Genomic DNA, 144179 nt, shown 5'->3' on the forward strand with positions numbered 1-144179 from the left:
ACATCAGGTTTTCCTGGGAAAGATGCATCTTTCCGCCTACCAGCGGCTCCTGGTCCTTCACAGCAACCCCAAATCCCTGCAGAAAACAGAACTTTTGCTCTGTCAAGGAGAATAAAGAGGGAAATGAGACAACTAACTCTTCTCTTGAGAAGGAGGAACTGAAAGCATCCTTGGATCCAGCATGGATGCAGGATCGTGTGGCTGAAATCCCTACCCCGATCAGCAGCATCCCCTTGCCCCATCACCCCCTTTCCCTCCAGCATCCGACGCCCTCCCGAGTTCTGCCCGCACAGGAGGTCACTTCATTATCTTTTTTTTTTTTAGTTTATTCCATTTTCCTGTCCCCAAACCCCTCAGGATTTTTAAGCCAAATCAAAGCCCTGTTTTGGGGTTGTTTTATTTTTAATCACTCATAATTAAGTGATTCTTGGCAGGGAAGACCATGGAAACAGCATTATCCCACAGACAGGAATTCAGCTAGGAATTTCCTCTTAGCCTCCTTGCACTAAATACATCTGGAAAAACGTATAATCACTTTATTTATTACTACAAATATTTTTTGGAAATACATTCCTCTCACAGCACCCCGGGGCCTTTATCACAACAGCCTCCAGCAAGACCTTGAGCTGCACCTTTGGTTCATTTTTTTTTTTTTTTTTTTTTTAAATTGAGCTCCACTTTTCCTCTTGCCAAAGTCACTGGGAAAAACCCTCTGGATTTTGTCGTTTTTTTTTTTTGGGGGGGGAAGTCTATTTTTCAGGGTGTTGGCTGGTGCTAGACAGTGAGAACATCGCCTGCGTTTACACAGGGCTGTATATTGAAGGAGCTGAACATCTGCTGAAAGCTCGTGGGTTTGGGCACCATCTCCACGGTGCTGCTGCTCTCCTGTGAGTTACAGTGCGGCTGCGGCAAAGCCCGATCAGCCCTCACTGCAAAAGCAAAATGGCTTTGCCAGGGGGAGGAAAGCAATAAATCTCCAGTGAAAATATCTTCTACCCCGGGGACCTGCAGAGCTGGGTTCACAGAATCACGGAATCACAGAATGTCAGGGATCGGAAGGGACCTCGAAAGCTCATCCAGTCCAATCCCCCCGCCGGAGCAGGAACACCCAGATGAGGTTACACAGGAAGGTGTCCAGGCGGGTTGGAATGTCTGCAGAGAAGGAGACTCCACAACCTCCCTGGGCAGCCTGTTCCAGTGTTCCGTCACCCTCACCATGAAGAAGTTTCTTCTCAAATTTAAGTGGAACCTCTTGTGTTCACTCAGATGCTGCATCTGAGTTTTGCTTTTGAGCGTTGCGGGGGCTCTGGTTGAGCAACGCTGCTCGATCATAGAATCGCTTTGGTTGGAAGTGACCCCTCAAGATCATGGAGTCCAACCATAACCCAGCCCTGGCACTGACCCGTGTCCCTGAGAACCTCATCTCCGTCTGTCCAACCCCTCCAGGGATGGTGACTCCAGCACTGCCCTGGGCAGCCTGTTCCAATGCCCCACAGCCCTTTGGGGAAGAAATTGTTTCCAATATCCAATCTGAACCTCCTCTGGCACAACTTGAGACCATTTCTTCTCATCCTATCACTTGCTACTTGGGAGAAGAGACCAACCCCGTCCATGCTCCAAGCTCCTTCCAGGCAGGTCAGAGATCAGAAGGTCTCCCCTCAGCTCCTGTTCTCCAGCTGAACCCCCAGCTCCCTCAGCCGCTCCCATCACACTTGTTCTCTAGACCCTTGATGGTCTCATAGCTTCTCATATGCCTCGGCACAGGGTCTGGGGCTGCCTCGGGGGCTGGGTTCTCTCTAGGTGGGTGCAGTGATATTTGGTAACAGCATTATGACGGGGTGCATTGAAGGGCACCCACTAGCATGGGCTCAAGGGTGTGCAGTGAGTGCACCAGCCACACAACGTAAGGGCTGGTTCCCCACGGTGACTCGACCGTGCTGTGTCCCTGTAGCTCACCGAGCCGCTCAAACATGCCCCACTAGGAGCTTTGCAAACCAGCACAGCACACCGAGAGGGGAGAAACACAAAATAACTGGGTATCCCGTGCACAAACCATCGAGTCCCCATGGACTCGAACAGCCACAAGCTCTCCCACACTCTTACACCCACCTGTGGCCCCAACATCTGGCCTCTACACACACTACGTGTTCAGCCTTAAAAATAAAAAATAACTTTAAATGTTCACCAGCAGTGCTTTTAACTGTATTCCTACCAGCAGCTTAATTCTGGTGGAGTTTACATGACAAACATCATACACATCAATGACAGCCACAACTACATCCCACACCAGCCCCAGGACACGTGCCGGACCCAAAGGCTGGAGATATGCAAGGAAACGGGGAAATCCAACCTGTTCACCAGGAATCTCCTCCTGCCCTTCCTTTTTATTAAGACCTGCCTGCACTCTTGGGTCTCCAAAGCACCAAACCCTTTGGAAGCAGCAGCATCCTTTCCCCATGCTCCAAAGAGGAAATTACCCCCAAGATTTCTCTTTTCTCACATCTCACAGCATTTTAGGAAGACCACATGGGTCTCCTGGGGCAGGTAAGAATGCAGCCAGGGCTAAAACAGCCACAGCATTCCCTTTCCATGCTCAGGACTATGACCCAGAGATGCTCAACAGACAGATGGAGCAGGTTGAACAGGGTGGGCTGCTTCCCAAAACTTCAGAGCATCTCAGGAAAGCATCAGCCTCCTGCCAAACCCACAAAACCAAAGAAACTGTGCTCACGTAACTCCAACATGTCCCGCCAGGCTGGGTTCCTTTGAGCTCATCACACTCACAGCTTTGCACTAGAGTCTAGCTCCACTTTTCCAAATAAGCTCAAGGAAAAGCCTGTATCCAGGATTGTCAGATCTAAATATTCATAAGTCATGAGACTGGCTTCAAAGAAGTCGGCAGATTTTTTAGAAACTCACTCGTACATTGCTATTATTCAAAATTGTCTCAGAAAAAAAAAATATGTCCTATATTTGGCTTTCTTTTGATGTATCTTCTCTTTGGGTTTGTCTTTCTCCCTGCAACCATATGGGCTTAAAAAAAAAAAAAAAAGAAAAAGAAAAAGATAGCAGCAATTCTGATACATTCACACAGCTCCAGATGTTAATCCTTAAAACAAAGCAGATAAGGAGAGTGGGGGAAAAAGAAAAAAAAAAAAGAAAAATCAGGGTGAAGCCACAATAGCAGATGAGAAGCTCTAGGAATCTGCCTCCGCACCCAAAATCCTGTTCTGGTACCTGGAGCACCTCGGAAATCCCCACCCTACGCTCAGGATTGGTGCAGGGACAAAGATGTCATATGCGTCAGGTATCTTATTGCTCTGCTGGATTTGCATTTGGATTCGTTACAAAAGCAGGAGATGGCCATAAACATGCAGGTAAAGTCATACAGAAAACAGCTTTCAGGTGCCAGGGGTGTCTGTTGACCGCAGCAGTGCTGCTCCCAGGAGCTGAGCAAGGAACAGGGCGACCCCCCCGTTTCCTACAGCTGCATCCTGCACCCGGGACCAGGCGGGAGGAAAAAAATGCTCCAATTCCTGCTCCTGCTGAGGGAATTAAAGGAAAACCCCATGCAGCAACCTGATGAGCATCCCAGGGAGCGTCCCAGCGCCCCCCTGCATGACCCAGCCCTGCCCATGAGGTTCTCCATCCCCGACCAGTGCTTTGCAGCGCTCCCCAAATCTGAGCAACGATGGAGAGAACCCCAGCCCCTGCGCCAGGTGTCTGCCTCATCCTGCCATTGCACAGGAAAATGCTTTGCATAATCCAGTTAAATAAAATTGATGTGTTGCTCTGCACGGGGCCGGTGGGAGCACCCAGCTAATCACCGGGGAACAAAAGCTACTGAGACTTTGATCGCTGCTGTAATATTCTCCGAGGAGCAGCTTTACCTTGTAAATCCTGGAGTACATAGGTTTGCTGTTGTCGCTGGGGAGGAGGGAAAAAAGAAAAAGACAAAAATGGGGAAATAAAAAGCAAATACCTGGGTGCAGAGTGCTTGTGCATTAGCAGACTAGGTGAAAAAGGGCATTTCTTACTGGCACCAGTTGAAGGAGCCGTCAGACATCCCTGCACATCACAGCTCCACTCCCGTAAAAACTGGAAGCGAAAAACCTCCTGGAGCCAAGTGGCAGCTGACACAGTGCTGCTAATAACGTCTAATCGATTGTGGATAGCAAGGAAATTCCAGAAAAACAGAAAGATGGTTTAGCGTAGATCCAGGCTCAAATAAGGCAAGGTGAGTAACCATCAGATGCCTGTCCCAGGTGGAAACCCACATGCATTTGTGCAGGATTCTACGCAAAGTATAAAGAAATGCAAAAACAACTGGTTCCACTGAGCGGTTGTGTAGGAAATAAGCAACAAAAAAAAGCGTTGTCATTCTTAATGAGATAATGCTCGGGTTTACTAACAGCCCAGCACACGGTAGGGAACACAGAGAGAATTCCAGGAGGCTTTTGACTTTGAACACCCTGACATTTGAAAGCAGGAACCTCAAAATATCAATAAACACAGGCGGAGCGGTCAATACCAGACTCGGGGTTGGGGGAGCTCCCCGGGGCTCAGCGCGGAGCCGCTGCCTGGGGACCTGCTGGAAACGAGCTGGAATCCATCAGAGCATCTGTGCTGCGTGCATCCGTGTCAAGCAACAAGGAAAGCAGAAGGGTTATTAGAACAAACAGGCTCGTTCATCAGGCTGAGCGCAGTCCCGGGAATGGGGCTGATGGCAAGGGGGGAATTTGGAGTGGGGGTCTGCAGCCAGGAGAACCCCAATCCCACCAGAGGAATGGCAGGGAGATGTGCCAGGGAGGTTCAGGTTGGACATTCAGAAAAGGTTCTTCACCCAGAGGTGCTGGACACTGGAACAGGCTCCCCAGGGAGGTGTCACGGCCCCAAGCCTGACAGTGTTCAAGAAGAGACTGGACAACGTCCTCAGACACACGGGGTGACCTGTGGGGTGTCCTGTGCAGGGACAGGAGCTGGACTCGATGATCCTTGTGGGTCCCTTCCTGCTCAGGACGTTCTATGATTCTGTGGTTGAGTTCAGGTCAGCAAAACCAGTAACCCCCATTACTTACCAGCTGCTCGGAGCCTTGTGGGTAGGAATAGAGTGGTTGCAAGGATGGGATGTGATCTTACATCTGTGTGTCCCACTGAGGAGCTCAGCAGGAAAGTGCATGCACAGATCTAGTAGTGAAACTTGAAAAAGCACAGAAAAGCACAAAAATAGTTTTAAGGCCAGAGGAAATACCACGTAGAAAGGCTCATAAGGATCTTAATCGGGGCTCAAAAACGAAGATGAGATGTGATCTTGGGGGAGATGCGTTGGTGAGACACAAGCTCAAAGCAGGCTGGCATCCTGAGGTTTGATCCCTCATGTCTCAGACCCATGGACCAAAGGTGGCCCCTAAGCCCCGAGCCCTCCTGGGCTGAGCTCACAAGCGATGCCCCAAGAAGGGAGTTTTGGGGAGCACCACAGCAGCAGGAGCGGGCAGCATCGTAGGGAGCGCAGGCTCTCAGCCCCCATCTCCTCCTCCATCTGCTTTCAGACAAAACAGCAAGGCATTGTCTACGCGTGCTCAGCCCCGCAAGCCTTTAGAGCCACCAGAAATCTGATGGAAGCGGCTCAGCCCACCTGGTTTCCCACCCGTGTGTCCATCTCCCCTCGCTCCCTCCGTCCGTGGCATCCCACGGTGCCCGGCCACCATCGCTGCCGCACTTACTGCCCTTTTCTTTACACACAGCCCTTCAACACAGCCCACGGGCTGGTTTTTTGGGGAAACTGGTAGATCACCAGAAATCCATAGAGCAACTGCTCGAGGGTGGTGATGCTTTGGGTTTTCTACCGCGCAGGGGCTCAGGACAAGAGGCAGCTCAGCGTTGGCGCATAATCCTGTCAAAAAGACCAAAAACCCAGTGGAAACTGCTGATTCTAGTAAAAAAAAAACCAAAACAAAACCACCAAACAAAAACAAACCCCAAAAACCCCAACAAACAAACCAAACCTCCTTAAACCTCAACTTGTGAGACACACGAGCCACCCCTGTGACACCCCAGTGCAGCTTCAGCAGCAGGTGAAGACGTGAGAGTTCAACCCTCATCACCTCACTCTTGAAAGAAGAGAAGTTTTTACAAGTCCCGGGGCTGGAAGCCGTTGGTTAGTGCTGCTTGATGCTCTGCAAAGCGGGGTCTCAAAGGAAAACGGTGCATCGGACGGGGCTGCCGAAGTGAAGCTTGGGCTACAGCATCCGTCAGCTGTTCTCGTTTCCCGCTGTGAATTTATTCTTTGCTTCAAAACCAAGGCTTTTTTTTTTTTTTTTGCCTTTTTTTTTTTTTTTTTTTTGGAGAAATCCATCAATATGAGCATGTCTTCAGTTCAGAAGGGCAGGACCTGGCTGCTTTCATCCTTGCTTGTAGAGCAGAGGAGATCCAGAGGAACGGGGCTGCCGTACACAAAATGACATTAACGGTGCTTTATCCTCCCAGCCACGCTTCAGAGAACTCCTGCAAAACCCCCACATACCTGTTTGCAAAAGCTTCCCTTAAAAAAAAAACAAACCAAACCAAAATGCCCCAAAAACCAGATCCAGAGGAGCATAGCTCAGTATTTTTACCAGCCTCTGCAGAGGGACATTGATCTACATTTGCTGAGATGAGGAGCCAGGGCCCTATTTCCTTGCAGGCTCTGTGTTTATTAATTGCAGACCTCGAATACAAAATATGCCAAGCCTTTCAAATCTGCAAACAGCGTCTGGGTTCTCTTCCCAGCCAGCCTGGCATCGCGAATCACTTAAAAAAAAAAACAAACTTCAGGCTTTTGAGGAAATTTCTGTTGTATTTGCTGGCACAGGTGATGTTTCCAGTAAGCGCAACCAGAATGGAGTCAGTGACCTGAACCTCTGAATCTTTCTGGAAATGTCACCTTAAAGATGTTTTCAGTATTTTAATTTATTTGGCTGTTTGAGATAAAGTTTAAAATGCTGAGAGTTTCTGCAGGTGCCATCTCCATCACTTCTGTTTGGAAGCTGATGGAAGGGCGATGGTGCGCATTGCAGTTTACTCAGACCAAACTGGTTGAAGTTTTCTGAGTGGGGAAAAACTTCACCCAAACCAGGTGGTTTTCTGTTTAAAGTAACTACAGGATTTGTGAGCAAAGACCAACACAAAATTACCTTTCCTGGAAACTAAATGAGACAACGCTTAGGATGAAGACAAGAAAGTTGTTTCTTTATCTTAAATACAACACACCTCCATTGAGACTATAGATGCTGCCTCTTCACTGTAGGGCTATGAATTATTTAAATTTTAATTAAAAAAAAAAATCTATCGATGTGAAAAAGCAAAGAGGGTTGGATATTTGTGTTCTTCCATATGGTGGAAGTGTCTGCAGAGAGCTGCTTGGTGTCTTCTTTGTGGCCTGATGGCTTGCAGCAAGTCCACCCTATGTGGGACACACCAGACCAACTGCTGCTGAGCTGCACCACGCATGGACAGACCAAACCTGAAGTTTTGCAGCTTCCTTGAGTGTTCCTGGTCTGTCCTGACACATCCAAGTCAGGCTGGACATGAGGAAGAAATTGTTGGCCCTGAGGGTGGTGAGAGCCTGGCCCAGGTTGGCCAGAGAGGTGGTGGCTGAACCATCCCTGGAGACATCCCAGGCCAGGCTGGACGGGGCTCTGAGCAACCTGAGCTGGTGCAGATGTCCCTGCTCGTGGCAGGGGGGGCACTGGGGGAGCTGGGAAGGTCCCTTCCAACCCAAACCGTTCTGTGATTCCATGAAGTCCTTTCTGCATTTGCTGCACACATGCCTGTCCCTGCCTGGGGAACCTCACCTTGGGTAGGAGAACAGGCACCCACCTTGGCTGACGCTGCCCTCGCAGCTCAGGAGCTTGCAGATCACCACAGAAAAGGACATCTGGCCCACACGTGTGTTGGGGAGGACAGATTTCTCCTTGTACATCAGGGACTGCCTGTAAAACTCACCATTTTCTTCACCGGAGGCTCCTGGCTGTCTAGACATGTTCGATTACACGCACTCAAGTCCCCAGCTGCTCCTGACCTGGCTTGAAGCCGCCCTCCTGGCTCTTCTCCCAAAGAGGGGGTGACTCTGCCCAGCCAAAGGAAAGGCTGGATGATCTGGACAAGTAGGGTCTGGCCAGAGGACTCTGGGACTGGGGTGGCGTATCCTGATGGGAATGGAGGGGGAAAACAAATCTTACCAGAGGGACGGGACTCCTGGGACCTCACCAAGGGTGAAGGAATAAGAGAGACATGAAGGAAGACTGTTTTCTGCAGGGAACATTCCCATTTTTAAAAAAAAAAAAATAAATAAAAAGGGGGAACATTTATTTTCTGCTTGCAGGGCGAGGGAATAAAATCCTTTAGTCAAAAGCCAAATTTTTGTCAGAAAACCCTCAAATCTTTGTTTCAATCCCCCAAGCAGGGCTGGGTAGCCCTGTAATTCCTATTCTTTAGATAGGAAAGGGGAAATGAAATAAGTCCAACCCAAGGGTAGAGCAGGGGAAAGCCTCAAGTCAGACCTGTTGACTTGCTGCCTTCCCCCAGGCTGCTCACTTTGATTAAACAGACGGAAATAGAGGAGAAGGGATGCGCCACAGACCTGAGATTAGCCAGATGTTTCTCATTGCTGAGCTGGATTCGCGGTCTTTGCTTGACAGGCGATTTGGCCCAAATCCCACCTCACCCCCAAAGCTGAGGCCAAGCCCCGGCTCCTCCCCTTGCTGACACACCTGGCTGTGCAGCTGTTCTGCAGAGCCACAGCTGGATTCCAGCTGCCTGGGGCACACCTCCCTCACCTCCACAAGGCGATGCACAGAAGGACCACAGAGAAACCATCTGCGATGAAACCCGCCAGCACAGACCTTCTCCCTCTCTACAACTGCCTGGAAGGAGCTTGGAGCCAGGGGGGGTCGGGCTCTGCTCCCCAGGAACAAGCGCCAGGACCAGAGGAAACGGCCTCAAGTTGCGCCAGGGGAGGTTGAGGTTGGATCTTGGAACAATTTCTTCCCCAAAGGGCTGTGGGGCATTGGAACAGGCTGCCCAGGGCAGTGCTGGAGTCGCCATCCCTGGAGGGGTTGGACAGATGAGGTTCTTAGGACATGGGTTAGAGGTGGACTTGGCAGTGCTGGCTTAACGGTTGGACTCTACGATCTTAAAGGCCCTTTCCAACCGATTCTAGAATTCCACACCAGGCAGCACCAGCCCCTTCTCTGGTCTGTGGGCTCCACCTGCCCCACACCAGCACAGCCCCATCCACCCTCTGCCGCTCAACCCCGGACTGAGGAGTCGGGGTCGCTCCTCTGGAAGGGGCAGCAACAGCCTCCAGCGCTTCACTGGATTCCAAGTTTAGTTTGAGACTCAAGCACAGGATTCTTCCCTCTCTGCCTTCCTGTGCTGCCCTTGCAGAAGACAATTTCTAGCAGGAGCAGCAAATTTCCTTCTCAGTTCAAAGGCCCTGCAATCTGCTTTAGGTAGAGCTTTAAGAATGCAGCATGTAAGGCAAATACTCCACAAAATGTATTTGTATACGTACATAATTACATACATGCCTGTGTATAATTTTAAGCAGGGATGTAACTGGGGTTCTACTGAATTCCTTTCTGCTGTTGAGCATTTCCTCACCTCGAGCCTGTCTTCAGACAAGAGTTTTCAGTGAGTTAAAAAGAAAAGAAATATCAGGCTCAGACACTCCTGTGTCAAACCTGTGCCTGCCTTCATTTTACATGAAAGAGATTTCTTAAGTTCTTCCTAAAAATACACATCCATACCTTGAAAAGGGAAGAGAAAAAAAAAATATCAGTACTGACAAATGCTCTGGAAACTTCTCGCAAAGATGATTTTCCAGCAGTACAAGCTGCAGTAACTAAGAAGTGAAGTTTTGCAACCGGGTAACAAAAGGTAGGAACACACAGACCAAAAAACTACACACGCACACAAAAACTCACCAAAAATCCCCCCAAAACCCACTTGCAGAGCATCTTCCCTGGAAGGTGTTTCACACTCTTCAATTAGAAGGACACCTGATAGCCACCTGGCAGACAATCACATCTAGAAAAAGTTGCAGATATCCTTATTTCCCTTCCCTATGCTCACGCCAACATTTTTTTTCTACTTAACATTCATTTAGACAATTCATTTTAGCTTTTTTTTAAAAAAAACCCAAAGCTTATGTACTCACAGGGGCTGCATACAAAAAGGGATGAATACACAGATGCAAACAAAACACTGAATTACCATTATGGAAATTAATTGTAAGAGTCACAAAGCATATTATTCCTGGAAATTGCTTTTATTTAGCAATTATGTTAACACCGCAAGAAGGCAGCTGGCATCAAAAACAAACAGTTCAATTTAAAAACCAGGCAAGTGAATTAACTGGAATTTCAGGGCGCTCACACCTGAATACACTCCACTACCTTGAATACTTCAGAATGCTCAAAGGCTAGGGTTTTTGTTCATCGAGTAAAAGAAAGGGGATAAAAGTATAGGAGAAACTGCTTATTTTTGAAGTTATTTATATGTTGTTGCAAATCAAGGTTAAATCCTGACAACCAACCAGCAGGGAAAAAAAACTGAAGGAGTCAGTGACAATACTGAGATAATAGTTTAATTTTTTTTAAGTTTTTTTTTTTTTTTCTCCTGTAAAATGGCTTGTACTTCCACAGGTACAACAGCAAAGAAACTATTTCAGTCCATTTCACGCGGTGTAGAAAAGACTAATTTTTTTTTTTTTTTCTTTTTTTACAAATATACCTGGAAGTTTTATAACAACAGCTGCTAACACCGTTTGAAGGTAAACATCACATCATCCTCCAGGGCTCGCTGCTCCTACGGTTGTGTCACAATCAGCAGCTTTCCTGGGGCTCTGCGTCCCGTATTGAATCCCAGAGGAACGCGATACCCGTCCCTCGGCACCGCGACACAAACACAAGGGACTTCAGGTGACTCGAAGGCTCATCTGCCCACCAGGGAAATCAAACGCCTCATCACACGGAAATCTCAACAGCCACCAGTTTGAGCGGTCGTTCGGTTGTTCCGAGCAACTTGTGTTCTTGTTCTGCTGCCAAGAAATGGAAACTCTGATCAAGACAGAAGGTGAAGTTCTGTGGTTTACCACCTGCTGCGGTCGACTCTGCTGTTCCGGCAAGACCAAAGGTTGTGCTGCGGGTGCTGGGACGGGGTTTGCACAGAACTGCTGTGATTTCAGCCTAGAAATGACCCCCTCTCCACCCTTCACCCCCTGGAAATAAAAAAAAAAAAAAAAAAAAAAAAAAAAAATCAGCCTTAGCTTCTAAGTTTTTCCTTTTAATTCACAACACCAAGTTTGAAGACTTGTGAAGAGCGCTCATTAAAAAAATCAGAATGAGAAAAACCTGTAGAAGACATCTGCAACTCTGATTTATATTTTCCTTGAAGAGATAAGCAAGCCTGAAGGTACCATTTTAATGTTTCTTTCTATGTTCACTTGTTTACCTGCAGCTACGTGGATAAATAGAAAACGAGGGGAGCCAAGAACTCACAAGAGGCTGAAAACTGAGCAGAGGAGGAGGAGGAAGAGGAAGAATCCTTGGCCAGACGCTGTGGAATTGCTGGGCTGTCCACACCGATCCAGCTCAAGCGCTGAACTGATTTCTGTTCCTACCTGTTCCCATCAACAGCTCTACCTGTCGATTCCACTTTGCATCCAAAAGGCAGCACGTTAACAACAGTCTTGGGGAAAAACAAGACTTAACCACCCGTGGCAGAACGTTCCTTTACAGAGAACAGACAAGCACAGCTCGTTTCTACAGCATATTTGCAGCTCGACTTTAAGCAACGGCAGGAGTCAAGCCAGGTCAGTTCTCCTACCACACTAAAACCCACATTTTTAAAGTGCCTCCATCAGTTCTCACAACAGCCAGATCACCACCAACAGTTCTCCGACCCCAGAAAAGTGTCAAGACTACGAGCTGGATGAACAGAAACACGACCGTCTCTGAGAAGCTTCCTCCACTTCCAGAAGAACAATAAAATAAAATAAAATAGTGAGCAAAACCAGCTACTGCAACAGCCCTGAAGGCAGAGTTACCACAGCTGAAACCCGCAGTTTCTTTTGGGTGGTGTGTGGAGTTGAAAAATAATCACATTTCTGAAATGTAGGATGAAAATGCAGCATCATGCCAAGTCTTTCATATAACTTGGACCACGATACAAAATAAGAGCAACGCTTACCACTCCGTCATCCATTGAGACCTCAGCACTCTGTCATAGAAGCTGCTAGAAAAGAGGAAAGTGTTACAGCTCCCGTGTGCATGGATATGATCAGACTCAAAAATGCTTGTAGCTCTAAGTTATGCAGGCAAAGCTGCTTTTGAAGCATTCAAATAGAATCAACAGTAACAGGTGGAAAACCAAAATCCTTACAGAACGCAGTGCCAGCATTCACAATGGTGTGCAAAAAAATATCACAGCGCTGAAACCATGAGAGAAACTTTCACAACGAAGTTTGAGAGTGGTTCTCAAGTTTGCTCACTCCAAACAGAACCAATCTTATTTATCCAGAAACTACTTTCTCCTACTCAGTTACCAGACCAGTGGAGACATGTGTTTATGACGAGGGGAGGAAAAAAGGGCTAAGCAGCCAAATGGTCCATTATTTCATGAAAGCAGCATATGTGGCAGTAACAATTGAGAAAAATAACGCTAGAAACTCTTCAGCCTTCCCAGTAAATCCAGTTCTGAGGGACTCGCCCTAGATTTGAACACCGGTTAATGGCAAAGTACCTGGATTCATGCAAAGAACCTGTGGAAGTTTGTTTCCCAGATAAGAGTTTTCCTTCCTGCAGCATTTCTTGCCTTATACAAAATTGCCAACAGTGAAACGAACAAAAAATTCTCGCTCAAAGCCCCATCTTTTCAAATAATTCAGCCCATGGCCTGAATTCACCAAGGAACGTTTCCTGGAAGAGCGTTTTCACGGCACCTCTTGTGAGGAACAACGCGGAGTATTTCACCGAGTCCAACGAGAGCGAGGTGGGGGCGAGACGCCTCTCGCAGATGAGGTATATGCTAAATAGAAATAACGCTGCGGTATGTCTAATATACGGGACCTGAGGAGCTCGTACTGAATATCGACAAGGAAGAGGCACCTTCACGTTCACCACAAAAACCAGGACATGGAAGCGAAGGCCAAGGGCATTTCTTCCCGGTCTGGTTGGGCTGCTGTGCTTGATGAAGATGAACCAACAAGGTTGTCTTGTGGGAGGACTCGGAATACGGAATCACAAGAGGATCTCATTGCAAAGGCACTAGGAAGAAGCGTATAGTTTTAGGTTAACAAGATTCGTCCTATTTCCAATCACTGAGTGGGACAAAAAAACTGCACAGTTTGGGATTTTTCTGAGAAAATGCTGCAGATTTTTTTTTTTTTAAGCAGAAAAAGAAAAGTAAAGCTATTTTCAAATTATTAAAATGCTGAACATTTATACAGCAAAATTATATTCAAAACAGCAGCAGACAAAAGCACATCCCATCACCATTGGCAAGGGACATGTAAAATGTTTATAAGGTTAACTATAAAACAATTTTACAACCAAAATATGAACAGGCCAATTCAAGTATATATATACAGAATATATTAAAATCACATAAATTATATATTTATACAAAGGGCACAAATATAGCAAAAAGCTATAGTTGATTAAACAGAACTGAGCTTGAATGATCAATTTCACCTAGAGATGTTGAGTTTCTCCCAATTTTTTCTTTTTTCTTCTTTTTAAACCTTGACAGATTGATACCGCAGATCCCAAGAGCACAGGAAGCAAAAAAAAAAAAACCAAAACACACAACCCATAAATCAAGGAGTTATTCCGTATGAAAGGAAACTAACAGTGGGCAGGGTACATCTCATATGAAATTCTGATTTAATTATTTCCATGGTAAATATTTATCAGCTCTCTTAAAAAGTCAGGAATTTCAAGTGATCCACTTCAGATGTACCACCCCGGTGCATATATTTGATTGCATTTGAATGTTGTTTGATTTGCAAACATTTAGGGGAAAAAATGGATACAAACACATCTCAATCTGAGGAGGAAAAAAAAAAAAAAAGGTGACAGATGGCAGCAAGTTGAAAACTGAACAAAAATACTCAGCTGAACTAGAAACGATGCTCTCCTTACAGCATTTTGGCTAGTAAGTGAGCTTAAAAAAAATAACTTACTTTAATTGCTTTTTTATTTCAAAACACAACAGCATATAACCACAAGCCACTGAAGTACTTGAGAACCTAAACAGTCCCATCCATGGGCTTATATTTAAACCTGAACTAAGTGCTTGCCTGAATTCAGGTCTATGTAAATAAGTTCTGTATAAGTTGTACCTAAACCTTCTCTCTTGCTGCGGGACCACCCCTTCACCAATGAGGTTTTTAAAGGCTCGTTACATCTCAATTAACCCAATGGTCCTGGGCATGCAAGGAGCAGTTAGGGCAAGCTAAGTTAAGCAGAAATAAAAAGGCCAGACTACACATATACAGAACATTGGCTTAAAAACCAGAACCGAGGAGGTGAAAAAGTAAAGCAGTTTCAAGAGATGCAGGTTAAAGGGTGGGGGAAAAATAAAACAGAAAGAAAAAAAAAAATCAGCCATATACCATACATAATGAACAGTGGATATCTGTTACACTGAAAGGAAATCAATGCAAACAGGATTTCCTCAGTTTCAAGTAATCCTTGATGCCTTTTTGGCCAGCTGTGTTATACTATAATAGGTATTTTAATAGCTTTTACACTCTACAATTTAGGCAGCTAATTTTTCTCTTACATATCCAATTATCTCTAGAGAACATTCACCTATAGCTCTCCACATATTCTATATTAGCTCCTTGAAAAACTATTCAAGTTAAATTATATTGCAAATTAAAGACAGTTACATTCTGTATGTTCCTTCTAGATTTGAAAAATAGGTTTTAAAGGCTTGTCAAAGTTTAGAAGAAAAAACCTTTCCATTAAAAAAATCTTAGCTTAAAAAAATCAGTAAGACACCTTTTTTCTGATCCAGGGTACTAATAAAAAGATTACAAATATACTACAATTTGACCAAGAAGACTTCATGAATATGCTGCTTTTGAGCATGCAACACCGATATCTGTCAAGTTCCAGGTATCAATGTATCCCAATTCCACCACAGTCCCTCACCATTTCCTCGTGAGATGTTTTCCCCATCCCCACCCTACCACCCTATTAATAACCATTACAAAAAAGGTAAAATCTAGCGTTAGTGGCAGAATCTTCACAGTAAATCATTAAAGAAAATGTTATTGTGGTCATCGCAAAGTGATCATCAGTCAATCGGCCCCTGAAAAATCAGCTTGATGCAGTTGTGTTCCCCGGACAGTTGCGTTGCACAGAAAGGGCAGGCGGCGTGAAACGCGTGAGTACCGTGAGGCAGCGGGATCTGAGACCAGTATTTTGCAGATTTCTCCGAGCACACGTGTCCACAGGGGGTGAAAGCGTGAGTTGGAGGCCCAGCATCCACATAAAAACCTGCTTCGCAACCCAGCCAGAGAGGCACGTAGGGGCCAACGGTTCTGCACATGGGACATTCCCGCTCGTTGGCTTCCGTGTCACTGCGATGTCCCCAGTTGTGATAGCCGTGAACGTGGCCGCAGCTGAGGTACGCCCAAGGCTGCTTCTCTTCTACCACATCTTTACGGTTGATGCTGGGAAAAGCTAAAGTGTTTAACCCGACGGGACACTGCGGCCTGGCAGCGTTTATCTCCTGTCGCAGAGCTTCGATGTGTTTCTGAGTCGGAGCGTGGAACAGTCCGTCCGCCGTTCTCCACAGGAGGGTGGCTCCGCACAGGTCGATGAGAGAACCATCCTGGAGGACGTTGGTCTCGTTTTCTACCTGGTGGTAGAACACAGAAGGACTTAAGCCTGAGAGCTTTTACAGACAACTGAGTTAGTTCTGTAAACCCCGTCACCTGCCTTCACCAAATCGTTACCCTCCCTAGCACACTACCTAGTTTTGTCTTATTGTTTCTTTGTGGCCCCCCCATTTGTTCGAACCCGCTTCTTGTCTCTTATCCTATATTTAAGATTATAGTGAGCATTGGTCTTTTATCCTGTGCTTGTACAGGAGGTCCTAAATTTGCAACTGTTACATGCTATGACAATACTAATTATTATATAGTTTTCCTCCCTGTAATGATTACTAATGTAATATCTTTCCCAAACAATTAACTTCTCAAGTAGCCTGTACCACTGAGCACCCTATTTTTTTCCTCTCAAATATTAATCCTCTGTGTGGCTCTGTCATGTTTAAGGTAATATTTGCTGAAATATTCTATCAAGACTGAAGAGGAAACCTGCCATTCCTTAAGGGCTGTATTAGCAGATTGCTCTCCTGGAATTCTTTGCCCCCGTAGACTGGCAGAGGCTGTTCACGCAGCAAAAGACCCTTTTGGACTAAAAAAGATCCTTTTGGACTTAAAACATTTTCAAGGGATTATGCCCAACACGTGTAGTACTTTCCTGAAATACTCTAATGTCACAAACATATAAGCAACTTGTGCTATTGCTACCATTTCAGTAGTGACGAATTCGTATTTAAAAAGGTTCTTTATGAAATCAAAGAGGAACACAGACGTACTGCCCGGCTTTATACATAGAAAGTGCGTAAGGAATACCACCAAGGCAAAACAAATACCCTACACATTAAGTAGGTCACATGAAATCATCATGTGTGTTTAAGAACACTATGAATGACAACCAGTTTGGCATTTACATTTTAATCCAGTTTAAATTCACAGATTAACTGCGGATCATCCTTGCACAAAACACCTAGATGGTACAATAGTGCTTCCAGCAGAAAAATCCAGCGGTTCAAGGAGAGATGAGAAAAGCCGTGATTTGATGCACTTTTCAGATAATTCCTTCAAAAACAGCACAGCAAAAGCTGTCTCGTATGCAATGTGTTCAATTCATTATACAGTGTGCCTTTGGTTTTATGAACCCAATCAGCAAATACTGATCACATCACACCAGTGTGCCATGTAATTTTATTTAAATGAGACTTCAAGTCATTTTGGAGGCAGAGAAGGGAATTTATTTGTTTTAGTATTGCCTTTCTTTAGCAGCACTAAGAAGGTGCTTTACTAACCACGTACAAAGGGCACGATCGCAACATCATCTGTCCCATCCCCGAGGCGATGTTTGCCTGCCACCACTAAAATGAGAAAGCAATTTCTGTACTGCAGGCTGTCTACTGAAAGCAAAACGAAACAGTCCAACTCCATTTTCCTGACTCCTTTAAGCAGTCAGTTTTCTGCAAAGCTGGAAGGTCCGTTCAGTGCAAGCACATGGGATTCCTCTAACAACCAACCAAGCTAATGGGCACTCAGTTTTGGCATGGAGAGGACGTTCCCCTCGCCGTGCACACTTTCTTGGTCTTTAAACTCTGGCAGATGGATGACACGGTTGTAAAAGAGGCACCTTCAGCTCCTGTGAACATCCTCTTACTTCCTAACAAAGAGAGAAGAGGTGAACCATGAAGGCTTCTCCAGGTCTGCAGGCAGGAGAGCATTCTAACCTACCCAGAGGCCGGGAGGACTTCTGACTGGAAATATGGCTGTCTCTGTATTTCGCTGGGCTATTTCTATATGTTGGTGTTCGATTTTTTTTTTTCCTTTGAGGGCAGGGGAAAAGAAAGGATGAGCAACAATAGCTTTCTCCTTCCTAGGTCCCACAGCTCTTGGGAAGGGGAAAGAACGAGAGCTCTTTGCAAATTCCGTTCCATCTTCTATGGATAAGAGGATATATTCTCTCATGGGAACCTCTCTCCTGCCACAGGTCTCTTTCGGTAAAGGCAAAGCCCATCCAGCTCCACAGGAGAAAACAAATATACTTAGCAGGGCTTCTCTTATCTTCCTAGTGGCCGGTAAATGGGACAGAAGCTGCTTTATCCAAACTGGTGGACTCTCACAAAAGTACTGCAAAAGCCAGCTCCCTACACACCAACTTCAACATGTCCCCAGGTCCCAGAAGAACATTCCAGAGATGGAGTGTATTGAGCTTTTATACTCTATGCTGTTTCAGACAGAAAAGTGACATTAACAGAAAACTTAAGTGTTGTCCTGTCTAAGTACAAACAGAATAGCAGCACAGAATTTACTAGAACACACAGCTATTTAGGTGATTTCAGTGCCTGCTACGTAGGGACCACGCTGTTACCCTGCAGCCACCCCACGACTGCATCCCTTCAGGCCAGGAAAACAAGCATCTCTTCACAGAATCCCAGAGTGTCAGGGATCGGAAGGGACCTCGCAAGCTCATCCAGTGCAATCCCCCTGCCGGAGCAGGAACACCCAGATGAGGTTACACAGGAAGGTGTCCAGGCGGGTTGGAATGTCTGCAGAGAAGGAGACTCCACAACCTCCCTGGGCAGCCTGGGCCAGGCTCTGGCACCCTCACCATGAAGAAGTTTCTTCTCATAGTTAAGTGGAACCTCCTGTATTCCAGTTTGTACCCATTGCCCCTTGTCCTATCACTGGTTGTCACCGAGAAGAGCCTGGCTCCATCCTGACACTCCCCCTTTCCATATTGATCCCCATGACTGAGGTCAACCCTCAGTCTCCTCTCCTCCAGCTCCAGAGCCCCAGCTCCTCAGCCTTTCCTCACACGGGAGATGCTCCACTCCCTTCAGCATCTTGGTGGCTGCGCTGGACTCTCCCCAGCAGTTCCCTGTCCTTCTGGAACTGAGGGGCCCAGAACTGGACACAATATTCCAGATGCGGTCTCACCAGGGCAGAGTAGAGGGGCAGGAGAACCTCTCTGACCTACTGACCACCCCCCTCTAATCCCCGCCAGGTCCCATTGGCCTTCCTGGCCACAAGGGCCCAGTGCTGGCTCATGGTCACCCTGCTGTCCCCAGGACCCCCAGGTCCCTCCCCTACACTGCTCTCTAATAGGTCATTCCCCAACTTATACTGGAACCTGGGGTTGTTCCTGCCCAGATGCAAGACTCTACATTTGCCCTTGTTGTATTCCATTAAATTTTTCCCTGCCCAACTCTCCAGCCATCCCTTGTTTTAATTATCGGCTACTTCCAACTCACCAGTTTCCCCCTCTGTTGAGCAGATCTGGTTTCCCGGAGCGTGTACACATCGCCACAGACCGAGATCTCCCGCCAGACTCCAGGTTTGGACTCCTCAGTGAACCCTCCTTTCGGATGCATGACCAGCACCCCATTAGTTGTCAATCCATCCATGTGGCCATCAGGATTTTTCCACTTTGCTGCTTTTTCCTGCATGTGACAACCAGCCCAGGAAAGAAACAGTTTGTCTAGAAGTATATGGGCTAAGGTTTTACACACTAAAGTTTTACTAGCACTGTCTAAACCGTATTTCTTCACTGGCTGGCACTGCTTAGACACAGATTTACAAAAACCCAACATTTTCAAAAATACCTTGTGCCAGGGCAGTAACATCTTTTGCTCACGCATCTTCAATTACTATTCTATCTTAAATATTATTATTTTTAACTCAGTTGAGTGCCTTTGACTGCAGGTTAAGGGCTCAGAGGTGAGGCACACACTCTCAAACCACCGTACTGGAATATCATTACAACAGGCACATCTTATTCCATCATGCTGCTCCATGGTCTTCAGAACAGCAACAGCAGCTTATTCACAATGAGTACAACAAACACACCAAAAAAACCTAAAGAAAATCCACTAACAGTTACTAAAGTAGAGCTGCATTGTTAAAGACAATTACGACCATTTGTCCATGCTGGTAATAAATCAGGCACATAAAACTACTTAACGCTGCAGCTGGTATGCTGGAGCAATAAAAGCCTAATGCCAGTATAAGGTATCAACTAGTACAAGGAAATTTTGGGGCTTGAAAATAGTGGAGAGTAAAAAAACCAGAGTTTGCTCAGACATAACATAATTATTAGTAGTACTTACACCAAGAAATATATTTTTAGACGAGTCAAATCCAGCTGCAAAAATCCTTGCTGTATATGGTGCGCTCCTGTCACAAACAATCCTGCACGCAAAACGGGAAATGGTGCTTTGCGTAATCTGGGTTTCATCATTATTTTGAGTTCCAGAAATAGTATCTGTTACTACAAAGTCTATGGGGCTTTCTGTCGACCTTCCAACCTGCAAAAAAAAAATATATATATATAATGGTATAAGTAGAAAAAGACACAAATATCAAGCATAAAGGACACAATTTTACCAAGGTAATGTTGATGGCATCGGTAAAATACTACCTATTGAATTTTTAGATGACAAGATCCAACCAGAGACTAGTCTGTATTTTCACATTTGTCCTAGGCAGAAACACATCACTGCCACTGCAAGATAAATTTTCACTTGCTACAACTGCTGTACACGCTTGTCCAACACAGCTGCAATGAATTATTTGCTGGAGTACTGTCAACAGTATGAAAGTATTTAATATTATCACCTTGGTATTTCATAATACAGCCACAGCAAATTGCTTACCACTATATTCTGTCAATTAAGAAAATCCTAGCTTGAAATGCCAAGTTTTATTCACATTTCTAGTTCCAAGTTAATTTGCTGTGAAAACAAAGGACCTTTTTTTGACCCAGAACCGGCTTATTTTGATACGTCGTAACAAAAAGCTACCCACCTTCCTGTTTTCAGAATTTGTAGTTCCAGAATAGAACAGTTTTCAGGTAAAACCCACAATATGATGGAATTTATTCCTAATCATGCACATGCATGACCAAAAAAAATTTAAAACTTTCTTCAGCAGAAATAAGACACAGCTGAACAGTAGACAAGAATATTTTTCTATACGGACATCTATAAATTTTAATCTGAAAACTGGAAGCATCTAGGCACCTGGAACAGAAAACTTCATTGCAAACATTAGTTTTATAGACACGCTGTGATCAAACAGAAGAAAATTAAGAATATTCTTCACGTGAAACTACCTTCAGTATCAAGAACCTACACTTATATTAAATAATCTCCTTGCTAAACATCATTTCATTGGCCCCCAAGAAGTTACACTCTGCTTTGCTTCTTGCTCTTCAAAACCAGCTGTGGAGACACGTGTGTGGTTCCATCATGAACAAACACCTCTGCAAACTGAATTTGCTGTGAAGAAATGTTATTCAAGAGCTGGAAAGTGATATTTTTAATACTTAACCCTTGTCACAACTGAAGGGATGGCAACAGTACAGGGATCTCTCCCATACATCTCTTCTGCTTTCAGTTCTACTTTGCAGCATTGAACTCAAACATATGCCAAAATTCACGTATTCAGGGACACATCCAGTTATTTTCTCCATCTCATGGCTCTCAACCCCTGGATGGAACAGGATGAACTTGCCACAGAAGCAGCATCAACGAAATACTCAAAAAGCACTTCAATTTTTCATAGAAAGTGAAGTAGAAAGTGAAGTGACTACCAGAACACCCAAGAGACTGAGTTCAGAAACTATTTAATATGGGATATTTCTGATTTACATAACTTGACAAGTTGAAGCTAAAGCTTAGAAAGCTACATTCCTCTTCTTTTTACAGTTTATTTCTAATAGGCTTCTATTTCCCACCCAATGCAAGTCCTGCCGACAGCAACCACCAGCAGCAGGGAGCTGATTCATAACTCTGGACTATTCTCCATCCGTATGCAAAGTCTCTTAAAGGATAATCAATAATGAACACAAAAGAAATTTGTTCACAATCAGTTTCTGCCTGTTGCAGTCTCTCAAATAGATCATTCTCAAAGCTTTTAGATGCAATTAGAGAAAAACCTGCCGTATTTGCCCTTAACGGATGACAAAATACACGAGTGTTTGCTCAGTCTTCCTCACATCATAGCAATCAGTCAACATGAAATACAAATATGTTTGGATAGAAGCATGAAAATCCATATACTAAGCTTGTATTTGGTTTTGAAGTCTCTGAAATTGCATATCATATTTTAAGCAAAGTAGTTATTTATATATATAATTTTGTAATTTGTGTCACAAGTATTTCTACACAATGTCAAATATTTTAAGTATTTGGTTTTCCTTTTATTTTTTTTTTCCTGCCTCTTGAAAAAGCCTTCTAGAGGATCAGACTCATGTACTGTGCTACATTTCAACAGTGGAAATTCTTTGAAGAACTGGCCTTGAAAACATGACAATTTCCTCATCCTCTGTATCAATTAAAATGTTGGGTTTGATCACCAGAAAAGAAAAGTCCCTCGGGAACAAATGAAGAACTTTCTGCTATCAGCATTTACCCACCAAAAAATTTAATTCGCCTGATGTTACAGTCAGACTACGGCCACGTCAGACCTAGTTCCACCATTTAAAGCTACTCTTTACAGACCTTATTACTCTTTTTTATTCCATTTTCCTCTGTAGCACAGACTACTTTCTTCTTTTTAGTAATTTCAGGCTATATTTGGGGACTCTTCTTGTTAACTGTGTCATATTCTATATTATTTCACTAACTTACTTCCAATAACAAACCATAAATCTTCCAACTGATTAGTAAGACAGGTTCTGCTGTCTACACTAGAGGTTATTGTTAAAAGCTGTGTAAAAGCCAGGCAGTCAATCCATTTGCTGGTGTCTACTGTCAATCAAAGAAATGCTATTAAAAACGCTCACTCCTGAGACAAGGCAAAAATCAGACAACCTGCCAGCAGATAATTTAACAGCTGCAGATTCTTGCACTTCAACAGAATTTCACTCTGACGATAGGGAGAATTGGACCATGCATCTTCTGAAGGGCTGTTCTTCAGAAAAAAAAAATAATTCTTCATATTGAATGCACCTGCTTCTTGTATAAACTTGTATTTATTTAGGGTATTTAGAGTTCCTTGTAGTGGTACGTAAAGGTATGATCAACCCATTCCCATCTAATCCAGCCATGAAGGAACAGTTCTACTCCAACCGATGCATCGTGAACAGAATAGTTACAATACTCTGAAGAAAATAGTCATTTTTAACAGCATATAGATTTTGGGAGATGCCAGATGGAACACATTAGTACATTCTTTTTGTTATTGCATGAAGAAAACTGATCTGGGTGTCACTAAGACAAATGTACATAGTAGAATTTGTAAACAAATTTCACTATAGAATTGCATTTAAAAACCCAAAAAGCAAACCGCACACAATGCAGTAGAACAATAGTTCAATGAGTACAGTGGAAATAAATTAAAAAAAAAAAGACTCGATGTTATCTTTGGAAAAAAGCTGGTAGAAGAACAGGAGGTAGAACTACTTCCATATGAAATTTCATCCCGCGTCTACTGAACATGCATATAAACCTGCATGGGTAACAAATGATGTGTGTCTGCACAGGGGGGTGGGCAGTGCACGTGCATGGTGCTCTGAACCACTTATTGACTGTCTGAATAATAATTTTCATTTTATTACGGAAAACATCGGGTATTTAGATAGCCCGAACACTGTTCTTCAATGCCTTCTTCCATGTATGCCTCACTTCCAAAAAGCATCATCTCCTCGTGCTGCTTCTTGGTTATAACCTTGGAAAGCATAAACCAAGTAGCTATTCTGGATTTGCAATCTTCAAAACTTTCCTGTTTGTTTCTGGAAAACTGCAGAATACAAGTCACAAACATCACACTTCTCCCATTTTCCATCGCAGAAAAGAACCAACACCAGACTCGCGCAGTAGGAGGAGGAAAAAGGCGACGGCTTTTCGGTGAGCTGTGGATCTCCTTCATTTTCACAAGAAATCAGCCCTAAACCCATGGATTCAGCCCTCACAGGTTACAAATGGTACCCTGACCAAGACAACAAAAACCTCTGACATCCCTTTTTCCCATTTTGGGTCCCACTGATCAAGGTGTTACTACCAATCGATTCTGAGCTTCTCACATTTCTTACTACGGTTACCTTAGTGAAGTTGGGCAGTGTCACTATCCTATTTCACGGGGCGGTGAGAAAGATTGAGACAAAAAAAAAAGAAAGCAAGCTGAGCGATTTACCCAAGATAATACATGTTATCAATAGCCACGGAGGGGCCTGAAGCCTCAAGATAATCCTGTGGTCCAGGCCTTATCCTTCCCTTTTCAAATTCCACATCTTTGCCAGTGTTCTACAAGAGTCAGGAAAACACATCTGAAAACAAAACAAACTCCAAGGACTGTCTATTCGAGAAATGCTTGATCAACAGTAAGGTTTTACTGTGTGGATCGATAAAGACAATGTGGAATTTGCCATCAGGCACCACAGGGCAGCACAAAACAGCCTTCAAGTAACTCTCCTCTGATGGCCGGCAATCAGGTTATTGAGAATAATTAAAACCTAATGGCTTATCTAAATAACGGAAATTTCTCCAGCTGCTCTCTAGCATGACTTGAGCAGTAAAATATTGTCACAGTCTGCAAGACTATTATTCCTTTTTCCTTTACCCATTCTCATGGCTATCAGCCCCTCCAGGCCAATGTTTGCAGTGCAGTTCTCCAAAGACAGACAGCTAGAGAGTGGAAATAGGAACCAGGACACAGAGCTTGAGGTGATGCTGAGATCAAGTCACAGCACGACCACCTACACAGAAGAAACAGACTGCACTGAAGAGAGGAATTTTAGCAACACAAGAGCCTTAACCTCGACACATCAGCCATTTCAGGGGGCACCAAAAGGACTGACACACTCTACCAACAACACGATACAGCTCAAAAAGTTTTATTGGTATTAGAATAGAATCGCAGAAGGGTTTGGGTTGGAAGAGACCTTCCCAGCTCCCCCAGTGCCCCCCCTGCCATGAGCAGGGACATCTGCACCAGCTCAGGTTGCTCAGAGCCCCGTCCAGCCTGGCCTGGGATGTCTCCAGGGATGGTTCAGCCACCACCTCTCTGGCCAACCTGGGCCAGGCTCTCACCAGCCTCAGGGCCAACAATTCCTTCCTCATGTCCAGCCTGAATCTCCCTCCTTTAGTTTAAAACCATCACCCCTTGTCCTGTCGCAACAGGCCCCACTCAAAAGTCTGTCCCCATCTTTCTTATCGGCCCCTTTTAAGTACCCTCAGGGGCAACAATTGTAAAAGATGTGCCCAGTTGGGGTGAGGCAGCCTTGGAAAGGAATCATATCAGACTCTTCTCAGAGATGAAGAGACCGAGACGTTCCCAGAGAGTGACCCACGGCAGAAACGGTCGGATCTCTCGCTAAACATCGCCTGTCTCAGAAACCATCTAGTTTGACCACAGAATCGTTTCAGTTGGAAGAGACCCTCAAGATCATCGAGTCCAACCATAACCTCGCTCTAGCACTAAACCCGTTACAAGCCAAACCAGCCACGTATCTACAAACGCATGGCAGAGAATTGCCTCAACCATACGCAGCCTCTCGCAGGTGAAGTAGCACATGGGCCAAAATTGGGGCTTTTGTGACATTTCAGGAGACACCTGAGAGCTGCTGGGGGGAAAGGAATGGTCGGTGCTTGCACAGCAGCACAAGAGATGTGCAGCCCAGCACCAGCAGGTCTCTGTACTACTTGTACAAATTCCTCCTCTCTTGAGCATCACCGGATCCCTAAGGGGAGCAGGGGAAGATCTGCTCTTAGCTGGGCTATGCTAGGCTTAACCAGCTCATTCCTTGCTGAGCCAAACCCTCTGCTTTAGATCCAAAGCATCTTTAATTAGCTCCCTTAACCAACTGCCTTAGACAAGGTTCACTTGAAGTGTGGTCTGTGTAAAACTGCTTTAAAACTGCTCTGTCTGTGCTAGATCTCTTCACCTCAGGCTGCTCGATTTCATTAGAGTGACAGCTAAGCACTCCAGCGCACCTAATTCTTCATCAATACCCTCCGAAATAAAAGCTGTAACCACCACTAGGACATTATGCAATCAAGAAAAGAGCTGTCTATACAGTACGACCAAAGCAGCAGCTGTTCTGCTTTATTCATTTTTCAGTGTATACAAGAAGTGGAAAAATTCCAGCTTTCAAATTTTTTTTCCCCAAATTTACATACAGAAGCAGCTTCACTGGAGCTACTCAAGGCACAAAAGCATCTTGCAGAGATAAACAAGTATCACGCAGTAACTCAAAAGGATGGGTTATATTTTTTCCTTTTACTGGTTAACATAGAAAAACCTATTTCAATTCACTCCGGCTGTGTGATCCCTTTCTAGCTATCTATTCATGCAGCATCACATGAACAAGACTGTTTTTAATCAATTCCTATTTGGATCTAAACTGTTCCAAAGTCACACTAGGAAAAATTGTATATAGAGCAAAAAAACAGAATCTACATGAGGCAACAACATTTTCATTTTGACAGAGCCATTTCCTCTTCTGTCAACAACACTCAACTGCTGACCCTTCTAAATATGAAAGGAGGAATAACAACTCATTATAAGATGCTCTAATTACAGATGTCACTGACAAGACAGACCCAATTAGTCCAGACTGGAAAAGGTTGTACGTGTTTGTTTTCCTCTGAGCTTGACGTTTAAGTCAGTACAGGATTTTTGCTCTCTTATTACATATATAAAAATAAGCATCGCACAAGAAAACGACTTAGGTTACCAGAACATTTGATGATGCAGAAAAACAAATGTATACATGAGAGAGTGAAAACACATTGGATAGAAGGTAGCTTAGAGAAACTCAGCACAGTCCCCTACACCATTTGATTTATTTGCACACTCCTCAGGATCAGTTTTATCATTTTGTCACCAGTTTGTCGTCTTTAGTGCACGGTTCCCTTCCCCATCCCATGTCCTACTCCCATCCGCTTCCTTTTGACTCCAGCTACTTGGTTAACTGGAGGACGTGGGTATATTCTTGTGCTTATTCATGAATCCAAACAGACCACACATCTTTTTCTGGTACTATTAGTACAGTTGCTACACTGTCCTTGCAGAAAAAGCAGAGTACAGTGAAAGCAATAAGGCGGGAAGGATATTAACAGATGCTGGTTTGAAAAGAGCAAACGATGCAAAATATCAAAGTGTTCCCATATTAATGAAACCGAGTTCAACCACGAAAATTCCAAAGATCACAGAAAATAGCCAGAAGAATATAATGCAGAACTGTGGTTCCATACATTGTTTTAAAAATAAAATAATTTTTAAAAGCATGTATTGCATAGAACCTTACCTGAAACATGTCTGTATCTTTATCATGAGTGTACTCCACTACAACAGTCTGATTTCTGGATAATGTGTAAGAGATACTGTGCTGACCTTTACAGCTGATCGCCTGTTGAATAAAAAAAAATATTATACACAGCTTCCACAAAAATATTATAATCAAATTCATTTCACTCCATAAACACCTTTACTATGATCAGGAAAAGCAGTGTATCGTAACATTTTATTACAAGGCTGGCTAAACACATACAATAGGATTTTTTGGTTTCAATGGAAAACCCCACGCTCTTTCTAGTTTAGAAGTACCCGATACCTACCATTTTCATAGTTTTAGACTTAACACACATGGTTTTCTCTCCGAAATTATATTAAATTCCTAACCCTCATTGAGATTTCTGTGCCAGTAAAGACTTGGGGTTTAGGGTTCTTTGGTTTATTTATTTGTTTTTAAAGCAAGTGAGCAGTACAATTGAATTCCAGTTCAAAGTGCCAGGATTTCAGAGCAGATTTCTAGTTACACCAGAAAGAGCCTAGCAATTTGACATAAATTGTGATGAAGAACCAATGCTTTCAACTTGGTTTTTCTCATTACCGGGTACTTCTTACTACCTGTCCCAGGAAACTCATCTCTATAGATATGGATATAGCATCCAACAGTCCCAACCCAGAAAGAAACGGTGAGAAACCGTTTTCCTTGATGAATAAACACAAAGAACAGTTGCCACAGCAAAGAGCTGTAAAAAGGGGCAGGACCCAGCGACTCCCTCAGAACCTCTGAGGCTCAGCGCACAAAATCTTCGTGGCACCCACGATCCTTTCTTAAGCTTGGAGACTTAACACTCACTTTGAATGATTAAGCGGTGTCAAAGTGGAATTGCGTTATCTGTACAATGGAAATGCACTTGAAAAAGCTTCGGGACAGAGGGGAACAACCTGAAAGAACAAATCTATTGGCTAACAGGGAAATAGATGCAAATATGAGATCCACATAGCCGCACACAATTATGAAAGGTAATGACGGTTACTGCTCAGAAAACACTTTGCAGATACTTAAGTGTTGAATTAATAGGTTAATTAAAGCTTTCTCCAGTTTTCTGCTAAGACGGGTGATTTTGTAGAAAAGGTTCTCAGTAGCTCCATTCCTTCACCTACAAAATTCCCAGATAGGGATGATTAAACTAAGCAACTAAATCTATTCTACTCATTCGTCCCTCATCTCTCACAGAAGTCCAAACGATCCCAAAGCTACAGATCAATTATTTAACAAATCATTAAAAGTCTTACTAAATGTTGGAGGTATTAGAAACATCTACGTGCGTACTAAAAGCCCACTAAGTGTTTACAAAAGTATTCGACACAATTATTGAAAATAACGTAATGGAAAAGTGTTTTTTTTGTAAACCTCGTGCATTTATAGGAACAGATTAGAGACTATTTTACAACACGGTTCTTGCTAAAAGCTCTCAGCAGCTCCAATACCTGCTGAAGATTTAGGTTTAGGTGATAATACCTGGAGGAAAAGGCTCGGGCAAGATGACCTTTCCAAGTTCTTTTCACAAAACTTTAAGCCACTAAGTCTAGTTTCCCTGATTTTGTTCCAGCAGTTGTAACAACAGATGAGAAGTGAGGTAAATATATTTGTTAATCAGCGGTACACAGATTTTGTAATTCCCAGATTGAATTTATACATGAATGTGACAGCACTGACCACCAGCAACCGGGTAAAATTCCCCGGCATGGATACATGTCCTAAGCTCTGCTCCTGTCAGACAAGATACTGGAGCAAATGGAAACTTTGGTGAGACCAAAAAATGAAAATTTTAAGGTCCGAAAAACCAAAGGAGGAAATGTAGGAACTTCCAGAGTTACTTACTGAGGTTACGTCCTACACCTACAGAATTTCGGAATTATTACATTAACGTATCTAAGCCCTATTAGGCTGACCAAGGTCAGTATCTCCTCTGAAATATTAGGGTAGGACAATCTTTCTGTGTGTGTTCTTTTCCCTTCCCAACTTTTCTTCCTCATCTTACTTCCCTTCTTTGTTTTCCACTATTCAAATCCAGTTATTTTCAGTGTGAAATGCCTCATTTAACTTCCTGGAACTGTGTAATCATTTTTCAAAAAGCTAAGAACAATGAGAAGTGTTTCAACTTGCGTGGTTTCACAGTCTACTCACCACCAACACGGTTGCTCTGATTCAAAGACATTTTACAGGCATTTTAATTGCCGCTCTCAAAGCAACTGGCCATTTCCAAGGTTTTTTTTTAAAAATAAAGTATTTCAGGAATTATGCAAAACAGAAGAACTATGAACTATTCACGATGACTGTGATAGTGAAAGGTAAATATCTTAATAAAACAGTATTGTAAGTGGAATGGAGCCACAGGCAAAATCATGAAGGATTTGATAGCTTGAGGTGCTACACAACCACATTACTACAAATCCCAAAAAGGTCTGGAGTTTGATTGCCCCAACCCCATTCTAATTCTCATTGGTTTGTAGCACTCAAAATCACGAGGTTGCTTTTTTACTACTTTTAGCGTTCAGATTTCTAGACTTTGTTTTCTGCCAGGAGGATTTTCCCCCCTGAGAAAAGCTTGATGCTGTCACATTATGGCACTGGCTCTCGCACGACGTACAGCAGCACCAAAAGTTCCAGCAGATGGCTTCAGAATTTCAAGCTGGACACCATGGCTTCCACCTTCCAGGCAGGAATTAAAACATGAAAGAACAAAAATTGGCCACCAAACCTTACCTGTATCTCCCCACCAAGGCTGCCGAGATCCACCAGATCAATAATGAGTATTTTCAAAGCTCATACTTAGAGTCCACTGAAGTTTTGAGTGTGTGGGCCAACATCAGCTTAATTTGAGAGCAGTTTTCGCATGGCTTTTAGGTTTTTACAAGTTTAATGAAGATTAAGTGAACATGGGGGGAAGCCTAAATTAGCTCACAACAGAACAAATGCTGGAAAAACCTCTCTAATGTATATAGCTTGAGCCTGCCAAACAAATAGGAAACATGTGGCTCCAGCCTGTCCATAGCATATGCCATCTCTTGGCCGGTTGGAATGCTGGTGGGAGATACAGGCTGGATTAATCCAGCAGTTTGTTTTATATGGTTAACTGGCTCGAGATGCTGAATCCAAGTAATTCCCTTTGGAGGAAACAGATAGCAAAGTGGAGACTGAGAAAAACCCCGTGGAGGAACAGAGAGAACAAATAAGAGCAGCAACAGATATCTCCAGAATAATTCCACTGCTAGTGACTGTGTCCGCATTGGGGCTGAGGGATTTTTAGAAGTCCCAACGCCAAATGAAAGCAACAAGGGAAACCTGAGGTGCCATATTCCTTCTTGGCATGAAGGGACACATTCCCCCAGCATCTTTCCACGACAGAGCTCGTGTTTGCACAGTAATCCACCCACCTCCAAAGGACTTTCAAGTTGGAGGACAGCATGCATGCTCCAAGCCTCACTATACGTTGAACCAGTTCACCTTAGCAGGTAAATCTTTACCTCTTACCTCTGCTTCCCGTCGCTCAAAGTAAATGCTGCAACTACCCCCCTGCCTTGAAATTTGTTGTCCAGTGATTTAGGATCATCAAAACTGCCAGATGTTCTCAGGGACTGAAAAGAGCTGCACCTGAGCAATGTTGGTGTTTTTTTTTTTTTTAAACTTTGCTAGTAGCTCATATTCAGTTCCATCCTTCCTGCTGGCTGGAATTACACATGGCCTTGGTTTTTCCCCCGCCTTCTTACGCACGCTTTTCATTCTTGCTCCTTTCTCTCCACTTTGAGAACAAACTCATTCCAGCAATCTGCACTCGCAAGCAAAGCAGCAGCTGAAGGCTCCAGCTTACAAATCTGGCAGGTCTCAGAGGAATGAAGATCAAACAGAACCTGCTTTCCCAGCAGCAACGCTGCAACTCGGCAGCCCCTGGAACAGCCCTGCCCACCTGAATTATTTGCTCTGGAAAGGTAACTGATATCAGTTTTACCACCGTTTCAAGATGTGACAAAGTAGAATCCCCTCACCCCACGTATAAAAACACCTTGCAGGTAAGGGGAATAAGAATGAAAAGTGTGTGTAAGAAGGCAGGGGAGAAACCAAGGAGATCTGGTGATGCTCAGGAGAGGAGGAATTTGTACGGGTAGTACAGAGACCTGCTGGTGCTGGGCTGCACATCTCTTGTGCTGCTGTGCAAGCACCGACCATTCCTTTCCCCCCAGCAGCTCTCAGGTGTCTCCTGAAATGTCACAAAAGCCCCAATTTTGGCCCATGTGCTACTTCACCTGCGAGAGGCTGCGTATGGTTGAGGCAATTCTCTGCCATGCGTTTGTAGATACGTGACTGGTTTGGCTTGTAACGGGTTTAGTGCTAGAGCGAGGTTATGGTTGGACTCGATGATCTTGAGGGTCTCTTCCAACTGAAACGATTCTGTGGTCAAACTAGATGGTTTCTGAGACAGGCGATGTTTAGCGAGAGATCCGACCGTTTCTGCCGTGGGTCACTCTCTGGGAACGTCTCGGTCTCTTCATCTCTGAGTCTAATACGATTCCTCTCCAAGTCATGGCAAGGCAGCCTGGGCACATCTTTTACAATTGTTGCCCCTGAGGGTGGTGAGAGCCTGGCCCAGGTTGCCCAGAGAGGTGGTAGATAAGAATACACAATGCTTTCATTTTAAAAACCCCAGTATTTCTTAGTACTCGGCTTTTTTAGCCAAGATGCAGAAAAAGAACGGCACACAAAACTTTAAAAATGCCACATCTTCACCAGACTGGACGTTGGCAGCACGGGCGGCTCTGGCCTGGAAACCAGCAGAAAGGTCAGTACAGCTGAAAAACGGGAACTGTTTCCTCTTGCACGGTGACAGATTAGTGTCAAACATCTCCAGAAAGGCCTTTTTATCGACCGATAAGCCACAAGGAGGCAAATCGGCAGCAGACCACCCCTTCTGCAGGAACATACGAAGTCTGTAAAATTATCCGACCTAAGATGGTTAACTATGCCAGTGCTGGATTTCTCCAAGTGCAACAAGAAAACCCACATTTTCCTTGCACTCCTTTTTTTTTTTATGGGCTATTCTTTGGGATCTCTAAAAGCTCCTGTTTTGGACATAGTGATTAACTACTGTATATTCTTAAAAATTGTCTTCTCTAATAGGTATGCCACTGTTTCAACCAACAACAGACACAATAGCATAGCAAACATTCTGGCTTAAGCATCAAACCCAAAGAAAGGCTTGCAAAGCACATGTTTGGTTTTTTCTTCCCTCCTCCAAAATTCTACTAATTGTTTTAGTAAAAGATTCTACATTTATCTACTACACAGATTTACATCTACCCTCAGCCAGATGTTTCCTATCTAGGAGCATCCTTTGCTGTGCCACAGCTCCCTCCTGCACACTGACAGAGTTGCTCATTTCCCTCAGTCATCTTCAGCCCAAGAGTTCAAGAACGGGGCACGACTACCTTAACTTAACACTATGAGGTCAAACCTTCCACGTAGGAGCGTGTCAATGAACTGGAGAAGCAGATCCCCAAATTCACACAGCCCTTAGGCTGCCGCTTCCAAGGCTTGCAGGTCTAATCCACTTCTAGAAATGGAGATTTTGCCGCTTTCTTCTGGTCTGCGATGTTTCCAAGAAAAAGAAAACAAACTCCGCATTTGGAAATCTAAACTTCACAGTTCACTTGTGCCTAGCTAGCTCCCCAAAGATCATGAGACAGATTTAACATTATTATGGTTACCAACTCTCCTGCCCTATAGCAGAAGCGAAGGCTAAAATCCATTAAGAAAAAGAGGCAGATGTCTCACAGGAAGGGCTGCTCCTAGAATCGGAGTTTCAGTTTAGTTAATTAGGTTGGATTAGGACAATAAAATGATTTATGGGAACACTTTGGTTTTCTTTGTCGGTAGTCAAGCTGACCGACACCGCACTGACGTGTTTAAAATTAATGACAGCAGTGCCTTCATGAGTTAAATGCTTTTCTTACTTGGCTGCCGGCCTTCAGTTTCTTTTACAAAAAGAGAACACAAGCAACACTCAGGGACGTCAGACAAAAGATCTTGCAACTTTAGAGTAAAAGGGAGCTTTAGCTAGCAAGGAATACTTTTGAAGCAAAGAACACATCACATTTCCACAGGATTTTTGGCCTGACGGCCAGAGCCAGCAGACATTAGGTTACTGTGAGAAAACACATCAAAAGCTCATGATCATGACACTGACATTTTGCCCACATCAGAAAAATGTGCCCACTTAGGAAGTTTCCCAGCAAATTATGACAAACGTCAATTCATATAACATTAACTAAATACTGTTTGCAATTTCACTCTGCCTCCACTTCAACCCAACAGTAATTGTCCAGAATTACTGCTTCTGTAACACTAGATTTCAATAACACTGAAAATTCACACTGACCTCTGGCTACTAATACAGCCATTATATATAATTTTCCTCTAGCCTGTTGCAAAGAAAATAAAGAGACATTATCAATGGGTTTCACGTGCCTGCAGGAGGGGCTGAAATAACTGTACCAACCAGAATCACAGGCCCAGCTGTTGAAAACATCTGCATCTGCTTCCTGCCCCGCTCCGTACAAGCCCAGTGTTCTTCCTTCCTTTCCTTACAAACAAGCGGAACATTAGAACTGCAACGCCATCTCTGCACGCATCTTTTGAATACCAATGCTAAGACCTTGTCCGTCTCTAATATTTCAGCTGTCAATGTCCTCTTGGCAACTAAACGAGTGTTAGGAAACAGTCAAAAAAGGCCAAGAGTTGGCAAACACAGCTAAAGTGAAAGAATATGCCACCATAAAGAAATTAAATTCTGTACACAGCACCTAGTATTTCTGACAAAAAAATCTTGATGCATATACTGAACTGCCCACAGGCAAATTATTTCTTTTTCTCCAGTGCACGGTAAACAGAATAGAGCAATGCTTGCCTTCTGAAAAAACACTAATTAACTGCAAAACCACTACAAATTCCTTACTGGTTTCACGCAGTTTTGTTCATTCATTAAATGACGCAAGCATTAACAGACTGGGGGAAAGTTAAAAACGCACAGTAATTGGACAACAGCCACCTGACATTTAAAGAAACAGTTTAAAACTCTATATGTGTGGCACTGTCCGCAATCCCGGTCCCAATACCTGAGTTTGTGTGTGCAACCTGCAATCCACCTTTCTTCAATCTGCTGGATGCAAATCACCTCCCTTGAAACTCATGGTACCTGGGCTCTATGCAGAAAAAAAACCCCATCGGCATATAGCCTAGTTTATTTACACTTCAAGCTTTTATGGCTTTCGAGGCATTCATGAGTTTGTTCTTATGTTGAGAACTCAGCTCTTTCATGCTGAGCTTGGAGATTTGAGGGGGAGGGGACAGAAGGGACAACACATTTGTCTCTCACGTACATCAAAGCCATCTGCTCCAAGCGCACATGTGAGGTTGTGTGCTACTACTCCAGCAATTTGCCACTTATCAGCTCAATAGGCAGATGTTAAACGATTTTCTCCATTTGCTGAATGCTGTGCAATTTTAGACAGGCGGCCAGTCGAGCGCACACCGCCCTTTCTGCGCGAGATGCCTCAAAACACGCCATCCCCATCATTATTTTGGTTCCTGCAACAAGTAAGGAGGCGAGAATTTAAAATATTTCTAGATAAGCTACTGTAAAGCTAGGTGAGGACTGCCAGACACTTAATTCCAGGGAATAACGTAGAGTGAGCTACTCTTACGAAAGCAAATATTCAAAACACATCTACAAAATGCATAATGGGTGTTGACTAAATTGCACAAATGCGAGTTAGGGGGCCCAAACCAGCATTGTTGCAGCCACTTACTAGACCCAAGTCCTATCTCATACCCAGGACTCCTGACCAGCTCTGGTAAACTCATGTTGTTGCATTTCGTAATTCAAAGTATTAAAAGCAGCTTGAAATACATGCCAGTTTATACTAATAGACAGTTAATATGATACAGTAGCTTGGGAACTGTTTTGTAAATGACAAACTTTTGGTGGTTGCGAAACAACACTTTACCTCCCTGACCAGTGAATCGTTTTCCTCCCAATCTCACCTTTTAGCTTTTCTAATCCTTTAAACCTTTCTTTTCCCTTTCCATGTTCTTCCGCCTGCGTTCAGTAATGTTATGCTTTCATCCATCTTGAATTCAAGTCTGTAGTTTTCCTCCTACAGTCAGCTTGCTAAATTTCTTGCTAAAGCCAGAGACAGCTCAGAGGCATCACATAAAACTGCGACAGCGGCAGATCCATCAACTGCCCACAGCATCAATTGTTTACCCCAAAATCCAGAAAGCTCCTTTGGGCAAATTACTGCCTGCACATCACTGCTGCGCTTTCTATTGCGACTGCTGCGGAGCTGCCTGTGCTGAGGACACATTTCGCCTGCTTTGGAAGCCCAGGAGACATTTATGTTTATCACTGTCCCGTACTGAGTTTCATCTGTTTGATGCATAACATCAACTGGGTTTTGAACAATTGTTTCAGGCTGCCAGTACATTCATATTCCTCTAAATTTTGCGGTTCGTGTATTGGTAGCCAACAATAATTTATTCGGACTTCATAAAAAAGTCATATGCAGCTTCTCATTTACTCCACCAGTATTCCCTTGTCATTACCTCAAATGATCACTACAGAGTGTAGACAGATCCACCCACTGCTATTACAGCTTAGATTTCCATGTACCTGTCAATACAGATTACAAGCGAATGATTAAGATACTTTTTGGAAGACACATCTGTTCCTGTTTCAGCATCAACCCACCACACAGTTGTATCACAGAAAAATGCATATGGGCATGAATTTTCCAAGTGCTTTTGCAGAGTATTTTATATACGAAAAGGAAGCAAAACAGCCCAGAAAAGGAGGACCAAAAAGTTGAACACACTCCTGCCAGGATACTGCTTTGGAACAAGGCCTCTTGCAACCCACTGAGCATTCAAGATCCTCTCTCTGCAACAAGCAGGGAAGAAAATAGAGATGAGCAGCTGAGCTCTGCTGAGAGCTGCTGATCCTGGTCATGCTGCTAGGACTTACTACCTTCATATAATGGAGCTGGTTCTCCTCATCTCCGCAGTAAGGAAGCCTCATAAACCTCCTCGATAAAAGCAAGAGAAACTGAAGAGACTAGCAGGCTACTAAAAGAGACTTTGCACAAACTTCTGACCCCAAAACTCCCGGCATTAGTTCCCTAAGGGTAGGATTTCTCTGGAAGACGATGAGCCCATACATTTAAACACAAAGGCATAAATATCATTTTGCCACTGCAGCTGGAGCACATCCCCAAAAACTCTTGATACACCCACAAAAATATCAGTAATTAGTGAAGGATGCAACAGCGTTTGTAGCTGAACGTTGTCGTGCCAACGGTCTACGATTCATTTACATACATCAGGAACAAAAGCAGCAGATGCCTGGCTACACTTGTGTACTTGGACATGCCAAGCACACAAAATAGCCATGAATTGGAATCCTTAACTAAAAACCAGACCAAAAAAAATATAAAGTCCCCTCACGGGCTTCTATCAAGACGCAGACTGAAAGATTTGCACACTCGGCGCGTCAGCAGCGAATGCTTCTGTGAATCAAAGCACCCAGGAGCGCCAATCCACCCCTGCCTGCCAAAGGAGAGCACGTAATAACGAGGTGAGAAGCTGCATATCATTCAGTAGCTTCCAGAAACCATAAACTCAATCTGACACAAATCAATTTTACATTAAGACAGTCAGAGACTCTCCAGACAGTTACCTTAACAGACCTGTTAAGAAGCTGCACAAAAATCTCTGAAGAGGGGAAAAAAAAAAAGATGTGGACTTCCTCTGCCAAAATGCTGTTTAGTACTTATAGGAAGCAGCCACATTTTTATAAAGCCCAACAAAGGACAGAAGTTGCTTTCTAGACTGCACAATACAGTTAGGGCACTGTCCTGCTAGAAAGCACTCTTTGACAGAACAAAACCCAAAGCAATCAGATTCTTTTCTATTGATCTGAGATTCCTACAGAAATTCCAACAAGTCTTCACAACAAACTGGACTGGGTAGTATTTTCCTTCACAGAGACTACCAACAAAAATAATTCCTGCAGAATAGCTCAACGGGTTCTTGAACCAAGTTAGACAAACATTACTAACAGTCGGTCTCGGAGGAAAAGCCAGTTAAGCCCAGCTTTTGAATAAGCATCATCACTGCATGACATTTTGAGGGCAGAAGGCACAGCAGGGTAAATCCATAGGATCTGTGTTCTCCATGGATAAAGGTGGTAAGTGACCAGCACACTCTTTGTACGCTAATACTCAAGTAGAGGGAATAGCATTCAAGTTAACAGCGCACACCTCACATGTGGGAAATGATCACTTTTGGGTTTTTTTAAAGTCCTGTGAGTCTAGAGTAAACGAAAGTATTTCTAATTTTGCCACTCATTTATACAAATAACCAAGCATCTTCCTCAAAGTTCAGAGGTTCCTCGCATTCCTTATACACAACTTAATATGTTTAAAAAACACACACACACTTTGCTTGAACTCTGTTTGAGCTACTTAAGTGATTTAAGTCAACAAGCTAACACTCTAAACAGCAGTCAAAACACAATCCTGATTTACGCTGCTGCACAGGAGTTGAAAAAAATCAACTTGTGAACAAGTGGGAAGCGAGGAGCTTTCTTCATGATGTGCCTTTGCCAAGCTCATTTCCAAACACAACTCACTGCAACCCCTCCAGAGCTGTCTATGAATCCATACAGAACTGAAAACAAGTCTGGCCCCGATTCCAAAAATTTGTCTTTTTTTTAAAAAACAGCCAAGGGAAAGAAAGCAAGCCATGTCTTTGTGCTCTGGGAGTATGAAGTAACTAGTGCTGCCTCTTCATCCTCCAAACTGAGGAGGACAGCGAGAAAGCAACAAGTACATATCCCATTTTCAGGCACCCATCTGAACTAAAACAAGATGTTAACAACCAAATTCAGTATATTCGTTTATCAGAATGTTTTGTCCCCGGCTGTCACTACAGAATTTTATTTTACAGTCCAAGTTAGCAGCCAGGTTCAGAAAACACCTTCAATATTAGTACAGGGATGTTCCAACTGAAAGCCACGTATTTAACTGCGGCATCTGTCTGTTCAGTAACTTCAGTGTGGATTACCAGATGGGGAAAAATTTATTATCGACGGTACGTTACAGAGTAAAGCACATATACAAGAACCGTCTGAGAGCACTTAAGCTAAAATACGGGTCATGTTTGCCTCTAAACAGCTTTGATATCAGAGTGGAGCCAAAGAACTTTTATAGGTCAGGCCACCACAGTCACTGCTGCAAATACAGCACATCCTCAGCCCCCAGAGCACAGGGCTCTACCTACCTGATCATTTCGCTGAATTTTAAGAGCCAGGGGTATGAAAGGGTGAGCACAGGGCAATTAACACCCAGGAAAATGCAAGAGGTTTGACAGAGTAGCCACTTGGAGCAGATAAAGACCACCACAGCCCATTACTATTGCAAGTTGGCAGCAAAATCCCTCCCTCTATAGCTTTGGAATGGAATAAATTTCGCTTCCTCTCGATTGTACTGAAGGATATTCTGCAGCACAGTTCCCAGTGTTCACAGAAAGCAATTAGAGGATTAGTCGCCTCTATTGGTCTCAGTTCCCGTTATTGTCATTGTGTTCTCAAATTCAACTCTTCTGTCATTTTTCAGTAAGAGTGATTCAGGCAGGGAGCAGGAAGGAAAATTTACGTCCCTAAAATTTAAATCTATAATGCCAGCTTAAAAATTCAAGCCACAAAGATTTGTTTTAAAATATAATACTGGAATTTGGCTCTAGCAGGCGTTGCTAGATGCACTCAAACCCAGAAGTTACCACTTATCTCTTCCGCAGTTTATTAAAATTTAAAGCAAGCTTTACAGGCAACTTGCTTTATATTCACGTGTAATGTTAGATAGGAGAACGCCATGCACTTCATACAAGATGATTTTACCACTGATAAGACCTGTTCCTCTCTCAAACATACAGGCTCACTCAAAAATCAGCAAGGCAGAACTCCAACCTGCATTAACACATATTTTTCCCATATGTACCTTTAGTAATAAGCCCCAAATCTAAACATATGATCAAAAAGACTTCTTTTTTAAGATACAGCATAAGACTAAAGTTGCAGTAGCAAAATTACAGGATACTTCACTATTTCTATGAAAAACACAGACTAGTGGCCAGTGATGTATGGGATTTGGGGTTTTATATTGAATGAAACAAACACCGAGGAACAATATTCAACAATGACACAATGCAATTAGCAGGCCCACAGGATAAATAAAGCATGGTTTTAATTAGGGCTATAGCATATCAAGTGCTTCTGAGGGTAAAGCAGTCTACGTTTACGTGGAGAATATAGAAGGCGTATGAAATTATATACCAGAAAATGCACTTCAAGTACCTTCCCCCTCACCCCCAGCATGCCTGGGTACAAGTTCTTTACATAAAAATTGATCATGTTTCCCAGTATTAAGTGATTTAAATAATGTTTTTAACTCTGTGTCTTAAACTGCTAGATTTCTTAAATCAGCTGTTTAAATCAGGTTTTAACAAGTGGCCTCAAGTTGTGCCAGGGGCAGTTTAGATTGGATATTAGGAAAAAATTCTTCCCAGAAAGGGCTGTGGGGCATTGGAACAGGCTGCCCAGGGCAGTGGTGGAGTCACCATCCCTGGAGAGGTTGAACAGATGGAGATGAGGTTCTCAGGGACATGGGGTAGTGCCAGAGTTAGGTTATGGTTGGACTCAATGGGTTAGTACCAGAGCTAGGTTATGGCTGGACTCGATCCTGAGGGTCTCTTCCAACCAAAATGGTTCTATGATTCCAAGTTGAAGAATCTTTGCTTCATTGAACTTCTGGTAGAGCTTGAAACCTTATTGAGTCTTGTGACAGTTGAGCATTTCACACTCAGTACTATTATGTTGCTAATAATAAAGATGACAAATGAGTTCAACATTATTGCTTACATTTAAGAATTTGTAAATTTACATATATGTTTGAGAGTTTGAATAGAAATAAATTGATATGTTTCAGAGTCAAACTACCTCGTCCTCTGCAATTGTGTACCACAGAATCCCAGAATGTCACGGATTGGAAGGGACCTCGAAAGCTCACCCAGTGCAATCCCCCCGCCGGAGCAGGAACACCCAGACGAGGTTACACAGGAAGGTGTCCAGGCGGGTTGGAATGTCTGCAGAGAAGGAGACTCCACAACCTCCCTGGGCAGCCTGGGCCAGGCTCTGGCACCCTCACTGGGAAGAAGTTTCTTCTCATATTCAAGTGGAACCTCCTGTGTTCCAGTTTGTACCCATTGCCCCTTGTCCTATCACTGGTTGTCACCAAGAAGAGCCTGGCTCCATCCTCCTGACACTCACCCTTTCCATATTGATCACCATGACTGAGGTCACCCCTCAGTCTCCTCTTCTCCAGCTCCAGAGCCCCAGCTCCTCAGCCTTTCCTCACACGGGAGATGCTCCACTCCCTTCAGCATCTTCGTGGCTCTATGTATAAGTTTACTGAGAAGTTGGTGGAAAACAAACAAACCAACCCAAATTCCCCAAATATTTTCACTTCTTAACCTCTTTAACACAACACGTCCCCTGTAGACACCACACCACCTTCAAGTTGCAGCCCTGTGAACTTCCAAGAGACTCTGTCCCAAGTTGAATGGGTTTGATGGCTGGCGAGCCACCCCTTGTTTTCCCTCGCAGGCAGCTGGAAATCGCCAGTTAAAGAGTATTGGTACGGACACTTTGCAGCCAGCTCAAGAGGTGACTGGTTACTCCCTCGCTCTTTGCAGCCCATGAGCACAGATCTTGCCAAGGGAGCTGGTTAGACCCATAGGCAGCCAAGACCCACCAAATTGGAAATTGAAAAGCCCCCGTTGCCACTTTCCAGAAAGCTGCTGCATAAAAGCATTCCCAGCATCATCTAAATCATTTGCACTCTCCCGTTTTTCTGCACGCAGCTTCACCTCCAGACTTACCTGTCCTTTATGTTCTCTCCACCAAATATCTAATAACCGGTGTTGCATCATTTGAAAAGTGTATATCACATTATATATATATAACTAAAAACATTGAAACCACATGGCTTTGGGTCAAATGTTAGTCAAATTCCACTTTTGAATGATGCTGTATGTAGTGTAAATAAGTGGTTTATAATCAGCTGTAAATTTTGCTTTATAGCTTCTGCCATCACTTGAAATCCCTGTGTTATCCCTACTCACTGACCTAACTTAGCGGTCAGAGGACGAATCTCCTGAGTGAAAATAATTTTGTTATCAGTTGCCATATACAAAAACTAAAGGACCAAAATGAGACACTTTGATAAAAGATGTCAAATTCCACTTTTGGAATATCTGGGTGGTATCCAAAGGAATACTCGGGACACTGAATGTACAAGCAGCAAGTGAAGTCAACCGCATATAAGTAGAAAGCAGCTATAGGGACTCCTTGGAGCCAATTCTATCTACAAATAAGTGATCAGATTATTTAATGCAGGCAGCAGGAGAAAAATCATTATTAGGCTTTTTAAAAATATAAAATAAAGAGCACTGACCGTGAAGATCGACTTGCAAAAACTTATCAGCCACCACTCTGCCAAGGTAAAAAAGCAATTTAAGAATAGTTAATGTGGGAATCTGCACTGAAACCAATTCTTTCATCAGGTATGAAATGTAAAGCTACAAAAACCAGCAGGAAGCCTCATTAATGACTACAGATGAAAACGACAATCCAGATCAAATGCCCGTACTGGTTTTGGCTGGGATAGAGTTAATTTTCTTGGCAGTAGTTAGTAGATGACCAGAGGGACAGTCCATACCATACGACGACATGCTCAGTATATATTTTGGGGGAAGACTGAGGAAGCGGGGGATGTTTGGAGCATTGCTTTACTTATTAAGCTGTCTTCATCTCAACCCTCAAGTTTTGGTTTGGTTTTGGTTTTGTTTTTGTTTTTTTTTTTTCCACTTTTCCCCTTCTGATTCTCTCCCCCATCCCACTGGGAGGGTGGGAGTGAGTGAGTGGCTGCGTGGGGTTTAGTTGCCAGCTGGGGTTACACCACAACAATGCCAGACCAAAAAAAAAAAAAAATTGAGAACTTACATATTTTTCAAGTAAATACAACAAAAATCCAAATAAAAAGAGATAATCTCTTCAACGTCAGTGTAACTGAAGAATGTATTCAAATTCACATTTAATATAATCGTAACTGAAAAAAAGCTTATCAGTTTCTGTAACAACCATCCGACAAGCCAGTACAGAGTCTTACAGAGACTCTTGTACAGAGTCTCTTGTAAAAACAAGAACTAAACAACACAGCATTGTTGCAGAAACACAGACCACACAGAGCACAATGCCAACACAAAAATTCTTTTTATGTACAGACTGTACACAAATAGCTTAAAGAATTACTTTCAGAAAACTGTAGCAGAACTATTCAGTTCTATAAAGATGGAAGGAAGGGCTTGAGTCTGTCTCCATAACCAAATGTACTCACCACCTGCAACATGACTTCGAACAATTTACTCTCTCAGCATGTCTTGTCCTATCAAAATATTTTTGCATTGACACTCCCATGCTTTATTAAATCTCGGGGACAATGCCATTCATTCATTAACAAAAAGCCTTGTGAGGTAGTAAGTAGAAAACATTTCACAACTAAAGGTTTTTTTTTTTCTCCTACGTTAATCTACCCTGCTATATCAACCATTATTATTAGTAGTAGTATCATCATAGCTATTATATATAGCAAGTAATTTAGAACACCTTTTATCAAAGTGTCTCATTTTGGTCCTTTAGTTTTTGTATATAGCAATTGATATAAAATTATTTTCACTCAAGAGATTCGCCCTCTGACCGTTAAGTTAGGGCAGTGAGTAGGGATAACACAGGGATTTCAAGTGATGGCAGAAGCTATAAACCAAAATTTACATTGATTATAAAGGACTTATTTACACTACCTACAGTATCTTTCAAAATTTACAATACTGCAGAACACAAACTTCAGTTTGAGGATTTTTTTGGTACTGGATTTTGTTACTGAGCCCCTCTAGCAGTAGCAAATCATCTCTTCCATCTCTACTCAAAGCTGGACGGCATCTGCTTCGTCTAATGAAGCACCAGAAACAAAACTCCCAGCAGCTGGGAGGGTTTCTCCACACCTATGAAGACACAGACAGAGCTGGAACTACAAATCACAGATGGCCAATAAAGTATCTTCCTTTAATCTGCCAAGACTAATGCCTCCCAGGTTTTCTACCCACGTTACATGCTCAGATACTACTTTCTCTCGAGAAGCGCTATCATTTTCTACTCCTTAAAAATGGAAAAAAAAAAATTAAAAAGCAGTCTCAATTTTGGCATTTACTCACAAACAGCCCTAATTTGTTTTTACGACATCCATTAGCCTCCACATCCAGTTTCATGCGCTGCAAACAGTGGCTGCCGTAACACACAAGAATATTTTCCATCATTCGAGACGCTGTAGTTACTGAGACACAATTTACACAACTTATACAATTTACACAATTTACCTCACCCCCCCCCGACTTTAAAGAAAACTGTGAATACCTGCTTCAGAATAGTCAAATACATTTGTGCACTTCATATTAATTCCCCCAACCGAGCACGTTAATTCAGAGTTTTAAAAATCTTAACGATCATTTATGTATCAGCTCAAATTTTCCCCCTGTATCAGACATCTTCCCATTTCATTTGGTTTTAAAGCGTACCATGTTTGGGTAAGATATTTCAATCTGCTCCACGACAATTTGATTTTGTCAAGATATTAAAAATCATCTTTCTTAATAGCTTGCTCCAACAGTTGACTGTTCTAAAAAGCTTCCCATCTGAGTTGGTTTGGCTTCAGCTTCTGGCTCTCGTTATTGATTCTCCTTTTAGTTTCTCGTATTTTCGAGGCCACAGGACACACACTAACAGAGCTCAGTAGCCTTTGAGAAACAAAACAGACTGTTCCTTCAAGGAGTTTCAGCTTTCACGGAGCAGCAAATTCAATTTGCTGAGCAGTTGCTGCAGTTCAGAAGCAAATTCGTGAGCCACTTTCTGCCATGGAAATGGCAGTTTCTCAAGCGAGTAACTTGGAGAATAGCTGGTTTACGCTGCCAGTTTTCATTTGATGTTATACGACTCAGAGTCTCTTTATTTCCTCCTCAAAAATCATTTTTGGAACTCCTGTTTGCATCCCGTCCGGTTTTTCAAAACACTTCCGAAAACCTGACAGAACCGCACACGGGATTTCACGGCGCAGCCTCATCACCACAGACTATACGATGCTACAATTTTCTTCCTCCTACTACTTATCCGAGCGAAAAATTCTATTCCTCCTATTACTGACTGTAGAAAAGCTCTCGTTTCCAAGACACAGACCCTGTTGCAATAGCTACAGACCCTGATGAAAACTCAAAATATGGAGCTTTGCTAGGATTTTGGTTCTAGTTGGATTACAAATAACATGCCTTTTTTTAAAAGCCAATATCACCAAGCCATTCAGACAGCTCTATGCAGCCATCTTTATTTTATTTACCCTTCCAGTAGATGAACTGCTACAAATTTTGTCAAATTAAGTTTGTTGGGTTTTTGTTTGTTTCCTTCTGTTTTGGGGAGGTTGGTTTTGCTTGTGGTTTTTCTGTTGTTCAGTTTGGGGTTTTTTTTGCAGGGGAAGGGAAGGGTTGCTACTTTTTTTTTTTCCCCAAAAAATTTTCTTTAATATGATGCATTTAATGCAGCAAATTGCTTACCTCTATAGAATGCCATTAGTAATCAGCTCAGGAATTTGCACTTCCCAAATAATTTCTTGGGGTTTAAATGAACTAATAGCCAGCTGATAATGGTTAAGATAATACCACACAGTGCTCCTTCCGATTTCTCTCTTATTGACTTCTCACATCAGAATACCATTAACTTAAAAAAAAACTTAAAAAGGAAACTACAATATCCAAATTATCACCAACCAGCTGCTTTATTACACCGTCCTTGTACACAACTCCCCCTTCACAGCACCACACAACACTGTTGGACACCAGCAGTTATTTTATCCCTCCCAGTTAAAACCAATAAGCTGCCTCACACTCACCATAGTAACAGCACAGTTGGACAGATATCGCCCAGCAGTTGAACCACAATAACTTGCTTAGAATTCTATGTAACACGGTATCGATACAGCTCATTAGACAAGCTCGCGTGCTGAGGTCCCGTATTAATCATTAGATTATTGACAAAAGCACGATATCCACAGCACCGTGCTCTCTAGCACCACATTCCCATCCTGTACACAGTTACAAAATTCAACTCCAGCCACTAATCATCCAGTTTACCTTTTCACACTCTCGGCAGACCATTAATACTCTTCAGGAATTCCCCACCGCTCTAATACCAGTAATCAATTATTACCAAGCTCTAATACCAGTAATCAATTATTACCAAGCCAGCGTGTGCTCTCGCTCTCTCCCTCTTTGGCCACTTAGAGCTCTTGGAAACGCACCCATTCGAAAGTGGTTTTTGGTTTTTTTCCTGGTACGTACTCAAACCAGGACTCACTCTATAACCCTCCAGTGAACAGTCTCACACTGTTCTGCTTTTCTCCCCAAATACAGGCAACAGATGTGTGTGAACAGGGATGGAGAGGTGCTGTGCAAGCTTTATCATGCCCACCTACCTTTGGGAAGGGAACAGCCAGGCTGTCTCGTGTTCCTAACGAACTTAAAGAATATCTCATTACCTTAACTATAGGAAAGATACCATAAAGGGTCCCACGGGTAGGTCGTTTAGAAATACCACATTCCCCCTTCCTACTTCCCATAAGCTTTCTGAAAGTGTCCTTTATTATATCAGCATTTCACTTAACACAAATCCTCAGCAAGTTACAGAAGTGCCAGAGAATGTTTCTTCTCAAACGATGACTTAGAGATTCCTTTCATTATTATGTAGGCAAGCACGGAATTTCTGTGGACTGGAACCTGCTGAATGAGTTTCTCACATCTACTCTTGGCACACCATGGACTGTTCTCCTGGGTGCTCTAAATTGTCTTCAACCCAGGTGACAATCCCACTTGCAAAACATCAGGGTCATCCTTCATATAGTCCTGTCTTCCATTGAAATGGAACAAAATAATGCACAAGCCCGGCACATTTAATCCTCATTGGGTCTGGGTACCTTTTTTCCCCTCTTCCTTGCTGAGAGAGTCTGAGAAAGGCAGGATTTGCATTATGACAAATCCATCTATTGGCATATTCTCTTTTAAGAAAAATATTTTGGACAGACCTCCCCATACCACCTTATTTCTAAAAATAAATATTTAACAATAGTCAACATTCATTTTCCAGGCATAGACAGAGCACTGTGAATTGTGGATAGTTACCTTAAGCACATTCTTTTCAAAAGACTCTAGACATTCCCTTAAGGAGCTACAACTGTATGTATAAACTATTCCTTTCCCATCAAATGTATGTGTAAACTATTCCTTTCCCCTGACTCGCACTCAACCCTTAAATGCTGGCAAAGATATCACCATATACACTATGGAAAACGAACCATGCCCCACTAAAATACGTAGCAAGAAAAGAGCATTTCATTGTTAAAATAAAAAAAATTCTAATATGAGTTATATGGAGTTTAACGATTTAAAGGGTCTTCAGATATCAAGTGCCCAGCATACACATTATGAAGTAGAAGCATCAGACAGTTTGTGTCCATAATCCAATGTGTCTTTATTACAGCCTTGTGCTGACACTCAAACTTCAGAGTTGATGGCTAAATTTGTCAAATGAAAGAAGCTTTAAGGGTTATGGAAAAGACAAAGCACCACCTGAAGAGGATGATTTTACTACAACACAGAACTGGCAGCCTGGAAGGTCTCAAGTATTAGACTTGCCCTCCGGGTTGATTATCAAATCTACAACTTCAGGAAAGCCTGCTTAAATACACACTACCCCATCACGAAATCATTGTTCTAAGGTTTTTAAGAGCTAAAAGTATTGTATTAAGTGCCTGTCAAATTGCATTAAGCAATATCAGAAGTACACCAGTTTAAAGCCAATGAGCTGATGCAGCAAACCAGTCGATATTTTTGCGACATTGCTATCAAATAAGTAGGTTTAAATACGAGAAAGTCCGTGAGAACTCACACAGGTTCTCCTGTTGCTACGAGAACAGCAAAAGAGGGTGGTTAAACGTTCCATCTGCAGGTATGAAATACCACACACCAAAATATTTGTTGTGCCTGCTGAATGCTGAACTTCACCGTGCTGGGAAACAGAAGCAGCTAAAGAGGAGCCGCTTTAATGAAGCCCCACGGGAGTACAAAGATAGAGATAATTGCAGCTTTGTATCCCCGCGCAACCACCTGACCAACTTCTGTTACGAAGTTCAAACACAATTTCACAAATAATACAAGATTTTCTTTTTTGCTAAAAACAAAAAAAAAACCCAGACAGCGCTTATGGAAAAAAAAACCATTCGCAGAAGAACAACGTGCTTAAGTTGTAAGGACAAAGAGACAGACATTCCTGCTGGAGGAAAAAAAAAAAGCTGAGTTGTTACTAAGAAGCTTCTCCAGTGCAAATGCTATAGGGAAAAAAAGAGCAGAAATTCTGTCCGGATCTGGAAAGACTCGTTTTATTTGTGACACCAGGAGCTCACAAATCCGTGTTCTGCCACTAGAGAGATGACTGACACTTTCTGCTCAGACTCACTTCCAAGGCAAATAATAGTTGTGAGGAAATGATAGCTATGAAGGAACAGCATGTATCCTACATTTTTCCCTTCAGTAGCAAAAGGCCTCAGTACCAAGGAAAATATAAAAACAGCAGACGAGTTTGAAGTCAACTGTAACGTGTAATTTTTAATGCTTGCCTCTGTACATCTCACTTAGCGAGACCTAAGTACTGATTTTCAGCATGAAATGGTAAAATGAAGATATAATCTAGTGTAACTAATATACTAATTATAGAAGCATGTTTATTAGTCCAAGATTTCCCTTCACAGAAACATGAACAAACAGCAATGAAATAAAATCCTGCAATTTCTTGCTTCACAAAGCTAAAACCTATTTATCCGTGAAGATTCAAAACTAGGATTCAATGAAGATTTTAGGCTTTAAGCCAGAACCAGCAGTGTTCTGAACTCCTTTCATGAACACAGGCATTGAAAACAAATGATTAATAGAACAATTTGTAGTTCTACATTTTAGATTAAGTATCTTTTCCAGATCTAACATTATACGTGAACATTCTGTCAACATATCCCCTTCCTTTCTGTTGCTACATTGCCACAATTTGCGGTAAGAGAAAAAGAATGAAATTTGCTATGGCAAAAACAAGTTGCTCATTTTGCCAACTCAAGAGGACAAAAATTAAAATCAAATGCTGCCGACAAGGAGCAATGGATCGACATGGTGCAAGTGTTCGTGGTACAAATGAAAACTGGGACACATCAAATCTCACAATTCCTGAGCATCCTGGACTATTTTTTTACTTTATGTATTCCAGTAGGAACAAGGCTCTACAACAGCAGCGAGTGCTAAGCACAGCGCATATATGTTTTATATATTAAATGCAAAATGAGAAGGAAAATTCTCCTGGAAAAAAAACCCATGAGTGCAGTTTGAACATTTTTCTTTCTAAAAGGAAAACGTTCAGCAATGTTTTTTTCTAAAAAGATCAGAAAAGGCATCTCGCTGATACCCATCACAGGCCAGTGACAAGGGAGCACTGAGTAGAGGAGGAGCACGAGATGGGTTATTAGCAGGGGATGGGAGTGGGGAGGTGTGTTGGGAGGGAAAATAACTGCAGAAGGGCTTTAACCCATCCTTTCAAACCAATTCATTAAATCAAATGCCCTCTTTGAGCTATGTATTATATATATTTTCTTAAGATGCACAGGAGATTATGTATGAGGTAAAAAAGAAGAAACTGAAAGCTTCTTTCTCAGCTTATTTCCCCATTACATGTCATCTTCTCATAAAAAGTTATTAGAACACATTCTTCCAGAACTAAGTCACAGCCAGATCCTATAGGTCAATTATTTAAGAGTTTAATGCAACACCTCCCCAATTTTATATGCTTTAAGATCTTGGCAAAATTAGGAGCTAACTCCCAACCCAGCAACTTTGCAGCAATTCACCCCAAACATCACATCAGAGAGCAAATCTTCAGCCTGTTTACACATCCATCCAACAAACTCCGTACTTGACAAGAACACAACTTGCCCCAGACAGGTATCAATCTTAGTTTCGGCCAAAAGCACTTCAATGTAACCACATGCCCTATTTTAAAGGCAAGGTGTTTTCCGCTAGCGTGAAGCGAAACATACACTCAGTGTAACAAACTATTAATAGAATTACTACAGCAAGGCGCAATCATAAATTGCAATAACGCAGCGCTGACAATGCCAAGGTATTTAGTACATTTTTGGCCTTTCTGCTCCACATGCGATTGTTTGCTGTTGACAAAGTTACATCAGCAGATTCCATCAACAATTAATTTTATTCCACTAGTCTGTGTAAAAGTGCATTCAAACACCATACTGGCTACAGTTCACAGGCGCTAAATAAACAGATTTAAATGCATCTGCAATGCTTCATGAAAAAGGGCTGCAAGTTTCTTTTAACACTGGTTATATATTTTAGTAACAAGAGGGATGTGGTATCTAGACTAATACATTAAAAAGACAAATCCTCCAAAATAGAGAAAGTGCGTAAGTAGCAAAACATTGTGTCAAATTAATGTGAAGGCTTTGGCTGGTCACTGAAATGAGACTATGAATCCTCAATATTTGAATGAGGAGGTTTCCATTTTAAAGAAACTTACTTTTTATCTCCACTGGCCTTCAAATACGTATTGATACACAACAGCTAAAGTTATACAAATGATACAGAAGAGACATTATGTACCTGTAACAAGTGTTTTAAGTGCTCTCTCCTTCCTGTTAATCAAGCGTGAGAAACATGAGACTGAAGGGAATCCCTAAACACTGAATGGGCTGATCAGACAGAATCCAGGTATCTGGGGTTTATAAACTTTTCCTAGTACTAATAACTCAATTCACGAGTTGGCAAGCGGAAGCCAAGAAAGTGCTGCCTTTAAGACAGCATTCAGGGCTAATAAAGCCAGCCCTAAATATGAGCAGAGCTACACATAATTAACAGATTATTATGGGTATGACATTTCCTTGCAGAAGGCTTCCTTGCGTTCAAAACAAAGAACACCTAAACCTTGGCAGGCACACCGAAAAACTTACTCAGCAGGCACTCCTTCAGCATTTGGCTGAAAACTTACTGGGGGACAATGGATTACAGGAGGCTCCTAAAATGACAAACATGCACTGCACCCAAAACTCACTAGAGTTCCTTCAGAAGTCACCTTCAGCTGGGGCTAAATCGGTCATTAAGATACCTAAATTGGTATGAGCTACCATACCCATCAGATGTCTAAGTCGACACTAAGTCAATAGAGCCAAATCAGTTGGCTCTAAAACAGGCACATGCTGCTCGGCTGAGCCACCTTTTAGACTCCACTAACATCTGGACTAAATCAGCTGGGAGCAAGACTACTCAGATATCAGAGAGCATCTAATTCACCTTAATGCTCTGCCATCAACAGTGCAGCTAAGCGTTCTGTGGCAAACAGTAGACCTGAAAGGATTACTGCTGCTCCAAAGCTGGTACCTTCGCTTGTTGAGGCAGAACTATCATCTTGCAGCATTTGCGCAGCCCCTAATCCTACCTGAGGCAAAGGTACTGTTTGTTACATTCCAAAATCTTCTCCTTTGCGGAGATTTGTTTGAAGCTATCCAATCCTTTTGACCTAGGAGGGCCCCTCTACACCGCTGTTTTGAAGTGGTTTCATGTTTTTAAGGCTAAATATGGTTACCTTCACTGCTACCAAGAAAAACACATTACTACTTCACTTTGAAAAAAAACTCGGTACACTCGCACCGCCACACTATGTCTTCTGTATTTGGTATTCATGTATGTATTTTTATTTATCATTAGGGCTAATGTTTAATCAGATTATTTTCTACACAGAATTCCTGAGCGTTTATTCGCGCAGTCACGGAGAAAAAATGAGGGCCGTACTTTTTTGTCTTAGCAAGTACAGCTTCATCTGGAGAGAGGAGGAGATTGCAGGGAAGGGAATCCCTCCCTGAAGTGATGGAATCAAGGGATGCAGTGCCATTGCTTCGCCACCATCACACAAATGTCGACTTCCCAATGCATTATACGGTGTTCCACATCAAGAGTTTACAAAATGAGGAAAACTGGAACTACAGCAGACAGGAGAGCAGGAAGTATGTAGATACTGGTATAGAGGGACGTTTAATCTCAGAGCACTAAGGATTAGAAAATAAAGCTTGGATGTGACAGAGGTTTGCAGGGGGGGTGCAGCCTGATCCGTCAGGATTTGTGGATGTTCCTCACGCCCACTCTCCAGGAAAAAGCCTCCCGAACTTGAAGGTCTGGAACGAAACCTCCCAGCAAACAGGAAGGATGAGCATTCTGCCAAAGGATTTTAATAATGGACTCTAAAGATGCAGTTGTCCAGCATCCAATATTGGAACAAAGTACAAGGTATAGAACGTATACTCCTGTTTAGACTTATTGAATGAACTCTGTACCCAAATTGCACTGCAACAAGTTTTATATCCACCCATCCAAAGCTACGAATTCTTTCTCAAAAAAATCCAGTATCCTTTAAGTAGTGATTGGAAAGCTTTTTTTCCCCAATCCCTAAAATATTTGCATGGCAAAAGCCATAAAACTAGATTAGAAAAATAGCTGTTTCATCATCTGAATATGTACATTACACATGTATTTGACAAAAACACTTCTGGAAAAGCTCTGAATCAATGAATGGAGCTACCTTAACTCCATAGCCTGATCTTTTCACAATCTACTTGAGACCTTGGGTAAATACACGCATACAAAGGAAGTCAACACATATGCAACTTTTTTCCTTTATGAAATAATTTTCTATTATTTCCAGAAAAAAAAAAAAGTTCCTCAGGAAGAGCCCTGGTTTTTACACACATCACAGTAATACCCTCAACTCCAGCAGCATCTGCTACTAGGGTACAAAGATACTAAGATATCATACAACACTAAATAACCTAGATATTTTTAACCAAGAAAACTAGAGTTAGACCTTCCCAGTAACAGTCAAGATCATAACAGAGTGATATTTTAAGTTATTTGACACAGGCTGCCTCTCCACCAAAACTGCAAACATTTTTGTTTCGACTTGGAGTTTATTTATTACACTCAAGCAGCAACAGAGGCAATTTTTGTGACAAAACACCAAACGGTGAGATGCCAGAGAGCTTTTGAGGGGGAGGCACGGGTCAGGAAGAACACTTAAGAGCTATTAGAAATTTCACAATCCAGCTTTCCGAGGGCAGCTTTTTGCATTTGGAGCAAAATCGGAGCAGCTGCCCGTGCTGAAGCGAGGTCAGCTCTGTTCCTGCCTCCCACCCGGACCACCAAAGCGCTGCCTTATTGCTGACCTCCAGGGGCAGAAGATCCTTTGGTGGGCTGAAGCAGAGAGAAAATGGTGTGGAAAACCAAACGCCAGCATAAGAAAACAGGGAGGAGGAAAAATTTCTGCCTGTCTCACATAGTGGCCTATTGTCCGAAGTTTACAATAGTAAATGGTGTTATATGATGGCCAGCAGTCAGCAACCCACAAAGACCCCCCAAAGTCCCTGTCAGTTCTCCTTTCAGTTTTTGTGAGTTTGCAGTCACTGTCCTATTCAATATTTCCTCCAAAACTGCTTTATAAAAAATTCAAAATTAGTAAGGTTTGGATATATGAAGTACAGTGGTATCAAACGTACAAACTAGAGAAATCAATCCATGATTGTTGAAGATTTTTTGACCATTCATGCACTTTTTTTTTGGCATTCATGCAGTACAAATAAGTTTTGCTTTAATAACATCCCCCAAGCACTCTAAAACCCCCAGTACAAAAAACACACCTCTCCCTCACCTTCTCTCAACCACATCATCTCCTTTCATAGCATCATTTCAGCTGGAAGAGACTCTCAGGATCATCAAGTCCAACCATAACCTAACTCTGGCACTAACCCACGTCCCTAAGAACCTCATTTAAACACCTTTTAAACCCCTCCAGGGATTGTGACTCCACCACCACCCCGGGCAGCCTGTTCCAATGCCCAAAAGCCCCTTCCATTAATAATTTTTTCCTAATATCCAATCTAAACCTCCCCTGGCGCAACTTGAGGCCGTTTTCCTCTTGCCCAATCACTTGCTACTTGGGAGAAGAGACCACCACCCTCCATGCTACAATTTAATGACCTCTTCTGGAATTCTGGGCTCAGGAGGAACCTGCGCGTTAAATAGATATACAGTCAAAATGCTGTGAAGCAAAGAGCTTCAAAGAAAGGTTGGTTATCTGTGTGATCAGCTTACACCCACCCATCCAATGAGGGACATCAAGCAGAACTACCCAAAGACCCGGTTGTGCATAAAAGTCTCCAGAGTCCACACTTAAGGAAAGGACTGAAAGTCAGGTTTTTTTCCAAGTCCAGCATCTACATATTTCAGCCATAGTGCTGTATTATGCTGGTGACGTGTAACTAAAGGCAAGTCTTAAGAGCTGAACCACTCCTTAGGAATGGTTTGGTCATCGCAAAACAAGAGATGCACGAGAGGTCTTAACACAGCCAGGAGAATATCACCAAAACTTTGGCCATTTGTGGTAGAGACGGGGAGATGCTGGGCCTATGAATTTAGCCCTGTCAATATGAGAAGACAGCACAACTCATTCAAGAACACATAACCAAAGACAAGGAGGGAAAAGGTAGAATAATCTCATTCATCTGAAATTAAGAAGCAGCACTGTCTGGAGATGGGAACAGAAGCTCTAATCCCCAGAGGCTGTAACCACTACCCAAAGAACAGCTTCTTTACAGAATTCCCAAAAGAGCCAGAGAGGAAGCAATTTGCTACAGGTTCAGAAACAACCTGATCATCCACAGCACGAATATCTACACTCAGGTTCCACAAAGTCCTGATTCCTGGAAGAAACGCTACAAAAGAAAGCACCTCTTCAGCTAAACTTAACTCAGATTTGAGATCAACTAATAACAAAACCAGAAGTTTGCCTTGCTGCAGAACAAGCACAGAATGTGGTTTATATCACCAGGAAAGCTCCAGGTTCTTTTGAGATTCCCCTGCTCAAGAACGAGACTCCTCACTGAATCTGAGCAGTACTGGTTTAGACACAAGAGCTACTCAAGCTGCAAACTGGGAGTGCTTTGCCATCCATGTCTCCAGTGAGTTAAGACGGAGAAACAGAATTGCACAGCTACAGATAACTCACAACGGGCTCTGGAACTGAAGTTTCTTTTGTCACATGGGAGCCACGAAAGAAATATAAATAAATAGGTCAAATCTACATTTGCTTCCCCTTTCCTTAACCTAGGCTAGGGCCAAAGAGAAAGAAAAGTATGTCTTGGTATCCTAAACTTAGCAAACAGGAATGGTTCCCAGAGAAATCTCTGGAACCATGAAAGTGGTAGTTGTGAACATCCAAGGCTGAGAGTGCAACACTTGAGATAATCCCAGCCCAAGACAGACCACTGTTAAGACACTGGTCCCATTCCCGTGAGCAACCAAATGCCGGGCCAGTGGCCACTGGAGTGAGTGTTCCAGGGGGAACATGCAAATCTGACTTCAGTGCACCAAATCCAGAGTTTTTCAGCTTGACAGGGACTGATATCCCTCCTTGCCTGCTGATATCAGAGGAGAAAGCATCCATCATTCCCTGACCGTGAACTCAGTGTAGGAGAGATGACTCTGAGCTCAGACCGATACGATGCTGGAAGAAATCCGAGTGCTGTACAACTGAGCAAGCTGGCAGAGCTGGGCCTTCAATGAGCTTCCTCAAGTCAAAGTGATAGGCATCTACTGTTCCTGAAATTAGAAGGCCAAAGCATATATTATCACATGCATTATCTCACACCAGGCATCTGCAGAGTCCAGAACTTCCTGAAGTACTGGCAGAATCACTATGGACAAGAGACATATTTAGAATTTAAAGACAAGTCTGTACACAACACACACAGTCGTACACAGAGGTCACGTAAGTACAAGCTCTGATGTGGACCCAATGGCTAGACAAGCTTGTTTTCATGGAAGGACAGCTCATGAGACAATCGAAAAAAGAAGATAATAATCCTGCAGAAACAAACCCGTAGTGCTACAGAAATAAGAATTGCTCTTATGACCGCCAAGCACAGATAACAGAATTTCTGCATGCAACACTAAAGAGCTTGGAGGAGTCAGCAAGTGTAGCATCATCATAAGCACTTTGCTGGGGATACAACATCCCTTCAAAAGATATTATCCTGATAAAGTGCTCCCTGTTTTCTTTAAAAATCTTTGTGAGGTTTTTGGTGTAGAGTAGGAGCAAACCAGCAGGATCCCAACACAAAGCAGTGCTGCATCTAAAAGAAAGGATAAACACGTCTCAGACAAGAGACCTACAAACGGTGGGAAGAGGAATCTTCTAGTCTCACAAGTCAGGCACCCCTTACTCTCTCACTAAATGAACAGACACAATTACTCATTTTACAGATGTAGTCATAAAAGCCTCCCAAAAAGAGAAATATTTAGATTTTGTTCTTCCCATCAACAAAATCTCAAAGCACTCTGGAAAATAAGTATTTTCTATTTTGTAAAACAGGAATAGCAGCTGTTTGTTTCTTTGAAAAGTTACTGTTGGCCCATGAAGCTTGAATCGCTTTCCCTGTTTTCAAAATAATTGCCCCTCGCAACACAGCCTTAGAGCACAGGAGTCTCATGAACTCTTTGATGCCGTTCCAACTCCTCTGTTCCAGGAAAGCTGTTCCATACTGCTCTGAGTATATGCTACCTGATTTTTCCAAAACACAGCATTCCATCCACTTAAGACAATTTTGTTTGGACATTAGTTTGAGATAACAGCAAAAGCATATACTTCATTAGTTGCCTGCTCCTCTTGTCATCACACTTTTTTGAGGATGAAACAACCTATGTACACATAATTAGCAACAAATACTTCAAGAACCTTCCATTTCACTGAAAGAGGGTAACACAAGAATAAGATGCACGCTGCCTTTCATCTCGTATTGGTGCCATAACATCGGTCTTTAATTTTGTGGTACAAGACTCAGTCGAGGACAGGCTGTGTATAAAACTACATTCTATACAGCCTAGAATCCAACTGTCTCTGTCTACGGGGGCTTCCAGGTTCAGAGCTAACGTGAAAGTCACACTTTAGACTTGCGTAAAGTCCTCCCCACGACAGAGGTGACGAAGCATGGGTCCAAAACGGCAGCTGGGAATTCCTGTCTTATAGATGCGAACAGTCCCAGGCTCTTCTAGCAGTTGTACACGAGCCCCTGTGGCTATCAGGCAGTTCCCAGTTACAGAATCACAGAATCACAGAATGTCAGGGATCAGAAGGGATCTCGAAAGCTCTTCCAGTCCAATCCCCCCGCCGGAGCAGGAACACCGAGATGAGGTTACACAGGAAGGTGTCCAGGCGGGTTGGAATGTCTGCAGAGAAGGAGACTCCACAACCTCCCTGGGCAGCCCGTTCCAGTGTTCTGTCACCCTCACTGAGAAGTTTCTTCTCATATTTAAGTGGAACCTCCTGTGTTCCAGCTTGAACCCATTACCCCTTGTCCTATCATTGGTTGTCACCGAGAAGAGCCTGGCTCCATCCTCGTGACACCCACCCTTTATATATTTATAAACATTAATGAGGTCATTAATTAACGAGTTGTGCTGCAGCACGGCCCGCTCAAAAACCTGCAGCACAACAGCAGATTGGCATCACTTCTTAATATTCTACAGAGGCTCTTCTCACTTCACTTGCAGTTATGCGTTATCCCCAGGCAGTACCACCACGCAGGCAGAAATATTATGCTCAGCCTGGGCAGCTTCATTTGATCTGAAACCGGTTTGGGGTTTTCTCCTAATTTTTAGGAAGCTCAGACCAGCCCAGCTTGCAGGAGACATGCACTTCTAAGACCAGATCCATTCCAGCCAATTAAGAACCTAATTAGGGTAAATGTGTAAGAGGACAGAGCTTCACCACTATAGTAGGTGGTCTAAAATTTCCACTCAAAATCCTGAGGAATGGTGGGGAAGCAGGTAGAAACCAGGCAAACTAGAACGAGTTAGTTTCAAACAAGTTGTGCTACCTGAAGCTAAAGCAGTGAAATTGTTATCTTTCAGTGAAACGAGTGGCTCTGCTGCCTGCAGCACAAATCCTACTTGTATTAATAGCTTTTCCAGCGGCACGAACTATTGAGGACATTCCCTGATGGGCAGCAAAGGTGTGCAGCGTCTGAACTTACACTCCAACATTTGGAACTCAGCTGAGATACAGTCTCTACTTTACCTGGCTCTCCATTTCCACAAGACTTAACTCCTCCAGGTTATTTCTGACAGGGTGAAGGAAGCTGAAAGCTGATAGATTTGAACACTAAATGCTCCCAAGTTTCTTAACACTAGTCCTGGTGATCACCGCACCTTCCTCTGCTTTAACAGGGCACCCAAATTCAAGTAGAATCTGCTCTAAATATCGATTTACAGCAGATGGGGTTTAAACAGCATTTACAAGGAAAGCATTTTTTGATCTTTTGTCTGCCCTCTGAAGGGAGAGCACGAAAACAAAAAACAACATTAAGTCATAAAAAAAATAATTGTTGTCGTCTTCAGCAATTTTTAATTCCCCTTCCTTCACTAAACATCTGGATTTTGTTAGAAAACACTGTAAAGTGATTTTCCAAAACCTTTGACATGCATTTTGCTCAACAGGTCCCAAAAGCTCAGGAAGGAGAGCTTCACACTAACAATTGTCATTTATTAAGCCCCACTAATGAAATCGGTCTAACAATTTTTTTCTGTCTAACCTTTTCCCACTGTTTGTGAGGGCAAGGCGACAGGGACTTAGCATGTTAAGATGATGCTCATTTAATAGAAGAAGAGGACACTCTACACCGAGGAAACCATTATTCAAGTAGATTCAGTCTGATGAGCCAAGAAAAAGCTGCCTCTGCAGAACCCAGGACTCTCAAGGTACCTGTGTGATTAAGTTATCTCAGAACATATTAGTGCTCCATGAACTGATTACACTGTAAGTAAGCCCAGTAGGAAAGAAAGAAGCCACTGACAGACACAGAAGCGTCCTGACGGCAGCTGGGCTCTCCAGCTTTCATCCAGAATGAGCACCAAAAACCTGCCAGTTCCAAAAGGATCTCTGGTCTTTTTACTCAAAATCCACAAAGTATGTCAAAGCAGACGCAGTATCTACAGTAGATAACTAATCGCAAGAATCCTACACTTTCATTTTCTCTCATCACTCAAAGCGCAAATTGCAGCTCTCTCCCCGACCTAATAATTATTCGTATGGCTGCATTTTGTTCTTCTCCAGTAGCAGCATGAAGCTCGATTTGAGCTGCAGGAACTCAGGCGGTGACTACACAGGCTGCTGTTATGATAGCACAAAGCAGAAGCCAACGCAGCAGGTAATTGGACTTGAACCTGGAAAGATCTTCCCCAGTCAGCTTGAATCCCAGGGGAGAAAATAGATTGTCTTTATCTACCACGGGTTACTAAAGGAAAACTTTGATACCAAGACAGACATAATACATACCAAGACATACCACTATAAAAAGGTACTAAAGAGGGGTGGGGTTTGTACTCTGCAGCAATTCAAAAGACATTTGCAATCTTCTGTCAAGTCAGTATTAGGAATACAAGTGTTTATGTGTCTCTTGCCAGAAAGGAATACTCCCAGTCCTTGCCAGTTATATTCTCTTGCCCACCGAGTCAATACTTCGGGAGGTCTCAAATACTGTACTCGCTGTTACAAGAGAATTCGTTCATGCTTCCAGAGTAGCCTGAGAGAATCCTGAAGGGCCAACATCAAGAATTTGTGCTTCCTAATGCATGTGAAGCTCCTTCATTTTTTTAACCTTCACACCAACTGAAGTAATTCTAAAGCATCAGAAAACAAAGAAATCTAAACGCGTACAAACCTAGAGTCATGGGAGATGAGCTGACATGAGTGTTCAGTACCACTAGTAACCTCGTTGTTAACACCAGCTGCCAGCAACCCCCTCATCTGGAACTGGGGAGCTCCAACTATGAACAACCACCTCCAACAAGGAGTTAGTGATGGCTACGAAGAGGGAGGAACAGGAATGAAGATCCACCTGTGTTTGCACAAGGCAATGTGTTAAGCTAACAGCGCGCTGAACCAACACACCGGGTGTGTACAGGAGGATGAACACGTCTGCTTGGCAGAAACTGGGATCATACAGTTTTGTTTAGACAGGACATATTGTTCACCCACTTAAGATCTGTAAGAAAAATATACTGTCCTCAAATATTATTCTACAGCAATATTAAGCTGGGTTTTTTCCCAGTTACAGACACCTCTTTCCCTGTCAGACATGTATAGACCAAAAAGAAAAAACGCATCACAAATCTCCAAAATACAAAAAAAAAAATCCTTAAAAAAACCCTCCCATATCCCTCCCAAAAAAATAGTAAACTCCAGTTTAGCATCCCACCATTCCCAGGTGATCATTCTGAAAACTTACATCCCCTTCTCACTTGGAGTTCACCACTCTCCGGAAAATTTCTGCACAAGTAAACCTTGTAATCACCTCAGTCACCAGCAGACCTAGACTTGAGTTCCACGGCATTAACTATTGTGGATGAAAGCAACGGTTAAGACAACTCCAACAAAAAAGCCATGAACAATACCAAAAGTTAGTTGTAAATAGCTCTGATTGCTTGAAAACAAACAAACATCAGCAATCCTAACTATGTCTTGATGAGCTAGTAGCAAACTTAGACCTAAGGGTTTGGTAGGCAGAGGAAGGTTTTTTAGATATTACGATCAGGACTGACGACAGTTTTCCTCCTCATTATGAGACCCAAGCCAAAGCAAGGAATGGCCTCTCCTGGAACGTGCTGATTTTGAAGCAAACTCTCTAGTCTTTCAAAGGGGACCATTAAAATCTTGAGTAAGGTTCATAAGTTATTAAGGAAAAGTATCACACTTCCCCCCTCCCAACCCCAGATATGTAAACACAGACATACAAGAGACATTCTAAGAGTTTTAATTTTCCTTTCTCACAGCAACACCAATTTTGAAAACACTGGAAAAAGTCTTAGACAAATGGTCTGAGTTTTGTAAAACAGGGCACACTAGAAAATTCCTGGAATAGTGCTTACACACAGTTAATAAAATAGGTTTTAAAGTCAAGTGCATAATGCTGAAGAGATGCACGCATATTTTAACAATACTCCGAAAAAACTTGAGACTTATTACCCCATGCAGTGCTTTCCTCACAAATACACCCTCAGAACGCCAAACAATTCTAAATTTTCTTCGGCACCTCCGGGAGGCAGAGTGGCAAAAAACAAGCACTCCAGTGGAAAAAACAAAAGGCACTGATTCCTATGCAATTAGCTTAGCTAAATTTACTACTGAAACCATTCTACTTCAGCTGTCTGTGACACCTGCGTAGCAGGGACAACGGAACATGACAAGCATCCTCTTAAGATGTATTGCAGTTTTCAGGCTGACACACTAACTGAAAATTGGTGGCAGTTACAGTTCTTGAGCTGCTGCATTAATGGAATTAGCACAAAACCAGCTTATTCCAGCATCCGTGCCACAGGGGAGACAAAACAAGCGGAGCCGGTCAGTGCTTTACCCACCTCTGCTAAATCTAGCACCCCAAAAGCATCAGTACACTGGAAATAACATTTCTTCCTACTCAAAGATCCAGCTTACACAGTGATGGACAAGCAAAACAAAGAGAACTGGCACCTGTAAAGTTAGGAGGGTGGGAAGAGAGGAAACTTGTTAACATCCCACGCAGCACAAGTTCCCACTGTTTCATCACCCTTGAGTAAGAGTTAAATTGAAAGACCAAGAAGCAGAACAACACTTGAGGTCAAGTTGCATGTTATTTTCTAAGAAAAAGGCAGCTCACTCTTTTCTCTATTAGTCTATGTTTCTGGATGCAGAAGCCATTCCTAGTCAAACACATTTAGGCTCTGGTGTTTAAGATGCCAGAAAAGCCTACAAAAGCATCTTCAAACACTGAAAGAGCACTCGCTGAAATCCACCACATCACTGTTCTGGCAAACGGCCACCAGCCCTGCCCCAGACAACGGGATAAATACACAAAAGCTCTTTTATAAGGGTTCAGAGAAAGTGCAAAAGAATCTATTCAACCTGACGTATCTACCTGAAGCCAAGTCCTCAGAGGACGGGCTTTAATGTCTCCGACCCGATGCTATCTTTGTAAGGGCACCAATTTGTACAGCACACATATTTTATCTGCGCTACAATAACAAAGCGGATGAACATTAACCAGATACCTTGCCGTGGCTGCCAGGTGTTTAAATATTTTACAAGGCAAATGCTGAAATACTATCTGTGGTCCAAATGCTTAAGATTATCCAGCGAGAACATGTGTATGTTTCCATGAGCTACATAAAACATGTTTTTCATTTGTTATGTTTTAAGCAACAGACCAGAGTTACCAACATACAAACATATACTACAGCCCTTTTATTTTGAAGGTTGATTTCCCCAGGAAGACTGAGCACACAAATCCTTCCATTTTGAAAATACAAACACTGAAAAATACTTACAGAAACTTTTAATCCAAAAGACCGCATAGTTATCTGCACTGGGCAGGTCCTAAACAATCTTTAAAAAAACCAAGCTCTGATATTGTGTATTTTGATAAATTTAGTTATATACTGTGTACTGTACATATTATAAAAGAAAAGATAATCCTATACTATGTATTAAACAATGCTCTTATCTCAGTCTAAGTCAGACGACACATTTCTGGGAATGGTCTGTGTTGTCTCTCTCCCCTGAGATGCATTTTGGTAAAAGTGACGAACGCCTCTTACAAACCACCCACTTTTCCGAGCATCACCACACAAAACCCCTTCCAGTTTCGCCACAACTCTGGTCACTTTTTGCTTCCAGGAAAAAGTGTTTGAGAGAAGAGATAGGATGACTCTTTCCAGATTGAAATACGCTCCACTACCAGAACTTTAACCCAGACAGTTCTATACGTTAACATATTATTATGTTAATATATTTACTTTACTGCTTCTCCTCCAGAAATTACTGTGCTAATATATTTACTGTTTTTCCTCCTTCACCTACACTAGACTTCAAGTGAAAACACATACAAAATCATTATTAGCAATAAAAATGAACAGTCCATGGGGATAACGAAGTTTTTTACACCATGTCAGCTATCACCCTGAAGAGGAAAGAGACATAGACATACCAATGTTATACTCTGGCGAGAAAGACATTTAAAAACTTCTTGTATTTGCATCACACAACTACTCTATGGGTCAGATAAAACCATCAGCATTGACAAAATCAGCTGTCTGACCAAGCGCAGAAAGGTCAGATTATCCCGTACCTGGAGTCAGAGACTATTTTAAACAGGTAAACTGATTAACGACATATATCCCTAGAAAGAAAATCCACTGCGGACTTTTCAATGAAACAAATATATCTGACTACCACAGAATGCCTCAGCAGCTAGGTAAATCCGCAGTAATAAGCGAGTTGTTCTCCACCTGGGATCATTAAAAAAACCAGGGTTTGCCCCACTGTCACATACCTTGGATGCTTGGGGAGTAGAAATCACATGAACAGTGCTGGGCTTAACTCCATTTGCCTTCGGTCGCTTATAAAGGGCAAATCTGCTTTTCCTGCGTCCTCTGTCACCATTAGGGAGGGAGCCATTATACCTAGAAATAAACAAAAATGTTTGGCATAAAACACCACCAGTTTGCAATACGGAAAAGGAAGGCAGCAATTTGGTCACAATATCCCGATGCATGCGCAAAACGTAACACGACCGTGGGAAGTTTTGTTTCCTAGATTATGAGAATTCAAACATTCTTCAGTGATCGATGGTTGAAATTTTAGCCATCATTAATAAGGCCATCAACTGCAAAAAAAAAAAATACTGAGATGTTGATCCACAGAAATACTTCTTCACCTCTAGAACTAAAGGGATTTGGAAGAACAAATCTTAAGTCTTCTCTGTGATTTCAGAACATGGGGAGTTTTAAAAGTGTTTTCATTTTTTCCCCTACCATCCCCACAGCTCATGCAGGAATGGAGAAGAAGAAAGAGGTGATCTAGAAAAACAAAGTAATTTAGGGTAAGTAAAACTAAGTGAAAGGGAATTTTAATCTATTCACGAAGAGGTTTTTTTCCAATTGGCGGTTTGTTTTTTGTGGTGGTTTGGGGTTTTTTTTGCTTTTTTAAAAAAACTCTAATCCTAAAGGCTTCATCTATTGTTAAGAAAAAAGAATGCAAGTGTTTTTAATTTATGTGACTATAGCTGAAGCCTCACTAATGACTTCCTTTATCAGGTGTAACACAATAGCCTGTGACAGTCATCTCTCTGAGGACAGAGACCCAAAGGATTAACTGTTCAGAAAAAGTCTGAAGCCTCAAGAGGACGTAGCTCCTTCCCCAGGGAAATTCCCCAACTGGAAATTTTTTAGCAATGCATAAGCATTTAATTCATCACCACCCTAACCCAAAGATTTAGGACAAGTAGATGCTTCTCAGCGCAGCACTGTCACCCGTAACATTCTTGGTAACTCTCAACTGGTCCATGAAGATCTCTCGGGGCTTTACTTTCCTGCATAGATGCCTCTTTCATTCCTGATCCTCAGAGATGTCAGACTTTTGCCTGAAGAACTACAGATGTTATCCCACTTATAAATCTCAGTTGTCTTACTGGTGAGGTCTATTCTACTCTGATCACATGTATCCTTCTCCTACAGTCTTTGCGATTAAAAGCAAACATTGCAGTCAGGAAAAGAGTCAGAAAAGAAGAAAGAGGAAGACTTAAAGGTAACTAACACCCTGCAAAGCAAAAGAGGTAAAAAAATAAGTTAGAACTCAATTTCTGTTTAGAGATACACTTGGAAGTAGTTCGGCTCTACATCCACCACACCATCTGCAGTCAAAACCCATTTGTTTGTAGTGCCAGAAAAGGGCTGTAACAGCAGTTCTATGGCAATCGCTGACTAGGAAAAGCAATTCAGTAACCCAGAATTTTTTTTTCTTATCATTACACTCCGTATGTGTATCTAACCAGTTTGTGTAACAAGCAAGTGGACTTGGAGAGCCTTGCATCCTTTTGCAAACGACTGGGCAATGAGCAGTGGATGAAAGCAGCCGGTGTCATCGCCAAGGCTGTGACAAATTTAAGTGCTCTACAACATAAAAACAGACTTTTAAGATATACATTTAACACACGATGCTAGAGACACATAAGAGCTTTTCAGCTGGGCTACAACTGAACTTGTTCTCTCACTCTCATTTTTGTAGGAAATTGTACTGTATTTTCCTGGACTATTAAAAGAGATTCCCCAACACAGCAGAAAAACAACAGGAGAAGTCACTATTATTTCATGCCAGGTGTACTTGTACCTGGAAACTTGTTATTAACCCTACACAAGAGTAACACTCAGTTAACACAGCAGATCCTCATCATAAGGGACCAATTCCTAGAAAGATATATCAATACAATCCACAGGCAACTTAAATACCAGCCTTTAAAATAGGAACAACTTGATTCTCCAGCTTGGATCTTTGTAGATATATCCCCATGCTTTCTTTCAAAGACACCATATTACTATGAATATGCCAGCAAGTTTTAACTTGCCTGAAGACAACATTCTTTCTACAAGCATTTTTATCTGAAAACCTGAGAAAGCAGTAACTCCTTCAGAAATAATCCATAAGTAGTATAATCTCTAGCTTTATCCTCTGTAATTAATTTTTTTTTGTATTTGTGTAACTGTTAAGCAGGACTGAATTTAAGTAGTTCCACTGGAAGTTAAAGCAGGCTAGCAGGGTTATTTTGTTTGCTTTTTTTCGTGTTCACAAAACAATTGTAACTGGGAAAGGCTACTTGATTTCATTTCAAATCTACGTGGGATTTAATTATCTCTCAAAAAAAGAAAAAAAGATGCAAGCTGCTCAAAGTTAAAAGGCCTTTTGGAAACTTCAAATAGGAAGAAAATACAAGCAAAGTGAAAGCTTAATTCATTCATCCTGATCAGCACTGACAAGTTTTCATGAAGGTTTTTCTTTGTGCCAATTTCTAAATTTCCTTTTCACAAAAGGGCAGGAGGAATTGAGTGGTAGCTTTCTTATTTGTTATGCTTTAATTATAGACCTGCAAGTTTTATTTTTATTTGACACTGGTAAAAAAAGAAAAAAAAAAAGCGCTAGGATAATTACGTATGTGTTTTACAAGAAAAAGAGTACCAGAGCTCACCTCGTTCCTCTCCACCACCAGCAGACACCTTCGTTTTTTTCTAGACCAGGACTCTCAACTTGTTCACCACAAACCAGCCGCGGCACCAGGCCCACACCTTCCCTCGCCGCCACCTCAACAATCTACATACCAAATGAGCCGACATTAACGCCATGGGATCTTGTCGGCTGCATCACGGAACACGAGGAGACTCCCAGGTTTCCCCACAGCCAACAAGAGCTTCATAAACAGAGCAGAAACTCCCTGTTGAACCTTCTCACAAGGCTTCTCCACGAGCATCAGCCCGTATCTCTCCTCCCTACACCCTTCAAAAAGCTCCTGATGCACCTTGGGGACCAGCACGTTAGCACGTCGACTTTTCCCTCTGCAAGATGGGCAACACTACCAAAGAACCTGCAGCTGGAACTCCACACCCCACCAAAAAGCCTAGAACAAACGTAACAAAACGAACGAGGGGAAATTAAATTTTGCAGAGACAGAAAGACTGTTTCTGAGACTGTCTTGCTCACACACAGATCTACGGGGCGCTCCTGAACTTCTCCAGATGTTCCAAAACAGACTAACATAAGTGTTAAAAGCAGCCCTATACTTTTTCCAAATGCTTCTCAGTAACAGCAACACCAGGACAAGCAGCATTATGAAACCTCATGAGATAATTATCTCTGTTGATAGCGCTATTCCTTGCAAATAAGGGAGTGGTGCTGGCATAGGCTGTGGGCATCGTAATTACCAAAGCCAGTTTCCACATATTTACATCAAACAGTGGAGGACTTTGGTATACAATGACATGCAAACTCCAATTAAGTTTTTCCCATGGTCGGGATATGTAATGAAAACATCTCTGCGTGGATTCATTGCTGTCTGGAGAGCAAGACCGCACATGCTCCCTCCCACAGTCCGAACAGCGTGGCAAGTTCCTATTTTCTGCAAGTCTTGTAGGAATTTACTTGACTACTTCAGAGATCATCAAGTTTCAAGTCTTTTGTAGGACAGCTGGTTACACCAGCTGGTTTGTTTTTTAAAGGAATCAGGCTTAGACAATGGCAACGAGTAAACAAGACCTTTGTTATTTAGGACAAGAGCTCTCAAAATCTTGACCTGCACCTTGAAAAGTTTGACTTCAACACTCAGGGAAGTCATCCCCAAAATTAAAGGGAGTATCTACTAGCTACTAGGTACAGAAGCTCCTGCATGTAACAAAATATTTCATTTATTCATTTATACATTTAACAATGCTTTGAAAATACAAACTATCATAAGACTTGAATGCTTCTCCATACTTAAGCAACCTACCTCCTAAAAGACCAAACACTGACCAAGTCAAACTTTCACAGGTAATATTTCCCCTAGACAAAAAGGAGTAACTTCACTTTCCTCACCTACTCCTAATAGTCCTGCCACACATCTTATTGTTAGATGTGAACCGTCCCATTCCAGACTCACCTTTAAAGAGATGACATTACCACAGCTCTAATGGGCGAGAGAAAGCACATCCTTGCACTAAAGAACAAAGCTGCCCAAGAATTAGCAACAGCTTTCACTGTGACGTCAGACTTGAGTGCATTTTTCCTTTCAAGTACATTCTGATTCCATGTTCGCCATCATATAGTGGTATATACTCAGGATATGGCAAAAACACAGTGCATGCTTATAGCTTATACCATATTTTTACCACCACTGAACTAGTGTGGGCCAACACAGCTGCCAAAAGCAGCAGCCCCACCTTTCATTTGCTATTTTGCTCCTGCTGCTTCTCTCCCTGGTTCACATGAAGGGGAAACAAAACCAGATTTATGCTTTAAATTTAGTTTTAAACCACATCAATTCCTTGCTCTCCAGTTCATTGCAAAGCCACAGAAGCACTTATATCAGCAACACGGGAAAAATGGCACAGAGGGCAGGAGAGATTCCTTTGGAAGTATTGCAAGTCTACAGTTATTATGACATTTACAACATTAGAAGTCTAAAGATACATTATTCACCTTCGCAATATCCAGTCCCAGGGTTTTTCATGACTCGGTGCTAAAGTCCTGAGTAACGGGAAAACCTCTTCTGCTGAAGCATCCAACATTGACTTCACAGATTAAAAGGAAAAAAGCCACATGCTAGCTTATATCAAAAACACAAACAGAAAGCTTCAACATATTTAATGCTGAAAACAAAATAAGTGAGCTTGTGTCTCGTTTTACATAATATCACCACCGACATTTCATATTTTTTCACACCAATCCCCTTGTATCATAGTGAAGAATTCATTTTATATCCAGAAGCACTGATGTACTGTGTCAGCAAAATAACTTGAATGGGTTTGAATTTTTTTTTTATTCTAGATATATTATTCTGTATCGGACCTTCATAAAACAAGCAGTTGCTGCCTATCAGTTGTCCGATAATCTCAGTGAAACAGGACAGTGAAGTTATTCTCAAGCTTAATCTCATCGGGAAGTGTTGTCAAATAGGAAAAGCAAAGACAAGTTGTACTTCTGTACCAACAGGATTGCACTGGTTTACTTTTCTCCTTTGAACTCTATTCTCTCGTACTGTGTATCAGTATTAAAGACACGAACTCAAAAACTCTTTCTTCAGAGGCAGCTTTACAAGAAGGTTCCTTTCTGCCTTCCAAAGATGCATTTTCCACATCGCAGGTACCTTTGGCAAAGTGCAAACTTGCTTGCAGATCAAAGAATGATCGAAACCAGAGCTTGATGGAACTTCAAAGTCGCCCAGCCCACCCTCAACTCAAAGGCTTGATCCAGTCCATCCACAACATTCCTGTTTCAGTTAGTCTGGAAAATCCAGGCCTCCCCACCTTGTTTCAACATCTTTAGAGTTAAAACTCTCCCCGGGCACATAGCAAGGAAGATTCAGGTCAAAGCAAGTATCCTGCACTTCCTGCCGAATCCATCAAAGAACCCAAAAAACCTGTTCTCTTCTCCTGTTTGCAGCAGGCTCATGTGCTAGAAGATTTGATTCCCATCTGACCTTTCTTTCTCTCCGAAAGAAAACACTTAAAGAAGTTATAGCAGCAAGCTACAGTAGCTTTAAATTGAGTTTTTGTTATTATAGTAACTATAACAATGAGTAACGCAAAGGGCTTCCATCCTTTGAGTAACAAGAGCCACTGACCCAAGAAGTTTGGTTTATGCAACCTTGGAGGAAGCCCTAAATGACAGACAGTCCCACCTCAGACACCTCTAGAGGCGTAAATGCTTCCTCATCACTACCAGGAGCGCAGTTTAACAAAGCAAATCTCCCTGCAGAGCAAGAAAATCCAAACCAGCAAGTTCCAAAGTTCCAAATAATCTCATCATTTTCCCCTATTAAAAGCAATGTTTTTGCATCTGTTAACCCGATTATCCCTGAGAAACATATGTTGGAGTGGCTAATTGTGGCTATAACCAGCTTTTTTTTTTTTTTGGAAGCAAGTGTTTGTTCTTAAAACTTGCATCTGAGCAGTCATGTCACTCCATAAAACACCGCAGAAAGCACTCCCTTCTCAAGTACTTTTGGAATACTCGTTAGCATAGCGATCAATCCTGTATGCTCACCACAAACCTTCCGTTCCCCAGCACCAAAGTTTAGTACAGCCTGCCTAGTTTACTGCTACCTGCGCAGTCCTAGAGCCTTCAAAGAGACTTCAGTAAACCGCAGTCTGACCTGAGAACCCCTGTAGTTATTAGGCGGAGTTTTCAGAGAAGGCTGATTTCCATTGTGGGCTAGTGATTATGGGTTATTTTTTATTTTTTTTAGCTACCATTCAAAAGTTGCTCCTATTTGCTCCTTTTACCATTAGGAACCGAGCAATCAGCTTGACCAAAAGCTGTATGCTATAGTTATGGTGTTTTTCTGTTCGAATACAGCCAGCCTCTTTCTGATCAGAATCACAAGTGTGGATTAGCTGAACACACGCCTAAGAGGTTATGCACATGGTAAAAAAAAAACAAAACCAAACCTTCAGAGGCAGCTACAACAGATAAGCTAGAACCTACGTCCCTCCTTCAGGAGGTATACACACTAAATAGAACCTTATCTAGTGAAAACACGGTGAGAAATCACAGGTGAAGTAACTGGGGCCCTCCAGGGTGACCTTGCATCTCCCTTGGTGTTCTGGGACACAACTGGTTGCTCTTCTGGTTCGCAAGTTCCTGACTGAGAGGAAAAAGCTTATTTCTGGCTGCTACGGCCTCTTCTCGTTCTCCCCCAAGTGATGAAAGGATCTGGTGAGCTACAGTTCAGATTAAATCATAGGCTGCTTTTTGGACTATTCCACTCCGCAGTCAGCAGAATGACACTGCTGTTACAACAACTGTAACATAAGTTTTTTTAAAAACAATCAAGTTTGGTTTAAGGCAAATATTTATAGAAAATACAGCTGATTAATCCTCAGGCATGTTTAGCTTACATAATATAGGCGACTCAAGACAACATATACCTGATCTATTATACATTAACTCCATCCTATACAAAAATTACAGGATGCTACTGGCTTGCAAATGCCAAATCAATTGTGCAAGAGCTGCTTTTGTCAGCTTTATTCACACTACACATCCAGCTTCCTTCGAAAGTTCAAAACCTCTCAGCTATTTTGATACTCTCCCCCTCACTGATGTAGAAAAGAAAAAAAGTAATAGAGTAAGAAAAATACAGAAGCAAAGCCGCAAATCAACCAGTCTCAAAGTGAGGGGGACAGGAGTTGGGGCTTAATTAACTACTCATAACATAAGACAACTGAGATCCAGTCAGGAGCACAGTTTTGACATTCGTGTAAAATACCTGATATTTCTTCTGAGGTGAGAGGAATTTACTATGGAAAACTCTTATAATTCTCTTTGACCATATTTTTCTTAGCAAGTGGTTTGTTACTTGCCCCAGATTATTCTTCTGGAAAATAATTTACTTCTGCTCTTGTGAAATCAAAGGCAGCAGATCCTTGCCACCGCTTCTCAGAGTTATAAGTTTCTGTGGAAGTTTTGAGTGGCATTGCAATGTTACTATAATTAAAGAAATTCGAGATCTTCAACTGCATGTGTTAACGACAACATGGAAATGGGTATTTCAAGAGGCAGTAATGGAAGATATTTGCTGCATAGGCTTCTGCAAGACAACTATACAAGCAGCACAAAGAGTTTGATTAAAAGCTAATACCCTAATAGAGCCTAAAGGAACATGCTGATGCAGACTACTGGAGCATCAGGATGAGCTTCAATTAAAGTAGTCAAATAACCTGACAGCTCCAAACAACTTAATAGCTGAAAACCTGCGTAGACAGCCCGGTTAAGCACTACAACCAGAGAAAGGAATTATTATAATCTCACCTACAACGTAGACTTCTTAGAAGCCATTCATAAGCATGACACTACTGGGGAAAAAGAGCAGCTACATTTAATAGGAACCGCCCCCCACCAAAACTCCACATTTAAGATACCATTATAACAATTGCATTATAAGTAATATGCCAGAAGAGCACTAGAATGCAAGGGGTTTTCCTTTCAGGAAGCAAAGGGTAAGGGAATCTGTTCTTTCACATAACGACTTCCTTAACAATCCTTATTTCCAACATTTTACTGCTCCCCCAGCATTCATTTAACAAGGCAGCAATTTTATTCAGTGCTTTAAGCCCATCTCCAAAGCTGTCACCTAAAACCATTCACCACTGCATAAGACCAACAACGCTAGTGTGCAGCAAAATACAGGGTATAAACTAATCAAGGTCATTTCAAAGCATGCTTTTTATTCCAGCTAAAAGAGCAGAAGATGTGGGCAAAGTACTATGTTCAGAGAATCCTCCTTCCAACCCTAAAGCTCTCGTACTATAGAGGATAGAGGAAATGCTATTCATCGGAGATCTATAATCTAGCCAAGCACCACAGAATTGTTTGATACAGCATTTTGTTAAACTAAATACAGATATACACGACAGAAAGCAAGATCTAGCTTTTCCTACATTCAAAACGAGTCAGATAAACACAAAATCCCATTCAACGTGCTAACACACAGCTGGGTTTTGATGCAAAGAGAAAGAAGTGACAGAAAAAGACTGTTTATCCAAAACAGAGGCTTAGGATCCACACATTTCTGTTTGGAAACAAACTTCTCTTAAATATCAGATCCAAAAAAAAAAAAGCTGCAAGTTTCAAAATTAAGACAAATTAGACTTTATATAATGCAGAGACAAGAAACCTCAAAACACACCTGCCCTGACATACCAAACATGATCCCAACCTATTTGTGCTTCGTGTGTGCTTGAAGGTGCAAAAGCAAGGAATGAATAGTAATAACACAATGTTACATCCGAAACTGCACTGCGTTAAACATCATGGAGAAAATACATTTGATTCAAAGGATAATTTGGGCCATTTGAAAAAATGCACCATTTGGACAATCCATTTCCTAAGCAATCAAATGCTTTCCCTAAAACATTATCAAGGACTATTTGACAGTTCACATTTTAATAACAAAAAGCGATAGCTTTCTTATAACTGCAGTTATCCTCCAAATACAACCAGTTGTGATACCATTTTTCTGCTTCCAAAGACAAGAAATTCCAGAATGTCTATTAGTTACACCTTTTTCAAACACTCAAGCATGACAAGAATCTTCTTAGGTGCTTTCCAGTATCATTTAGCACAGAGGAAGAGATAAAATTTGCATCTATTTTGCAAATACAGGTGATCTCACAGGCAGTGTACTGAATAGGAAATGAAACACTCCCGTACTGTATCCTGACCTGCAACATCTGTGTCAAATCCGATCAATTTTAACATCCCTTTTGGTTTCCCAGGGAAAAGACAGCCTTGCAAATGCACAGCTCCCCGCTCATGCCAACCGCTTAACAGAGTCACAAGCGTTTCCCTCAGAAACAGAAAATAAAGAACTGCATCTCCTTCTTTGCAGCACTCGCAAGTATTATCGCCTCTCTTCCTCAGTATCGCTGGTGCTACATTATCATCAGTTGTTCCAGTGGGACGAGCAGTCAAAGGCAAGAAAATCCACCGCACAGCCTGCTCCAAGCAGATTTAGAGTAGGTTAAAAAACAACCACAACAACACACGCACACCACAAAACACACACAAAAACAAAGAATCCCAGAGTGTCAGGGATTGGAAGGGACCTCGAAAGCTCATCCAGCCCAATACCCCCGCCGGAGCAGGAACACCCAGATGAGGTTACACAGGAAGGTGTCCAGGCGGGTTGGAATGTCTGCAGAGAAGGAGACTCCACAACCTCCCTGGGCAGCCTGGGCCAGGCTCTGCCACCCTCACTGGGAAGAGGTTTCTTCTCAAATTTAAGTGGAACCTCCTGTGTTCCAGTTTGTACCCATTGCCCCTTGTCCTATCACTGGTTGTCACCGAGAAGAGCCTGGCTCCATCCTCCTGACACTCCCCCTTTCCATATTGATCCCCATGAATGAGCTCACCCCTCAGTCTCCTCTTCTCCAGCTCCAGAGCCCCAGCTCCTCAGCCTTTCCTCACACGGGAGATGCTCCACTCCCTTCAGCATCTTCGTGGCTGCGCTGGACTCTCCCCAGCAGTTCCCTGTCCTGCTGGAACTGAGGGGCCCAGAACTGGACACAATATTCCAGATGCGGTCTCACCAGGGCAGAGCAGAGGGGCAGGAGAACCTCTCTGACCTACTGACCACCCCCCTTCTAATCCCCCCCAGGTCCCATTGGCCTTCCTGGCCACAAGGGCCCAGTGCTGGCTCATGGTCACCCTGCTGTCCCCAGGACCCCCAAGTGAATTACCTTTCTACCTTGTAGCACCAAGCAAAATCTAGAGACTGAAAGTTTCCAGCTGGAGATTCTGGTATAGGGCCGCTGCACTACTACATAGTTGGACCAGATGTACCAACCCAGCTGAGAATCATTCGGTGGTTACATTTAGCATGTAGTATTCACTCCAAGTTATTGTCAGAGTTTCCTGCTTTTAATTCTTCTTCTCCAAATAAATATAAAGAAAAGAAGGAGCATTCTGTGAGGTAGATGTAGAAATAAAACCAGCGAGACCTAATGAACACACAGAAACCTGTTCTTTGGTAAAAACCGTGTTATGCGCCCTAAAAAGAGACATACAGGATAAATTATTTGTCATACCCGCTTTTAAAGAACTACCTGAAAGCTACCAGATCAGTGTGTGTACCATCAGTACACAAGCAGCACAGCTGAAGCTGTGGGGTTTTTTTAAAAAGTCTTAACAAGACAGAAATTAACAGTGCAGCAAAGCAGAAAACTAGATTTCAATATATCTTCTTCAGGCTTAAAACACCCTGACAACTTACTAATTCACAGCAACCTTGGGTGTTTGCTTTTATCATAACCTATAACAAAGTTAATCAGTCACCTCTAGCCAGGAAAATATTTTGCAAGGCTGTTAAATGTTTACTGCTGATCAGCAAAACTAATTCTGATCTCTATAGCTTTTATGACAGCAAAGTGTTTGGGTTTCACACTTCTACCCACAACATTTTAAGATTTTTCTTCCCATAAGAGGGCTTCCCAAAATATTACATCAAATGAGCATTGACTCTTTACAGGTCTCAGAACACCATCATAAATATTTAAGAATTACGAAGTATCTGCATGCACTTACTAAGGATGGATCGAAGCCACAGAAGTGATGTATTCCTCAAGTTTTTCATTTCTAGACGCTCAGAGATTCTGATCTCAATCAAACAGATTTTGCACCACCATTGTCTCCAGATGGGAAGGCGCATCCTTCTCAGTGATGCGGCAAAACGTGGTTTTATGCAAAATAACTACGCAAGACAGTGTTTATACACAGATGGAACCACTGAAACCCTAAAGCCACGCTGAAGGCTCCATAGTGGCGAAGTTTCTTGGAGGACCGAAATTTTCACTGAGCCTCTTTGCAGTGCTAATCCAGCCTGCCTACTTCTGATTACTTACTCTACAAGCTGAAGTTTCATAAAATTTGCATTTATACATTCAAACAGATACTAAGTAATGTGCACAAGTGGCACAATGGTTTGTAGAACAGAAAACAAGTTTAAAACCACATACAGCTCTCTCTCATTTTTTTTTCCTTTGGAAATCCAGCTCTTTTTCTTCGCCAAAACCCACAAAGACAGTCGGCAAACTATTACAATTTTTGTTCACCAGCTTTCAAAAAATAAACAAGCCATCCCATATGTTTCTCTCTATTTATCTATTTTTTTATTATTATTTTTAAAGGCAAGGATGCCCTATGGGGAAAACTAGATCAAGAAAGCAGAGCATCTGTTTAAAGCAATGTTTCCCAAAGTACAGGCTATAATTCCAGGACTTAGAAATAGCATTTGCAAGCCAAATGATAAGTCAGCTGTAAAAATAAAGCTCGTGAGCCCAAGACTGAAATTGGAAGTGGATTCCCCAGCAAAGCACATCTGAGAAGAGCTAGTTTAGAAATACAGAAATCAAGAAATCGATTACAGCTGGCTGGCTCATGAGATTCCCTTTTGCCCTCAAGTTTTTATACCTGACATCACTCTCCGTAAGGGCACCTTGGCCATAAGAACACTGTTTGCAACTGAATAGGGGAGTAGTGCGACACTAAGAAATTTTGCATCCCACACCCCTGCCAGTGCATGAGGATGCACAAATACAAACAATTTCATTTTTACGTGGGTTTTGCAGATACCTAAATTCTTACCTCTTCTCCCTTGCCCAGCTAAAGATACTGCATATGCATTTTAGAATATAAGGAGTACATTCCCTTGCTTCTCTGTCAATACTGTGGCATTATACCTGTAAGAATATCTGCAGAGGTCTCCCACAACTGTTTTACTTTCCTCCTACAGCCCTATCAAAAGCAGAGGAAAGGGCTATTGTGTTGGCTTCTATTACATAGAAATCTCTCAGGCAAGAGATGCCATCGGCTCTACCACCTTGGAGTAGCAGAATTATGTACAGAAACACACCCCAGTCTCTTTTAATATCTTTGTCCATAAACCTCAGAAATAAACCTTCTGGAACTGCCCATAATAATGGAACAACCCCAAAGTCCACTAGAGAGGCATTCATGTCTAGGCAAATCCCAAACAAATTTCTCCTTTCAGAGTTTCAGCCAAGGACAAAAATCCTCAATTAGGCTATTTTACAACCACTTGGAAAGGGAGACTTTTTACATCCAGATAATTTAATGTTTATGTGGAGTAACACAGAATGATAGTCTTCGTTCTGAACTGAGCTCATACATGAGCAGCAGAAGTATGAGGCTGCTAAACTACGTGAGATACTTATTTGCAATTCCCAAAATAAAAGTTTCAGGTTCAAAATGCCTTCAAAAAGCTGGATTTCCAAGAAAAGCAGACACTCAGTTAATTCTTCAGGGACATCTTTTTCTAGTGAAAAAGCAGAGATGAACAGATCCAAAGCGAAAGAACACATCACCACGAGATCTATGTTCTATGCTGAGTGCTCCATGAAGCACACTTACTTAAGGCTTTTCTAGTACCCCAGTAACAACCAGAAATTTTCTCCTTACAAGGCACTGTGCTGACTTCTACATATAACAGGGTGAACACTTACTATGCTGAAGTTTTCTTCACAAACATCTGTAACAGACCTTATGGTGTGGCCCAGGCTGCCACTAAGGATTATACCACTCTCCTACATCCAAACCTCTTCCCCAGAGTTATTTGCAGTGCCAGAACATGTGTGTCCATTCCCATCCGCTCAAAGTCGACGTGCCACCAGTATTGCAGGCACTAGTGACAAGAAGGACAATCAAAAAAACAAGGAGTTTCGTAAGCCAGAGAACCAGCAAAGCATGATTTCCTCTGGGTACTTGTCTTACAGTTGGATTCCTTCTTTGCCGACTAAGGTGACAGCTCCAATTGAAGTTTTTCCTCAGAGGTGAGAGTCACAGCCACATGGATCACAGAATCACAGAATGTCAGGGATCGGAAGGGACCTCGAAAGCTCATCCTGGCTCATGGTCATCCTGCTGTCCCCAGGACCCCCAGGTCCCTTTCCCTACACTGCTCACTGATGCCCTGATGTCCAACAAGGCAGAGGAGTGAGGGGCGCATTCATCTTACAGCCACTCCTCAACAGAGCTCAAAAAGCACTGGGAAGCTTTGGAATACAATCAGTTCCGTGACACACTCCATTTCCAGTTACAGATGGCAGCCTCACCTGTCACTCCATCTCTCAGTAAATCACGGTGTATTCATCGGAGGCAGATGGAAGATGACTGGAATAGGGAGCTCCTAGTGCCAGCAGCTGAGGATGGGGTGTCCTCACCCGAGATCACTGCCTGGACAGCTGGGAGCAGGAACCACCTCAGACAGCTGACTTCATCTGTTCGGGTCATCACCCCAAAAACGATGCCTTGTCCTGCCTCTGTCCAGTGTCTGTGCCTTACGGTCTCCAAGAGGCATCAGATCCTTACACAGTTTATTCCCACACCACTTAGATAAAAGCAGTTCCAGAGGCTACGAGCAGTTATCATGATCGGTTTGAAACAAGCAACCATTCAGAACTTCTCTAGATTTCAACTAGGCTTAATTTCTGCCAATACAACTGCACACCTGAACAGTCATTACCTGGACATATTTTTTTCTTCCAAAGCAAAGAAAGATAAAACAAACAACAAATAATAGGAAGCTAAAAGGTACTGTTAAATACTGCTTGCTATACCATTTATTTAATTTTGACAACACTTGCGAAACTCTGCATAGGTCTGTACATCAAATAAGACTCCTTTCTCCAAAAACAGGCAACAGCGTATGTAAAACCTAGGAGTAGAAGAAGGAAGAAAACAGAGTTTAGATTACCGCTAATCAGACTGGTCTTTAGACTTAGTAATGAATATACGTGGGAAGTTACTATCATTTCAGTAAAGAAAAGCCTGCTTACAGTCACTTACATAGGCTTCACTTAGTTCATGCACAAGAACGGTGGAGGTTGGAGGGAGAACATCACTTTGCACATCTGGTTTTAATGAATAGCTTGTTATTTTTACAAATGAATACACTTACTTTGTGGACATTAAAGAGCATCATACCTGCTTATCTACCAATAAGATAGTTTACTCAACTAAGGGTTTTGCTGTCTTGCCTTACGCATGACAAACTGATGTTTAATGCATTTCTCTAACCCTACATAACACTAATCACCACACTTTTACCACCTGACATATTCATAACAATTTTCATCGGTTCATAAAACTGTGACAGCTGCTTTTTCTCAACTGCCATCTCTGCCCAAAACTTACAAACCAGCCCATATTCTGTCAGTCTGAATAGAGTCTGCAACTGGAACTTGGCCAACCTCAAATCTAGTTCCTGCCTGCCTGCACCAGCTACGAAATGCCCAGAGGAGAAAGATCAAATCACTTTTGCCACAGGAAGATCCGCTTACCCTTTAACAAAGCATTATTTTACAATTGTTCTCTCTATGCTGAGGGATTTCCAGTAGGTAAAGCCTTAATATAAACCAGTCTCCTCCAAGAGGTTTAAAGTACAAAGCAGCAATATACGATCAGAGGCCAATTCCCGAATTGAATTTAAAGTCACACTGAACATAATGAACTAGGAGGGTACGCTGAGCTTGACTTAGACGCTGCTAATCACTTAAACCCTAGCTTAAGTGCTCACAGAGGGAACTGTACTTGATATTTTCTAGTGTTCCTGCATCCTTACATGGGAAGGTATTTGCGATATTACACCAGCCTCTGTATGCTGGAAACTCAAAACTTGCAATAAAATTAGATATATAGCACTCAAGTATTGCAGCTGGAAGTGCGATTGTGCAACCAAAGAGATAAGGCAGGGCTGAGCCAGCAATGTAACCAAGTATTTTGTGCTTAAGCATGGAAAGTAAGGCACAAAACAGGAGTCAAAAGTTAAGGCTTTTTTTGCTCTGACAGCAAGCAGACCGTGAAAATACTGCAAAAAATGGCATATTTATCTCTCAAAGGTAAAAGGAGGTACGTATTTTGCGGTTTTGGGAAAGCTCTGTCAAAGTCTTTAAACGGGTACAGAGGCTCACTACCAAAAAGGGTTCCTTAAGAAATGCTCTCAGAATTATGGAAAAAACTGTCAGTGAACATCCCTAAAAACAAATGAGCGGTTTGTGCTCTCTATCCCAGCACCTTCAGCAAGACATCCTACCTAAGAAAAAAACAAACAAAAAAATCTCACCACAGTCAACAAGCCAAAAGCATCGCAGCTCCCACAGCCACTGTCCACAGAGCTCCTGCCACCTCCGGGGACACCGGTACCATGCCAAGAGCAGCTGGCTGGCCAGTGGTGTTTAAAGGCATCTCTCATGTCTTAGACTTTTCATTAGTCCAGTGAAGACTAGCTAAAAACAAAAGACGAGTAAAAAAAAAAAAACCCACGCAAGACTGATCTGTTTGGCCATTGCCAAAGTGCCTTCTCCAGAGTTAGCTCTGATGGGAGAAGTTCCTCAGCTGTTCATGCCAACCAAAGCTTGTCTAGATCTGCTCTAGGACCAAATTGTTCCATTCGCCTAAACTGCTGGTAGTTTCTTGGCGAAAACCACTGAGGCACTGACAGTGCATTTCATTAAATCTTTAGAATCAGATGAGGGAAGACTTTTACAAAGAAATCCTCCATCTCCACTGCTGTTCTGCCAGAGGGGCTACAGACCCGCAGCAAGGTGTAACCTCTCCCACCACACACATGGTTCTGGAACAGGACTTCTGCCCACAGGCTCAGACTAAAGGCCACACACTAAACTCCTGAATTCAAAACTCACTCCCTGACACACTGGGAAAACATTCCAGCAAATTTTAAGATTCAAAGTAGGCCTCAGACATCCGCTAGCAGAAAGGTTAGGACAGCTACAAGGTCATGAATCCTATCTAGTGCGAAAGTATTTCTCTCCAATGCCAAAATGATTTTTGAATTCAACTATTAAGTTTCACAGCTGTTTGCTCCCAGAGGGCAAGCATGGACTAGGAGGAAGGCAAGCTGAAAGTACAGCAACATTCTGGTTTATTAGTCCATGTTCCACAAAAAACACAGTTATCTGTGAGATGCTGAACACAGGCCATGCAGGGAAGCAGAATCGTACAGCTCTTAGTACCTTTCAACAGCTTGGTCTTTCCTACAAAAGGAAGACATACGCACACTCCTCCTGTTTCAAAGGCTATGACTCCACCATTACTAAATCAGACATCAACAATCAAAATAAAGTCATGCTGTTGCACGTGAAGAAATACAGCTGTGCTTTTATCAGAGTTTCAGCCCATTAACTCCTGTGGTCAGACTAAACAGCTCTTTCACTCTTCCTAAAGGCACGTGCTAGAGAGTTTGCACATTTGGTCTCTAGTTTATTTGTAATACACAAGAGGAGATTTAAGCTTTTATATGCTTCAATTTGTTTAGTTTACTTTCATACAGTGACTAATCGTCTTCAGTCAGAACCACTTTGTCTTTATCCACAACATTCACATGCCTTAAGAAGATGCACCTCATAAGTTTGAAGCCTACCTGTTTAGGCGTTATTAAAGCCATCCAGTTTGAAGAATAAAATTATTTCATGACAGTTTATGAACTTGCTGGATTCTAAAATTAAGACACCATCCATATTTGAGGGTGAAGAGTAATATGAAAGCCTACTAAACGCATCACTACAGTAGAATATAGAGGTTGCCTTCCAAAAGTGTTTATTGGTTAGAAAGACCATGCCAAGACTTCTCCTGTGTCCGCAATTCCTTGAATGTAAAGAGGAAAAAGGAGAATTTTGCAACAACAGGCATCAGTTAACATTACAATACTCAAGAAGGGGATCATGTTTCTTGGCCTTCTCCTTTTTAACATACTATGTGTCAACAGCCTCTAACTTTTTTTGCCTGTCCCCGTTCCTTTGGGCAGGCAACACAGTAAACTGACAGTTCAAGTTAGCACTTGTCTTGCTGGGCAACTGGGTGCTTCTGTCTCTGTTTAATAAAATTACTTGCTACAGAGTAATGTAGCTATTTCATAGGTAACATAAGCAATAAATATGACAGATGAACATTAGGTCTTTATTGCCAAATACTTCATGAGGGCCCATGTGGTCTTCATACCGTTCCCCAGCACAGGAAGCCGCCTGCTACATTAAATTAGGAACGGTCGCACATTTGGTTCATCCTCCTTGACACATTGCTAGTTTTATCTATAGCGAGGTCATGATACGCAGTGTGCCTAAGTCCAACATTAAAGATGGGGAAAAAAAAAAAAACACAAACAAAAAACCCACCAAACAAAAAAAACCCACACCACTTAAAGTAAATCACTTCCAGAAGCACAAACATGCTTTCCCTTCCCACAGGAGAAAGAAATTGCTATTGATAGAAGCACACCTAACAGGTCCTTCAGCAGTCAGCACCTTCATATCCTGCCAAAGCAAATTCAGCTCATCTCAAAACCACTTTGCTTTTAATACAACAAACTCTTCAGCACTGTAGATGTTGTCTGCATCCATTTTCACAACTGCTGTTTATAATCGCTTTTGTCTACACGACATTTCTGTTGTGAAACAGAGGAAAGCTTTTAGCCAAATTGTACTTTCTTCAGCAGGAGCTGCTGCTATGAAGCTGCATGGACGATTCTGACCGACCTCACAGGATTTCATCATCTAGCCTTGGAAGAACTGAAAACTTCAGTGCAAAACAGCCAATACCTGCTTTTACAGCTCAGAACCTCCCTATATTTAGGAATAGAAGTTCTACTAATCAGAACAAGTAAAAGCGACATCTAGACAATGCAAGCCCAGTGTCACCAGTTTCACATATCATGCATAACCCAGGCATATTAAAATGCCGTGTCCCTCAGTAACAAGTCCCCAAAGGCTGAATGTTCATATTACATATGTTGAGGCTTCGCTGTGCAAAGATCATCTTCTTGTACCTTAACGTCCATTAACTCTAGGCACGAGTGCTATTTGTGGGAAGGGCGGTAGAAAGTTGTTTATTTTGAAGAGTCAGCCAAACCCAAACCCAGCCCTGCTCCAGCTGTTCCCCCTGCACAACCACAGCACACTCACCTGCTGCTGTGGAAGCCCCTTCTGCTCTTGCTTGTACTATTCCCTTAATATGAGGACTGAGACCTATTCTAAGCCACTGAGTAATAGGATTAAAACAGTCTAATCCCAGATGTTACTTACAGTTTCCCTGAGAAGTTACAAATCAGTCCCCCAAAGTATGTGAACGATGCTATAATCTCAAGACCCGATACTAACCAGCAGATGTCTAAAAAATAAGAGGCAAAGGTAAGGAAGGCATAAAATTCTGAAGTGCATCCTGTCAAGGGGGAAACAAGTCATCTAAAAGAAAAGCTGGACCCCTCCAACACAGTATTAGCATGTGCAGGTGATAAAAGTGAAAAATGCAAGGACATCATTTAGTGATGTATTTATGAAACAAACAACCTGAGCAGCTTTGCCTTAGAACTCTCTGGAAGCGGGCATGCTCTCTATGCCAGCGTCCCCGTTCCTGTCCCTCAAGATTTAAGCTTGTGACAAATCACGTGAAAGCTTTTCAGTGGTGACCTTCAGATAGAGAGAGAATAAACATAAGGATATTTCCTGATAAAAGGAAAAGCATCCTCCATACAAATGAGATTTAGAGTACAAGCACAAAGTACACCTGGAAACCAACTAGAGTTTCTGCTTCAAGCTGGGAGCTCAGATGGAATCCTCCTCTACTTCGCTTGCTTTGCCAACTAGAGGAAAACAAGCCGCAAGTGGAACTGTGCAGAACAACCCAACACAACTCCAGCGACATCATGAGAAGCGCTTCTACTAAACACAAAGAATGCAACTGTACAACACGCTAGAGGAGTCTCCTTGTGAAGGTTTCATGCCCATACTCATCACGGATACTCAAGACAAATTCAGAGCCAAAACATGTGCAGACAACAGCAAGATGACAAACAACACAAGACGACTGCTGGTTCAGCCTACCTAAACAGCTGTTGCCCACAGGCACGTCTGTAGTATTTTGCAAACAGTTGTAAAACTTCTCTGCTGGTCCTCTGAACTAATAAACTACCTTCAGCAAGGTGTGTTGGCTCGGGCACAGTGCCAGGCCACACTCACACAGCTTCTCATTAGCTTAAAGGAAAAGAAGGTTGCATCTTAAAGTATCGAGCTATGTGCTATCGCTATTGAGGAATAAGGGCAGAGCAAGTTAGAGAGCAGTATGAACTCCATTTAAAAAATGAGTAAAAACCAGACATAATTTAGTTTGAACTGGATAATAAAAAGTTCCTGACTTCTTAGGAAAAATCTGTTCTCAAGCAACCTTGTAATCACAGTTGAAAAACAGCCTGCTGTTAAGATGGAGCAAGAAATGGCTCAAGCAAGATGCTGCTTTCAGCAGCAACAACAACAACAACCTTAATAGCCTAGAAAGCAATTTCTAGTTTTATATGCATATTTTTAAGTAGAGTCAAGTGGACTCTCACAGCATCTACTCATTTATAAATTTCAACTGAAAATGGAAAACTATGCGTCCCTAATTATGCCAAGATCGGAAAGGAGCAGCTATTTGGTTCTACGAGGGAAGTGCATCAGTCAAAGGCAACGGCGCCTTACATTTCTCAGACTTGTTTACTCAGAGTATACAGTTCATTTCCGATATCTTAAGAAAAATTTTTCATCTTCACTTGGACATGTGCAACCCACTGCCTGTACATGCCAAAGGGATTACAGTTTAACTTCCAGAATGCACTCAGTTTCCTTTCTATAACAAGCATTAAACATGCAGATGTTTGATGCTCTGATTTGCTTCAACGAATACAGATTTTTGCTTCTAGAGTTTGAAGTTTCTGCTTTCTGATTTTACACTGGTATCAAGATGCTGTGAACAAAGCCCACAGCTGGATACGAATCTGTACCCTGAGAAAGTCAGAAGTACCCCAAGGAATAGGATAGTTGCAGAAAACCAACTCAGATATGTTTTCTTTCTTAGCTTAAATGAAGCAAAACCATTTCTCTGTGCAGGCATTTACAAGCTTTCACTGAAAAATCCACTGAAAAAAAATCTTTCCTCAAATATAACCCTTTCTACTATTTTTTTTTTCTACACTGCAGTTAATGTTCTATTCAGACACAATACTTTCGGTGTTTGATTAATATACTTGCAAGCTCTGAACTGGCACTGATCACATATTCTCAATACTCAGCATACAAGATCCATCATGAACTAAGCACAAGACATAAAGGTCTCCAAGAAGCCGCTGTCAATATCAAATAAAAAAATAAATCCGTTTCTCCAGAACAGCAGCCTTCAAGCTATGACTGTTGAAGCAAATGATTCTCAGAGAGAATCATGACCTTGAATGTATTTAATGGGTGGCTACCATTATTTGCTATAGACACTCCTTTAAATAAAGCCTGAAGTCCATTTTTAAATAAGGCTCAAAAGCAGAACCCAAGTCATCTGAGCAGTTTCACCATATTATCTACACCATATAGTACAGAAAAAAAAAAAAAAAAAAATCACAGAATCATTAAAAAAAGCTCCAACTTGATATTGAACAATGTTAAGTGCAACATAAGTTGCCAGTTTAATGAAATAGTCAGGACGACCCTCCCGCTGCATTTGGTCCATAAACAGAGTAAACAGCTATCAAGGACAGAGAGACCATATCGCATCTGCATTTGTCAACACTACCGAAAAACTGCATCGGCTTCTTCCTGAACTGCACAGCAAGAAATTCACAAACGAGTTCCATGAGAAGCCACACAGGCAAGTTAAAAACTGGAAATGTGCTTAAAAGGAAGAAACACTTCAGGAACTTTATTTAGCCCAAGGAGGCAGTAGTTAAGGAGCAACTTAGATTCATCACAGAAAGCCTGTATGAGAAACAGGTGTCTAAAAATGCAGGTCCCTTCAGAGGAACACAAAAAGACATGTCCGAAATTTAAATTTACTCCAAGTATAAAGTGGTCTGTCAATCAGAACAACTTCTCAGAGGTTACTGTAGAATTTCCTACTATGCGGTGGGTTGACTCTGACTGACGCCAGGTGCCCACCAAAGCCACTCTATCACCCCCCTCCTCAGCTGAACAGGGTGGAGAAAATATAACAAAAGGGTCATGGGTCGAGATACGGACAGGGATATCACCCAGCAATTACCATCACAGGCAAAACAGGCTTGACTTGGGAAAATTAGTTTGATTTATTACCAATCAAATCAGAGTAACATCATGAGAAATAAAACCAAATCTTAGTAAAACACACTACACTTACATGCAACACACCTATTAGAAACCCCCTCCCAAACTCCTTAGAATTGGTTGTAATGCACCACTTTGAAAGCACATAACGTCACGTATAAAATCCTTTCATCGCTAGAGATCTCAGCCATTGACTAAAACTGACGCTGCTTTGGTATTCCTCCTTCAACTGACATCATTTTCATCAAGTTTCTGAGAAGTTAAAGCTGCACCATGCAGTCCCAAAGGAAGAGAGATGGAACAGCCCCAAGCTTTCAGTGAAAACCGAAACAAATTCTTCAAAATGCAATTCAAGTCGGGGGGAAAAAGGGGCACTGGGAGGACGGGGATGGGACATACGGCTCAAGACACTAACTAGGTTAGTCCAATGGAGGTTACTGACAAACAACCCACCAACACCCTGACACCCTGCTCAGGTACTTGCTACTGTATTCAGTATCCCCTTCAAAACTCCCTCCAGCTCCACGTTCCAGGAAAAAAATATAACAGGGCATTACTTTGATGGGACTTCAAACACAGCTTTTTGTTTGTTTGTTTTTCCTTTTTCCAAAAAAAATAAAATACTAATGTTTCTGCTTCACCAAGAAACCCACAGCCTTTTGTGAACAGATGATGCTACGAGCAGATGCGCACAAGCAGATTCACAATCAAGCAGATGATCTCCTCTTTACCAGCCATCTTGACCTGCCTGGCTTGATCTACATAAACTGTTTTTATTCACTACAACACTGATTATGTAAACCTCGACAAAAATCTTAACCAAACATGCACTTCCACATCGCTGACAGAAAATATGTAACAGACTACTGGGAGAAGGTTATTAGAAAGGTATTTGCTGCAATGACTGACTTCGGATGCCTCAGGCTTTACCCTTTGATCATATTAACGTGCAGACAAGCGATCAGAACTATTGCGAGACAATACAGGAACATGTTCTGGTGGGAGAACTACCCACTGCCAAAAGAACGCCTTCCCCTTGATTTAAAGGCCAAGTATACAATGACCCTACTTTAATACTGCTAAAACAGACTAAAAGCAAAAAAGAAAGTTTTGCCATCTTAAAAGCAGGACTCTCAGCAGTTTGCCAGGTGTGCCAATTCCTTTGTTCATCACCCTTTTCACCACCTAATTCAAAAGTCTCACAGCTCAAGACAGAAGTTATTCATCAACATCACAACCAACGCTTTTCCCCCCGCCCCCCCTCTAAAACCACACACGTCTGAAAAGAACTTTAAAAAAACATATCTAGCTGCGATGTCGCTCTATCAATTCGAATCAAGCAGTTGTAGCCAGAGCTGCGATGCGACGCTTCTGCTGGTCCACAGGTCTCAGTGTCGCTATGGGAAGGAGAGCAGATTTACATTGTCTTATTTAAATGGAGCTCCAGATTACAAGATGTTAATATAAAACAGGTATTAAGAATTTTTTTTTTTTTTTAGAATACTGAACAGATGCTTAAGCTGTTCCAAGAGTTCCTAGTCACAAATGTTGAGTCACCAAAGAGAGAGACGTTCGTATTATTTATGGCACTACATGCAACACTGAAGACATCTCCGATTGGAAATGCAGTCATCAACTCCTAAAGTGTCAAACGGATCGTAAACCCCCAATCTTCAGTCCAAAAATGGAAAATGTAGTTACTGAAGTCATGGCATTTCCTGGACTGTTTCTGTCACGTCTACCTATTTCTACATCCCATCCACCAAGCACAGTGTGTCAATACGCTGTGTCAGCCACTGCCCTATTGTCTCAGTGCAGCCTATAGACACGTACAATTCAGCTGCCAGTTTGCAGATTTCTCGTTCATAATTGTACTACAAGGACAAGAGGATTTGTTTGCTTTTTTTAGTATGTGTAACTCCCAGAAGATATAACCTCAGTAGTTTTAGAGAACAGCTGATACTCAAATAAAATTAAACTCAGTCTTGTAAAGTTTATTTACATTTTATTGGCATGTTTCAATACACAGCAGTGAAGATCAAGGCCTCTGGTAGAACCAATAAGCTGCGATCAATGCATTTCCATATTAAAGGAAAAGCACACCAGACTTTGCTAGGTTAAGATCAGAGCCAAAACATTTCATACTTCTGTACTTTCAACTGCTGCTAAAAATAGTAAAACAACAGAAAGGAAAATGCTTCCAGCTGTGCACAAAAAAGCCTCTGCGGCAAAACATCAATTTATGCACTCTAATTTTATTAAAGATTCAACATTACACTATGACTTGATTGTCACGGACAGTGCTGCACAGCTGGGGTTACCCTCCATTTCCACAATTGAAAAGGCAAGAATGTTCTTTATTAAATTTAGTTTGATATGGATATTTCTCCCGAATCGAGTTACTCTACTTAAATTCATGTCTTTCAAGTGCCACGCTCACGGTAATAGCTGCATTTTATTCCATGGTAACTGTATCTTGACCTAGTCTCGTGATATGAAACATTGAGCATCCGCTAAGGAAAAAAGGTTCACCATTGGACACCGGAGTACCCAGTCTCCACTGCTGTTTTTATTTGCTCCCAGCGATTCAAACAGAGTTGAACACAGCTCTTTATGAAACTACTTGACCAAAACAAAACAAACAAAAACCCTAACAAAGGAGAATAAGGTTTTCTACGACCTTGCAGCAAATACGTAACAGATTCTGGGGGAGGCTCAATAACACAGCAAGGCTGTAACTGTTCTGCTTCACGGCTGGCTTGAAACCTTCCTGTCCTATTTATTACTAAAAATTATTCAATTAACCATATGTTTCTCCATATTAAACTATCAAAATCAAGCATCTCTTAGAAGGTTCACAAGGGCTCTCAGCAAGCACGGCTTAGACGCGTCTCCCTCATCTGCTTCTACTGCGTTCAGCAGAAAGGCTTCCAGCTTTAACAGCAGGGCAAGAACATAATACCAAGAGGATTACTCGAAGATCCGCACCAAGCTGAGAAAATAAACATTTGCGCTACGAATCTGAATATAAGCGCTTCACCCTCCTACTACCCCCTCCCGCTTTTCCTCCCAGTTCCAAAGTCATCTCCCCTGCAGCCCGGCCCTGGGAGCGGGGGGAGAAGCCGAGAGGGGCAACTCGGTAACCGGCTGCGGCCGCCCGGGGCCGGGGGGAGGACGGGCCCGGGGGGAGGACGGGGCCTCAACCCCGCGCAAAGTTTCTCTCCGACCCGCCGCCGCAGCCCCCGGTGCCCCCGACACCCCTCCCCGCTCCGAACCACCGGAGCCGCAGCTCCCCCGGCGGGGACGGGACATGCGGCCGCCCCCCCCCGCCCCCCGCACCTCATCTCCCGGCGGGGAAAAGCAGGAAGCGCCGCGTCCCCCTCACCCCAACCCACCCACCGCCCCCTCGCCGCGGGTCTCGCCTCTCGCCGCTCCCCCCGCCTCACGGCCGGCCCTCGCCGCCGCGCTCCCGGCGCCCGTCCGCAGCGCTCACCCCAGCACCACCAGCTCCCCGTACTTGACGGGCTCCTTGTTAGGCGCGCAGTGCTCCTCCTGGCTGGGGGAAAACATGGGGGCCGCCGCGCAGTACAGCCGGGGCCGCCGCTACAGACCCATCCGCCGCCGGGCAGCCGGTCCCGAGCGGGCTCGGCGCTGCGCCCCGCACTGAGCCGCCGGCCGCCCGGCAACGGCCACTACACCCGGGGCGGGGGGGGGCCGGGGGGAGGAGCGCTGAGGGGGACGTACCAACTCGCCTCGGCAGGGGGTGGGAGGAGCAAAGCGGCCCCGCCCCTCACCCCCCCGCCCCCCCGCTCTCATTCACCCCTGCGGAGGGGGCGCGCCGCGGCGCCCCGCCCTCTTCTCCGCACCCTGCTCCCCCCCCCTCACCGCCCGCCAGTGGTACGGCCTCGCTGTGTTATGTAAACATAGAGTAAAGGGGACGGGGCCGCTCTTAAAGGGGCCGCGCTCCGGCGGGAGGAGCGGGGTGCAGGGGGGGACTGGCTCACAGCGTGGGGTTCTAGATCACGTCCTGCCCCTGGCGGGTCTCTGGATGCCGGGCGGGGGTCTTTAGACCCACAGCTGCCTGGAGGCCTGGTTCTAGATCACCTGGGGCTGGGGCACCTCCTGTCTGGGCTGCAGGTGCTAGATCAGTTCAGGGTTCTAGATCACATCAGGGTTCTGGATCATCCCCAGGGATTTCAGGTCACGTCCTGTTTGGGAGGGTGGTTCTGGGCTACCTGCAGCTGGGTTGGGGCTCTAGAGCACCTCCCTGTGGTTCTAGATCACTGCAGAGCTCTGGATTCTGTCCAGAGAGCTCCTGTGTCACCTCCTGCCCCAGAAGGGGGAGTCCGGGCCACCACCTGCCTCCTACACCTTCCCCGCAGTCTCCAGCTTGGTGATCTCGAGCAGCAGGGCCGCCATCACCTTAAATTTCAAAAAAAAAAAAAAAAAAAAAAAAGTAGATTCAGACTAGATATAAGGAAGAAATTTTTTATTATGAAGGTGGTGAGAGCCTGGCCCAGGTTGGCCAGAGAGGTGGTGGCTGAACCATCCCTGGAGACATCCCAGGCCAGGCTGGACGGGGCTCTGAGCAACCTGAGCTGGTGCAGATGTCCCTGCTCATGGCAGGGGGGGCACTGGGGGAGCTGGGGAGGGCCCTTCAACCCAAACCATTCTATGATTCTATGATTGTGGCCAAGAAATGACTTCCCTCCAATCTCTCATCCCTACATGAGGAAGGAGCTGTAGAGCCCATCTTCTGGACTCTTCTCTCCATTGTCTTCTTCCGAGGCTGCAAAAATGTCCCGTCCCCCCCGCACCCCGTCACCTTTGCTCTTCAGGAAGAGCTTTACAAAGCTGGCGCTTTTCAATACTCCGACTCATCTCTCCAGGCACAACTACCGTCTCGAGCATTACAGGTCTGCTCCAAAGCTGGGCTGGGGCTGCTTTAGTCCTTCCAAAAACTTAATTTCCAATAAAAAAGTAGGAAAAAGTCATGAATGAAAGCAGGCGACCACAGTGTTCCCGAGCCCATGTCCTCTCCCTGAAAACCCACAGCCTGCGATGCTCAAGCGCAAACGCATTTTCGCTCCATTGCTGACAGATTTAGGCGAGATAAGTCATTACATCAAAAAATCAGCGGGCAGGCAGGCGTCCGGGGGCACCTGCCCAGACACCAAGGTCTCATGCAATGCAAAACTGGGCTGAAAAGGCATCAGGGTGCAAAAAAAAATCCTGAACTTTTGACAGTGACTTCCAAAGACTTTCCCGCTCAGCCCGTCGCTGCTTCGGCATCTCCCCCAACACTCGGAGATTAATTTCCATTCTTCTCGCTACGCAACGCAAGCACAAAGCCAACAAAGATTAGCTCGACATCGATCTGCGTCGAGGATGGAAATTCTCATTAGCTGCTATTTGAGGTCTCCAACCTGGGAGCCCATTAACGAAGACAAAGGTAATTGCAGCGGCCACGCTGCTCCTGGCCTTCACCAAAAAGCATCTCCCGGGCTGGCACAGTCAGACTCGGGATCGAGTCCTGTTCCTTCTGCTGAAAGCTTTCCCTCTGCCTGAAATTGCATTTAGCTATTAATTTTCCCGCTAATGTTATTTTTCTGTCGTTTCTGGTGAAGAGGTGAAATGGAAAAACCCAATCTCGTAGGGCTGCAAAATGGAGATCTTCCCAGGGGCTGTGTGAAGAAGACAAGATTTTATTAAAGACAGTGAGCTGAATTATTACAGATTTATCTTCTTTATTGCCTTAACAAAATAGAAAAGAAAGCCGGGCTGTAAGTCACTGTCAAAGAAAACAAATAGGGCCTGGAAAACAGTGTGAAAAACAAACCTCCTGGCTGCATCCTCTTCAACTTCTCTCATTTCTCCCCCTAAAAGCAAGACCTTCACAGCAGCTTGGCTTTCGCACGGCATAAACAAATTTCAATACTCTTCCAAAAAACGCTCCCGAACAGCTCAGCTCAGCCAGGCTTCCCGTAAGTCCCATTAATGGAGCTGGATTTACAGCATCTTCTGCTGCTCCCCCAGCCCCCAATGGGGGACAAGGAAAGACCTCGAAGATCTGATTTTTCCCCTTTTACCCACTTTCTCATTTTCTAACACTACACTTTTTGGAGAACATGGAAAAGTTGCATAGAGCCTTGCGCGCGAGGCTCATAGCTGCAAGGTTCCGCACCCTTTTGCCAAGCCGGCGCATTTTTTTTTCAGCATGTGAACCAGCTCATTTGCTGTGTTTTTATACAGAACTGCAGAAATTGTTAACTGCAGAAAATGCGCTGGTTTGCACTGCTGAAAAAATTTATTAACTGCAGAAAATGCGCTGGTTTGCACTGCTGAAAAAACTTATTAACTGCAGAAAATGCGCTGGTTTGCACTGCTGAAAAAAAATATTAACTACAGAAAATGCACTGGTTTGCATTGGTGAAAAATAAAAGTGCAGGCCTGGAAAAAAGAGCCCAGTGGGATTGACAGAGGAGTATTTGCACCTGATGCATTCGTAGCAGGTGGATGAGCCGCAATGGGTTGAGGAGGAACCCCCCCACTACATACCTTTGGGGGGAGATGGTGAGATAACACTTGCCACTTGGGTTCGTGCATTATTTTTTTTTCCTTGGAGATGTACTTCATCTGTACATGTGCAATCTCTTCATTCTGCATCTCCCCACAGGGTATTTCAGGCTGACAAGCGAAGAAGGAGACTCAACCCCAGCCTCACAGGGTGTTTTAAGGGCTGCTGGGGCTTTTCTTCCCAAATCGCAGATTTTCTCATTGCAGTTTCCAAGGACCTGTTGCTCTCAGCATTGGAGACCTGCTTTTAATTTTTAAATTCCTAATTTTTGACTGAAGAAGCAGAGCAGGGAGCAGCTTTGCCATGCATCACACGGCTCCCCATCCTGCAGAGATCGCAGCCCCGAATCCCAGCACCGCTATTTCCTCCAGTTCCAAAAATTCCTTTTGCAACTGGTGCAAGCAACGCTTGGCTGGCATTTTTCCCTAAATCCATTGAAATAATTGAGAAAAGTACCCACAGCTGCATTCTGCTATTTTTCAACTCAAAATGCCTCGCGGTCTCGGATCAGGGATGGCTCAGCATGGCTTCTTAGGGGGGAAGAAGAGAGGTTTGCTTGTTTTCCCCTTGGAAGTGGGAATCGCAGATAACTTGTCAGAGTTCCTTCCAGACGACATTGGAGTTTGCTCCCAGGTTTAGCATGAGCAGCTGCTTGGCTGGAAGGAAGGACACCCAGCCAAGCCAGAGAAGCATTAAAATCAATGTTAAAAAAAAAATAAAATCCCAAACACGAAGAAATAGTACGTGCCCATTTATTTTTAAAATGTAATGAAAAGTTGTTTTAAATGCAGGAAGATTAATAAGGCTCTAATTCAGCAAAGTACTTACAGATGTGCTCCACTCTAAGTAAGAGCTTTTATGAATCGAGGTCTAGGGACCGGGCTTAAAATATAAAGAAAGCATTGAAAGATGTAAATAACCCTTGCATCATACCTGTGGCTTATGAAGATCACAGTACGTGGGATCAACACATAAATAGGGATAAAGTTTTCCATTCCCAGCCCTATATTATTGCTGTTCATAGAAAGGTTTCCAGGAGCGGGATCAGGTTTACGTTCAGCCATTGGTGCAGATTCTTAGAACTGGGGAAGTTGATCTCTGGGGTCAGAGCAGCCCAGCTTTGGTGCTCCGGAGTGGGGAATAAACCCCAAGAAAGGAGAAAAGCTGCCTCAGCTCCAAGGTTGAGATCAACCAGGGTGGGTGCAGATTTCTCAGGCTGGAAAATCTCCAGCTCACAGGTGACAGAGGCTCTTGAGCAGCCACCCAGGGGAAGCAGCAGAAGGAAGAGCTGTAGGTGTTTTAAAATTAGATTTGATAAATATACTGCAGGAGAAATATTATGTGATAGTTCACACTGATGCAGTACTCAGCTTAGGATGTTTTGGGGCTCCTTTCAGTCCTGTGTGTCAAAGGGGTTCAGTGCCTAACACGTATTAGGCTAAAACATATTTGCTTTTTTTCACATTTGGGAAACTATGTGCTTTGGACCTGCTATTGTCTTAATTTTTCACCATGCCATGTAATGGTCTGGATTCACAGTAACACCTAAGATTTAGAAAGGGGAATTAACATTAAAAAATAAATGGAAGAGCTGAAAGGATAAAATACTTTCAAGTATCATGGCAGCAGCTTAAAGATATGTTACAGGCTCCAGCTTAACCTGTAACATCCTGTAATAAAGACCCTGAAGGATTTTTACAAGCAGAGAAGTAGCAGAGTGCGAAAGGCTATTCGGAACAAACGAAAGAAAAAAAAGATAGCCATCAAAAAGCTACGTCTAAATGAGGAAAACAAAATACGGCCTAAACACTGGCAAATAGAAAACCACAATAAGGCAAGTGGAAAAGATTTTGCAGAACAGTTTGCCAGAGGCATAAAAACACACGTAAAAACACAGCAGAGACAGAAAGTCTACCCGGGACTCACTGGGGCCAGCAAGCAGTGGAAGTGTGAAAGAAGTCTTGGGTGAAATAAAACCCTGGTGGGTCGGGTAAATGCTCCCCTGTGTGTGTCTGGAGACTCCCACAGCAAAGCCCTCTTCATCAGGAATGGGTCTGACCGGTTTCTGAATTGCAAGTGTCGCCACACAGAGATTTTGGAATAAACAGGTAAATTGAGAGAGGAGCAAATGGCCAGGGTGAGATGTCGCTCGCCCAAGACTTGTAAAGGGATTCAAATATGATTATATGAATAATTAACAGTATTTGTCTGCAGTGGATGGGAAACAGCAAACCTGACACTGGTTCCCGAAGAGGCGAGCTTAGGAGCTGTGACCCAATCAGTCTGACCTGCACTAGGCAATGTAGTATAAAACATAATCAAGTATAGGTAAATATGGATAAATATGGATGTATTTGGCAGATCTGATATACCTGGGAAAGGGCAATGAGGTTTTTGCAGAAAGAAATCACAGTTTCTAATGCATTCACATCCTTCGAAGCAGTCAACAAATATGATGGAGAAGGTGATTGAATGTGTGTCACCTACCTGGGGTTCACGAAAGCTCTGCCATTGCAGGAGCTGCTAAAGCAATAAGACTGGCATGAATTAAAGAAAGGGCTTCCTGGATTAGCAGAGACCAAAGGCTGGAAATAGATTCTCATTTTCAGCGAGGGGAGAGGCTGTTGTTGGGGTTTTGTGGTGCTGTGGGGCCCTGGCCAGGCAGCTGACTCATAATGGGAAAGTCCGCTGAGAAGCCAAAAATGTTAAGCTGACTGCAAAGAGTTATAGAAGGACCCAGCAAAAAAAAGTCCAAGTAAAGTACATAAGAGAAGATGACCTTAGCCATATCTGTCTAATGACTGGCTCTAATTGAGCTATTATCATTTGAGAAAGACATCCTGAGGTTTTACAGTCACTATAGGTCCTTCTCTTGAAAGAGCCACTCAGGGATCAACGCAAGTCTAAAAGACAAATAAAATATACCAAGAAGCTTCTGTACTTCTTTTCCAATTATGTGGGTTATTCTGGGTGAATGGGCCGTATCCCTTTCCCTACTGTGCCCCGTAGCTCACCCATCCTACCTGGAGCACCAGCACTGTGCACCCCCTTCGCAGTTTTCCTCCTGAGGGACTTGTGATAGCTGAGAGGGAATAAACACCTTTTGTACGTGTCTCCCAAAACCAGAAGGACTGGAAACCAAAATCAGCATCACTTCTCTTGTCCTCTCCCTGGGAGGACGCAGGTCTGTCCGCAGCTCCAGCCCCTGCCAAGGACCTGCAGCGCAGAGCCGAGTCCCCTCTCAAATCACCGCGTCCCTCTCTACGGGATGCTCGCTCCTGCCCCAGTTGCTCATCTGGGAATGGACTTTCTTCCTCCAAGGTGTTGCTCCTTTTCGCTTTTAAATTTCTTCTCCGTTTGAAATTTAACACTAATGCAGTGGTGGGAGGTAGAGGATGGGGACAGTTTCTTTATACTTCACTTATACCTAATTTAGGGGAATTCTGATAATCTAACCTTCATCCCAGCAGACAAAGCTGGTGAGATTGGTTCCCTGGGCTTGGCCCACATTATCGTACTATGAGAACAACCCCTGGCAATGATGCTCCCCATCCCCCAGGAGAGCAGCTTCGGGAGCAGATGGATGGGTCCACATCCACAAAGAGATATTCAGCCATCCCATGAATCGAACAGACTTCCCCCATCAAACATCATGAGAACACCCAAGTCATTGCAAGATATAAGGTGGGAGAGGAGCTCTACTTTTCAAGAACTGAGGCTCTGGTGAAGCTCGGATGCGTGGTCTCAGCCTGGCTCTGGTTTATCTTACACCAGCTCCTGTTGCAAGGACTTGTCAGCTAATTGCACTGAACCCTGTATGTGCTGAAAGCCTCATCTAGCGCTTTTTAAAAATTATTATTAACCAAGGGATCGGCTTCTCAGGGGATGCTCGAGGAGCGCTGGGGTGACAGGACCTCCGCTATGTCAGCACCGTGAACCTCAGACCCAAAACTTTCCCAATTTGCAGGCGTTGAAGTACTTCACTCACCAGCAAAGCGTGAACACCCACAAAGCCACTTAAAATTAAACAGCATTTACATGTATTACGCTACAGACAATGAAATGCATTTTAGAAATTATTAAGTATTGGAAAAGAGAGATGGCCCCCTGGCTCCTGTTCATCCAGCAGATAATCAGTAGGTTACAGAAACATCCTCCACACCTCCATTGTGGTCCCAAGCAGGATTCAACTCCACTGCCAAAAACCCTGAGCTGGTGGGGGCCCATCAGCTCACCCCCGCAAACTCCTCAGCACTGCCTTTTGCAATATTTGCAGCACTGATACGTGCATACAGTTTTAGAAGAGAAGAAAAACACCGTTTTGCTAAGGACTATAGGGTCCGTGCTTAATAACTGCTTGGGAGTTCAGACTCCACTGGTGGTTACGACCTAACAATTAATCAGTTTGCACCTCTGCGTCTTGTTAGGGTAAAGAGGTGCCAGGTCATATCTGAATATGTTAAAAGCAGCATTTGGCCTTCGAAGTATATACATCAGTAAAGCCTTATAACTACCTCCTAGCATTTGACATTCTTTTCATTACTATAATTTACTAAGTGCATTGCCAGGTGTTCCTGGCAGGCTTCCAGGCTGCCTTCAGCCAGGCAATGGATAAACTCAGAAAAAAAGGCTGTCACTACCCCCAAAACCTTGAAATCCGAGCAAGAGGGGGGAAAAAAAAAAAACAACAAAAAAACATCCCACCAAAAAAGAAGACCACCAGCTGTGTGCAGATGTCAGGAAGATGCAGCAAAAGGAACAAGGTCCTGTGACGTCCTGTTAAATCAATGTGCAACTGCAGTTCCTGAAACCCAGAGTCCTGCCTTCCTCCTGGTCGTGGGAGCTTTCCCAGTTATAGATGGTTATAGATGGTTATAGATGGTTATAGACGGTTATAGCTTGTCGCTTCACCTATGCCTGCCCGGCATGGGTAATTAATAAGTCGTTAGCTTTGTAAGCTGAAAGGCTCACTATTGTCAGGATTGGCCAAGATGCTGCTCGAGTTGTCGTTATTATGGGCTCTTTAGCAGATGGATGTTCAAAACTGTATTTCACTGCAATAAGGTAATGGCTGAGAAATGCAATTCTGGTAGCCCCCTGATTGCTACTGCCTTTCGTTGGAGTCGTTAGGAGATGAAGATGCCTCGTACCTCATCAGATAATGCCTTTCCTTAACAAAGGAGCTGAGTTATCTTGGAAGAGGTTGAGAGCTCCTTGCCTTTCGGAGAGGGAAAAGGCACTGTTATGTGTTGCTGAGATTTACTACTTATATTAAATTAGGGAAGGTTTTGTACGGAAACACTAGAAGAAGCTACGAAAAAATTGCGAGACATGTTTTTGTGCAAAAAGAGCACGCGTATACCTGCGGTTGCCTTTAAGAGGGAGAAGATTAATGAAAAAAAGCCTTTGAGCTGAAAGAAAATCAACATGAATTCATTACTAAGTGTTAGCGATCATACATACAGCATACATCCAACTACAGCAATGGAAAATACTTTATTGAAGGAATAGAAAGAACAGGAAACCACTTGCTAATAAAATTTACCATCTGCCTTCTGGAATGTAGGACTCCTTGGTTCAGATGTTTTAGTGAAATCAAAGCAGCCAGGAAGGCAAAAGCAACCTTGTAAATCCACATCTGAATAATAAGGAACTGTAGGGCTGGTGGCAAAAGCTCATTGACTTAATAGATGAAGGAGAGGGTCTAATGACTTTGGCTCTCCAAAGGGTGAAAGCAACATGGGGTGGCCCTGTGGCCACATTTCCAGCCCCCTGCCAAGCTGATTATGCAACAAACATCCCAAATCTGCTCTGAGAAAAAGAGACACATACCATTTTCTTCTCCGCAGGTTGTTAAACCCGCTGATTTCCAGGCGCGTGGTGAAGCCGACGGTAGGAACACGCTGACATCTTTACAAGGAAGAACAGGATGTGACAGCCCTGTGTGCGAGTGGGGAGTTATTTGGTGTTTTGGGAACAGATGGGGACGGAGCCATAGGAAGCCTCCTCGTTCAACTTGCCCAACTCATTAGCGAGGCCCCTACACAGCCAAACCCTCCGCTTGTCCCATCTGCAGCAGCCAAAACCTCGGTGACCTCCAAACCCACCACCTGGGACCCCCAACCCCTCCATCGCCACTTATAAATCTTTACATTTGAAATGCACGTCCGATCGATGATTTCAGGATGCAAATGGAGCATATGGAGACCATAGCAAGCAAAACAAAGGCAGAAGCCACGGGCCATTTCCATGATCAGAAAGAGAAAGAGTTTCTAATTATGCAAAGGTCACTGTCCGAGCGTGGTCCTACATTTAAATATTTTAGTGTCCGTGTGCCTGGATCCTCCCAGAAATGTTTGTGTGGAGGGGGGTAAATGCAGTGGTTTTGGTAAGATAAGGGAACACAGAAAAAGTGCAGATGTCTCTGTCTCATGAGATCCTTAGAGCAAACTCAAGCATCCTGGGGGCTTTGGGCTTCACTTTTTTTTTTCCCCCCCTATAGTTATTTATTCATGCTTTGACTCCTGGTTACTCCACGCAGTTTCCAGCATGAAGTCAGGATAAACATTTCTGCCTCCCCAAATTCGCTGTGTGCAGCACGGAGGGATGCAGCGACGGCAGCTCGGTGCTGCGGGGTGTCACCCCAACCCCAGTGACCCTGTCACCTCCTCTGTGCCCACAGGGCATAGCTGGCACCATCAGGGCAAAGGAGACAAAGTTTGACTTTTTTTTTTTTTCCCCTCCTCCTCTTTGCAAATGTGTAACAGTGAGAAGGGGCATTGTCCGTGGGAAGCACAAAAGGATGGCTGTGCTGACCTCCTTATAAAAATTCAAGGCTGTCCTCATTTTTCCTGGAGGTTTTTAGTGCTTTGCACACACGTATCTTTGTTTTGCCCCCCACCCTCCCAACCCCAGCGCTGGCCTGTCCAAAAGCCTCCAGTTCCAGCCCAGTCCTGCTGCCCACACAGAAACCAGCAAATTCTGACATACCCAGTCAGAACTTCAACAATTAGGGAGAAATGCCGAAAATTCCTTCTTGGAGGAAAACCCTGCGTTTCTTTCCCGTGATGCTGCCAGTTCAAAACTTCGGTGCAGCTCAGTTGCTAGTGCTGGCAACTCAACTCTTCCCAAAATCAAGCCCTGGAAGCTTCTCTGGCCATTTCCTCCCCGCTGCAAGGGCAGGGAAGGGTGACATGCTGGGATCCTCAGGAAACTACTTTACATGTGTAATTTGGGGATTTTCATCTAAATATATTCTCCGTGACCACTGAGGTCCCTGGCTGGAGCCTGTGATTTTTAAAAAGGATTAACGCTGTGGCAACCTTCATCCAGATGCCCCCAAAAAAGGTTTTGACCTGGTTGTGTGCTGAGTAATTTGCTCTCCTAAACTCTAATTCAAATTCCTTCTGCTTTTCTATTTCCAGCCTTTTTTTTTTTTTTTTTTTTCCTTTCAGGCATTTAAATGCTGCACTCGGTGCAGGTATAAACAAATTTTTAAAGAGCCCCCAATTTAACAACCTGACAATTTATATTATATTTTTGGGGGGAGGATTGGTGCCCGTGGTCATCCAGGGGAATCCAGCAAAGCCTGAGCTCGGCAGCTGGGACATGTGTGAAGGGTCCTTGTCTCTCCCCATCACCCAGCAGCATATTCAGATTGATGCAGGGTTGTTCTTCTCTGCTCATCTCTGAAAATTTGGGATTTACGCAATATTTGGGGCTGAGCAGTTACACCGTCGGTGAATACAGGGGATGTGCTCGGTTTCTTCCCTTAGCCACAAGCAGGATTAAGACCGAAAAGCTCCTTCCTGTCAAAAACAAGGAGAATAATCTTGTCATAAGCTATTAATATGGAGCTGCCTTGGCACTTGGCAGCAAACCACCAAACCCACGAAGTTGTGTTTAATTTGCTGTTAGAGGACAGACTGAATCTTCTTCACTCAATTATACTGAGACGATATTTCAGCACCGAGCCCTGGAAAAATGCCACCGCTCGCTCATGACAGCCCCAGCGCTCCAACTCAGGGTAGCTGGCGTTGTCCACCCTCTGCTACTCAAAAGGGAGTTTCAAGAGCTCCTGTGTGTCGGGATGGCCCCTGTGCAATGAATCCAGAAGGTTCTTCACCCCCCACCTCCACCCCACCAGCCCCAAGAGCCAGCCCGAGCCCTGGCACCCATCTCATTTTGACCCCGTGTGCATGCCAGAGTAGCAAGAACGAACAGAAATAATCCCATGTTTCCCCCAGAAAAAGGGCCAGGGTGGATTTTGGACTTTCGACAGCGTTTCTTTGCCATCCCAGCCCTCAGGTTCCCATGCAGGCTGGGCTTTGCCTGGTGCCTTCCTGCCTTCCCCAGCTCCCCACCGGACATGAAGCCTTCCCCTCGTCATCCAGGATGTCGTTTTCTATTTTTACTCAAATCCCTTTAACTTCTTGACATTTTTAAGGCAGCAACCTGGAGGAAATAGATTATCCCACCGGGGGTACTGTGTGACTCCAGCCCTGGGTTAAGATGATAGAACTTCTTCTCAGGGTTCATCGCATTCCTGAACTGGCTGCAACTTCTAACTCACAAAATAAGGAATACAATGCCCGTAAGCTTTTATTCAGTAAAACTTCATTATTAGTCATCATATCCTCCATGTAGATGTGGAACAACAAGGAACAGCTCTCATTTTAATATGTACAGCCTGGGAGACAGCGACAGCCTTTTATCTCAGCTCGTTGAGTATCTCTTGGCTTGCTCAAGTCCCATTAGAGTTAGGAAGCTGGTTAGCTGCCTCAGTAAACAGCTTCTGTTGCATGGTGACATGAAAAACAGGACACAAGGATGCACTGTGGCCTTTTACGAACTGCAACGACTGAAGCAGGGATCGCTGCTGGTATTAATTTTGTCCTACACACACTGTGTAGAGTATGAGTCTGATATTTCCTTCTTTTAGTTCTGCAACTGCAGAGCCTAATACTGCATTTTTTTTGGCCTATTTTGAACAAAATTGCTGTTAGGTCCCATTTTTCCTTTGTTTCCAGAACACAGGGATGTGCAAAACAACCACCGCCTTAGGAGTATTTCAAGGCAGCAAGAGGAGAAACTCCAGAGTGGCTCTGGGGAGAACTCTCCCACGTTCCTGAGATTCCTCTTCCAATGCTCCACAGACAGACTCACAGTTCTATTTGCAAAAACTGGGAAAGCTTCCAAATTTCAGCCTGCAAAGCCTTCCACTAAAAAAAAAAAAAAAAAAAAAATTGAAAAATACACACGGGAAAATTACATTTCCCCCTACCACGGAGCAAGAGACCCTTGCAAGCAATGAAGCCCCTGCAGATGTGCCCCCGTGAAGCACAGTGTGCTACAAGCGTTCACTGCCAATGTGCTGCTTCCCAGCAAGCATGTGGGGCCCAAGATTTCAATTTGCAAGCACAGCTCTGGGTTGTGTCTCCAAAGATAACCTGCTCTTCATCTGCAGGAAAATTCAAGATGAGAATAAACAGCGCTTGCTGGGAGCAGGGTCCCTTGGCTGAGCTCTTGCACTGGTTTTTCTTGTGTCTTGATGCCTCCAGCACAGAGCAGCAGCTGAATCCCATGCACCCAGATAACAGACTCTTGCACTCACCCTCAGTTTCCCAGCAAGTGGGAAAAAAAAGAGAAAAAAAGGAATGTTTCTGCTTGGCGAGTGTAGGACACGTGTAACCCCTCACATCTGCAGCCAAGCCAGTGTGGGCAAACACTTCCCTGCGAGGTTTGATGCCTTGATGCGAACACTTGGACTGATGTGAGCAGTGGCCGAGGAACTCCTGCTGCTGGCAGGATTTTGCAACATGGGCTCAGGACTTTGTAGCAGAGATTTGACTTTTGTTCCTTCATGTTTTATTATCCTGCTGGAGCTCAGAGAAAAAATTGACCTTGAAAGCGCGGTTACCCTTCTCTCCAAGTTCTCCACTTTTTCTTGGTCAGTTACTGTTAGTGACACCAACAGAAGAGAAATAAAAACCTGAACCAATGGATATTATGTTGTTTTAACCTAATTTGTCACATCCTGAGCACTCGTTCTGCTGGCCGGGAAAATGGGTGAATTCCACCTTTCCATATCTGATCTACCGGAGCCATGTGCTTTCAGACCCAAGGGGGACAACTCCCTGACCAAAGCAAGGCAGATGGGTAGAACCGATGGACAACCTGTGTTTCAAAGACAGAACGGTTAAAGAGGAGTTTGGCCAGGGCCAAAGTCATCTGGGTCTGTTTGTTGGGCTGCACAGCCTCACCGTGTATAAGCAATTAGCATTGGTGCAGAGAGGTCTGACAGACCTTGTTTTGCAAATGCCGGTGTTGACACTTCACACCAAGGTGCATCTTGTGTTATTGGCAAAGAAGAAAACCCTCTGTTAAATTCAAGTGTTTTCTTGTCAGACATCCCCATGGCTCTAACTCAGAATCAGCCCAGCACTGATGTCCATGCTCATATCTGCAGTGGAGTGCATTCATCTAGTCATCAATAATCACAGAATCACAGGCTGGTTGGGGTTGAAGGGACCTCTGGAGATCCCCCAGTGCAACCCCCCTGCTCACGCAGGGTCACAGAGCAGATCACACAGGTCGGTCCAGGCGGGTTTGAATGTCTCAGAGAAGGAGACTCCACAGCCGCTCTGGGCAGCCTGGGCCAGGCTCTGGCACCTCCCAGCAAAGAAGTTTCTCCTCATGTTCAGATGGACCCTCCTGTGTTTCAGTCTGTGCCCGTTGCCCCTCACCCTGGCGTTGGGCACCACTGAACAGAGTCTGGTCCATCCTCTGACACCCACCCTGAGATATTGATCCCATTGATCAGATCCCTCTCAGCTTCTCTTCTCCAATAAAGCTACAGTCTGCTTGCAGAAAATCAAAAGAAGGGAAAGGGGGGACAGGCCTGGCTGAGGTGAGCTGGGTGAGGATGGACTTGGTGGGTCACGGGAAAGCCCAGTATCCAGACCTGACCCTGGCAGCACCCAAACCTGACACATCTCAGGTCCAAATGCTGATATTGTTAGGAGATTCTTTGAGCAGCTCAGACCCACAACACAGCCAGGAAGCAAGATGAAAAAGAAAAAAAAATGTTTTCTCGCCCTTTGTCTCTTCTCCAGCCTTCTGTACACCCAAAACTTTGTTGTGTCCAGAGCTGGTACCCAGGCATCATCCTGCTATAAACCAAAGTGCTCCCATCACCTCTTGGTTATCATCTTCACTGTTTGCATGCAGACTATGTAGAAAGGGTGAAGGCAGGTGCTTAAAGGTCCCCCAACCACCAATGTGCCCATTTCCCTCAGGAAAACCTCGGTGCCTTGGAAAAATCTCCCCTCCTGGGTGCACATTTTGCTTTTGCTTTGAATTTGAGCTGCCTGACAAACAGCACGCTGGGTCCCACCCCCACCTTCCGAGCAAAATCCCCGCCGCTGCGCTTGCCCGTTGCAGCCGAGCCCTGCTGAAGATGTTATCAGGAAAGGGAATTATTTGCTACTGGAGAATGTACTTGTGCCTCGCAGCTATTCGGCTGCACAAATATGTGGAGTGTTGCTGATAATTCACCAAGGGAAGTCTGGAAAATGGATTCCGCAACGAGATAATTCTGCTTGTAGCCTTTTATTTTATGTATTTCTGTTTCCTTCCTCCTTCTCCACTCCCCCCACCATTTCCATTTCCATCTACATGGGACCTTTGTTTTTTTCTGAGTCAATATTTAGTCACTTGTTCCTCTTTCAAGCCTCCTAGCTCAGTTTCTCAGAGCAGAGCATTCCCAGGGGAGAGCCAGGCCTGAGTGAGATGCTGAATCTGGTGCCACACAGCTCCTCCAAGTATTCATGGTTCACACTTGGAATGACTTTGGCATATGGATTTGTAATTAAGTGAGCCAAACCTTATTACAGGCACCTAGAAACAAATCCCATACCCCACATCCCATATGCTGATATCCATACTAATTGATATTACAAAAATCCAGGACTGAGCTCACTTTTAACAGTGATTTGCATCAATGTCGTGGGCAGACTGAAAATTCACACAACTTTATCTAGAGAGACAATTCCCAAAGAGCCTTCTCAAACAAGGATGTACTTCCAGCTAATCTTTTCAGATCCTCTCTCTTGCAAAAACTTGCATTAACTCTAGGAACAGACAAGGAAACCTGACCATTAACAGAACAATTTCCATTGAGGTATTAGCCGCTCTTTGTCCAGCTATTGTCAGACCATCCGATGGTGCTCAGTTGATTTACAAGGCTCCAGAAATAGTGGCCATTGCTTTTTCTTGCTTTTTGCATCGAAGGTACAAGTATATATGTGTTTGCTTCTGGGCTTGTCTATATGCAAAAGTATTACGGTCTTATCTGCAAGCTGAGCTACATCAGCTGGATCACAAAGCTTGCTGTTATTTTACAGGTTCACATTGGCCCGCTCAAGGCTGTCCAGGTCCCTCTGAGTGACATCTCCTCCCTCAAGTGTATCAACTGCACCACTCAGCTTGATGTCATCCAGAAACTTGCTGAGGCAACACTTGATCCCACTGTCTATGACATCAATAAAGATATTGAACAACACCGGTCCCAATACAGTCCGTTGATTGACACCACCAAATGATGTCCAGTTGGACACTGAACTGTTGACTGCAGCTCTTGGGACGTGGCCATCCAGCCAATTCCGTCACCTAGTGAAGAGCTGAATTCGTGTTGGTAGGTGACTGTTGGAGACAAGGTTTGAGCCAATGTCCTGATGCCTCCTGCCTAAATAGCTGGTGGAAAGAGGATTTTCCAGACGTGCTTTGCACTGGTGTGCCAGCCCCTTCCACCCACCCACCCCTCGGAGGGAAGCGACACAGACACCCACCTCTCTCCTACCCCACTTCCCTCTGTGGATTCCTCTCTGATGACCAACACCAGCAGAGCAATGCCTTCTTCTGCCTGTTTTCAGCACGGCCACCTTTCCTTGGAATATCAGTATTTTTCAAAGTGAAAAACAAGAAAAAACATCCCTACACCCTCTTCCCATGGAGTGATACGTAGCAGACCAGAGTGAGATGCGCCCATTTCCTTCAGCTGAGCTGTTCCAAGGATGCACATGGGTATGCACACAGCTTTATAGACACACATATTTAATTCTGACCAAAATAACTCGGATCCAAGTGATGTGATTTGAAAACATTAGGTTGGCACTTGTCTCCAAACCCCTTCTGCCTCCTCAGCCATTGACCACAGCAGGATGATTTTGCAGCCGGGCTCAGTGTAATTCTTCTACCTGACGTCTTGAAACCACGTAGAGATTGAATTATATAACAATACTGTTTAAGCACTAGCAAAATGCACAATTTGATTAATCTCAGCAATGCACCGACTCTGAGATCTAAAAAAGACAGCCACGTGCATTTTAACAAAGTTAAAGCCCAAAGCTTTTCATTTCATCCTAATGGATAGCAAAGGTCATTCTCCATTTGATAAATGACGGCGGCACTGCTGCATTTGTCTTCTGGCTGGCAGTGCTGGATTCCTCTGAAGTTCGTGTTAATGAGATTCCTCCTACCACAGGAACAAAATCCTCCAGTGAGGCACAGGCATTGGATTTATCATGAAGTGTACCTGTTCTGCATGCACACAACTGGATAAATGCAACATCCCATCTTGCTGGCGAGGTGCCCACAGCAACTACGTACTGGTGGAATGACGTTGTCTGTGACATAAATCCCAAGCGGTGGGAACTAACTCTGCAACTAGATGTATTTCTTCTCCCCATGACTCAATTGAGCAACATTTTTCAGAAGGAATATGTATCAGCAAAGAATTAAAGAGTAGAGTCTGTATTTCCCCCTTGGGAAAAATGCTTAAAATAAAGCTATCGGCTGGAATCCTGGAGGGCTGGTATTTATTTTACTTGCAAAACCACTCAGCCACATCCAGAAGCCACGGAGTTCCCAAGCTGGACCGTAAATTAGCAGAGATGTATGCATGAGCTTAACGTGTCTCTTGTGTCTTGCACAGTGAGAGGTGGATGAATTAAAGCTGTAGCAGATGTAGGACCTTTCTTCCAAAAGTAATGTAGGAGCCATGGGGGAAGAATGAGACCAGACAGCAGCCAGGAGAGTGAGATCCTGCTGCAGAGGAGAAGGATGTGGTAGGAAGCTCAGGGAGCACGTATGGGTGCTTTAAAATCCCCAGAAGAGCAAGCACTGTGTGACAGCCCTCCTCCTTCTCCTTCTCCTTCTCCTTCTCCTTCTCCTTCTCCTTCTCCTTCTCCTTCTCCTTCTCCTCCTCCTCCTCCTCCTTCTCTTCTCCTCCTCCTGCTCAAGGAGCCTAGCAAACTATCAGGGAGGCAGTGGGAGGAAAAGCCCAGGAGGCAACATCTCCAGAGAAGAAATGCTAGCTGCAGCATCAGCTGCCAAACTGGGCATGACTAACTTGATCCCTTGTCCCAGCTCTTTACCCCAACACTGTGGGGTTTGAGGGCTGTTCCAGCAAGGAAACAAACTTTCCCAAAGACATGTTGCTTCTTCACAAGCATCCACCGACCCCTGATTTCTTGGGCACTCAAATGTCCACATACATAATCCCTTCTTTGAGATGGAGACATCCACCTGTAGTTTGGCTCTGGAGACCCCTATTTTTTTCAGTTGTCTCCTTCTGCAAAGGCAGGACAGTCCTTGGCACTGGTGAGTGACCTGAAGTGGTTGGGAATGCTTCAAACACAGGGGTTTGTCCTTAAATGACATAACCCATTAACAAGCGCAAATTAACACTATTAACAGGAGATCTGAGGGAGAAGGTGGCTTCAATTTTCATACCAGTGACATGTAACTGAGTACCAGAAATTTAATATACAGATAATAGTCCTTCAAATCCAGTCTTATCAACTGCAATTGTTCAAGTACAGACCAAGCCCCTCAAAATCTTGAGACTGGCACTGAAAAAATCAGCAAATTACAGAAAGCATTCCTTCGTTGTTTTTTTTTTTTTAATTTGGCATGGGGGTTTTGAGATTGCATATTCTAAAACTGCTCAGTACCCACGAAAACTGAACTTTACTTTTAAATAACTTATTCAGGGCTGTTTTGCAGGTAGTGGAGGAACCGAGTTAGGTAAGAAGCTGTGGGCAACCTGTTGCTCAGGTACCCAAAAGGCTTTTTATATTTTAATGTACCAGATAGCACCTGCATTGTTCTCCCTAACCAGGACAGCTTGTGGGCAGTGAGAGGTGCTGAGGAGTCACCCAGGCACTGGCCAAGCAACATGACCCATGTGCGCCCATCATCTTTGGAGACCATCCCTTACGGCATAGGACCTATAACATATGAGAGAGGCACAACACAGCCAGCACATGCGCCACCAAGGAGCAGGAGTAGTTTTAAAATGGATATGCCAGGGGAGGTTTAGGGTGGACATTAGGAAAAGGTTCTTCACCCAGAGGTGCTGGACACTGGAACAGGCTCCCCAGGGAGGTGTCACGGCCCCAACCTGACAGTGTTCAAGAAGAGACTGGACAACGTCCTCAGACACACGGTGTGAACTGTGGGGTGTCCTGTGCAGGGACAGGAGTTGGACTCCATGATCCTGGTGGTTCCCTTCCAACTCAGGAGGTTTTATGATTCTATGATTCTATGATCCTGCCCTCTTTGCATCTGCCTTTTCACCATCTGCATCACCACCAGCATCTTTCTAGGCCCTTTGTACAGAGACAGGACCACAATGAAAGCCTTGCACTGCCTTGAGCGGTCACACACTTCTGCAAAACCCCATGACTTCAAAGCCCGGTGCATCCCTGGTCTAGATGATGGCCAACACGGCGCTGAACATTGCCCCAGGGGATCAAACAAACCCCTTGGCCCCAAAATTAAAGAGCAGCAACTGTGGTCAGAGCCGACACATGATGAGCCCTACTGACCACCAAGCCCTTCCCGTGCCGGGCAGCAGATGTGCACACACAAGAGCTCCTTTCATCCTGACCTCCAAAAGCTATCTGCTTTTGGGCAGTCGCACAGCCCTCTCTGTCCGCATGACTTCGCTACCCGCACCGCGTGCCTCTAGACAGGCAAAGAAATCACTGTAGTAAAATTTAAAGACCTGCCAGCACCCAAAACTCCTACTTACTAGACATAATCATAATCCTATAATGACAATATAGTACATTATAATTTGCAAGACAGGGGGAAATCTTGACATAAATTGCTTGCCTCGCTGATTCACCAACCTGAGTGCAATTATGGCACATTAGTTAATGTGGCATAGATACTTTATGTGCAAGTTGAAAAGGAAGAGGCCTCGGCATGAGTTGCACTACCCTCGCCTGCGGTGCAGGACCCGCCTGAGCAAATCTCCCACCAGACTCAGCCCATCATGCCTGGAGTCTTTTATTTCCACTCCAGAAACGCAAAATGTCCCATTCACGGGCCAGGACTCACCTCTCCAAATAAAAGGAGACAGAAATCAACCTGCGCTACAAAGACTCCGCAACCTAAGCAAACCGAGGGACCGGTTTTGAGTCAGAAATGTGCATTTTGGTGCACACTCTCTGACTGAATTGCTGCCGCTGCTGGGTTGCTCCAGGGACAGGCTGCAGCCAGGCAAAGGCTTGCTCCAGGTGCTGCAAGGCTGCGGCAAGGGCTCTCGGGGCTGCTGGAGCTTTTAAGCATTAAAAGACAAATAAGATTTACTGGAAGTTGCTGCAGTTTCAGCAATGCTGAATTGCAGGGCTCCCTCCCCACTGAATGCAGATGCTGGTATAGGAACTGAATGTATTTCTTGGACAGGGGGCTCCTTCAACCCCCCAGCAGACATCTCCACATTTTCTACACTGGCACTTTGTCTCCATCCTGGGCTCTGCTAATAAAACATAAAGCTGCATTTAAATATGAAGCTGTGACAGTTCCCCGGGACTCGTTAAAGGTTATCGCAGCTGAATTACTCATCCCGGAGGGGAAGGCAGAGGGAAGCAGCTGACTCACATCACAGCAACACGGAGAGGGGCTGGTGAGACCGGAGCCCTGATTTTCCCCTGGCATGGGGCTGCTATATGATCACAGGTCAGGATTTTCCTCCATAACTGCTCTTTTTCCTGACCTCTCTCCCAAAATGAAGCTCTGACAAGCACGAGAGGAGGCTTAATTTCCCATATGCATGTGTGTGCATGTACCTGCACGGGGATTTGCCTGCTTTTCCAGCTGAATATATAAGATCTCTGGCAGCCTCCCCATGCATTGCGTAGCCCAGGGGGTTTAAGCCTCTTTCCAAAACTTCCCCCACGTGCTGCACATCCCATCCTTACCCCAGTTCATTTCCTGCTCTTTACTAAGGGAAAAGCCAGCTGACAGGCATGTATATAAATCACCCCAAAGCCATGGAGGCTCTTATCACAGCTAGAAACCCTGAGTCACCCTAAAGGACGTGCCAGAGCCGTCTCCCTGCCCTGGGCTGGCTCTGCCCCCCTCCCAGTGTGGTCTGGGGGAGTCTTGGCTCTGCTGCACAATGGGGAAGGCAGGCTGCAGGCATGTTGCAAGAAAAGGTCATTTCTTGGCATGGCACAGCATCAGATCTATGTTTTATGCCTTCTGACAGCATTAGCCAGAGTATCCAGATGTCCAGGGTATCTCTGGATGAACAGACCCATAAAGCTGACCAACTCTTTCTTGTCTTAGGGCACGGCCAGGGTGTAAAAGCAGACCCCTCGAAGTTGCTTTTACTCAAGCCTGACCTTTCAACCTTGATTACTTTATAGCAGCCATTTAAAAACATCCACCATGTTCTTGTAAACACCATGGGTGGCACCTCCTGGGACCAGCATTGCTGTGGGAGGGCTGGGAGAGGGCTGCAGAAAAGTTGCTTCTTGATTTACCCATGAAATGCAGCAAACCCCTCTCCCAGCAAAGCAGCCGTTCCTTTTTTTTTCCAGCCGTCTGTGTTATTTTTGTGTCGCGTTGCTAGTTAAAAATACCCCTTGCCAGCAAGAATGGAGTTATTTGGGGCACCCTTGTTTATCTTTCTTTGGAAAGAGCACACAGAGCTGTCAGCTGCCTCCTTCCTCCTAAAAATCATCTCTGCAAAAAAAAACATTGATCCTGTGGCTGGTCCATGGCCCTGGAGGGATGCTTGTGGCCATGACGGGCTTTCAGCCAGGCATGATGTCACCAGTGAAAAAGAAGGACATAAGTGCCCGTCAGATGTAGGGAGATCTCCCCAGTCTCTTCCCTGAACATCCAAGTCACAGAATCACAGAATCACAGGGTGGTTGGGGCTGAAGGGGCCTCTGGAGATCCCCCGGTGCAACCCCCCTGCTCACGCAGGGTCACCAGAGCAGATCACACGGGTCGGTCCAGGCGGGTTTGAATGTCTCAGAGAAGGAGACTCCACACCCGCTCTGGGCAGCCCGGTCCAGGCTCTGGCACCTCCCAGCAAAGAAGTTTCTCCTCATGTTCAGACGGACCCTCCTGTGTTTCAGTCTGTGCCCGTTGCCCCTCACCGTGTCACTGGGCACCGCTGAACAGAGTCTGGTCCATCCTCTGACACCCACCCTGAGATATTGATCCCATTGATCAGATCCCTCTCAGCTTCCCTTCTCCAGCTGAACAGCCCCAGCTCTCTCAGTGTCTCCTCATCACAAAGATGCTCCAGAGCCCTCAGCATCTTCTTAGCCCTCTGCTGGACCCCCTCCAGTAATTCCTTGTCCTTCTTAAACTGGGGAGCCCAGAATTAGACACAGATACTCCAGATTTGGCCTCACCAGGGCGGAGGACAACCTGTGGCTTTGGAAGGGGTTCCTGCAAGTATATCCCTGCCTGCAGGAAAAACAAAATGATCTGGACATCAAGGTGAGCGCACCAGGAGATTTTTGCTCGCTGAGCATCTTCGCGGCACCAGATGCCCTGAAGACCCCAGGAGCTGCAGCAGGAAGCCAGTAATGACCATAAACAATTTGTCGGTGAAGCTGGAGCTGGCCATGGAGCCAGCACAGACCCAGCGCCCCCCATGCCCATGCAGCCACCACCTCAGAGGGAGAAGCAAGATGAGAAGAGTCCTCCTGACCCCTTGCCGTGGGTGTGTGGGGAGGAGGTGCCCAGGAAACCCAAAGTCCCTTCAGGGCCCTGAACGAAAATAATTTGAAAGAGCGGTTCATTAGCGACCGCAACTGATCGCTAATTGCGGCCAGGGATTATCACCCCAACGCCCCTCACGCAAACAGCATCCTGCAACTCATTACGTCGGGCAAAATTATCTCCCCAGCTCCTTGGCAACCTTTCGTTGTTTTTATTTACTACAGGGCATTTTAAGACCTGAAAGCATTCCTGGGGAGACTGTAGCACCCTGTGCTCAACGGTACCGTGTCCTCATCAATGAATCGGGCCTTTTTGCCCTCTGACGTATTGCTTTTTTTTTTTTTCCAGGCTAAAGTAATCAGGGAGTAAAAGCCTGGAATCCAACCACAAGGAGTGCAAAAATATTTAAACAAGCTGGTTTAAATCAGGGCTTTGACTTGCTTTTGTAACGTCCTCTTTGGTCAAGTCTTGAATGTGCTGTTGCATTTTGGAGCAGAAAGCAGAGGATGGGTTTGCTCCCTCTGCTCTCAGGGTGGGTGTGGAGGCAGAGGCACAGCCTATGGTGTTGGATATTCCAGAAAGAAAGGAATTTCTTTAATCCTCCTTTTTTTTAATTCTGGGGTTGTTGGTTTTTTTTTATTATTAACCTGCACAAGGGGATTTTGATCCAGCCTATGGTCAGCCAGGCTCCCACCGCTCATCTCCCTCCATCCCGCAGCTGCCGCCACGCACGATGGTGCAGAGGAAACCGTGGAGCACCAGAGGAGACACTGACCCTCCCAGTGCATCCTCTTTCTTAATTTCCGGTTTTTTTATTCTGCCTCCAGGCACCCAGAGAAGCCACGTCACTCTATTTCCCACCCGTCCTGCCTCTTGACATCCCCTGCACACATGGCAAAGCCAAGCCCTGCGCTCAACGAGGGCTGGAGCAGCCTGGTGTCCCTGCTTTCCAGGGTAAATAATGGCTTTGATTAGGAACTATGTCTAATTAACCACGTGGAGTTGCTTACTCAGCTGACTGTCAAAAGCCTTTTTGCTCCAGTTTCAAGTTTTCACAACTCGACCCTGCATCTGCCCCTGTACGCGTTTGTGCAGACCTTGGAGCTCGGGGAAATACGAGTCACCCCAGGTCCTTCAGGTTGGCCTCAAGCCATGACATCTTTTTGAGAGAACTGGGTAAAACCTCTCCTGCAGAGGACTGCCAGCCTCCTGGAAAGGAGATTATTGTCATCCTCATTTGAATTTTAAAAAGCAAACAAGCTCTGTTGTTTCAGACATTGCATTTATACGCACGGTGGTAAATAATGCAAGGTTTGCTCTTTTTATCAGCTTGCTCGGCAAATCAATTGGAGGACTCAAAAACGTATTGTCATCACAAATGAATGAATTCATTAATGCCCATTGTTTGCCTTCATGTTTTAATTGAATGCAAAGCAAATATACATCCAAGGAGTGTTTGCTGAGGCAGTCAGCCCGAGTCAGGCAGGACTGAGATCTCCTGCCGGGTTTAATTTACCTGGAAGGAAAAGGAGACAGACATGAGGAGGTGGCAAGACCTCAGTGAAGATGACTGGCAAGTTTGGGGCTTTCATCTCCTATGCCTGTCCCAAGGGAAGGAAATTAATCTTTTGGATGTGCTATCTGAGACCCCAGCTCCTTGGGAGGCATCTCAGGAGCAGAGGGATGTGTCCAGCTGAACTCTCAACTCTCATAAAATCTCTTATCTCGCTGGTGGGAGAGATTTCATCCTGTTTAAAGCCTCTTCACAAAGCACCACATGCGAAACCTGTATTTCTTTAAATACTCAGTGCACCCCCTGACAGCCGTTGCTGTATTCCCTTTCCGTGAATCACCAAGACCCAGCCAGAGCAGCTGCACTGGTGGTTAGATGTGTTCAGCAAATATGTTCTTTGGCACCGAGCTGAGCGGTTTCTTTGCAGCACTTTTGATGTGCAAAAGGGTAAAGATGCAAAGCATCAGCTCCCTTGCCATCACACGGCTTCAGGAGCGGTACCTCGTGGTCCCGTCCAGCCCTGTGATGCTGCTGGCAGTGATGCAGCGGGACATACCGGGATGTTTGTGCGTGCCCCTCCTCGAGAAGATCCCTATTCCAGGCTTTGGGGAGCAGGGTTGGATCCAGACATGATGCAGGGTTCCGCTTTTGTGCCCATCTCCACGCTCCGTGGCTCCTCCTGGGACTTTGACAGCAGGAACGAGGGAAATTCACAGCATTTGCCAGACATCCAGGTACCTGTGACCACGGCTGGCTGGCAGGCATTGCAGATACTCCTCTTAATAGACTTAAAATCTTAATAGACTTGCTTTCTCCCCAGTTGCTCAGCAGCAGAAATGTCCCTCCTGCCGTCCCCATGGAACCCATGGTCCCCATGCCATTGGCACAGCCCCTATGCCGTTACATAGGGATTAATCTGGCCCCATACACTGCCTGCCTCAAACTGAGCTGCCGCCAAAACCAAGCTCATTTGCACATATTTATCATCAGAAAAAAATAGCCGCTCACTGATCCAGAACATTCATCTCTAAATATTTACAAAGCATTATTTATCTGAACGAAAGAGACATTTTTCCACTCAACAAACCAGGCATATGGTAGCAGCGTGCGATAGGAGATGAATTGCGCCGAGTAACTCTAAACAGATTTAATGCCAGCAATAATTATTTTTAATCAGACAGAAAGTTCCCTGGGTGATAACCGAACATCTAGCATTTTAAAGTAATTGCATCAGCCCGCATTGTTGGATACTATTTGTTCAAATATGCTTGTTGTGCCTTTTGATACTTCAGAGCAACTTCAACCCCCCTTTCCATCTCCCTTGGGGATTAAAAAAACAGGAGGAAAAAAAACCCAAACCCCAAGCCCTCTGTCATTTATTTCAAGCATGTCTTTTAATTACAACACTGCATTTAGATAGTGTACAAAATATTCCGGGCTGGATGCCTATTTAACAGACTCCCTGGTCGCTGCTTGAAGCTGCTCAGCAGAACACTGTGAATCATTATAAAATCTCCCACTTCAGTACGTACCAAGGAAAATGGAGAACAAAATGTACTGACAGAAAACATTTAAGGAAGAATGAGACGGGAGGAGGGATTTTGCCAGGCTTTTCATTTTTCAGAGGAGTTTGAGAGATGTTACAGATGAAGCCAGCAGGTTCCCAGCCCCAGATCACTCTCCCCTGCACTGCAGGTCAAGGTGGTTTGTGTAACCCCCCTGTCCTCACACCGACACACCACAAAGCTCAGAAATACCCTTCCAAGGGCTCCAAGCTCTCTGTATTTTTTTTTTTTTTGTAATGCTAGAAGGGCACACCTGGAAACTATAGAAACCTTTGCCAACTCTTGCAGTCAAATTGTAGAATCACAGAACAGTTTGGGTTGGAAGGGACCTTCCAAGCTCATCCAGTCCAATCCCTGCCATGAGCAGGGACATCTTCACCAGCTCAGGTTGCTCAGAGCCCCATCCAACCTTGGTTTCAGCTGGGATAGAGTTAATTTTCTTCCTAGTAACTGGTACTTTGGATTTAGGGTGAAAATAGTGTTGATAACACACTGATGTTTTAAACTGTTGCTGAGCAGCACTTACACCAAGTCAAGGACTTTTCAGCTTCTCATTCTGCCCTGCCAGCAAGGAGGCTGGGGGTGCACGAGAAACTGGGAGGGGACACGGGTGGGACAGCTGCCCCCAACTGACCAGAGGGATATTCCATACCATATGACATCATGCTCAGTATATAAACTAGGGGGAAGATTAACCAGGGAGCTACTGCTCGGGGACTGGCTGGGCATTGGTCAGTGGGTGGAGAGTGATTGTATTGTGCATCATTTGTTTCGTATATTCTTTAATCATCATCATCATAATTATTATTAATATTATTATTTTCTCTTCCTTTTCTGTCCTATTAATACTGGTTTCATCTCAACCCACGAGTTTTACCATTTTCTGATTCTTTCCCCCATCCCACCACGGGCAGAGTGAGCGAACAGCTGTGTGGTGTTCAGCTGCCTGCTGGGTTAAACCACAACAAACCTTGAATGTTTCCAGGGATGGGGCATCTACCATCGCTCTGGGCAACGTGGTTAATTCATTTTTAATGATGGTTTTATACTCTCTGCTTGTCACCTCCCAATTTCAGCTGCGGGGGAAGAGAAGAGGTGTTTGACAGTGGAGCCTGTGTCCCTCTGACCCCATGGCACATCACCTTGGTTTGTCACACCCACACCCAGCGAGGGGACAGCGGAGCCATGCTCTTGCACAGGGACCAGTGTCTTTCCCCATAGCCTTGGGACCATAACCCACATAGCCCACATTCCCCATAGCCACATTTGGGACCTCTCTGGAGCCCAGGCCGGCTGGCACGGCCATAGCCAGGCAGTCTGAACTCCCTCACCTCTCGTTTTCAGCTGGGGAGGTGAGGAGCGATGGCAACGCGATGCCAAGGACAGGCTGAGCTGGAAACACAATCTCTCCACCAGACGGGGGAAAAGGAACAAGATCCAGGGAGGTGAGCAGGGCACACAAATAAGGCTAATGGCATATTAATGAAAAATAAGATCTACCTAGGAACGGTTCGTCCATCTGGCGAATAAGCTCCAGTAACAAGCTTACGTGCTGCCCTTACCTGGGCTCTTTGTTAGGTGCGGGAGGGCGCAGCAGCCCCGGACCCTCCCCGCTGGTGCTGGGCTCAGGGTTGGTCCCCTGCCACCAGGAGAAGAGCAAATCCCCATGATCAGCCTCCAAAAGCAACATCTCAGAAAAGATTAAGTTGTATTTCTGGCAGGGCTCAGCGTTTCCAAGTCCCCTACAATTACAGCAACAATTACAGGGCTGCTAATTGCTGTAGTCAGTAGTCAGGAAAGCAGCGTAGGGTCTGCTGCTATTTAAGGGTTTATTCGTGTAGTTTCCAGATCAAGGGAATTTCGATTCCTGCTGAGGGATGTAACCACCACTGGGACCCCAGTGCCTAACCCTGCACAGACACACTGCCAGGGGTAGTCCTGGCCCTGACAAATCCACAGTAACTATCAAAGGTGCAAGAGAGATGAGGAAAAGCAGCGCAGAGAATGCACGGGACAGCTTTTCATTTCTGGTCCGGAAGAATACGAGTCCAAAAGGAAAATGCTTTGGGCCTGATCTACTCACAGATGCTCAGGGCATCAGTCTCCTTGTCCCAGAGAAAACTTATCCAGGAGTACCACAAACGTCTACATCACCTGGGGACATTTGGCTGGAGATGTGTCTCAAAGCCTGATACCTCTTCCAGGAGAGCAGAGGAGTTCAGGAAATACTTTGCAGCCTTGCTTGAGGGATCCAGCACAGATCCCATAAAGACAGGTCCACTCCATTCACCCCCAAGGCTCTCCTCGTGTTTGTTAACGTGGTTCTGATAAACCAAAGGAGGTGACCACCAAAGCAGGAACGTGGCTCGTGAGAAACAGGCTTTTCATCTTCAGTTGCAGGACTGCCAACAAAAAAACATCTTACGCAGTGGAAACTATGCCCTGCACGTGGAGATTGCTCTAACCTGCTTCTAAATGTGTTGGACATCTCTGATTGTCCAACTGTTGGTATTTTAAAAAGAAATAGATGGGTTTTTGCTTACACCCCCAGAGACTTTGCACTAGGCTGAACTGAAACACAGTTGTCCCATCAAGTAGGAAGGTCAAGGGGAATCATCTTTCGTGTCTGAAGTGATATCATCAGGCTGAGAAGGTCTAGGACCTGAGGTTTAATAGTCAAGATTATTTTAGCCAGGAAAAAAACAGCCGCTTCATCCCAAAGACTTTGCCAAATGCAGAGAGATGATTCTTGTTCTCCACCTGGACGCTGGGGTGCACCTGGGGAGAATTTTGGGAAGTGCTGGGAGGAACTTCCCATGCAGCCTTGGGTTTGACCATAAATACACCCAGGAGAGGCTCACCTGCCCACGTCAGCCCCAGCAGGACACAAGGCACAAGACCTGCTAAAAGCCTCCACCAACTCCACATTGACCTTGACCTTCAAACAAACCTCAGCCCCCCAGGGCCCGAGCGTGGGTTTTGTCGTGTTCCTGAGCAGCCGGGCTAAACCTTGTGATGCACAGATTTACTAGTGCAGAGGCGAAATGATCACTCTTCATTGCCAGCATCAAAGCCGTGGTTTTTTCCAACACGCAGTGTTATCAGCAATTCATTATCCCTCCTGCCCACCCGGCCTCCTTGTCCTGCCGTAACAAGACGAGTGGCAGAAGTCAAAGGCAGCATTCCGGGGAAAGCTCTGAGGAACTGTTCATCAAACTTGCCCTTTTATAATGAGAGCCATCTAATTTACATACTCATTTAACGCTGTGTTCTACGTCTTACAGCACTTTCCAGGTACCTTCTTCCTTTATCTGAAACCCAGCCCGTTTACAAAAATCATGTTTCTCTTAAATAATAATTAGGTCACTGTGACCCCACATAGGCTTTAGCAAACCCTTTTGTGCCCAAACAGCACAGCCTCCCAAACGCTTTATCCAAACACCCTCATCACAAGGTTAAGCATATTCCAGTCCAATGAATTAACAAATCTGCAAGCTTCGTCTGACTAACAAAACTGAAATGCCTAGGGAAAAAAATAGGGAAATTATTCCTAGATCTGTTCCTGCTGTGGAACAAACACCCTTTCCCCCCGAGGCAGCCTCTCACGCTTCCCTCACATGACCCTTTCCAAAATCCCAAATGTGACTGGGAGCCCACGAACCTCCCTGCAAGGGCCTATCCCAAAAAGCACCAAGAGGACTTCATGATTCAACCATCTGGAGGCTCTCAGCTTGCTGGAAATATTCAGATTAACTGGGGGGAAAAAAACAAAACCAAAAACCGGTCAGTTTTGCCCATTTCTGGACTGCTGTTTTATAAAGCATTAATGCAACATTGTGGTTCCTACAACGGGAGAAGTACACAGCAGCTCAGGGCAGTTTGCTGTGGCCACGGTCCCCCCGCACCCTTCTGTCAGGCAGAGCTGAGCATCCCCCACCACCAGCATCCTTCATCCCGGTCCCTCCAAGCTCCCGCTGCCTCCTCTCTCCCCGGGGCACAGCGTCACACAACCTGCAGCACTGCTTGCCCCACTTCTGCAGTACCCACACCCTTCCGAATCCTCCAGTCCGTGCCTGCCTCACCAGTTGAAACTGTGCTGGTTTTATCACCCTCTGCATGCTCCTAAAAAACAGCCCTGGGACCTCCCAGCGTGGCCGGGGCACGGCTCAGCTCCCCAGCCCAGCTCAGGCACGGCACGCACCCGACCCGTGCACGGGCTCATTAACTCTGCCGAGCACTCGGGGACTAATAACAGCATTTCTGCTATCGCTTCTGCTCCTCAGCACAGCACCCAGATGAGCTCACTTGCGGGTGGCTTTGCATTGCTGCCTCTCTTTGTACCCGGGAAGCCCCAGTGGTAATCCTGACATCCATCCAGCCTGGTGCAAGCAGGCATTTTCAGATATTCCAAATCTTTTTTTTTTCGCAAATAGCATGCCGTAAGCATGGAAAATAAAATTAAAAATCAGGTGGTGCTATTAATAGTCATTACTAATATCACCATGAGCTCAGGGTCACCGGGACGCTGTGGATGCTCACGGTAATACACACCGAAAGGGATTTCCCAGCTCAGCCCCCAGTTTGCTGCCAGCAGAAACAGCCCTGTCAGATCTTTCATCAATTTAACAAGCTCTGCCTCAAAATTAGTTCTGAGGTCTCTCACCCCCAGCAATCTTATTAGCCCCAGTTGTCCCAGAATCCTGTAACCATGCGCTGATCTCCTCTTAGATTTATTCCTGCCCAGTTCAGAGCGATTTGTTTTTCTGCTGACATTGCGCTTCGAGTTAAATCAGTTTGCTTCCCTCCCTGGTGTTTACATTCCCGCTGTATTTATAGACAGTAATCACGTCCTCTCCCAAACTCCTTGGCCAAACACAGAGGATGTTTTTCATCTCCTTGCCTAAAATAGGCCCTTTCCCCCTGCCCTTCCCAGCGACCCTTTGCTACACCTGCTGTGATTTAAACTCAGTCTTTTTGGAGCAAAGACCAGAATTTTATGACACACTCCCAAAGAGGTTTCCCTGACGTTTCGCAGGGCACTTAAATATTTCCTCATCTCTATTTTGCTTATTACACTTTAGAATCGCATTTTGCTTTTCCCCAGCAGCATCACATACAAGTTGCACACAGCGAATGCACTGATGTCTTTCTCCTCCTTTTAATTTGCACTCACGAGCCCCGAGTGTAGCAGAAAATCTGCTTCATCCCTCAAACACCTATTTCATATCACCTCTAACCCATCCCCTCGCTTTCCCAGCCCTTCCCCAACCCACAATACAAACACTGACCCTTAAACTCCCGCTGTCATCTCCTCTCGGCACACAGCCGCAGACACAGCTGCTGTATATTCCTTGCCTAGAAAATCTGCCCCCTTTCAAAGAAAGAAATCAGGTGACGGCGGTTTGGCCTGCTGTCATCTATGGCAAAACCCATGCCACCCTGCATCCCATTTTCTAGTACCTGCTGACAGCCAGCGAGAAGAAACACAAGGAAGAGCATCGTTATACAGGGTTGTCGGGCCAGGGGTTTAATTTTCATATCACTCATTAACTCACCCAGAAGCGAGCTTGCTGCCCACACTTCATAATTTCAGTTATTCCCTCCTTCCCCTTTCATCCCACGGCCTCTCAGCCTTGAGAGCTCAAGCAAATAAAATCGTCTTGATGACCAGCTCTTTCTTTCCCCCTTTTCATGTATTTTCTGTTCTCCAGTCAGATGATACCACCTCTGGCTTCTCTGTCCACAAAGGGCTACCTTAAGTATTTGATGTAAACGCTGCAGGGAGAAATATTCACTCCATTCCGGGTTATTATCTCACCAGAATAACATATATTATCTAGCAATCTCCAGCTGAGCAGGGGGTCCGCTGTATCATCACATTATCTTGTTTGGAGCAGACAGATTGCTCACTATGTGGTTCTGCCCACAAAGAAGGATACATTAAAAAAATATAGAAAGCATCCTCTTAGGCTGCTGATAATATCCTGGTGGAAAAAAAAAAAAAAAAAAAAAAAAAAACGAAGCAATTGCTAATGGCCCGGGATTCATCACAAACACATGGAGTGTCCCAAAGCCTGGTTTGAAACTGCGGCACTTGGTGCCTGTAATTCTCTGTGTGACTCTGCACACACACATGTCAGCGAGGGATGCTGAGGTTCACGGCAAAAGGCAGAGTTTAAGCATCAGAGTTGTTCAAATGCATCAGGGGATGGTGCCTCTCACCGTATTTCCTCCCAGAGCTCAGCAAGTTTGCACAGTTTAAAAACACACTTTAAAAATATAAAATGCATACATTAAAATACATACAATCCTTTAAAACGCATTCCATTAGACACCCAGCACCACAGTATTTTATTGCAACGAGTTTGCTACCACCAAGCATGTCTCATTGCTTTCGGCATGTTTAGGGTTGGCAAGTCCCGGGAGTTTCAGGCTGATGGGTAACGGAGACCCAAGGCTGAAAAACAAAAAACAAGCTGCCTCCACGGTCTCCACCACCACAGCCGGGGAAAAGTGCTGCCGGTTGGAGCAACGTGGAACCACTTGAGGAAAAAATCACAGCTCCTCTCTGCAGAGGCATCATGCAATGGGGCATCACTCCCTGGGTTTGGTGTTTCTCAAGGGAAGGGACCCCACAAGCGTCTCCGCTCTCCAGCAGAACACGACTCGGGGACTTCACAGGCATTTCGTAACTACGCCAGCGCGAGTCGTTTATGGATTTAAAGAGATAAGAAATTTTTCGTGCCCACGGTAATCAATTCCTCCACTCAATTAGCCTTGCAGATCTAAGAAAAGATGGATCTTATTTCTAGAGAAAAAAAAAAAAAAAATCAGCATCTCTGCAGCACGGCTGCACTCGTGGAGGCTCAACACAAGATGCGTTTGCAGCAGCGTGATGGGCACCAGCACTTTGTCCTGCAAGAGGCAACAGGATCCAGGTGTCAAGGAGGGCAATGAAGCGAAAGCAGGGGCAGGTGAAGACAAAACCCTGCCCAAAGGCCAGGAAGGTATTGGAGTTATCCACCGAGGCAGGGGCACGTATTGCGGACACAGCGCCTGTCCCCAGCCGACCACTCCTGGGATTTGCCCATCATTTGCCTTTGCTGCAGAAAACAGCCTGGAAAAATCCATGTCCCGTGTCCTCTGGGACCGCGGCTGGGGACAGAGTGGGAGCTGTGGCTCTGCCGCCGGTGAGCTTAGTGCCGGGAGAAGGAGGCCAAGCGATTTAACCTGTTGAGTATGAGCTGCTGGGCAACAGGGAGAACTTCAAATGCAAAATAAACGCTGCAAAACTTTTCTAGCCAGCGCTTCGCTCCCCTCCGTGAGCTGGCTGGACTTTCCAAGGCTGTGTCCGTGTTGCTGGACGAGAGGCTGAGACACGGCAGTGTCCCCAGGAGCGAGCAGCTTGGAGCTTGCTGTCCCCACCATGTCCCCAGCGCCTTTTGGCAAGGTGTCGTGGGTCACATTGCAACCTCAGCCGCCAGCCACAAATGCAGCATTTTCTTCCGGTTGCAATGGTGATGAATAACAATCGAATTACAAAATAAATAAATAAAATAAAGAAACCCCAGGCACACAGATCCCATCCCACAGCCTGGAGTAAAGCAGCCGCTGCAGTCCCCTTTGCCTGGCAGAGAAACAAGGCAAAGAGACAGAGGAGAGAAAATATTACAGGGAGTTCTGGCTGCTCCCAGACTTTCTTACACCTTCCCCAGAACGTGGTGACGGCGAGTGTCGGTGCAAGATGCTGAAGGAGACGGGTGAGGGCTTAATCTGGCACGTTCCCGTGCAGGGCTGATCCGATCCCCACGGACATGTGCGCTCTTATTTGATTAATTGGAGATGATTCCTTGCTGCTTTCCCTCTCTCCCCATCTTCAACAGCAGCTCTCTGGGAGGACAAAACCCGACGTGTGGCGCGGCAGCCAAGCCGGGTGTTCCTGCAGGAGCGGAGCATCTGTCCTCGCTCCCTTAATCTCCTGCATTAGCTGCACAGGGGTCAGGGATTAGAAAAGGTCTTGCTCTGCAGGCGCCGCGCAGCCTGGAGGTTTCTATCCCTATTGCACAGCCCGGCTTTGTGTGGTCCTAATACCCTGCAACAGCTTAAAGCAGTATTTCCCCCGGACCAAGCATATTTTAGGGCATCTGCTCTGCAGCTTCTACTTGGCTACGGCAGCACAGCGAGGTGGTGGCAACCGCAAATGCCAGCCCACAGGAGATTTTGTTTTTCCTGTGTTCATCAGTGACTTTACCCTTTGCATCCTTCAGTCCTGGGTCGGGAAGGGAAGGCAGAGATCCCGAGTGCTGCTGGGCTGACTGGTTGGGTTGGGCTGGAAAAGATCCCCGTTGTTCTAAAGGATGGAAACCCTTGAGTGCTCCATGCCTCCCGCAAGGCTTCACCCTGGCAGCTGATAGAGAGAGGTTAATTAAGCTTAACCTTGAAAGCAGGAAGATTAATATCCCCACCAACTCTCTCGTTATCAACGACCATTGCAATTCCAGGTTCTCTCATTTTCCACGATAGACTCACGAAGCTTCAAACGGGTTAAACCTTGGCCTCAGGAAATCCTGATGTTGGCTGGTTCCTGCAGCAGGTCACCTTTTGTCAGATTTGACACATCCTCAGCCCCCAAAATCCTACCCAAAAAGCAGGCATTGTCCTGCCCATGCCCCTCTCCCAGATAATCATCATCATCCCTGTGCCCCTAAAGCCAGGCGAATGGGGCACCCCCATCCCCCTGTACTGCTGGCTTCAAAATCCAGCCTCCAATTAAATAATCCTGCATTTGGTAGGGAAATAATTGATGCCACTTTGTTTGTGCGCTGTTGCTTTTGGTAATGAAATCCTCTGTTCCAACCCAATTAGCATGATACTATGAAAAGGCAAAGGATGGTGCTATTATAGCACAGGGAAAAAAAGTAGATCGTGTATTTGGATTGGAGGAAAAAAAGAAAAAAAAAAGGTCACACGGACATCATAACTTTACAGCAGGCCTTGCCCCAGCCGTGTAGTTCTGGATCAGTCAGACAGCGTTTGGGCAGAGGAAGGAGTTGCCAAGGACCTGAGGATGCTGCAAAAAGACATCGCACCCCGAGACAGGGTTGCACCCCCTGTCTAACCCCTCTGGGATGTGCCCCAGGAGCCAAACCACTACAAATCATGGAATCACAGGGTGGTTGGGGTTGAAGGGACCTCTGCAGATCCCCCAGTGCAACCCCCCTGCTCACGCAGGGTCACCAGAGCAGATCACACAGGTCGGTCCAGGCGGGTTTGAATGTCTCAGAGAAGGAGACTCCACAGCCGCTCTGGGCAGCCTGGGCCAGGCTCTGGCACCTCCCAGCAAAGAAGTTTCTCCTCATGTTCAGATGGACCCTCCTGTGTTTCAGTCTGTGCCCGTTGCCCCTCACCCTGGCGTTGGGCACCACTGAACAGAGTCTGGTCCATCCTCTGACACCCACCCTGAGATATTGATCCCATTGATCAGATCCCTCTCAGCTTCTCTTCTCCAGCTGAACAGCCCCAGCTCTCTCAGTGTCTCCTCATCACAAAGATGCTCCAGACCCCTCAGCATCTTTGTAGCTTTAATGCCTGCCCCAGGTTACGAGCACCCCGTACCAAGCTGCATCCCCAGGCAGGGAGAGCTGGATGCTCATCTCCCCGGGTTATTGGAAATGGAAAGATAAAAACCCCGGGGCCTGAGCCTTTAAACACCGTGTGCGAGCAGTTTCACATCGGTAACTATCATTCGAGGGCTGCTAAAGGCGGCTTCAGCTTTGCAAAGCTTCACGCTTACATGGAGTTTATCAGGCTGTAATCCGGGCTGCATTGCATAATGGGTTGCATTACATGTAATCCATACGCTAATACGTTCTGAGCAGGAGCCAACGCGGATATTAGACTGTTTACCTCGGAAAAACAACACACCCTTCTGCAGGCTGTCCCCTAAAGAAATGCTTAGAGAGCTGCCTTTGTAAAATAAACCACAGCTGGGCGATTCTAGGCAAAAATTATTAGTGCATGTAACAATTACTGTGTGTAAATGTATTTAGAATACTAATATATATCTACATAGCACACAGTATATAGCAGACAGACCATATATGGCAGATAGAAAAGATATAGTATATAGGCAATATATAGCACATTTCTGTGGCTGTGTGGAAGGACTTGAGCAGCGAAAGAGTATTGAGGCAGGAGGGCAAGGGCAGATGTGGTCCCCAGAGCAAATCCTGACCATGGGGCTAAGGAATTCAGAGCAGAGACCCCAGAAAAAAAATGCAAAAGCAGCAAATAGAGTTTAAAATCCACCCGTGGCAAAATTAAGCTGACCGGATTTCTGGAGAGTATTTTAAGTTAAAGGCTCTGCAGAATGCATGGGGTTTGCGCTTTATGAGATTTGCAGCCAGAAGAGGAAGAAAGTCATGGGAATTGGGAAGGATGGGAGGACACAGCAACTTCCCAGCCCCGCTCACCCCCCATCCAGGGTGCAAACACCATCCAAATGCCAAACAAATGGGCAAACACCGGCGTTTTCCTGCAGACCACAGGGTATTGAAGAGCAGGAGATGTAACCTGCGTTGAAAGAGATGTTACAGCTGTGACAGCTTCATCTCTGTGCCTTGAGGGGGCAAAGAGCTTATCCCGACCCACCTCCTCCACAAGCAACCTCGGCATCCAGCCTGAGCTTTCCCAGGTCGAATGCAGTTGTCCTTCTTCATGGTAAATGTATTTTCAGCCAAAAAACCCCAAACAAATGGTTTTCTAATACCAGAAGCTAGTTAGCATTTTACAACCTAAATTATCTCTCCCCCCTACACCCCCAGTTTTCCCATAGTCTTGTTTTATGTTGCTAAGATCAACTATTTGGGGTTTTTTTGCTGTTGCAGGACCAAGTCAAAATTTAGACCAAAGAAAAAATTCTCAGCTAAGAGTTCATTTGAAAATAACATTCTCCGTGATTTTTATTGAGTCAATGCATTTCACGTGAAATTTCACACACCGTTAAAATTGAAGAATTTTTGACCATTCTACTGACAGTTTCTGTTGAGGGTACCAATGTTTTACTTATATATGTGTATACTCCCATATGCCAGCTATTACCATCTGGGAACAGCCTTTTACTACGGTAGGTTCATCACACAGAGAAACAAGCACAGTTGTCAACCTCTCTAATGAAGATGAGAGTTGCTGTACAGATCTAAGAGTAAAATACTGCCCCAGATTCCCTACTAAGCTGAACACTGTCAGGTTTCCCTTGTGTTTATATTTCTGTTTCCTTTTCACAGCCATAATGAAAAAAAAAATGCAAGATTGAAGAAAAGGAACAATGATGCTTAATCTAGGAAGAAAATTTTTCTCTGCAAGAAAACCCACTTGGTGAGTTGTTCACAGAGGTGCTGGTACCAGAGCTCAGCCCACATGGGGCTGTACAACATCTTCTCCACAGCAGGAGAGGGATTTTGGGTCCGGAAGAGCATTTCCAGGCTGTTTCTGAGTAGCTCTGAGTGTGAACTGAGTAACTTCTGGGCTCCTAATTTTACACCTGGTTATGCTCCCAGTTTGGTTTTAAGTGCAAATGAGCCCTAAAGCTTTAGGTCTGATCTTCCCATCACCAACACCTTTTATCTCTACCAACGAACCATGAAAGTAGCACCATGCAAAAAGATACATCAGCCTCTTTTCTTTTTCTTTTTCTTTTCCTTTTTCTTTTTCTTTTTCTTTTCCTTTTCCTTTTTCTTTTTCTTTTTCTTTTCCTTTTCCTTTTTCTTTTTCTTTTTCTTTTTCTTTTCCTTTTCCTTTTTCTTTTCCTTTTCCTTTTTCTTTTTCTTTTTCTTTTCCTTTTTCTCTTTCTCTTTCTTTCTCTTTTTCTTTCTCTTTTTCTCCTTTTTTCCTCTTTCTCTTTTTTCTCCTTTTCTTTGTCTTTCTTTTTTTTTTCTTTTAATTTTTATTTAAATTTTTCTCTCCCTTTCCATTTTCTTCTTTTCTTCACCCTTTCCTAACAGAAGATCAGCACCTCATTCCCCTTTGGCACAGCGCTGTGACATTCTGGTGAGAAAAGCCCTTTGCTGGGTGCTGATGTGTCTGTTAGTGCCAGGTCCCAGGCTGGAAAATGCCTAACCTTAAACATATATTTAAGGCAAACCTGTTCAGCAGAGCACTTGGGCACTGAAATCACCAGGACTTCAATATGTGCTCATATCTGTGCTCTAGAGCCAGGGCTTGCACGGCCACAGAGCCAGAGGAGTCCCTGGAAAGGGGGTTGTTTTCCTTCCCTCGCAACCCAAAGCCTGCATTTTTCTTAGCCCTGGGATGAAGCAGTGATGGGAGCTGTGTTTGAAGGGAACATCTTTAACTCAAGATGGTTTGTTGCCCGGGACAAAACCAGCAGGAATGCCGTCTGCCTCTGTTTCCCAGCCATCCCTAAGCATTTTGCCCAATTTCAGGCTGTTCAGAAATGCCAGTATCATAGAAAATAATAATAAAAATAACCTCCCTCTCACGCTGCACTTTGCAAGGCTGTGACCCTACGCTTGGTGGCCATCATATATTTAAAAGGCTTCCAGTGAGCAGCTGTGCATCTTCTGGTTTGCCGCACAGAAGTGTTATTCTTTCAGCAGTGTTTGCCCTTTTGTGCTCCCAAAGCCACAAAATCCTCCCTCCCGCTTCCCACAGCCCTGTGCAAACAGGATGGCGATGGCAAACACCGCGTCGTCGGGACACATATCACACTGACACCTCTTAAAGCTGATGGAAAAGTGCTTTGCAGGCACTTTCCTCTTCCGGAAAGGGTTGAGGGTCTGCCGTAAACCCAAATGGAAATGGAGAATATCTGCTTTTGAATCGGCAGCATCATCTGATGGTAGCCCACAGTCACAGCCATGTCTGCCCTTTCAGACAGCAAACCTTGCCAGAAATAACATTATAAATTCAATTTAAGAATTTAATCTTCTCTCTCTTTTTTTTTTCCTTCAAATTAAGAAGGGTTTTCTTAATGTCCTCGACGATTATGTTGCATCGTGGCCAACATACCATCCCATTGTCTCATGCACCCTCCTGCCCCTGACTTCAAACATAGAATCAGAGAACTACAGACTGGTTGGGGTTGGAAGGGACCTCTGGAGATCATCCAGTCCAACCCACCTGCTAAAGCAGGGTCACCAGAGCAGACCACACAGGAACGCATCCATGCATGGCTAAATGAGATGTGACATAACATCAACCTGAAGCGTACAGCCAGAGGCATTAGCTGGTTTATTTATTAATTTTAAAGCCCTTTTTTACTGGTCCATTAGTCACACACACATAAAACGAGCATATTTCGTGCGACTGGTTAGCAGCACGGGCAGCAAATTGTCTGTCCTTGGCTGCCAGCAGCAGCTCTTTCTTCCCAAATTTATGGCAAATTGGCAAAACTTCCCGTGATTATTTCATTTGTTGTGTTTCTGTGGCTGAAAACAGAAGAAATTTTGTGGAATGTAAACTTCTGGGGCATGACTTAACTAGGAGAACTAAAATAATGGGCCACTGCTGGATTTCGGCTTGGCTTCCCTCCAGGTTAACCCTGGAGACCCTTGCCAGAGGCCCCAGGAGAAACCCTAACACCAGGGAGGTGGCCAACAACTCCTCTTTGACCTCAGTAGGGCTGGGATATTATCCCATGCCCCTTAAAGATAGAATCATAAAATCATTTTGGTTGGAAAAGACCCTCAAGATCATCAAGTCCAACCATTAACCCACCCCTGGCACTGCCCCATGTCCCTGAGAACCTCATCTCCATCTGTTCAACCCCTCCAGGGATGGTGACTCCACCACTGCCCTGGGCAGCCTGTTCCAATACCTGACAAAATGTTCCAACCTCTTCCTAAATCCTAGATTGGCTTGATTTGGGATTCCCATGACAGCCCAAGAGCTGACCTCCTGCATTACCTACTACGGAAATACGTTGGGAGCTTCTCCAAGGATGAGACATCCCATTTGGCATGAACTTTCAAAGGGCTCCAGTACCCGCAGAAATGCAACTTCGCAGGAGGGCTCGGCAGCAGCGATGCTGAACCCAGCGCTAGTTATTTGGAGGCGGCTGGAAAACATCTCACCTCCACTAAAGCTCAGAAAGGCCACGGGAGGCAGAAGTCAGGCTGCTGGGGCTGCATTTGGAGCCGATTCACCAGGCAGAGAAGAGAAAAAGCCGAGCACTCGCTGGGGTGTGTGGCCAGCTTGCCAACTGAGCTCATCCGCGGCAGCAAACAGACAGAGATTTGCAGTAATTGAATGGAATCATATACTTTACGGCTATTTTAAATATTTTTCATTCAGAGATAAATTAGGCTTTAATTAAATGGTGTCATTTAATGTACTGCCCAATAGATATGGTAATTGCTTCTTTTAAGAGGCAGCATGGTAATATCTACTCATTTGCAAAGGGATAATGATGCTAATTTAACCTAGTGGAGGTATAAACAGCCTTGCTGTGTATCACACCTCAGTGTGACAAACCCAAAAGTTCACTTTGATCACAGCAGCTACATTTTATGCATCATCTGATCTCCCTCCTGCTCCCAACCAAACCAGCCAGGAATTAGCACTGCTTTCAAGGGGAGAGACCTGGGTCTTGCTCCTTTCCTGCCCCGAAAGCTGAGGACACCTTCTTACAAGAGTTTGTCTTTGAGGATGCGAAGCAAAAGGTGACCCTGAGCTACAAGGCCACCAGTTTAACCAGTGTAGCTACTGGAAGTTTAATACCGGAGTTTGTGAAGAGCCTGAAATAAATCCATTTGGGTTTGTGGCTTATGTTTGGCACAGGGCTTATCCTGAATTACTCACAGGTACCTCTCACCCTGGAAAATCCCGATGCCTGAGTAAAAAAAGCATTTTCTCAAAATGTTAAGGTCTACTTGTAAATGTCTCACACCAGTCAGCTCCTGGAGCCCCACACGTTGGATATTACATCTCCCTTCATCTCCACCCCTCACCCTGTGCCCTGCTGGGTTAATTCTCCTCACTCTGTGCTGCCCTCTCCTTTCATCCCTGCTTTAATGAGCTAAGTCAGAGTTAATGATGCTCCTCTTTAAAGCAAGAGCGGTAGGAACCGGGTTAATATTCGGGGCTGTTCTCTCAGGGTTCCTGCAAACTCAGTCTAAACCGACAGAGTAGATTTGCCAGGAGCGCTGCATTGGTGAAGCAGGGAGTTCGTGACATATCTATACCAGCAAAAGGAGCTCTAGAAACATTTTGCTTTTACAGACAACATCGCTCCAAACAACTTGAAGTTTACCCGCTGTCAATTTTTCTTTCACAGACTGAAAGTTTATTTTGCAAATAGAGCAGCTAGAGACTTGTAAATATATATGCGTATACAGATAGATATATATCTATATCTATATATAGATATATAGATATAGATATACACACCAGGCTGGATATCTGGGGAGATTTTTGCAGCTAGTCACGCCCAGTGCCTCCAACACAAGAGCTGGAATGGCAGGGTCGAAGCTTGCACAAGGTGAACCCCAAAATAAGCTCCGTGGTGGTTGCTGTGGCGGCTGAGGATGAGGGATGGAGAACAGTCCTCACTAGTTCATTTTAACAAAGCACACATTTTTCTGGCTCTATCACGGACTTGCATATTTTAACTCCTATCTTCTGCTCAGCAGCTAAAAAGAGACTTTTATTCCAGTTTTGGCTGCTGCAGCTCATTTCCCATTGCGGGCTGTCACACAGGGACTATTCTTACAACCACCCTCCTCCCCAAGACGAGGGTTCACGAGACGCCCCAAAGCTGCTCCCCAAAACAGGTGGGGGGTTTTCTGCAAACATCAACTTTTACAAGCCCATTACCGTTATGTCTGCAGTGAGGAAGGAATATGAATCAGTACCGAGGCTAAATTAGCTCTCTGCCCACAGTTCTTCCAAGGAATCCTTACAGAGTTATATTTGTATTAAGTAAAAGAGATTAGAGAAAACCATATAACTGCAATCCATCATCCACAATTAGATATAAATGAGGATAAGAGCAAGAGAAACTTTCTCTCTTTGAGTCTTTTTTCAGGAATATGCTTTTATACACAAGCACACACATATCTATAAAAGTGTATATATATATATACACACAGAGAAACATATACATATATATATTCATAAATTTAAGAATTTTTGTTAAAGGTAAAGCCGTACAGTGTGCATATACATTTACGTATTCAGCATGTATCAATATATATTCCATATACAGATAGACAGACAGATAGATAGATAGATAGATAGATAGATAGATAGAGATAGGGATGATAGAGATAGAGATGGAGATGGAGATGGAGATGGAGATAGAGATAGAGATATACAGATATAGACATAGATAGATATAGATATAGATATAGATGTAGAGATAGAGATAGAGATATAGAGATAGAGATGATAGAGATAGAGATAGAGATAGAGATAGAGATAGAGATAGAGATAGAGATAGAGATAGAGATAGAGATGTATGCACACTGTACATATACACGAGCAGCCTAAAGAAACAGAGAATCTGCCCATATTGCCCAAGACGAAACACGTCGTCACCCAGAGGCAATTTTATCCCCACATTTCACCTCTTTGTTTTTTGTTTTGTTGGGGTTCTTTTCACCCTTAAAGAGTCAGATCCAGGAGCCAAGTGAATCGTAACCACAACTTTCTTCCAAAAGACAACCAGAAAAAGCTATTCAACCAAAAATTCTATTCTCATGACCAACATTTCATCATCAACATCTCTCCATCAACATCCTGGTGCCACACTGGGCTCCCACTGGGGCTCAGGACTCAGAACCCTCAGAGCCCCCCACTATTGACTCAGGAAACTGGTTCATAAGCACAAAAAAACCCTTCAACTTAACGAAGGCGTAAATCATTGCAAAACTCAAATTTCCGGGCCGATGCACAGCCCCAGCACCCCTCTTGCTGCCTCTCTCACCTGTGCTGCAGAAAGCACTTTCAGGAGCACTAAACTTACCAAAACCATTTTAAAAACACCTTATTTATTTGGAAAGTGTGGGAGGTGAAAGGTTTCTTTAAGTAGATTTAAAGCGAAAACCATTAGCAGTGCATTGTTCATTCAGTTCCTTTATCCATGACATGAGAACAAAATGATCTGATCTAAGCAAAACTTCTGGTTTCATAGCAACAACGAATATATATTTTTGTGGGGAAATATAGTGCAAATCAGTGCTTAGGTGCATAACTTGTGATTACTTTGTTTCCTGGACTAAAGTCTGTTGAAATACTATTAAAATATAGTTTAACTAAATGGCTTCCTAGAAAATAATAATAATAAAAAACCTGCTTTCTAGTTTAAAAGTTAAAAGTGCAGTTAGGTTATGAAAAATAATAATGCTGTTTAGCTCTTATCATGAGATCTCAAAACAATTTTTGAAGAAAATAGGGTGGATTACTCTTCTTTCAGTGCTGGGAATTGAGAGCCAGATCCAAGGAAATCATCCTGCTGTAGGTCTGAGCATCAGAGGACATGGCAGAAATGCAGCCCAGGTTTCCTCAGCTCGGTGTCATCTTCTGGCATCTTCCAAGACGAGACACGCCAGGTAAGAAAACAGCGGGAAAACCTTCTAGAAGTGCTCAAACAGCTGAGAAAGGGGTGAACATTTTCCAAAAGCAATTTGGGTGTCTCAGTAATTTGGATATAGCTGAAGTCGTGTCCTTCCCTGAGGTCTATAAACCTATAAATTTCACCACTGGTCTTACGTACCTTTGCCGAGACATGGGGGCTGAGAAGTGCATCTTTTCTGCTTTTATTCCTATAATTTCACAATGCATATCCTGTGACACGACCCCTTACTCCATAGACACTCTCACCATCCCGTCCTGACATTGCCACCACTACCTAATGGCCATTGTCCTTTGGAAAGCAAAAATAATGGTCGTTGCCCTTTGGAAGGCAAAAAATAAGATTCCTGCAGGATCCAAAGCATCTGGTGTGTTTAAGACTAGACATCTCCGCTACATTTTCTAGCTCCAGGTTATTATGCAAAAGATGACAGTGGAAGGTTCTTCTGCCCTTCAAATTTTGGGTGAAAATCACCACGGGTTCCATGATGTGCCTCAGCTTGGTGCTCTGGGCAGGCAGCAGGTCTGAGGGACAGATGCCAGTTTTAGAAGAAAAAATACAGTTTATTATGCAGAGGTCTTTAGCCTCAATCTTCAGGCACACACCATCATCTGACTTCAGATACATGGTCTTCAGTCCAGCCAAGGAGATCCTGGTTAAATTTTGGGTGATTTTGGGAGAAGCAGAAATTGGACTGTGGATTCTGGATAGTTCATTTATAGGCTAATTCAACAACCCAAACGTCCCAATTACAGCAAAATTTAACCAGTTCAGATCTTGCCTTTAATCCTCTTCATTTTCTACAAAATAAAGAAAAATATTCCTTTAGGGCAATCAAATCTGTGAGTTTTCAGGATTATTTTATCAGAAATCCCTCCCACAGGCTGCCACTTCTGGAGTCTTCCTTTCCCATGGGGAAAATGGGGACAAAAGGTACTTGGAGTGATGTCCTGGTGCAGCTGCGTAGGTTGGGGACACTTGGGTCACGGCAGTTCCTCATTGCTCCCAACAAAGTGCTCAAGTGCTTCACTGCGCTTCCCCATAAGAAAAAATGCTCCTGGTGTTTAATCTAAATTCCCATGCGACCATTTAAAGCTTTTATTTCTTTTCCTGTCCCTGATGAACAATAACAGAGAAACATTATCACAGAATATAAAATATTAAACACTTGTTGTAAATATTAAATTGGATACAAATACAACCTGGCAAAGATAATACTCAATACGTTGCTTACATTGCTACTGATTAATATTGGAGATTAAAATTAATACTCACATAATATAAACATCAACATGCTTTTAGCATACAATTAAGCTGAACAATCTCATCAGCACAAAATGTTCTCATCCTTGAAAACAAGACACACTAAAACCAAAGCAGGTCTGAAAACATCACTGAAATCAAATCCCAAATGCAAAACATCTGGATCAAGAAAGATTTTTTTTTTTTCCACTTTGGAAAAGCTTTCTCCCAAGCTGGAAGGTGGTTGTTCAAAGCAAGGCCAGCTGTATGCTGCCATGGTTGCAGACAATCAGAAATCCCACCACAGTGGGCAGATGCAAACAAACTGAGCAGAGTCTGAAGGGGTGATAAAAAGACAATAAGAGGTTGGGAAAAGTTAACTTAAGGTCTCAAGGAAATTGGGAAAAAAGACTGAGGGAAAACCGCCCAACAATTCTCAGAGGTACGATAGCACTTCGGAGAACTTCTCCATGTCCACTGGAGGTAGGACAAGAAGTGAGGAATCAAAGTGCAGCACATTTGGGTGAGACTTGAGGAAATCTTTCTAATGACAAGGTTAATTAAGCAGAGGTATAGATTAGCTGTGGAAGCAAATGAGTCTACATCACTGGAAATCTTTAAGAACAAGTTAGACAAGCACGTAGGAATGATGCAGAACAGAGTGTCACCTAGGAACAGGCGTTGTGTTAAATAGACATCTATTTTCTCTGATTCCTCTTATCCTCTGCTTTTTATCTCCCCAGGAGTCAGTCCAGCTGAATTTTAGCCACATGGGAGCTAAGAGGTGCATTAGCTCCTCAGCAAGCTCTCAGATGCCAACCAGCATGAGCGGAGACCAAACCCAGGAGATCCCTGCAGGGAAACCTCTTCCCACGATCCTTGTCCAGGCTGCCCCACCGCTCTGATGGAGCACCACTCAGTGCTCCTTCTAAAATATCCGTGGCTGATGCCTCTGCGAGAAATAAGGCAAGATGTAAAGCAGAGAAGACAAAATGTGGGTATGTAATTAGGTGACGGCGCATGTCCTGGCAGATGATTGCAGTGATAAAGCATGCCATATGCTCCGGCTCCGATGTAAATCTTCCTCGGCTGACATCGTTATGGAGCATTTAAGAACATACGCCAGTCCCTTATGTTTTCTCTGTGCTCCGTAAACGTTGCCAAGTGCCAAATACCTAAACACAATTAACCTCTGACATTGCATTGAAAGGCTCTGCTACATCCGCAAAGGGCACGGAGCTTCACCCAAATTTCCAGAATGATCTCAAGATGATCAGAGGCTGGAACACCTCTCCTATGAGAAAAGGCTGAGAGAGTTGGGATGTTCAGCCTGGAGAAGAGAAGCTCCGGGGAGACCTTATTGTGGCCTTTCTGTACTTAAAAGGGGCCGATAAGAAAGACGGGGACAGACTTTTGAGCAGGGCCTGTTGCAATAGGCCAAGGGGTGATGGTTTTAAACTAAAGGAGGGAGATTCAGGCTGGACATGAGGAAGGAATTGTTGGCCCTGAGGGTGGTGAGAGCCTGGCCCAGGTTGGCCAGAGAGGTGGTGGCTGAACCATCCCTGGAGACATCCCAGGCCAGGCTGGACGGGGCTCTGAGCAACCTGAGCTGGTGCAGATGTCCCTGCTCATGGCAGGGGGGCACTGGGGAGCTGGGAAGGGCCCTGCAACCCAAACTGTTCTATGATTCCGTGCTCCTCACTGTGCACTGCCTCCATGGTGGGGAGATTGCCATCCAAGGCCACAACAAATGTATAGGTGCTGCAGCATCCTGAAAAGGGAACAGACGCCTCTTCTTCCCTCCAGCTTTTGCCTGTCAAAGAATTGGTGAAGCAAACATGTCAATCCGATCCTAGTTTGGACTCAGCAATACAAGACCCAAATGAGACAGTGCATCCAGGCAGTGCCCAGGGCATCCCAGCCATGACCTGGATCTCAGCATCTAGAAAGCTGCCAGTACAAATTGTTAAGCAATTCAGAAGTTATTAGGTCAGAGGGAAAAAGCGGGGAGAGAAATTGCCAACAGGACTTTTTCAAGAGCAAATTCTTGTCAATCCTTGCAGCTCTTTGACAAGAAAACCAGCCTGGTTGATGAAGGGAAGCCGTGGCTGTGACAGATCCTCACTCCGGGGAGGCTCCTGGCACTGTCTTGGCTGACAACTTTACAAACAAACAAGAGAAACCTGATCCAGGTGAGGCTGTAGAGCTGGGGCACAACAGAGGGGAGAAAACCTGTGCTCAGCAAGCTGTTATCAGACATTCCCTGCCAGGCTGTGAGAGGATTTGAAGGGGCACCCTGACCTCATACATTCAAAATTTGCATTAGCAACCTGGATATATATATAAAACACACTAAAGGTATATAACACACTAAAGAGCGTGTTATAAAGTGTGCAGATAACTCTGGGCTATGAGGACTGCGAGGTTTTTGGGAAGCAGATAATTAGAAACAACCTTAATAAATTCATGGCATTTATTTTGAGTGAGCTGGACAAAAACCAGTAGGAGCAGAGAAGTAAAGAGATGTGTTTTGAACGGATAGACCAAAATCCAAGTTGGGGAATAGCTTTTGGAGAGGTCTATAAGCCCAAAAAATTAGCTCAGGAGGTTGTGATGGGATTCAGGTTGGGACGATGCTCAGGAGGGAAAGAGTAGGCACACGGGCCACCCTGGGGAGGTCACATCTCTCCTTGTGCGTGATGCTTCAACTCACTGTGATGCACCACAACTTAAGGATAATACAGATGAGCTGTAGCCAGTCCAGGAAAGAGCAACCAGACGTGGTCTGGAAACAATGACCGACACAGGAAGGATTAAAGAATTGGGGGCTGCAGACTTCACCATCTGGTATTTAGAGGAAAAAAAAAAGAGGGGAAAAAAAAAAAGAAAAAAGCTCAGGTTTTGTCTGCTTTACCCAGAGACAGGGTGACAATTGGATACACTCAGCTGCACATTTCGCAATAAGCAGCTTCCCATCAGTGGCTGGATCCCCAAAGCTGGGCGAAGGGCTCCTGAGCTGTGGCTTCCGAGCAGCACCTTCCCTTCTCTGCAATGCAACACAGCCCACAAAGCTTTGTCACGATTTCCCTCTGTCGTGCTGATCACTCTCGGCTGATTCTTAATTCCCAAAGCTTGCCAAAACACGTGACAAGATTCTTTCCTTTCTATTAATTTTACAAAAGTTGTGCTAAGTATACATAGGTGTATTTTGCTGCACCTGTCCTGGAACAGTTGTAGACATTGCTCTTCATTCAGGTGCTGCTTTCTGCCATTTTTTTGCAAAGTTATTTTCTAAATCTCTTCTTTGGAGTAGCTTTTTTCCCCCGGGTGGGTTCTCAGAATGTGCTTCGTTCCCAGTGGGGATCTGAGCACCAGCGCTGAGGAAGCAGGATAACAGTGGTGGGCAGAGCACGCCTGGTACCTATTGTTCTCCGCATCCGCTGCGCCTACAGGAGGAGGAAATCGGCTTTATCTGAAGCAAAGAAAGACAGCAATTAGGAAAATTATTAGGAAAAACTTCCTGGCAATAGCATAGCAATGCATGGGAACAGACACCACAGGCAGCTGCGGAAACAGCCGTATTTTCAAGAAACGGGCTTATGGGAGATGCTCTCCCATACACCAGCTCCCGCAAGGTTGTCTCCTCATCCTCTGTGGTGCACACCTGATCCTCCCCCATGCCGATTTACAGGGTTCTCCTCTCTTCCTACCGCACTACATCATCTCTTCTGGGATCCCTGCATCCCTCCTCCTTTGATGCATCATGCTCCAGGGTCTCACACACCCTGACCCCAGGGATATGCTACGCTTAGCATCCCTCTGAAGGTTAAGGAGATGATGCACCTTTCCAAAGGGCTGGGAGAAGGGCAGCGCCTCTTGCAAGGCAGCGGGGAGGATGGAGGGACAAGGGCAGGCATTTCACCTTCCCTCACGAGCAGCACTTGGCAGGGGAAGCTGCACAGTGGTATCTGCTGCAAGGCCACCATCGTTGGCACTGCCTCTTTACCGGCAGCGGCAGCAGAACGTGCTCGCAAGGTCTGCTCTGGAGCCCACCCAAGCATCGTCCACATGCAGGGTGCCCATGCTAGCAGAAAAGCCACCTGCTGTTCCCTTACAAGCGCAAAAAAATCCATTTTTCTCCTGCTACCCCTAGCAAAGCAAGCAACCAGCAAACCCAGAAAGCTGTAAGGTCCCTTTATACCAAATTACTCCCTACAAACAATATTCAAGGGAAGAAAGTGAGGTGCTGTGCTGACCCCCCGGCTACTGCAGAGCCAGCCCCAGCAGCCAAAGGCAACTCCTGACAAGGGGGCTGAGAAAGGGCCACCACAGTTTAGCAGGTAGCTGTGGGTGAGACCAAGAACAGAGTAATCTGCTGGCACACAGGTGGCTCACCAATGCCATACCTAGTAGGCTTTGCTTATTTATTTGTTGGGGGGGCAGGGGGGAGGAATCAAACAATGAAAGATGTTGTTTACTTGGGGACTTTTCAGGTGTCTCTCTGCCCCATGTTGCCCCTAATCTGGGACAAAACTGGGATGCTGAGCTTTAGGGCACACCTGAGTGTGGAAATGTGCGTTAGCATGGATGTCTCAGGAGGTTCTGCCGCTCAGCATCCTGCCTGCAATGAGCACACATTTCCTAAATAGCCAGAGAACAGGAAAGAAAAAAGAAGAAAAAGAAAGCCTCTCTTCCACCTGTGTCCTTGCTAATCATGTCAGCAGATATCTCAGCCCATCAGGGGTGACAGAGGGAACCCCTCCTTGTCCCGGCAGGTTGCCGAGCCCTGTGGTGTGTGACAAAGCCTGAAAGCCATTTGGATGCCCACGACGTGGCACGAAGCCGTACGGATCCGAGCCAGAGACCGGCCTCGCAGACCTGCGGGCAGGAGGGGGCCACCGGGACTTTGCCAACAAGCTGCTCCTGGCATCATCCACCGCTCCTCGGCATCCCTGCCCTCCTGGCAGCCTTTCTGCTTTGATATATCCATCTATTTGGTAGCAAACGCATAGCCGTACTGACATCATTGCTATCACAAATGCAACGTTTAGGAATTGGATCTCTTGGTCTCCGATATTTCCCACTTTACTTCTGCATCTCTCCATTTCCAGCTAATAAAATTACACCGCTCATTTCCAATTGGAAAATAAAACTAAAAATTCTGACCCCAGGCTGAGGCTCCCTGGGGTCTTGCAGGATTGAGGTGGCTCATGTCAGGGAAAAGCCAAAAGCTGCAAGGGAAGGAAGCTCCAGCAAAGAGACGTGCTTTTGTTACTGTGGCTGTGTTTTAAGTTTCTATAGCTACCAGAAGCGAGCTGTCGGGGAATACTGTTGTGCTCTTCCCCACATGCTGCTTTTGAGCGGAAAAGCAGGAAAAGGGGCCCATCAGAAAGGGGTTTTAACTTCCTATATTTAAGTATCTCTCCTCCTCTCATGTCTGTACCCCCTTTCTGGGTGGGAGGAGCACATTTGGCCACGTACTAGTGATGCTTGACCAAGCTCAGTGATCAGATTGCAAGGCCAGATGCAGCACAGTTTTCCTGCGGAGCTGTGAGCGACGGTGGCCAAGGACCCCGAAATCAGCTGGGAAGCAGCATGCCAGGCTGAGGGGGGAAAACTGCCAAAGGGGCCGGTCTCCAGCCCTTGGGTCTCCAGGTCCCGGGCACTGACATCGCATCGTCCTCTCTGTCCTGCAAGGATCTTGCAGCAAGCCAAACCCCACTCCATTTTTCCTCCCTTTCCCTGTTTCTATCAATCCTTTGGCATTTACATATGTATTTATAAATGCACACAGCATGTAACAGATAACCTTTAAGTAACTTGTTGTTCTAGTTTCTGATTTGAAAGGACTCGAGCCCTCAGCACAGGAGAAAAAGGGCCAGAGGAGAGTCAGAAACCCACACTGAACCCTGAGGCCACCTTTGCATTCTGGTGCTTGCATCCCCAGTTTGCTGCCACAACATTAAAATCCATCTTCCCTCTTCAAACGATGAGCCAGTCTTCCAAACGCTCTCAGGAATAACATGCATGATGTTATACACAGTGCCTAAACTGCTCCAGAAGGACAGAGGGAAATCCAGATGCAAGACGATAAATAGGGTGTAAGGACCATTTCCTCAAAGGGGTTGAGGTATTTGAGTCCTAGCAGTAACAGACCTCATTTTGTTCAGGGATGGACATGTTTCTGGAGGCATTATCTAGATCCAAGGTGTTTCTCCTCCTGCTGCCAAGTGTTGGGACACAACAGTCCAGAGGAATGAACTCTCATCCCTGTTAGTTTATCTGCTTGCAACAATTTGGTCATCTTTCCACAATGCACACGCACATGGACATAGATGGGCTGGCCCCACATTACTCATGAATCAGTAAAATGTGAGGCTCAGGAGGTCAGAGGTTGGGTTCATACAAACATCCTGAAGTTCAAATATTTTCCCAAAGCTTGTCTGAACTTTATGTGACCTTCTTCAGTCTGGAAATGAGAGGCAGCCGGTGTTCCTCATGGAATTACCAACACATCATGAATCTAGCAAAGTCTGCAACATCATCAACAGAAAACGCTTTTCCTGGACCATTTGGTCCTTGGCTTCAGATGTTGACCAGAGCCATGAGGGCTGGGCTCTGGGTCACAGTCAAATGCCAAATGACGCTTTGGACAGTTTCCAGATGGCCTCCAACAATGTGGACGTGACCTTCACGCATTCCTCCACTCATCCTTGTTGCAATCCTTGAGACCCAAGACACAGAAACCAGTCAAAGAGGTTTTCTTTTCAAGCAAAACTGCCCACTCTGAGCTCCCATTTGCTGGCTCTAAGGCAGGAATGCCCGTCACCTGGATGCTGGAGGAAGGCTTGAAGATGACAAATGCACACCATTACCTCTAACACTGCTATTCTGCAATTCTTGCGATGTCCTGCTCTGATTTAAGGCCCAATCAGCTAAACGCTGGGCACACATTTAGCGCAGGACAATGCCACGTTCTTATCCTCATTATAAAATCTGCCTCCTTCCCACAGCAGGGATATGACTCAGATGCGGAGCCTGAACACAGGATTTTGCAGATATTCGCATAGTAACGAATGACCCAGAAGCAGTAACGAACACCAGGATCCTGCTGGACATTCTGCTGCCTGCTCATTGACATTACGAGACGTTTCACAACATTAAAATCACTATTCTTTAACATAACTCGCAAACAAAACTAAGCCACCTCAGGTCAGTGTTTTAGTTATAAGTTGCTTAACAGCACCCGATATTTCTAAGAAGCAATTTGCCACTTTTCGCTGTTGTCTGAAATGCCAGAAGATTAACAATCTCTCTCCTGGGTCTGCAAAATCTCCCTTTACCACTGAAATTAATTACACTGTTAACCACTAATGCTGCTGAAGGAGAGCTAATGAGCTGCTAGACAGTGGGCGTTTTATCTCCCATGCACAAAAAGCTACAGCCGTACAATATGCAGCACCAACAGGAAACTTCTACGGCTGCTGCAGTCTGCCCAGCAAAAGAGAAAACCACGGAGGAGGAAAACAGATTGCTCCAAAACACCTTTCCCTGTCTCCATCACCTGCAATGCTCAGAAAAATAACTGCGGAGATGTAAATGAAAGGACGCCCCGTTGCTTTTACACTCTCAGGACATTGTCAGCCTTAATGAGTCGATATTGTTAAATTCTTCTGTGCTCATCAGCTGGGAAATGGTGTAAGAAAGGTGCTTTTGAAGCCAGCCCTCCCAAGACAGCGTTTGTACATCCCCATTTATTCCAGCTGTCTGCTGCCTTTCCATGCCCACCCAGGAGATGTGTCCTGCATCGTGCACTGCTGTCGTTGCTGCTGGTTTCCTTGCTATTGTCATCATTATTTCTTAATATTAATATTGTAGAAGCAATTTGGAGCTCTAATCACAGTCCTGGACCCCTTCGTGTTTTAATAGGGCCTGTAGCCATAGGACACAGCGTAATGGTTTTAAACTAAAGGAGGGGAGATTCAGACTAGATATTTTTAAGATGAGGCTGGTGAGAGCCTGGCCCAGGTTGGCCAGAGAGGTGGTGGCTGAACCATCCCTGGAGACATCCCAGGCCAGGCTGGACGGGGCTCTGAGCAACCTGAGCTGGTGCAGATGTCCCTGCTCATGGCAGGGGGGGCACTGGATGGGCTTTGAATGATCCTTCAACCCAAACTGTTCTATAATTCTATAATACATGTTGTATGCTTTCCAGCTCCCTTTCCATCCTCAGGCATGCTAAATCTGCATTCACACCTATGCTTTATCAAGCATCTCACCTGTCCATACAGCAGGAGGTTTCCCTGCATGTCAGCAGTTTTCGACTTACATATTCACAGTGTTCATTATGCTCAGCAAAAGCAGCAGCATCACCGTCATGAAACGCTTTCCACACTTGTCTGCCTCCCTGCCTGATTCACACGGCTCCTCCAAGTCCTGTCACCAACCTTCCAGGCTGTGCAGCCTTTCCCAGCTCCCCCAGTTTTGAGTGTAAGAACATTTTTATGCCGCATTCTTTGATGGATCATTCAAAGGCTTCGATAACCACGTTTCTGGTTTTGTAACCTTTCCTGAACACTGCCTGCTGCTGCTGTTTACATCTGGGACTTTCAATTGCACAACAGTTCCTTCATAAAAACCTTAGTTCCTTGCACTTGGGTTGAATTCATGGCTGGAAATTGTGTCTTTCCTTGTGTTTGTACGCATTTTCTACGTCTGCTCTGGCCAGGAAGGAGCTCGCTGCTTCCTGGAGAGAAATTGCTTCTACAAAAACATGCCCTGCGTAGTTAGGATGAGTTTTGAAGGAAAAGAATAAAGTGTACGGTGCCAGCAAGGTAGAAAAAAAGGAGGTCAGTGAGCTTCAGAGACTCATGCAAGCCTGGAAAGCTTTTGGAAGTGGAGCTGGGAGTGAGGAGGGCTTGGAGGGGAGGGGGTCTTGAGGGGAAGTTGTTTTCCGCTATTTTTGCTTTTCTCCATTTCTCTTTCACTGTGCCCACCATGGAACCATAGAGTGCTTCTGCTCAGGAAAAGGGACTGGTCCCATCAAAGGCCAACAAGCCAGACCAAGGATCCAGAGGTCAGGGTATGCAGAGCCCCAGAGAGCCGAAGCCCAAAGGAGAACTCAAGTTATACATTTGGGAGATAATTTCAAAGCAAATTCAGCATTTTAAGGTGCTCAGGAATAAGTAGCATTACCCATGTAGACCAACTCACCACGGATGCACCCTTGGGGTTTCGTACCAGTTAGATGGAACCTTGATTTGTGTCATCTACCACTGCAAAGGTCTCAGGGCTCCTCAGTTTCCAAGGTGCTCTACCTAATCCAGGGTGAAGAAGACAGCTGTCCTGCAGGAGGCAGAGGACATCCTTATGGGCTGTTGTCTACCCTGACCTGGACCCTCTGGGCTTCCTTCTTCTCCACAGACCATGGGGAGCCCAAGGGATTTTCCCTTCCTCAGGCTCAACATCTGCATCTTCTGGGTGAGGTTTTAACCTGAGTTTGGTCTTCTCGCCTTGAACCACTCGCCAGAGCTCCTCGCCCCAAGGCAAGAGCAGCCAGAAGGTCCTCAAGTGCTGAAGGAAAGAAGGAGAAAATGGGGGAGAGCGGGGTTAAGTGTTAAATGTCCAGACACTTCATCTCTGACATCAAATTCCTTCCAGGACAAGAAGCCAAAAAATCATTTCAAACCAGCAGCTGTAAAGGTCACGAGGGAAACTGCAGTGTTGAAATAATGTCTTGGCGGAGAAGAGGAGCACTCTTGGAGGCACAGGTAAGCTATCACCTCTTCAACCCCCAGCCAACCAGATACCAGCAGCCCTCTCCATGCCAGGACCAAGCCACCGGCAGTGATACCCTCACACCTTGCACAGCCCCAGGTTGTCACCAGGAGAAATCTGAACACAATCGAGCACGGTTGCACATGCTGGGAGTGGGAGCTACCTCCCCCACCAAGTGTTCCCATGGGCAGTGGACTTTGATGCCTCCACATAAACAACTTTCTGTTCGAGGAGCACCAGCTGGAAAACAGGCTATTTCTGGGAGAGGGGACAGTGGTTTGGGATGTGCCTCTTTGCTGTCCATGTATTCTCTGGTTTTCACCATAACAGCAATTATGCTGGGCTGGAGATGTCTGACCATGTATGAAGTTTTAGGAATATACGATGATGAGGAAACTCTGCCTGCACATGGACCTAGCCAAACCCTGATTGAACAAGACAGAAAATCAAAGCAAAACTCTTTTTTTTTTCCTAAAATGTTTGCTTTGTTTCTTGTCTCCTCTCCGGGGGAAAAAAAAAAAAAAAAAAAAGGCAAAATTGTAGGGGAAAAAAAAAAGCGAAGCAAACACCTGCATTTTCCTCTTTCTGGCTAGACCCAAGACAGTTCATCCCAGGAGCTCTACTGCTGGGCCTGGGACTGAGACAGCCCTTGCTCCTCTTTCCTTTCCAGCTGAAGTTTTGAAGTTAAAATTCAGCTCCCATGACATGATGCCAAACACTAATACATAGCCGTGCATAAAGTAGCAGGGCAGGGACCGGTGGGGATCCTCTGATGCCCTGACATCTCAGGCCCCCAGCCTACCTCCAAACCATTTTCTCCAATCCAACACAGCCTCCCCATCCTCACACCTGTTCTTTCTTTCCTGAGTCCCAGAGCCAAGGTTTGGCTCTTGGGCTGGATTCCTCCCTGCTCTCACGGATCTCCTCTCTATTCACTTTCCCATCACCATATTTTGCCTTTAGCACATTCCTCCTGCTTGCAAGACGCTGCATATTTCAGATAGCTGCCATAAATTCACAAATTATGACGAATATTGGGTGACCACGTGCCTCCTCTGACCCCTGCCAGAGAGCATCAGGCTGCATGAGCCTGCATCAGACATGGGTTTGTGGGGGTTTTTTTCCCTCTATGTTTTATTTAACCAAGAAAAAGCCACTCTGGGTTCAGCGGGGACCCAAGTGCCACCCAGGGGGAGCCCATCCACAGCCTGAATGCAGCCTCTGTTGGGCTCACACTGGCACCGCTGTGTGAGATGCCCCAGGCTCCCCATTGTACGGGCACCCCTGGCCTGGGGAGGGGGCACAACCGCGCCACCCTGCCCATCAGAACCCCCTGACAATGCACACACCCCCCCCGAGCAGATGTGCACAGATGTGTGCAAGGCATCAGGTTTGAAGCCCCCACAGATACAAGGCACAATAAATCTTAGAATCATAGGGTAGTTTGGGTTGGAGGGCCCTTCCCAGCTCCCCCAGTGCCCCCCCTGCCATGAGCAGGGACATCTGCACCAGCTCAGGTTGCTCAGAGCCCCGTCCAGCCTGGCCTGGGATGTCTCCAGGGATGGTTCAGCCACCACCTCTCTGGCCAACCTGGGCCAGGCTCTCACCATTCTCAGTGGAAAAAAATTCTGTTTTCTGAAAAGCTTGGGGCCAGAGCAGTGAGCCAGGGAGGTCACAGACACTGAAACCTCCTATTTAAAAAATAATTCAGCTCATTGGTTGCTGATCCTGCCTTTTCTTCTCCTAAATTAATACTCTGGGGCCACAGCAGCTTGCAGCCAGGTTTTGTGGCAAAGCTGGGCTTGGCTGTTAAGAAGAATGTCCTTTCTGATCCACAGCCTAAAGCAGAAAAATAAAACCCCATTTTCACAACATCCACCAGCTTTTTATTTTGGTTTGCATGGGCATAGCACAGGGCACCTCCAGTGCTGAGCTGAGCCTGGGTGTGAGCACAGCCAAGGGCTGGGGATACAGCAAGCGCAATGAAGCCCCACACTGGTGGGTTTGCAAAGAGGTGCTGAGCATATGCCCACCACCATCATGAGGTCTGTGCCCCCTCTGGGAACCCAACCTGCATCCAGAGAAAAAGACATTACAGATGCCTGCCTGAGGGGAGAGACTTGTGATGCCCATGGACTATTGGGCACAGGTAAATATGACCTGATGGACAAGGGAG

At 44.5% G+C, this 144179-nt stretch overlaps 1 protein-coding gene across 1 annotated transcript; it reads right to left on the reverse strand.

Annotated features, from left to right (window-relative positions):
- Positions 1 to 15052: 15052 nt before the first annotated feature.
- Positions 15053 to 88349, reverse strand: PELI2 (pellino E3 ubiquitin protein ligase family member 2). The gene is made up of 6 exons (XM_065636321.1): positions 88195 to 88349; positions 62879 to 63008; positions 27117 to 27218; positions 19975 to 20172; positions 19120 to 19308; positions 15053 to 15912 (listed from the first exon to the last, which is right to left on the reverse strand). Exons 1-6 carry the CDS (start codon positions 88269 to 88271, stop codon positions 15346 to 15348), a joined length of 1263 nt encoding a protein of 420 aa, XP_065492393.1. The 5' UTR covers positions 88272 to 88349; the 3' UTR covers positions 15053 to 15345.
- Between the last annotated feature and the right edge of the window lie 55830 nt (positions 88350 to 144179).

This window comes from Caloenas nicobarica, chromosome 5, assembly GCF_036013445.1.
Source record: "Caloenas nicobarica isolate bCalNic1 chromosome 5, bCalNic1.hap1, whole genome shotgun sequence".
NCBI classification, from domain to species: Eukaryota; Metazoa; Chordata; class Aves; order Columbiformes; family Columbidae; genus Caloenas; species Caloenas nicobarica.

Bases quoted from the DNA above. Each gene is read 5' to 3' on its own strand.
- PELI2 (XM_065636321.1), bottom strand. From the start codon at position 88,271: ATGTTTTCCCCCAGCCAGGAGGAGCACTGCGCGCCTAACAAGGAGCCC. The intron at 63,009-88,194 runs GTGAGCGCTGCG...GTTTATTTCTAG, and splicing joins GGGGAGCTGGTGGTGCTGGG to GTATAATGGCTCCCTCCCTA. The intron at 15,913-19,119 runs GTGAGTTGGAAG...TTCTACCACCAG, and splicing joins CTCAACAGAGGGGGAAACTG to GTAGAAAACGAGACCAACGT.